General features: G+C 43.9%; 1 protein-coding gene across 3 annotated transcripts; it reads left to right on the plus strand.

The window, feature by feature from the left end:
• The first annotated feature begins 1,503 nt into the window (after positions 1-1,503).
• Positions 1,504-104,049, plus strand: LRRFIP1 (LRR binding FLII interacting protein 1). 3 transcript variants are annotated; one of them, XM_031505324.2, is made up of 22 exons: positions 1,504-1,687; positions 46,098-46,184; positions 52,886-52,903; positions 56,164-56,211; positions 57,467-57,511; positions 58,024-58,074; positions 61,400-61,432; positions 62,488-62,535; positions 65,773-65,829; positions 69,252-69,332; positions 70,487-70,531; positions 71,403-71,468; positions 74,369-74,446; positions 81,640-81,672; positions 82,434-82,559; positions 83,139-83,210; positions 85,241-85,411; positions 86,298-86,390; positions 86,845-86,937; positions 88,053-88,145; positions 88,606-88,747; positions 90,375-92,658. In XM_031505324.2, exons 1-22 carry the CDS (start codon positions 1,598-1,600, stop codon positions 92,615-92,617), a joined length of 3,813 nt encoding a protein of 1,270 aa, XP_031361184.2. In that variant the 5' UTR covers positions 1,504-1,597; the 3' UTR covers positions 92,618-92,658. The 3 variants fall into 3 exon arrangements, with proteins under 3 accessions (XP_031361184.2, XP_021391780.1, XP_021391779.2); XM_021536105.3 differs by lacking the exons at positions 1,504-1,687; positions 52,886-52,903; positions 56,164-56,211; ... (11 more) ...; positions 88,053-88,145; positions 90,375-92,658 and adding exons at positions 39,173-39,261; positions 98,094-98,140; positions 98,931-99,048; ... (1 more) ...; positions 100,182-100,286; positions 101,257-104,049; XM_021536104.3 differs by lacking the exons at positions 1,504-1,687; positions 46,098-46,184; positions 52,886-52,903; ... (11 more) ...; positions 82,434-82,559; positions 83,139-83,210 and adding an exon at positions 83,255-85,031 and having other exon boundaries at positions 90,375-92,656.
• The last annotated feature ends 11,230 nt before the right edge of the window (positions 104,050-115,279 follow it).

Consider the following 115,279-nt stretch of genomic DNA (forward strand, 5'->3'; position numbering starts at 1 on the left):
CCCACAGGGCTATGAAGCTGTGTAAGGTGTCAGGCACAAGGAGTCTTTGTTTCTGTCCTGCTCCCCCTCTATTTGGGGGGGAGGAACCCCCCAGCTTTACAACTGGCAAGGTTTTGATGCCCATTTCCATGATTTCTGGTAAATTTACTGCATGCGGATCTGGGCTCCTCAGGACAAGAGAGGCAGAGCTCCTGGAGGGGGTCCAGCAGAGGCTGGAGGTGATGAAGGGATTGGAGCATCTCTGAGGAGGAAAGGCTGAGGGAGCTGGGGTTCCTCAAGAGGAGTCACAGCTGAGGGGACCTCTGTAATGTGTGTAAATATCCAAAGGGTGGATATTTCTATATCTGGATATTCCAGAGCATGGGCCAGGCTCTGCTCCACGAGGCCCAGCAGTGGGACACGAGGAACAGGCAGATGCTGATGCCCAGGAGTTCCACCTGAGCAGGAGGCAGAAATTCTTCCCTGGGCAGTGACCAAGCAGTGGACAGTGTCCAGGGAGGCCTTGGAGTCTCCCTCACTGGGGATATTCCAGAGCCATCCAGACACAATCCTGTGCCCTGTGCTCTGGGATGACCCGGCTGGAACAGGGAGGTTGGACCAGATGACCCTTTGTGGTCACATCCAACTTGACCCATTCTGGGATTCTGTCATTTCCCACAGCTTGGCAGGCAGCCCAAGGGCCCCAGTGGGAAGGGGGTTGGTCCACAGTGGGGCTGGGGGAGTAGGAAGGGAACCCCACACATCCCGATTTTGGGTGGTGAGGAGAGTGAGCAGGGACCATCCCACAAACACATTCACATTGATTTTGCATAGCGAGGACAGCGAGCAGGGTCCCTTAACCCCCCCCCCCCCCAATTCAGGCGGTCAGAGCAGAGACCCCCAAACACACTCCAATTTTGGGTGGTGATGGGAGTGAGGAGGAATCCCACAGACACCCCAATTTTGGGTGGTGATGGGAGTGAGGAGGAATCCCACAGACACCCCAATTTTGGGTGGTGATAGCAGCGAGCACGGGCCCACACACCATATCGGGCGCTGAGGGCAGCGGGCGGGGAGCCCCGAACACAGCCGGGCTCGGTGCGAGGTCCGCGGGCGGGGGGCCCGAACACAGCCGGGCTCGGTGCGAGGGCAGGGGGCAAAGAGCCCCGAACACAGCCCGGGCTCGGTGTCAGGGCAGCGGGCGGGGGGCCCGAGCACAGCCGGGCTCGGTGTCAGGGCAGCGGGCGGGGAGCCCGAACACAGCCGGGCTCGGTGCGAGGTCCGCGGGCGGGGGGCCCGAACACAGCCGGGCTCGGTGCGAGGGCAGGGGGCAAAGAGCCCCGAACACAGCCCGGGCTCGGTGTCAGGGCAGCGGGCGGGGGGCCCGAGCACAGCCGGGCTCGGTGCGGGGTCCGCGGGCGGGCACCCCCAGCCCGGGTTCGGGCTGGCGTGAGGCGGCCCGTCCCCTCAGGGCGGGGGGCGGCGGCGCATGCGCGGGGCGGGGGGCGGTAACGGCCGCGCCGCGGAGGCGGCGGAGGGAGCGGGAGGGTCGCTCGGGGCCGGCGGGCAGCGGGTCCGGGTTCGGCTGCGCTCCGGGCCAGGCCGGGACCGCCTCGCCATGGGGACGCCGGGCGCCGGACGCAAGCGGCTACCGAACCGGGAGCGCCTGACGGCGGAGGACGATGCGCTCAACCAGATCGCCCGCGAGGTGAGCGGCGGGAGGCGGCATCCCCCTTCTGCCTTCTCCATCCTCCTCCCCTCGCCTTCCCTCCCGGGCTCCCCCGAGCGCCGCGCAGGCGCCCCCGGCACCGCGGCGGCTCAAGGGCGAGCTGGCAGCCCCGCTTCACCCCGCCTGTGCCCCCATGCCCGGGCGAGCTGGAAACCCCGCTTCACCCCGCCTGTGCCCCCATGCCCGGGCGAGCTGGAAACCCCGCTTCACCCCGCCTGTGCCCCCATGCCCGGGCGAGCTGGCAGCCCCGCTTCACCCCGCCCGTGCCCCCATCCCCGGGCGAGCTGGCAGCCCCGCTTCACCCCGCCCGTGCCCCCATCCCCGGGCGAGCTGGCAGCCCTGCTTCACCCCGCCCGTGCCCCCATCCCCGGGCGAGCTGGCAGCCCCGCTTCACCCCGCCTGTACCCCCATGCCCGGGCGAGCTGGCAGCCCCGCTTCACCCCGCCCGTGCCCCCTGCCCGGGCTCCGCTCCGGCCGCCCGTGAGGGACGGGCGTGCGCTACCGGGGCCGCCCCGCTCCAGCCCCTCGGCTGGATGTCCATCGCCACTGCTGCTGAGAGCCGCTGCGACTGGTGTTAACCACTGAAAATAGGCCGCTCGGGTGTGGTATGGATAGGTATAAATCATAGAATCACAGCGTGGTTTGGGTTGGAAGGGATCCCAAAGAGCATCTCGTTCCAAGCTCCCTGCAGTGAAACACCTTCCACTGGAGCAGGTTGCTCCGAGCCACATCCAGGCTGGCCTGGAACGCTTCCGGGGATGAGAGTGAAAAATTAAAACCAGAATACTGCAAGGTGGTGCTGGGTGTGGGCATAAGTGACCCCTCTAACTTGGAAACGGATTTTTATATTGCTGCCCACCAGATGCTGCATTGTGCTCAATGTGACTTTAACCTTCTAAACCAGCTGATTGCTGATGCTTCCTGCCTCCTTATTCTTATGCACACTTAAATTGGTTCAGTGGTAACGAAGATAATGTGAATTCGGTTTTTTATGTTTACTAAATCTGACAAAGTCTCTTCTCCATCCTTGCTGTGGCCATCCTCCAATGGGGAAAGGGGGATAAGCAGCCCTGAGGTTCTTCTCCAGTAGGAAACCTACGAGAAAGATGGCAAGGAATATCCTGGAGTTTACAGGAGCACGTAGGACAGGACAAGGGGGAATGGATTCAGACTGAAAAAGACCAGGGTTAGATGGGATATTAGGGAGAAATTCTTCTTCCCTGTGAGGGTGGGGAGGCCCTGGCACAGGTTGCCCCGAGAAGCTGTGGCTGCCCCATCCCTGGCAGTGTCCAAGGTCAGGTTGGATGGAGCTCTGAGGAACCTGGTCTGGTGGAAGGTGTCCCTGCCCATGGCACAGGGTTGATCTGAGGTCCCTTCCAACCCAAACCATTTTGTGATTCAGTGTCTGAACTGCTCCAGTGCTGCTGCTGAAAGTGGCTGTCCTCTTCCCCTAGCATGGGTTATGTGTGTCAGCCCACCTGGTGCTGGTGTGACCTCAAGATGGGTTACAAGATAAATTACTCTTCTGGAAGAGTTTTAGGTCTCTCTTGGTTTCCTTTCCTGATCTAGGGCTGCGGCAGGATCAGATGAATGCTAATGTATGGCTTATTTTTTGGTGGCACTGGCTGGTAGGTTGAGGCTGTGACACTGTGCTCCTCATTACCACCGGTGCCTTTCCAGTTGTTGTGCACCATTTTCTGGTGGTTTGTAGCATCTTTGGAGTACATCCAGCAGAGTTTTGTGTGAGTGATTCAGACAGTGTGTTCTCTGAAGGCAGATTTTTGTGGCAGGGTGATGAGAAGGTTCCCAAGGGTGGAGTTTGAGGTAGGAGGACAAGAATGTCTCATGTCCTGGACATAAGATAGCAAGTAAGAGTGATTGTGCTGCCTGCTAGAGTCATGATACTATCCTAAGAATTGTTTGGGATGAGGGTTTGAATTCCACAAATGTGTCCGGACTGTGCTGTCATTTGATCAAGGAAGACATTAGTCTAACAAGGAACCCAGCTGCTCTTTTCTGTTGCACGTTTTTCTCCCACTTTCTATTTTCTTTATCTTAGATCTGCTTTTCACTGCATTGTGTAATGGTTTGAGGACTCAAATGTTGTGGTGGTTTGTGGCTTTTTTTTTTCCCCTTCCTTCTCCTGGGGTTTGTTTAAAGGACAACTCCATTTGCTCAAAAAGCCCAACACAAGCATGTCTTTTATCTTTTCCCTTGAGTGCTAAAACTGTGAACTGCCAAGTTCAAGGTTCAGCATTTTCCCATATTATTTTATCTATTTGCATTACTCTGTCTTGGAGCACTTTAATTGTTTTGTTGTTTAACTGCCTGCTCTCCACACAAAGGATCCCACATGAATCCTTCTGTATGATCCAGAATATGTCAACTAAGCCTTTTGTCTCTCCTTAGCAGGAATGTTGAGAGCCTCCATGTTAAGAAGGTGGGAGGGTTACTGATATTTTGGCTCTTCCAGCCTTCCTCACAGGTGTTTAGGCAAAGCTGGGACACAGACACATTGCTTTTGCACATAGATTTTTCACTCCTCTCTTGGCTTTGTTATCCAGAAGCCAGAGGTGATGGCAAGTTATTTGCAGATCCTAGAGTCTCATTTTCCCTGTGTCCATATGGGAGCCCAAGAGAGCATCCAAACTAGACTGATTCACAGAGGTACCTTTTATTTTGTGGTTGTCAGGATATTTTGGCAAACCCACAGTTCTCACTTTACTACGTGCTCCTATAGGAAGACAGCAAGACTTGCAAGGACTTTGTGAAGCTCCTGCCATTTGAACATAAATTTGTTTGGATTTGCAGCTGGGATGTCTTGCTCTGTGTCTTGCACAGCCCAGGAGAGAGACTGGTGTGGTGAAGAGGGCAGCAAGAGCAATCTGAGGGGAAGTAACGGAGCAAGAGGAAGGAAATTGTGAGAGTGAAGCATCTTGTAGTAACGAGGATTTAGTAGCAGCATTAGCCATGTTAATCAGGAGTAGTTTTAATATTTCAGGCAGTTTCTGAAGTAGTTGATCACCTTGTCTAGAGCTATTCAGAGCAGAGGTAGAAGATGCAGATCTCTTCTATCAGGAAAGGGTAGTGCTGCACCGCCAGATCCGTCTGCAGCGTTTGACAGGCACGGTGATTAAGTGGATGGCAAATATGTAAATACAATTAACACGAAACATGGTGTTCTGAGTTTCTAACAGACTCACGGGCTGCCACTCACAGGATCTGCTGTTCACACACCTGGCTTGTGCTGCTGAGCTTGTTTTTTCCCAGGCGTCAGCGCAGCCGATCAATGATCGGCTTCTCCGCTTTCAGGCTGGCCTCGACGCCAGTAGATTATTCTGTGTTTAGGTCAATGGAAACTTTTGGGCTCTTTCATTCCCCTCGGTGAGCACATGCCAGCAGTGTTTGCAGAATCTAGCAGTTTGATACTGCTCAAGGTCTGTGCCAGCAGAGCCAGTGGGGGCTGTGGCTGCGTGCTGTGCTCTCATCTGTCAGGACAGAGCGCGTGTGGCTCGGGAAGGCACAGTCCTGCCCAGCTGAACCTTCCAGGAGCTGTCTTCCTGCTTGGATTAGATGGCTTTGATGTGATTACTTGAGACATTGTTTCTAAGGGAATATTTTTTTGCTAACTTCCGCTCATCTAGCTGCAGTAAAAATTGTTACGTGAGCAGTTTTGCAAATCCAGCAAGGAGCTGTATAAATTAGATATTTCTCTTGTAGGCAGATAATATTAGTTACTGTTTTTTATTTTCTTGAATGAGGAAGGACAAGGTCAGTTTCTTGTTTGTATTAGGAATGTAATTGACACTTTGTTTTGCCACAGTTTTGGAGACAGATGTGTACTTCATTGCTCAGAAAAATGATTCTGCCATGTGTCCTCTCTATGCTAGAAATGTTCTTCATCCACCATTTTACAGAGCAGAGCTCTTTAGATAATAATTAATTTGAAATCAGTAATTCAACACTATAATTAATTTTTATTGTTAAAGGAAGTAGTTGCGAGGTTTGCCTTCACTCTTTGTACACTTTATGTCACTTTCAAGAAGTCACTACATCTTTGTAGGTCCATAATTATTACTTTTATAAAAACTAGCGCAATCCATTTATGGACCATACTTTTGATTATTTCAGTGAAGCAATCACTTTTGGCATTGACCTGTATTCTTAGAGATTCAAAAACTGGGATGTTGCACAGCTATGAAGGAGCAGAAAATGTTGCTAATTAAAAAAAGCTCAAAATGCAAATTATACCAGCCAGCCATGTTTAATGGTTACAGTAAGAAGGCACTAAGTAACTTCAACAGGGTAAATTGGAGTTTAGGGACTGGTGAAGAGATGCTATCATGGTTGAATGTGGAATCTGTTAAATCGAGGGGTTAATTTGTGGGAGAAAACTCTGTTTTATACAGCAGTTTGGGTGACTTCCATAACTAGAGATGGAAACAATTTGGTACAAGTTGAAGCTAAAGCAAGCAAGAGTGGCTATTTGTATACGGGAACACAAGCCACACAAACTTTATTGAACTGTTATGCAAACCAGAACATTCAAAGCAGTGTGTTCCCTAAGGATATACTCCCTTAGGATATATTCCCTATGTGTAAGATCTGGGTGCCTTGTTAGTGTAGGGGTGGAATTTTGGAACAGTATTTAGCATTACAGATGTGTGAAGGCTTCTGTAAGCTGGGTGGATGTTCCAAGAGAAGCCCTTAGAAACAGCCTGGCTTATGTAGCATCAGTACTTGACTTATTTTTTTATTGCATTACTTCCTGCCTTTAGGAGTTTTAATGTATGATTCAAACAAATGATTTGAGAAAAGCATGTCTGGCTTTTCTGTTCTAGAACAGAAAATTTTGAAAGCAAGGGATGCTCTTGGAGGGGCTTGACTCATCCTGGCTGACCTAAATATAGGAAGGAAGGAGGACTTTGTAGGCGATGCTTGCCAGTAGGGTGTGGGGAATTCTTCCAGATTTCAGATGATTTTATGTGGCAAATATGCTCTTTATCAAACGTTCCTTTTCCCCTAATGCTCTGCATCCATATATCCAACAAATGGTGCTGGCATCACTTACAATCTCCCCAAAGTAAATGTGTGAAGGAGCAGTTTAAAGAAGTGAGATAAAAACCTGAAGACCCATCTCATGTTGGTTAAATGGGTGACTGGAGGCTGTCTGACAATATGCCTCTCAACTTGAAATAATTAGTTGCCTTTTTTGTGTCCGTGCCCGGCCTGAGTCCCCTTCAGCTGTTCTCTTGCTGTCTGAGGAAGCAGCTGTGTAGGAACTGTGACTCCTGTTTCAGTCAAGCAAGGGACTACTGCGAGGATTAACAGCATGGGAAGCCCAGCCTCTGTCCTTGTAAGCCCAGATGCTGAGCTTGGCTGCAGGATGTAGCACTAATCATTACCTCATCTAGAAGGATGTTTTTCCAGGCCTGTTGCTGGATAAAGTTGGAGCTCAAATGTGCTTGCAAGGCTTTCAACACTGGGATAATTTTTTTTTTTTTTTTCATCCTTTGCTTGCAAGTAGCATAATCCACGTAGTATTTTGGGCTTGTGAAGCAAGGTATTTGTCCCTCCTGTCAAGTCAGCAGTGAATCTGTCTAGCTAGACTGTAGCACTCGTAGGCAATCCTTAAAATAGCAGCTCTGAAATATCAGCTGCTGTCTCGATGGTGCTAAAATACTTTTTGGGGAGAAGCTGCCCATTGGAATGTGGAGTGTGGAGGGGAGGGGGTGAGGGAGCTGCAGTAAACCAAATTTTCCTTCAGAAAGGTGACTTTGAGGGTTTATATTAATCCCCAGAGAAGGGGAGGTGCATGGTTACTTTAACACCAGAAGCAGAGAAAGCTCCCTGATAACTGGTGCTCTTGCACCTCTGAATCCACCAATGGCACAGCTGGCCTTGCATGTAGTGGAAAATAGCTGATTTTTGGGCTTCATCACACAGTAAAGATGAGGGAAGTGCTTAAGGGCTTCTTTTCAGAAGACATTTGTAGCCTTTAACTGCCAAGGCTCTCTCCTTTCCTTCACCTTATTTTATTTATGGAACAAGAAGTAGGCTGAAGAACTTTCCTGGCTAATGCTGGGAAAATAAACTGGTGTGTGCACTGAAATGAGTACAGTGCATCAGGCAAAAATATATTTCAAAAGCATCCTTATGGGCTGCCCTGGTGTAGAAGTAGTAGGTTGCAAGAAATGTAAGGCAACTATCAGAGGCCTGGCTGCAGAAGATTTAGCTGTTGAAATTAAAGCTTGGTGTGGCACAATAAATACTAAATAAAGCAGTGCTTCAGTGGAAGGCATGGGATGGTTTTAGCTATGCAGGAAGAGCCCTGTAGTGCTTGCAGTGTGCAGATGACTTCAGGTAGCTGAATTGATTTTCTGTTGTGAAGGTGTGGTAGTTCTGCTCATGCTGTTAAAAACTCACTGTTTTGAGGGTCTGCAGAGAGGGTACAAAAGTCTGTGAAAACACAGAAATACCACTTTGATGCTGGCAGGAATGTGCCAGAACTGTGCCCACTGGGAGAGTTTGCCAAATGTCCTTACCTAGACCTCAGCACCAAAGGCATTTCCTATTAATATTTGGATGGTTTCTCGTTCTGCCTTTAAACAAACTTAGCTAAGTGGCATGAGGTGTGAAGGGCAAGGCTTGGAAGCATTTCCCAGTGAGCAAAGCTAGGAGCATTTTTATGGCCTAACCAGCTGAGAATTTTGAGTGTTGAGAGAGGAGAAGATGCAAACAAACTCTGACTAATGTTGCCATTTCCAAAATTGAGCGTTGCTTGTTTTGGGATGTGGATGTGTGCCTAAACCAAAAACTGGGCAGAAATGGGTGGGTCCCTGGCTAAATGAAGCAGTGTCCTCCCGATTTGATTTGTCCTTGAACATCCAGCCTGCATTTCTGTGCTCTGTTCCTCCATCTCCTCAATGTTTCATGTTTTCCTGTAAGTGAAGTTCTGATTCACTGCGTGCTACTTCAGGGTGTGGAATTCAAGGAGAGATGGTTGTCTTCAAATCATTTGGAAAGATGTTGGTTTTAATCTCAGACATAAAAATGTGCAAGTTTTAACAAAACTATCTATTTCTGGGCTGAGGAAGGAGGGATGTTTTGGAGTTTGTATATACTTGAACATAAAGGGCACAGCTCTGGTCTAAAACTTCAAGTGACTAGTTCTGACTTGAAAGTTTCACTGAATACATTGAAATAACTTTGGCTAATTTAAGGACTTAAGATCCTGTTTGATGCCAAGAAAAATGAGTTTCTGAGCTAATTGCTCATTAAAAATGTCTGACCTAGAACTGGGAAGTTGATTGCTTTGAGGAGTGCTTTCAGTAGGAAATAGCCTGGGTGTGATCAGAGGAGGAGTGGATTTACTCAGTGGCATCTGCTTTGCCCTTCTGTGTGCCTGTGAGCCAGCTTGGCTTGGGCTGTGGGTTTATCCATCTAAACACCCCTGCAGCTTCTCAGAGTTGAGCTGGAGACAAGGAAAGTGATCTAAAAGTGCCAAATCCCATCTCAGATGTGGTGAGGAATGAGGAAGCCTCTTCATTTCTTATTGCTTCTATTCCTGGCTGGTTTATCACCTCTCTTTCCTCCTTCCTGCACACTGCTTTTCTCTGCAAGAGCGGAGAGCTTCTGTCATACAGATTAACCCTCACATTAGGCTTGCAAAAACACCTTGTGCCTTCTACTTCTCCAACACTTCATGAGCTCCCATGCTTCTGGAGGCAATCTTTAGATTTTATTTTTGTGTTATGTATTGCTGTACTAGAAATCTGAGGTTTTGGTAAACCGTAATTGCCAGGTGCACCACCGTGGCCATGTTCCTATTTTTAATAGGTGGTAATTAGGGATGAGAGCCTTGTTATCCTTGGCATGGGAAGAAATGCAAAGGCAGTAGTTGGGTCTCAGGGCTGCAGTTTCCTTTCCTTTTAGCTGTTGGAAGGTTTATGTGAATGAGACTGGAATATTCAATTTGTATCCAAACTTCTGTCAAAGAAATAGCAAGATGGTATCTCCAAATGGCTTCCTCAAAAATAGAGCTGGGCTTTTCCTATATGATGTCATTACTTGCAGTTTTTTGGATGTAATTAGTGTCAGATTGATTTATCTCTCCCAGAACAGCTGAGTTACTGGAAGAGAGTTCCACAAAAGGAGTTTATTTGTGTGTTTGCTGGTGTAGCTGTTTGGGCAGTGACTTGTGGGTTAATATTGCCTGCAGTGCAGTGGTGATGCCTCTGTCCCACTGATGATTCTCTGCAAACCATTTCCCAGATGCTCTGCTCAGACAGGGAATGTAAAGGAGTAATGTTTCTTCCCTCCTGTTTCTGCTTGTGCGTATCTTGTGACCTTTCCCTTTGCCAGCATCTGATTTAAATTTAATATTACTTTTTTCCCCTTTGCCCTCCTCTTTTGAGTACTTCCTACGTCCCAAAATAACCTTTCTCTAATCCCACTGAATACCATGTTTAGTTGAGTCTGTCTCTTGTGTCTGCCTTTGCCAGCCCTTTCCAGTAGGCAGAAATGGAATACAGGAGGATCTGGCACACTAAAAGCTGGGTCAGGTTTTTAAACTCATTCCCTCAGGTCAGATGGATTTCAGGCATCCCCACTTGGGTCTTCTAATTATGGAGCATTTATCAGCTAACATGCTGGGATGACAGGAGAGCAAGGAAAGGCTCTTGGTGTGCCTCACATGCAGAAAAATCCCTGGGCTCTGGTCTCCTATCGGACTCTTGTAGCTTTACATTTTTTCCCTTTTAAAACACACATTACTTCGGAATCAGATAGTGGAGACATGTCTGTTTTTATCAGTGCCAAAGTGCTGCAGTCTTCACACAAACCCATGAAATTGTATTTGCTTCTGCTAACTACAGAGGAAACAGCCTACTGCTTTGGTTTTTTGGGTTTTTTTTGTTTTGTTTTGTTTTGTTTTTAATCTGTATTTATGTTTCGTTTCTCTCTGATCGCAAACTTGAAGTTCTTTCAACAGACTTGCCAGGAAAATAGTAGATACAACTTCATGTGTTCTCAGGAAAAAAATCAATTTTTTGGATGGTCTACAACTCCTATTTCTTCATTGTGCAACTGTACATTTCCCATAATCTGTTTTCCTTAAAATGTCCATTCTCCCATATGAAAAACTGTGTGTTGGTCTTGGTTTGCTTCCTTTGCTGCATGTTCTGCTGGGCTCTAAGAGGATTTACGCTGACAAATATGTTGAACCAACATCTGTTGAAAATGAAAGTGGGCTTTTGGGACATGCTTTGTGATACCCAAAGGTCACGCTGCTCCATTGTCTCTTCCATATGAAATTGAAATCTGCCCTGATGTGAAATGTGTGCATTGGAACAGTGATGTGACCTAACCTTTACATGAACTGTGGAGGAATCCAGGGGCTCTGGGAAATAGTGTGGATACAAGAGATAATGTTGGTATATGTAGAGAATGTCGCTGTTTTATTTATAGAGGGTTACACTGTGTTTTTAGGAATATTTGTGCATTCTTGTTTAATTACCCTAGGGGAAAAAAAGTTATTATTTGGTGAACTGGAGCAAGTGAAGAAAGGTTCTCTGTATGTGCTGGTGAAATGCTTTTGTATCACTGATGGGATAAGCATATCCTGTCAAACTGAGCAATAATTTTCAGTCAAGAAGTAACCCAAAACTTTCTGTCTAACCAATCTACAAATTTATCATCAGAAAATAAAGATCAGTGGGTTTGCAGTGCTGTTACAAAAATCTAGCCTCATTTGTTTAGGGGAGACTGAACCTGTTAGAACAGAAACAAGCTTTTTAGAGGTCTGAATTATCTAGGGATGCTTCTCTGGGGTCTGCTGTCTGTATTGCTGGCTGCACAAGGCTCCTCTTTCAGTCTTCCCACTATAAAATCAATGCAGTGCAACCAAAAGAGTCTTCTTGCTCTGTGAGTTACAGCAATCATGTATAAACCCCTAAGGAATAATGTTTCTGAGATTCCTTGCTGCACCTCAGGAACTGGTAGAAAACCTTAAGGGAATTGGGGTTTCATTGTAATTCCCTCTAATAGAATGTGATTCTCCAAGGGCTAAGCTTTTGCTGCTGGCCTATCCCATTCTCTCACCACTTGTTTCTTGGCCATTTTTCAAGCACAGCTGCTCCTGACCTTAAACTTACAGGTCTGCACAATTTGAGTGTTAAATAGATTGTGTGACTGAGGATACCATTTATCATTCAGTCTGCTGGGTGGTAAAGGCTGCTAGGAAAAAAGGGAGCAGGCAAAGGAAGGAGCTGCCTTGTGCTGCTGGTGCATTCCAAGTGGCATTCTGTGATTTCCAGAATTCCAGTAAAATAACTGTGAAGCTAACTCTTGCTGTAGCCCTGGACAAGGTGTGGATAGCCCAGTAGCACATTTCAAACTGAATTAATTTGTTAGTGGGAGGGTTAGGACACAGATTCTCCAGGTAATCCATTACTGCTCAGCCCCAGTTTGGAGGCAGTAATCCTGTCCCACCCCCACACAAAAGCTGTCCAATCGTTTCTCAAACAATGCTGTTTTTTTAGCCCTAATCCCAGTTGAAGGGTGGTTCAGAGCCATCGCTGAACTCTGGGCAAGTTCTCTTGACATGTCCTGGCTCTCTCTTGGGGAATTCCTCTTCCCAGGAGGGAGAGGGCTGTGGAATAATAGCAGCATGAGAGGGTAACTGCTGTCCACCAGCCAGGTAAGACCATCTCACACATTTTTGACCTTGTTGCAGTAGTGAGATGCGGAGGACAGTGTGGTTTTTAGTGGTTTTTTTGGTTTTTTTTTTAATTGATTTTTTGACAGGTCTCTTAAAATTGCTGGAAAAGTGTGAATTTTTTTTTTAAAAACTTGTTCCCTGTGAAATATCCTCTGTGAGCATTTTCTGCAAAGTGAGTGTAGGACTTGGTTCCTCTCCTGGAGAGCCGTAGTTTCGGCACCGTTGCTAAATGTTTGAAGTTTGATATTTGTGCTGGAAGGACAGAAAATCCAGTGCAGCATGGTGGAGTGGAAGCTGTTATTCATCCTCTGCAGCATCCAGCTGTACTAACAAGCAAAGCCCAGCTTTTTTAAGGTGGTTTCTCTGGATTTAGATGCTTCCCCTTATATCGGATTTGCTCAAGTAGGTTGTAGCATTCCCGTGGTGGATGTTACAAATGGAGACTTTCAGCCTGTATTTGAAGTGTCCTAGCTTTCCCTTGAGGATATGGGTAGTCTGAGGGAGAGCTGTAGGCTATTTCCTCTAGCAGAATATCTAAATTAACCAGAAGCACAGTCCCTCTGCAGGAAGGTGGTACAATTTGAACAATTCTATGCAACTCTTCCCCACCTGGATCTCTCCAAACACTTGTTACACAAAGAAGTGCTCCAGAGCTTAACAAAAATGTATAGCAGTGAGAGGCATGAAAAATTACAATTTTTACAATAATTCTCTTGTATTTGATGGGTTTGTTTTTTACAAGAATTTCTCCATATGGTGAATTTGAACCATGGCTTGTTTTATATATAAAATAAAAACAGTCACCCCTGGTGACATCTCTTGTAGAGTCCCTCATGCAATATATTTTATATACTGCACTTCTGATGTTCTCCAGTGCTTGTGATGGCTCTGGGACCTTCTTTTAGATTTCATACAAAATCAGTGCAGTTGGAGAGGGTGAAAAAACAGTGCCTTGCAGCCTGTAACTATTGCACAATATCCAACAAAACAGTGTATTGTAAACATAATAAAATGATCTGTTAACAAATTGCTTTATTAACTCTAATCAGTCTAAAGAGCTAAATTTAATTAAATCTGCTTGTGGATGAGAACATTCCACTCATGGAAGGGTGCACTAAAGGTCATCTCCTGTTTTGAATCTTAATGCTTGGATGTGAAAGTTTGTTTTGTCATTCATTTGCTTGAGATCAGGTAGTGATGTGCCTTTAAGGATTTATTATCATTAATTATTTGAAGAGGTTTTGTCTCCCTGCCTTTTTGTGAGAGAAATTAGAAATATACCTATAAGGCATGAGGAAAAACTTTGTCTATTAGATGTATGTAGTTGCAGGTATTAAACACTTTTTGAAATGAAAATGCTGTGTAAAAGGAGATGGAACCCTTTGTTCTCATAGTTGAATATTGCTGTTTTGAACTCCCACTTATTAAAGTACTTAACTCTAAATAGTAATTTGTTTTTTAAATACCTTGAATTTTAGGTCAATCCTTTCCAGGGCAAAAGGCTCTTAAATGAAGAAAAGGGAGAATATCTATTTTCAGATACATGACTGGGAAAGGAAAATGCCATTGAGTACAAATGAAACCTTTTTCACTACTAAAAAGTTGTCTTGGACTTATTTTTTAAAGGGTGCTCAAACAGTATTGAGTGTCCATATTTCTGAGTGGCTTCTACAGCATTATCCCTTGTTTGGACATTTTTATATGAAATTTTGGAAGTAGGCTCTGGACATCTGCCTTACCATGAGAGTGTTCCAACACACTGATTTTTCTCCTGCTGTCAATGAGCTTGGGATTGAGGATCAAAACTGTTGCAATGAGAGCTTAGCAGAGATAAAATAAAAATTATTTTGACTCCCTAACAGTTCATATAGTGCTGATAGCAACTGATAATGTAGGGTCTGTGTAACCTGGTTTGATTATGCAGTCTGGTCACAGACTTTAAAAGAAGTGCTGTGTGGCACCTGAGGTGAGGACTGCTGAGCAGCCAGTGCTGCCCAAATGCTGGAGGGATACGTGCTGAAGCAGAGAACAGGAGTTCTGGGGATTGGACAGGTTAAAAATCCTTCAGTAGTCATTAGGAAAATTAATTTCACTTGCCTTTTTTACATTAAACTTCAGGAAGTTCCGCAAGCTGACACTATGGGCATGGCAGGAAATCCTGCCTGGCAGCCAAAATCTCAGTGTCACCTTGGGAAGGCCTGCAGAGTTTTATAAATTTGATCAATTGTTATACCTGTGTTATGTTACTGCTGAAAACCACAGGTGTTTTTATTTCTGTGTGCAGAGTTTGATAAATTTGATCAAGGGTAACTGTGTTATGTTACTGCTGAAAACGTTAAGTGTTTTTATTCCTGTGTGGGTTAAAACTCCCTCTCTTCTGTAAGTAAATGCACAGTGGTTTCTTGGATGTATTTTTAATATTTAAAAATGAAAGGATGGGGAGGCAGAGGGGAAGGAAACAGAGGCTGCCTGGCTGAAAGGTGAGATGCTGGTAGGGAGCAGCTGATAAGTTCTGATGGCAGCAGTGGTCCAGCTTTGTCACTCCTGCAGGGTTTTGTCTGCTCCTGGCCTCAAATCTTTGTTTCTACTGCCTTGAGTGACGTTCTTTACAAAAGACTTTGCTAACTTGAAGAAACTCAATAATGAAGTGTAAGTGGTAGGTGTGATGTCTTTTTTCAGACTCTGCACTCCTGCTCCTTGAGAATTATGGGGTGCTTTGAAAATAACTCCAAAGTGGGATTTTTTTTTTTCCCCTTGTCCAGGAGAGCTTGGATTCGGCGTCAGGAAGGCTGTATAATTCAGACATACTGTGCACCAGACAGGCAGTTTATATATAGAAGCAACACACTTCTAGTACTCTCTTTAATGTGCTAAGCTTGACAGAATTCCATCTGAGATGCAGTAAGTGGTTGCTCTGGCTGGATTTGGTAGCTGATGAAGACTGGGGGAAAGAGGGAAAGTGTGTCCTGGCAAATAAGGGAAATGCAGATAATTAACATCATACATTGAATTGGTTCCTTCAAAATATTATGTGTGCTTTCAAAAAGGGGCAATAGTTATGTGATTTATTGATTTATTTGTTTATTGCTGCACTCTTGGCTTTGCCTTTGCCTCAGTTGTACAACAGGAAAGCAGGGATAGAGTGAGGTGAAATATTCATGCCAATGCTGCCAAACCAGGACAATTATATAAATGGATTTAATTTCCAATTCTGTAGTGTTTCAGGGGGTTCTTTGTGAAGTGTGACTTGGTTGTGCAGGGAACGTACAGAAATTAGATTTTTTTTTTTATTTAATAATGGGCCTAGTTGATAATCTTCTATGCTTAGTTATTTATTTGATAAAGCTTTTCTTGCACAATAGTTTTAAAACCAGTCCTATTTTTATAGTACATGAAAATACTTAGGCAGGGTGGGGGTCAGCAATAAATATTTTTATTCCCTAAAGTGGTGGCTCTTGGCCAACTTCTGTGTTCTTACTTATCAGCTGCTGGTCTTAATTCTGCTGAATACAATTTTTTTTTTTTTTTTTTAATCTCTGAGAAGCAGGAGTAACTATTTATGCATGATTCTTGCTCCTGAGTGTTGTTTCATTAATGAGATGCTGTGATTCCACAGTTCTTGAAAGGAGTTCATTCAGGGGCCTGGCTGTGCCACTGCCCTTTGTGACACCATGCAACTCAATCAATAGAGATGGTACCTTCAAAGTGTCCTTGTGTTTTCCTAAGTTTTATTGAAGATGGAGTTCCTTGAAATATTATATGGCTGGCAATGCTCAGTATGATACATTTTTTCCCCCAAAAAAAGAAATTAAATCAAACTTCCAGCATAAAGGTCTCTCTTAAATAAAAGATATCCGAAGTGGGGGCTGGATCTGAACACAGCAAGGAATTTTCAGTGTTGGTTTATCTCCTCATCCTGCTTGGTTGCTTATGCTGTGAGATTACACTGCATAAAAATGAAATCCCCAGACAAAAGAAAAAACCCAAACCCCACACACTTACAGCTTCCTAGAAGTTTGTCAGTCAGTGCTTATTTTAGAAATGGGCTAGTTCAGGGGCATGAGAGAAAATTGTGGTAATGCCACTGAATGCTTCAGTAGTCAGATGTCAAAGCACTCTGCATTGGTTTTGCTTCAATGCCATTTAATGTTGCTGCTTTTAGAAGATAATGTTCTGCTCTTTCACTTTCATGCGTCCCATGCTGGCATCAGCTGTCTCCATTATGGAATGTTCCAAGTCCATCAAATCCAGAGGTTGCAGTCTTCTTTTTGGTTACTCTTAAGTGAAGGGCAGAAAACAAGAGCCTGGTTTGTTTTGTTGTCTGGTGGCTTTTTCTACCATAGCTGAAAATTCCAGGGGAGAGGGTTATGGCTGGAATGGAAATGGAGAATGAACTTCCCTCACTGGGACATGGATTCAAACCAGAGCAGAGTGATCCTGGCAGAGAACTCTGGGAAAATCTGTCAAGTGGCATGTTGTGCACTCTTAACAGTCAAAAGAGTCAAAAAGGGAAAATTAATTGATTGTGGGGGGAGAAAAGGGAGGAGAAAAAGGAGAGAGGTGTTCTTATACCTTAAAATATCTTTGAAAGCAAATGCTGATGTTGATTTTACCAGCTACTTGGAAGTTGTGCCATAATTAAGGGAGGGGACATGATCCTGTGTGTTCATGCAGGGCACCAGTAAAGAATGAGAGCAGAACCCAGTTATGGTGCATCTTTATCCTCCTTCCTTAATTCCCAAGCACTCGCTTCCCTCACTTTTCCTGTTGTAGGAGAGGTGAAGCAGTGCTGGCTCTGGAATGGTGTCACCCTAAGGTTTTGTCTTCCCCTACCTGCTGCTGACTCACATTTGCACCCAAATGGCAAAGTCAACCCCTTTAAAGAGCAAAAATAATAACTCCTCTGGGAATGCACAGTGCAGGAAAACTGCTGTCCTTTCCTTTTTTTTCTTTTTCCCTTTGGAGTTTGGATTTTGCCTCAGCGCTGGAAATGTACTGAGCAGTTCTGCAGGCTGAAGTAGGTCAGAGTGTGAACTGTCTCACTCTCTCTGGTTCAGGTGTCAGCTTTTCTGCTTGCTGGCTAACTTTCAATTCCATTCTGAAACAGATTAGAGGTCGATGGCAGCTTTTTTTGGATACAGCATCTTGGGTATTAGTGAAACCATTGCAGGAAATGCTTTTTTTTGTTTCTTGAAGAAGACTTGTCTTTTCCTGCCTGGATTTGGCAAGGTAGGGAGCCAGAGTTGAAGGATTATTGAGATGAATTGACTGGAAGGTTAACCTGGATGTTGATAATCCTTCACTATTCTGGGTCAGGATGATTTTAATCTAATGTTGGTCTCTAGCATCTGAAATCTATTATAAAGTGATTACATTGGGTGGAATTGCACTTCAGAAACCACAGCCTGAGTTCAGCAGAAATTGCACCAGATCTCCTTTCTGTGAGTATAAGCTCCCTGGTGCAATGGTTGTTGCCTTAGGATACTTCCAGAAGACAAGTATGTATTTAAAAGCAGTACTGATTTACTAGTAAAATCTAGAGAAAATGAGCTTTTGTGCTTGGCAGTTCTTCTACTCCTCTAATACGTCTTTTTCCGGTGCAAATTTAAGAAGTTGTGTCTGTGTGTCCCCAAGGTTGGGCAAGGTTAAAGTATATAACTTTAAATATTTAATTCTGGAGAAGAGACTCAGTAGGACTTATGAATGAGGTGAAAGAATAGACAGGACAAGCCAAGAGATTCTTAATAGTTCTGGCTGCTTTTGTATGTAGTGCACCTTTCATCATTTCTTTTGGACTGGAGTCACTTCCTCACATCCAAGATTTTTTGCATCCTTGCTCTTCTCTTAATGTAGCTGCAGCAGTGTTAGACCACGATTGCTTAGCAGTAACCTCAAAGACCTTTTTGAGAAGAGCTGGAAAAGTAGCTTGGTAAAGTTCAGGAGCAGAGCTGTCCTTTCATCTGTTCCTCCCACCCTCAGAGGGACCAAGCTGGATGTGTGAAGTGTGTGCAAGCAAAGGGCGTCACAAATGGCAGCTCTGAATGGGCTGGGAGTGCTCATGTTCACCTATTTCTGGTAAAAATGTGTGGTAAAACACTGACAAAAACTCCTATAGAGAGCTTTGCATTCTGGCCGTGGCTGAGGTTTTCTCCCATGCAGGAGGGAAAAAGCTTAGCTCATTTCTTTTACAAGATTATGCTGCAATCACTTGCCATCTGAAGCCAGAGCTTTGTCAAAAAAGACATTGAAGATGACAGCTGAGAGCTGAAGAACTGGCACACCTAAAAGGGAGGGACTTGTCACACTTGTTGCTGTTCAGATTCTTTGCAGAGTTCTCTGAAGATGCTGCAGATCCAATATTAATGTTCCCATATGGTCTGTGAGAGTGGAGTTTGAGGGACAGGAAATCTGTATGTGACAACTACAATTGAACCAGCATCTGTTGGACACCTCCCTGTGCTCTCCCACCTTGGCAGCTCCAAGTCCCCCCTGTTTCTCCTTCTCAAAGGTGGCAGTGTCTGCTTTCCCCATTCCCTGATGCTCACAGTCATTCCGGTGTCACTCCTTACCTAAAAGCCAGATTTCCTAATTGCTGCAAAATACCAGTTGAGGTCTGAGCCTAAATATATCCCTGATTTTAAATTTATGAAGCATGGCACTCCAAACAGGCATGGAAGTAAAAAGATTCATATGAAAGCTTAAGAAGAGAGCATCAATTCTTTTCAACACTTCCTCAAAAGCCCATTTTATATCTCCAAGTGGATTTTGTAAGGGCTGTTGCAGACTTATAGTTGCATGCTAAATCTTGTCCACAGAGACATTAATGTTTACTGGGTTCAGCTGCTCATTGTACTGAATGAAGCAGTTCCATCATCCAGAGCAATTCAGGATGACAGATGATCAAATTGATTCTTTACAAAAAAAACCCCAAAAAAAACCAAAAACCAACCAACTCAAAAAATTACTCAGAGCTTTGATTTGTACTGATAATTATGGCTAAAGACCTCTCTGAGTCTAACAATTAACTTTAATAACCTTATAAATATTCTCCAAATATAATTAAGGGAAATTGCATGTTAGGGAAATAAAGATTAAGTGGCTGTGTTGGTGAGGACTAATAGGCCCTAGCAGAGCTGTGATTTACAAACAAGACCTCACAGAGAAAGTGCCAGCTGTCTGGCAGGGATTTTGTTGATACTTGTAGTTTGAGGAGATAGTTTTGTTTATAAACCTTGTGCATCAAAATCAATAATTATGTTGGGTAATTTAAGACTGGTCAACACTAAAATCGCCAATCTCTGCGTGTATTTTTGAAGTCTTGAAAGGTAGAGTTCAGCTTGAACCTGATCTACTCCCCTTACCCTTTTTCCCTTTGGATGGGAAGGGTGAGACAATCTTCCCCAGAGTCATTCCCAGGCAGGGAGGCACAAATAAGGAAGGGCTGTGTTACATGGGGGAGTTAGGAGAGTTACTTGGAGTTGGTCAACAGCTGCAGCGCTCTGCTCTCGTGTGAATGGTTTCCTTTTTGTCACAGTGCTTATTTTAATGAACTCCATCTGCACAGAGCTCAGTCCATCACTGAGAGCAGCTCATGATCCCTGTGGATGCACTATGGATACCATGAGTTGTCCAGTCTATCAGGTTGCACATGAAAGCTGGATATGAAAATGAACTCATAATCTGCAAAATTTATTTTGTAGTTAACTCCCTCAAGGGTTGTTGTCATTTGGTTTTAATTTTTTCCTATTTTTCCTCCCCTCCCGTCCAAAAGTCATGATGATAGTGGCTTACCATTTGGGATTTTCCTTCTCTGGAAAGTAATTTTTTTTTTTTTGGAACCTCTGGTTTTACTCAGATATTGGTGTAGAAACTTAATGTCCTGTCCTTCAACCTCTTGTGAAGACAAATATGACAAAGGAAATACAGAGTGGGATTATTTTAAGGCAAATTCCATCTGAAATCAAAGAACTTGTTTTAAAACAGAAATAAGGAAGCATAATCCAAACAAAAAGAAGAAAGAGAACTTAGATTTGTTAAGAAGATTTAATTTTTAGCCTCAGCTTGCTCAGGTAAAGTTGCTTCTGTCTGAATCTAAATATATTAAGGATGGCATCCAGAGCTTACTGGGATATATGGTGCAGCATATTTTCCTTTTCCTCTGCCATAGGTTGCACATAAATCCTCAAACAGCTCACCATACCAAAAATAAGGCTGTATAAATATCTGAGCACATGGAAAAATACCTCTCCTGTTGCTAGCACATTAGAAATTAAAAGAATTAGACTGTTTGAGGCACTAGGCAGAGACCTCTTAAATTAGTAACAATTCTCTGAACACAAACATCCAGGTTTTAGGCAGATTTCTGGAAATGAGCAAGGCAGTGCTGGCACTGAGATGACAGTTCCTAAGTAGTTTTCAGAGGAAGTGTTTGTCTGAGGGCTTGAACAATTTCCAGCAGTTGACATTTTGCAACCAAAAGTGTGCCAAATTAGGTAATTTCTGTTGCTTTTTTGCTCTTTGTGTTCTGCTTGCTTCTCCTTAGATCACACAGAGAATTCCTGATTTATTCTGTGACTGCCTGAAAGCATGAATTAGTCACCTGAGCACTTCTAATAATCTTAAAATGACACTGTGGCAGGGAGTTAATGCCTTAGGCTGTTGCTGGTGGGATCTGTAAGCTCTCATCTGCAGCTGTCAGGTCTCTATTGATAAGGAATTGCTGTTGCAATTGGATGCCTGTGATAACAATTAGGATGGAAGAGATGCAGAAGAGAAACTCAGCTGTTAATCTGGGCATGGTTTGCTGGTGGAGGCTCCTTGGTGCCTCCTTTGGACACTTTGCAATAACTTTCTATCCTCCTTATCTTGTGGTGCCCAAAAGTGCAAACAGTAGTCTCTACACTCAGTAATCTCAGTCTCCCAGGAAGATTTGGGAGCACTCTCAGTGCTTTTCCTGCTAATGAAAAGTTAATAGCACCTGCTCCCCACAAATCCTGTGGAACAAGAAAAGGGAGAGTATTTTACAACTTCCTCTGACTTGCATAGCTAAGAAGGTGCTAAAATTGAGGATACTGCAGCTTCTTGGTCCTGTTCCTGAGGCGTTGCTTCACTTAAAGGTTAAAGATGACTTTAATATCTTAATCACCAGAATACAGGATGTTCATTCCTAGACTTCAGCCCACAAACCCCTCGTGTTTAGCTGAGCTGTTTGTGTCTGGTGTGGCTGAGTCTCATTTCTGTTCAAAGGAAGCAAAGTTTACATGCATGCTCTTGGTCACCTGGTGAAGCAAGAATTCCTTGCTGTGTCTCTGGGCAGCTTTTTACAGCATGTGTGGCTTTCATCACTTCCAGCCCTGAAGCTGGGGATAAAAACATTCTTTCAAGTGTTCATGAAGAATTTAGCCTGTATAGATTCTGCTCTGTAGGACTGAACTTCCATTGCTCCCAGGGCTGTGGATGCTTAGATAGTGGGGGTGACATTATTTGGTTGTTTTCATGAACTTGTCCTTTTTCTGTTTGTAATAAACACTCTGCTCAGGTGTATGAACAAAGTAAGTGTCAGTTGGCAAAAATAAAAACTAATGCTAAACATGGGGTGAGAATAAAGGGATTGTGAGTGGATTAACCAGGATTTTGCTGGAGAACTGGGTTAGAAATTCACTGTATCATGTACCAAGGTTCCCATCCAGTTGAATTTGCTGAAATGTTAAATTTTAAAAATTGCAAAATTAAAATCATGATAGACCCTGCTGTACTAATGGTGTTGCTGATGGGTATTTCAGATTTTTATATAGACTGTTGTTGATGTTGGTTTAAGTTTAGATTTGGAAAAATCAAGACACTGCCCACTTTTAAATGCAGTGTTCTGTAAATACCTGTGTGTTAGCAAAATTTAGTAACTTTAGACCATTTCATCCCTAAGTCCTCTGGAGCAGCATGAACACTTTGAAACCTATAAGAACACTTTGAAACTTATTGGCTACCAGTGAATTTGAAACCAAAACCTAAGGCTCAGATCTGTGAAAATAGTTTCTTGATATCTAGCTCACAGTGACTTTAAAACCCCATCTCTGTAGTTGTGTGCACTTTTTTAACATCATGGTCATGCAGTTAAGGGTCAACTCAGAGACTGTGGAGTGGTCTCCCTCCACTGTGGCTTTGTCACATCAGGGCTGATGTGAACATTGCACAGATCCTGGTCTTGTGTTCTCTGAGTGCTTGAAGGAAATTACTCCTGTAGGTTTGCATCCTGAAAACCTGTTTATGAGTATCTGAGGAAAAAGGTTCATATTTAAAAGGTTGAGTCTCATAATTTCCAGTCTGAGCAATTGTTGGTAATGGTAGTGACAAGAGGGAAAAAAAAGTAATTTTAAAGTAATGAAAAAAAAGAATGTCTCAGTAAGGTTTTGTATTCCAGTTTCTCTTGGAAATGGTTTCCTGGAAAGCCTGGTGATGTGTAGATGGACCATTGCTTGGGAAGCTGGGACTGAGAATGCCTGGGGGAACTGCAGTGTGAGTCCAATGGAGTGGTCTTTGAGTGCTTTAGTGAACACTTTTTTAAAGATTAAAAAAAGCACAAGAACTGTGCTGAATTCATGATGAAACGCCCCTGTAGCACATAGGGTTTAAATGTCACTGTGAGGCATAAAAGTCTTGGTTTGAGGAGAAAAGACTATTTTTGTACAGCTTGTGTGCTAGAAAAAATGTGGTCACATAACTGTCAATTCTGATGCTTCTTTAAGATCAGGAATATAATATTCCACTTATATTTAGCAGAACTATGGCTCTGTGTGAACACTTAAGCATTTGTTCTTTTTGTAAAGGCTATGGGCAGCTCTGTGGGATTAAGAACAGTGCTGGTGCTTTTTGACACTGAGGAGCTGAAGAGGTGGGGTCTTAAGTAGTCTTCCTGTTAAGACAACACAGAAAAGCCCATAAAAAACCCACTAAATAAATATATTTATAAAGAGCATTGTTGCCAACAGACAGGCAGGAATCTAGTTTTGGAGGGTGATGTGTGCTGTGAGGAACATGCAGCTTTCCAGAGTCCTTTCCTGGCTTTCCTGTCATCAGAAAGGCATTTGCTTGTAGTAAATGCATTTAATGAAACTAATTTTAGAACTACAGGTCAGCACTTAAATTTGTTTTCTCCTTGTTAGTCTCACAGCTATATCAGGCCTCAAATTTTATAACAAACAGGACTTCCAGGTCTCATTTCTTCTCCCTGTGCCAGGGCTGTCTTTCACACAAATGAAAGAATACAGTTGTCACCAGTTTTGTACCCTTTATAGGTCAGATTCCATTTTTTAACACTTGAATCATATTTCCAGCTCTAGGGTGGTGCTCTCCCCCCTTTCTTACTCTATTTTCCCTTTGTTCCCGATCCTTTATTTCTTTTGTTAGCGACAGAAATAGCGGTTGTGCAAATCAGCAGCGTTGTCATGGGGAGACATCACAGCGTGAACATGATGAAAAATGGGCAATTTACTTTTATTTTTTTTTTTTCTTTCTGCGCTGAGACGCCACAGTGGGATGAGCAGGGAAATCACTGATTTCCTGTGATTTTCCAGCCTGTGGCTGGACAAGGAGCAGTGGGGTGGTTGGCTCAGCTGGGCTGAGCCGGGGGAGCTCTGGGAGTATCCCTTGGCATCCGAGCCAGGCTGATTCCTTGGAGCAGCAGATTTGTGGAGCAGCGTGGCTCCCGCAGGAAGCAGTGCCCGTGCCATCTGTCCCCTGTCGCTTGGATCCGTGTGGCTGAGGCCGGGGGACAAACGGGTTGCCGTGCCTGCTCCAGGCATTAATTCCCTAAGGAGATTGGATCAAGCCGTGCCTGCAGAATGGGAGTAGTGCAGGAGCTAAGGATTCAGCACCATAGAGATGTTCGAATTCCTCCTGAAAATACCAAAGTGAATATTCAGGTTGTGCCGCTGCCCCTAAGGGCACCCTCTTCTCAGATGTTTTTAAGGGGTTGGTGATAATCGGCCTGTTTAGGGTTCTTCCTGCTGCGGGGGAGTTGGTGGATAGAACTCAATCCTGGACATCATCAAGGGAAAACAAACCCTTCATCTTGGCTTGGTGGTGGTGAGAACTGGTTGTTATTGCAACTGCTGCAATGTCACAGCAAGATTTAAAAGCTCAAACAGGTCCAAGGAGAATGATCAATACTCCCAGCAGTGCAATTCTGTGGAATTACAGGACTAATTAAAAACTGCGCAAAGAGGGAAATAGGATAAACACTTAAATTTCTTCATAAAAGAGATGGCTGGAATGAAAGCTGTACAATGTTTTGCTGTAAGGAGGTGGGAGTATATGACTTTATGGTGACTGTGATAAAGCTTGCCTTTTCCGGAGTATATTTAATCCATGGGAATCTGCATGCAAGTCAGGAATGTATTCTAGGAGTAGCACACTAAACCTGTCACCTACTTTGCTAATTATGTGTCAGTTTGAGAACAAAAGCTAAACCATGTGAAACATCTAATACAGAGCAAAATCCATGTTTAACCCTGATCAACTAAGTGGTTTGTTTTATGTGGGTGATGGTGTTGGCCAGATAAATCAGGTACTGCTGACCTTGTAATGGTATCAGTGTTGTACTTGCATTGTCCATCATAGATAGAATCCTTATATAGTCAAATATTTAGACAGACAAGCTGTGGTCTCAGCTGAATGTTGCCAGAACATCAACATTTAAAAGGGTTTTTTTACAAGTAAGAGATGAAAAAACCTTATTTTTGAAGAGTAACTATTGCAACCTAGTAGCAATGGTGTTCTGTTACATTTAAGTGGATAATTTATCTCCAAAGGTGATGCCTGGTGAAAACAAATTAAGGGCAATTTTGTATCAATCTCTTAAAATGAACGATTCTGGTTGTGTTTTTAGTGGGAGAATCAGTCAGAGGAGATCAGAGCATCAAAAGTGGTCCAGCAGTGGTCACGGGAGAGGCAGACTTGCAAAGCATCAGCCTGCTTGTGCTGTGTCCTTGGCAGTGGGGCAGCTGGGCTCTCCTTTGAGCTCGGAGGTGGCAGCTCCCAGGCCAGCCTTGGGCCGGGCTCTGCAGAGCCCGGGTTTGTTTTGCTGCTTGAGATAAGCTCAGCAGGCTCCCGTGCCCCATGCGGGAGTGAAATCCCAGCAGTGCTCACCGGGACACCCCGGGCTGGGATTCGGTGCCTGGTGTTGGGAGGTGGGACAGGGCTGAGCTGGCAGCCAGGGCCCTGGAGAGGAGCTGCGTGGCCAGCAGGGAGGCTTGCACCCATCCCCAAGGCATTCCTTAGTGATGGAGTCCCTGGGTGTTCCCCAGTGAAACCTTGGCACATCTCTGCTCCTGCTGCAAATGTCGGAGAGCAGGGGCATCCTTCCCTGCCACCCCTCAGGGCAGAGTTTGGAGGAGAATTGTTCTTACATTGGGGTGGCAGAACTGGCCAGTGAGGAGTGGAGGCTGGGATGGGGCCCTGTCCTGGCTGCTGCTTACCCAGTTTTCAGTATCAGTGCTCAGCTTTCACTCTGCCATAAAGCAAATGCTGATATGTGCCTAATGTGAAGTGACCTGTTCCTCCTGAATTGCACATGGCCCAAATTCTTCAGAAAGAAGCCAGTTAAGTTTTTCTTGCATAGCTAAATAGCTGCTTCAGGTGTATCTTTGTATGTAAAGTTTCCTTGGGATGATCCTCTATGCTTACTTCTCTTAAATATTCTGTGGATCACTTTTTATCCTGTTGTTCAGCTGAAAGATAATGTAGTGGAAATTTTAAACAAATAATAACACTTAGCAATATTCTTACACATCCCAATTTCTAGATGCTGAGTGGGCCTTTGATATGGATTTCACTGGGACCTATTCTAGTGTGTAACTTTTCCCTGTGCTGGGATATGAGCTGTAGCATCTTGGCAGATGTAGTGTGATGTGACAAGGTACTCTTTTAAGCATGTGAGCATTTCCAAGCAGTTTTTGCAGCAGAACAGTTACAAAGGCATTTTTATAAAAACCTGGATTGTTTATCATGCTTATTCCTACTATACAGCTGGATTTGTGGCAGAGCTTCTCCCGTTTGAAGGGATTAAGCCTTGCTTTTCCCAGGCCTGCACCATGGATTTGCATAAGCTGCAGTTATACACTCCAATGGCTTTTCCAGGCTCTGTACTACAGGCTTTCAGTGAAGCAGACTTTGCTGACTGCAGCTCTTGCCGAGCCATTAACTTAGCTGGGGAGTGTCCTCTGAATGCTCAAGGTGGTTTCCTGATAACCTTGGCATTGCCAGGATTTCAAAAGCCCTGTCAGGTTAATAGCAGTAGAACTCCACAGCCTTCCCCTGCTGTATGAATGGAGCAGTGACTGCTTTTGTGGCATTGCTGCCCACTGAAGTGACAGTTTCATTAATTGAGTAATGGTGTGAAATCTGCAGCTCCACATGTTTTATTCAGAGGAAACATTAAACCTGCTGGTAGCTAATGCATGGTGTAAGCTGGGTGTATTCATCTGCTGGCCCAATCCTCAGCACTTTGAGCTTCTGTCTTCACTTTTCAGGGAAAGAGTTCTCTTTTTTAGTTCATTCTCTGCTAGAAACTGTATGAAGGAGTGGCTGGATTACAGAAAATTGCGAGTGAGGCTTGACCTCAAGGGTTTTTAAAAACTTTTTTTTTTGGCACCTTTATCTTTGTGTATAAATAGCTCACAAGTCTCTTCCTTGGCATTGGCTAGATGTAAAGTAGTGTTAAATGCTTTTGGGAGGTGAAAGTAGGCTTTCTTAGTTCCTGGTGGATGGAGCAAATCCAAGCTAGATGATATATTTATACACTTAGGTTCCCTAGCAGCTCTTAGTCCCTAAGTAATATGTGCTGATTTGGTGTAGTGTGTTTAAAATGCACTCCTAACAAAAGATTTATGCGGGACTTAAAAGACGGAGAAGTGTTTCTTTAACATCAGTTTGTAGCTGCATGCTGTCAGTAGCTCCATCTTAATTTATTCATGCAATTTTTGGGTAATATTTTGATCAGCTACAATTCTTACATCTCTTTAAGAGTCATTTAAGGTGGCCAGGTTGTGCTGCTTCTCTCCTTGGTGTTTGCTGTGAGCAGCTGAATAAGCTTGTCATTCATGCCCTTGAGCCTGAAGGGATTGATTTTTTTTGGAATTGCCTTGGCAAGGGTACATTTTTCTCAGCTCATTGCTCGTACCACAGGAGAATTTCTCAACTGGATGAAGTGCCCTGGCACCAGGTCCTCCTGGAGGAGTTCACCAGGGCCAAACCCACAGGTTTATCTGTTTGCAAAAGGGCACCAGGAATTCTCAGTGACTTCAAGACTTTTTTTTCCCCTTTCAGGCATCATCTCAGGTTTCAAGGAGCTCTGTTGCTTCCTTGCTTAATTGGTGCTGTTGAGCCATGGAGATTTGCTGCCTATTAAAGCATCACTGACATGGAAGGCTTTGAGGTCTTCTCTCCAAAATTTAGTTGTTTTAAACTCTTGTGCTGTGTGACTGGCAGGTGACATGGCTGTGAGCATCACTACAGCTTGGGAGAAGTTGCTGTGAGTCTTTTCAGAAATGCTACTCTGCATGAAATTGTTTTCAGGGCTAAGATGATAATGGGAGTTATTCTTTGTATCACTTGCATATGTATTGTGGGTTGGTTTTTTAATATAACTTAAAACCTTACTTTAGCTTTAGTAAACTGTGTTGTGATGACTAATGTTTGACATTAATATTCTAGAATCATTTACAATAAAGCTTCTGTTCTCTGGCAGACATGCCTCTAAAACCTGTTGTTTTGTATGTCTGTAGCTCCAAGTATTTCTACATCCATAACAGACAGCTTTAAAAAATCCGGGGAGCAGTCAGAGCTTTTATTAAAGTCTGTGTTGTGATGACTGATGTGTGCAAAGTCTATTGCCAAAGAAACCCAGAATGTGTAAAAATGCCTCATGTGGTTTGGGAGGTTTTTTGTGTCTGATATTGGCACTGTGTTGGATTTTACAGATGAATGTAAAATCCTCATTTTTTAAAATGATCAAAGGCATGACTTCCATTCAGAATCCTTCTTTCCTCCCTTTGTCAGTCAGTAGGTTGTGCATATAATGAAATACCTGTTGAGGTCACTGTGGGTAATCCTAGAGGGAGAAACCTGGGAAAGGAGAGCAGCAACAAAAAATACCAGAGGGATGAGAAGAGGACCAAACACACCCTCCAGGAGCTGCCAGAAGAACTAATGATGGGTTTCAGCTGTGGTTCCTGTGTCGTGACCAAGCTCAGCTGTGCTCTGCTGGCCCTCCTGATATTGCCCTGAGGTACAAAAAGAAGAAATTCAATCTATTCCTCTGTCAAAAAGTTTCCACCAGTCTCCTCTCTCTATTGTAATTTATAGTTAAATGGTCTCTCTTTACAATTCCCACTCTTAACTAAGAAAAGGCAATAAATGATTAATAAGTCCCAAAATACTGAGCCCGGGAGGTAGGAGACAGAACAGTGCAGGAGGTTATGTCCCTAAAAACAGCATTTAGTTGAATCCTCAGCTTCTGCTTTGGGCTCTGAGGTGCTCCTACTTAAAAACCATCTGTCAGCACAGCACATTGCTGCCTGTTCTTCCACTTAGCCACTAGGTTGTGGAAGCCTGCAAGAATAATATTGTGAACCTTTTCAAACCTCTTAATGTTTGGTTTTATTTTTTTTTTTTCTGCTGTTGAAGTGATGCTGAATGTGGAAACTGTTACCTTTGAACGGGCTGGTTGGTATTTAAATAAAAAACCCTGTAGGTTTTGTTTGAGTACTTCAAAAGTATTGGAGATGGAGCAGAGAGTGAGGATGCAGAACAGGAATTACTTACAAAATAGATCTAGCTAGGATTTGTGCGTTATTTTGAGAATCTGGGGGGTCTGGAGACTTAACACACGTTCCAAACTTCGCCACTCCCCTGCCAGCTTTGTTGGTTTGCTTCTTCACATGAGTGGTTGAAATATTTCTGGTGATGGTAATAATTTAAGGCTGAATTACCAGGTCCTCAATAGGAATACAGAGCAGTGTTCCTTCTGCTGTGGTCTTTTATCCTCTAATGGTAATTTTCATCTACATCCTTGATGACTGAATAACCATGTCATTAAACATTTACATTGAAAATTCAGGGGTCCAGCTTTGTGTGGTGGAAGTAGTGTCTCCTTAGGGATACAAAAAAGTGTGCTTTGCTTGATTTACTTGATTCGCTTGATTGCTGCTCCCTCTTGTGGGGTTCAGGCCAGTTCAAGCAAGCTGGGAGTTCATTCTTGGTCTGTTTAGATGGAGTAATTAATCAGTGGTTCTCCTCTGATACACTGGGTGGGGTAATGACATTAAGACTTGTTCCTCTGTGTACCTCTACAAATCAGAGCATTCTTTTATGTCAAGGAGACTAAATCTATAAAAGCATTTAATTCACTTCTTAAATTTAATTCAGTTTTTTTTTCAAGAACTCACCCAGTAGTGCTGTTAATATATGGCAGAGTTTACAGTTCTGTCAGAGCAGAGATGAGGTGGTTGCACAGCTGTAGCAGACTTGGCAAGTCTTGCTGTGCTGGCAGCAGTGAAACCTCTGACACGTCCTCTCCTGTAGTCAGAGCTTCTGACTCGCACTCCTCGGGCTGCTCCCCTTCTTAAGTGAGTTGCTTCTCAAAATTAAACCCCCCAAAATAGCCTTACCTCCCATGTGCTCTCCTGTATCCCAGCAAATGCTGTAACTGGGGGAAAGTTTTTTTTCCGCCCTTGTAATTTCTCAATTGTTCTGCTGGCTTAAAATCTCAACATCGAATGTGTTTTGCCTGAAGATGTGCAAATACTGCTTATGTTTGTTTTCCTCCAGAGAGACAGTGAGCTCCGGACATATAATCTCTGTTCTCTGGTCAAGAAACTGAAGTGCTGTGGATTTCTTCATTGCTTCTAATTGATGGCAAAAACCTGTGCAGCTTCACTGGCGAGTTTTTGACATGTAACTCTTCCAGGAATTTTCCTCTGAAGCTTAAAAGACAAATTGTCCTGACCTCTTGCAAAATGGGAAGGGGCCACATGAGTGTGACACTGAAACAAGAGCAGTTCACATGATGTAATTTCTAATATTACACCATTTCACAATAATGATAGGATTTGTCTCAGCACTGCAGTTTCCATCACTTCACTCATGTTGAACTGTTTCTCTCCAGGAACTGCAATATGGGTATTAAATCTCAGCTTTGGAGAGCATTCAGTGGATTACCTGAAACTTTTGATCTTCATTTTACTTGGCTTTAAAAGAATAAATCAATCTTAAATGTGCCTGCATGCAAAGTCTGTGCTTCTGTGGAGACCTAGTGCTGTTGTTGGACCCATAATTAATTCCCTGTAAATGTGTTTATTCTGTCTGTGATGCAGGCAAAGGTGGGATTTTGGCTGAGATTAAACAGGAAGCAGGTGCACTTGATTTGAGGAAAAAAAAAGCAGAACTCAGTGTTCTATTTATGCCATTTCTTAAAGCTTTATATCATTTTGTGTCACAGACTGGAACACTGGAACAGCATCAGTAACTTTTACTTCAAAACTTGTGATTTTCTTTTCTTTGGCTGGTAGTGTGAGCATTATGTAAAGCAGTTGCTGGGGTTTGTGTCTACATTTTAATGTCCTCTAAGTGCAGAGCTGTGCTCAGGATTTGCCACCTTTTATTCAGGTGAAATCTGCAGTTCAGTGGGGACCTGGAGCGTGATCCCCACAGATCACATTGCTTGTAGCAGTCCATCAATTTCACTTCTTATTTATACTTTAAATACTTTTACCAGTCAGCAACAAAACCTCTGTTTATGTCCATGCATCAAAAAGATGTTGGCATCCACCCAGACCCAGAGCCATCCCCAACCTGTGTTTATGCTGTAAAGGAACCAGATGAGAAATTGCACTTTATAGCAGGTTCCAAATGGGGTTATTGTGCTTTACTTTATGGCCAAGAGAAATGTGTTTTGCTCTTCAGTAACATGTACCAGTGGCTGAATTAATTTTGCATTGTGCTCCCTTATGAAGAGCCTTTCTGCTGCATGCTGGTGCCTGAGGACAAGTTCCCAGTGGGAAACACGGGTTGGAGCTTTGCTTCCAAAGAGAAGTCAAACACCAGAAGTCTGAAATAAACTCAACTCTTTTATTTGTGAGCTCTGAGCGACTTTAATTGCAGAGGCAGTTCTGCAATCAAACAGAAATTGGTATTTAAGTGGCACTTTGCAGTACAACCATTCTACTTGGGTGTTCTGAAGTTCAGTTTTATTTAAATTTTAAATGAGGACAACAGTTGCTGCAAAACACTGCTGGTGACAAGTGGTCACTGCAGAAGAGAAACTTCTCTCTTTTTATAAAGTAGTTGGGTAAAACAAGTAGAAGAAACCACTGGGTGCAGCTTCATGCAAATAACTATTCCAGGAGACAACACTGGGAAGATTTTTATGCTTTCCTTGTGAAATTCCAGCCCACATTTGCTAATGTGCCAGTGGGTTTTGGTTTTTTTTCTCCTTCTAGATGTAATTTCTGATTGATTAATTTATTTGTGTGAGTGATCCAGCAGTTTCCAAAGTCAATTGGACTCCCCCAAAACTATTTCCATGAGTTAACAGTCTTGATGTAAATATGTGGCTGCAGTATTATCCAGGATGTAGAAAACACATGCATTTGTTCTCAGAGGCAACAGCTGTAGAGGAGTTTCCAAATTCCTCCCTGGTGGGACCAACCAGTTACTGACCAGAGAGCTATTTAGGGAGAAAATGCCAATTGAAGAAGTGACGTAAATGTGGTCAGTTGATACTAACTGAGGAGCTGCCAGCCAGCATCCTATCCTGGAGTTGCTCTTTCTCCCTGTTTTGCTTTTTTGGAGTGGAAACAGCACAAGTGATTGATTGCTAAATAGCAATGGAAGTGGTGCACTCTATATATAGAGTGGAGAACAGAGCTACAATGCTTGTGAAAAAAAAAAAAAACAAAAACCCAAACTGAAACAAAACCCCACCAACAAAAACATTTATTGAGATAATAAATGTCTCTAAACCACTGTCAAGATGGAAATGATAACAAGATATCTCAGTTTTAAGAGGTGTTTTATGATCGATTCTGTGGGGACAGTATTTGCTTTGGTAATCTGTGCAAGCTCCTGGTGGAGCTCAGTTATTGTTTAGACAAAATATTGTTTATTTTTGTATTTTTAGCAGTAGCTCCTTGGGACTCCAGGGCAATAAATTTTACGAGGTAGGATGCAAGTCCCTAATTGTGTCTTGCATTGTAGAGCTGTACAGGCTGTTCAGTGCAGAATAAACATTCTCCTCCTTTGTAGGGGGGAAAAGGTCTGTGTCAACAAGACTGTGCAGCCTCTGCTCGCATGCCTGAGTTCTATCTCCAAGATGGGTTTCCTGGCAAACACATCAGCAAATGTTTCTCCAAAGTGCACAGTGCTCATGTACAAATTCCTTCATTAGTCGTGGGTCTTGTTCCCTCTTCCCCTTCCCAGTCTTTGGCTCAAAATGTTAAGCAAGAGGACCAAGAATGCTGAGCCCTTAACACAGATAACTCACAGCAGCACCCTCAGCATGTCAGAGCAGAGTGTCTGCCTGTTCCCATTCCTGGTGCTTGGGAATTAAGGAAAACAGAAAACCAGAGCTCTGGCATGCGGAGAAACCCTAAAAACAAAATTGGGAAATCACTCTTGGAATGCCCTTGCAAGAAAAACTTTCCATGAAAAAAATCCATCATTTAATCTCCCACCAAACTTCAGTCTTGTAGGAGCGCAGGGTGTGGGTGAGCCTGAGCCAGGTTTGAAATAGGTTCAGGCTGCAGTCAGGGTGGTCATGGGAACACCATAGGAGTTCTTCTGGCCAGGTTTCCACTTTAGGTATACTTTATCATCCTCTTTCTGTGGGAAAACTGGACACTCCTCAAAGGGAACCATCAATTTTTTTGCTAAAATGTTTGATAATGAGATTTGTTGGTGTTTGCAGATGATGTGATCCCCATTCGTTTAAGGTGCCATCCTAGTTCATTCTCTCTAGTGAATGTAGTCAGATATTCCAGTTGAAGCCCTGATGAAGTTTAGCTGTAATTCTGACTTCTTGGACTTGATTTTTTTGTTGTAAATTTGATTTGTCTTTTTTTTTTTTTTTGCATGCGGGTGACTTAACCATGGCACTCCCAGAGCTTGCAAATGCTGGTGGTGTTTTCCTACCTAATTTCCCTGATTGGGGGTAGCATGGAGTGCAGAACCTCTGCCCTTTTTGGAATTACTGCTGGGTTTCCAATTCACAAAATTAACAATCATGGTGGGAATGGTTCATTCCAACTCTTTAATCTCATTACATTGGAAGCAGAGCCTGGGAGATGGCAAAGCCTTGTGCTATGGATACAGCAGCAGAAAAGCACTCTTCTACAAGTAAAAGGCTCTTGCTGGATCATCTTTATAGTTTTCTACAGAGGTTTTTTTACACTCAGGTTCTGTGAGATGATCCGAACCAAAACTTTTTTTTCCCATTGGTTTGATTTTTTTTTTTTTCTTTTTTTTTTTTTTTTTCATTATTAAGCAAAGGAATGGAAAAGCTTAATACTAGGCCAGGAAGTTTTATTATGGGAACCACTCTTGAATCTGTCTCTTCTAAAACAGGAAGATCATATAACTCTTCATACACCCAAATTTCCAATTTCTGAAGCTTTCATCCACCAGTATTTCAAATTTCTGAAGCTGAAGTAGTCTGGCTTTAATATATTCAATGTTGCTTTTTGGGTTTTACTGCTTTTACTATTTTTAATACTGCTTTTTTTACTACTTTTACTACGATTACTTTTTTTCCTACTTTTGTTAAGGTTGGGATTGAAGCTTTTGAGGTGATATTTTGTGTTTAGGTTTAAATGTTTATTTTTTCTTATTTATAGGTTATATATATAGTATTATTTATATATTATATATAGTATTTATTTGTATATAGTTTTATAGGTAGAAAGTTTTGTAGTATTTTACTAACAAGGTACAAAATGGTTAATTATCTTTTGTTATAAGGTTTTTTTAAGGTTAAACTATCTAATTAAGAAATGAAACTTAAATTAGTTTTACTTTTAATTCAATAACTAATTACTTGAAGTCTGCAATGCAGACTTTTTGTCTAATTACAAAACTACTTAAACTCATGAAGAAGGAAGAAGGTAAAGAAGAAGGATTAGTTTTTGTTTTAATACTTCTGTTTTGTTTAATATATTTTATTATATTCTACTACTTTAAACTTTATATTATATTATACATATAGATATATGCGATATTATACATATAGACATGTGGTATTATACATAGAGACACATTATATAGATATGATATAAATTATAAGTAGAGACATATATCTATTATACATATAGACATATAGAGGCATATGCTATACACATTCTATAGTATATAGTTTTATTTAAACTATGTACTTGTAATTTTAGTGTTATTAATTAATTTTGGAAGGTTTTTTTTATGGCCTTAGGTTAAATATAGTATTTTTTTTGTGTGCTTGGGTTTTAAGTTTAAAATTCTCAGCATCTAGGGTTCTAACAATTCAATATGCAAATGTTGATGGCATCACTGTTTTGGAGCTGAATGACAAATGTGCCAGAGGCTCCCCGAGAGCCTCCCAGCTTCCCTGCTGGAGCATGACTCAGTCTGACTTGTGCCTGATCCAGCAGTTTCCTTCCTCCTCCTCCTCCTCCCTCCAGGCCTCTGTGCAGAAGATAATCTGTTGATCCTGGCAGGGGATTTTGGTGCTGAAAACCGGACATTGTTTTCCTAAGGAGCACTTGGCTGCGTGCGCTGGAGTCCAGTGCCTTGGTGATGGCTACAAGGAGGTTTTGTTCCCGTGGCCAGCTGGGCTCCAGGCGTGCCAGGATGGCCCAGCAGGCAGGGAGGATGAAGAGATGAGGCACAGATGTCACTTTTCCTGTCTCTCTCACTTTGGGTGGGTGTCACTCCAGAGGTTTTTATTGCCTTTCTTCAGCATTCAAAGAACACTGTGAACCTTATTTAAAAAAAACCCAAAAATTGGAGTAACCAAATATTTCTTCTGAGTATTTTTTTCCACAAAACAAGACTTTCTTTCTTTGTTCCCACTGTTTGGAAAGCCAGGACTGAATAAGACACTGACAGACATTACTGAAATTCCAGGAATCATAGAGTCATTTAGATTGGGAAAGATCAAGTCCAACCAATAATCCAACACTGGCAAATCCACCAAAAGTGATACCACTTGAAGAAAATGCAGGAAATGCACAACAGGATTTCATTTTTATGGCTATAAATTATATAATCTGAGTTATATATGGAGGTGATGGATAGTGTTGGGAAGTGGCTGCTATATTGCTGAAGAATTAATACTGAGGTGAGCTAAGCTGGAGTCAGAGTGCTCTAAGGTGCAGGTTTTTTCAGTTTTTAAACCTGTCTCTAAAGGTTTTGACTGCTTTATTTCTACTTGCATGCCTCTAAATCTACCTACAGCATGCCTTAAAGACAAAATAAAAATCAATTGAGTATGAGCTGTGCTGAGGGCCAGGCTTCCTTGGAATTTGAGTTATCAGTGACATTAACATACCTGCAGGCTGACTGGGTGATCTTTCCCTCTTGTTTCTGACACAGTTCCTCAGTGGTTGGTTGTTATGGATAAACTGCTGTTCTGGAAATCTGATTTTTAGGATTTGGGCCAGCATTTGTGGAGGATTGAATTGTTCTGAGTGCAGGCATGCATTTTGTGCATGCCTGTTTGCAAAGGAGAGGCGTGTTCCCCACGGGGAGATAAGGAGTCTGTGTCATTGGAATCAGAGTGCTGTCCTAAGTGCAGTAAACTTCCTTTTTACTTTCTGCTTGGACATACCCAGGTCACAGTTATCCCACCAGGTTTCTGGAAGTGTCAACTGACTCTTTTTTTCCCATTTCTAAATCTCCCATTACCTGTTTTTCTTAGGCTCAGTTTAGCATTTTAGTATGTGCAATGCATAAATGGGGACATCCTTCCTGCTTAGATATGTCCTGGAATTAATGTCACTCTTCCACAGCATCCTATTCCAGATGGGAAATGCATGGACACAAGAACTGTGTGCTGACTAAATGAATAAATATCAATTTCAGAAGATGCTGATGTTTTTCTGAATAGGAGAAAGCTATGATGAGATAGACACTGCAGTTTTGAGGGGATTTGTCAGGACCTGATTGGAATTCCGAGCCTCCTTTTACATAAAGTCAATTACAAAATGCTGAATGTGTTCAGAGCGCTGTCAGCTCTGTATTGCTGAGAAATGGAAGGTTGCTAGCATTAAAAAGACCTCTTGATCCTTCAGTTCCTCCCCAGCAGGTCTGTAGTACAGTTGTTTGTTTGAATTTATCCAGGGGTGTGTATGAAGTGCTTCCTCAAATAAACCGAGTAAAACCAAACATCTTGGCTTGGAAAATAAATAGGAAAAGGCGGAGGGGTGGGGGGTGTAATTTATGCTTGATGTAGGAAATACTTATATTTTCTGTGTATTTTCCAAGTGACAGTGCAAACCCTATAGGGATTTGCCAGTGAATGTAAGGGGAGGTTAATTCTTGTTAACCAAGAACCAGAACAAATTGTCTGTTTTGAGCTAAGATGAAGATATTTGTCATGCTGAATTGTTCTGATGCTTCAGATTTACACAGTTAACATCACTCCCCTTCTCTGTTAAAATGTCTACATATATGGCAATATGCACTTTTCCTGAAGAATAGACTCCAGTGCCTGGTCTTGGCTACCTTGGGGTGAGTTGCCATAGTCCAGAAGTGTCTTCTTCACAGTGAGCACCAAACATTGCTGGAAGCCCCAAATCATGCTCTTACCTACACCAAAACTGAATGCTGAGCAGCCTCTGGGAATTCGGGCACGACTTCTCTTGGACCTGGGGCTGTTCACAAAAGACACACCTGCTGGAGGATGAACTGAGTGTCTGCTAAATGAAGATTTAAATTATAGATGCTTCACAGGAACATGTAGTATTTATTAGTTTCTTCATGCACATGCTGGAGTGGATTTGAGACATTTTATTTATTTTGTTAAAGCAAAGTTGGGTCATTTACCTGGTGAGGAAGTTAAAAATAACTTGCAGGCTCAACTGGTGGCTTTGGAGTTTAGTGGAAGATGTGATTTTGGAGATCTTATTGCAGCCTTTCAGTACTTAAAGAAATTGTTATAGGAATGACAGAGACTTTTGACAAAGTGTATGGGAGTGACAGGGTACAGGGGAATCTTTTCTCACTGCCAGAGGGATACTAGGGAGGAATTCCTCCCTGTGAGGGCACTGAGGCCCTGGCACAGGGTGCCCCTGGATCCCTGGAAGTGTCCAAGGCCAGGCTGAACATGGCTTGGAGCAACCCGGTCTCATGGGAGGTGTTCCTGCTCATGGCTCGGGGTGGCATTGGATGGGCTTTAAGGTCCCTTCCTTACCAAACCCAAACCATTCTGTAGTTTCGTGACTCACATAAAACCAGTCTGTTCTACAATGGTAAAGCTTCAACTGACCCAAGCAGGGTTTCTCCCAGGGGCAGGGTGCAAGTTAGACATCCCTAGTTCCTCTTATTTAAAGGAAGCATGACTGGCCTTCCCAGGGACTGTGGGACATGGCTTGGGTCCAGGGACTGCCAGTGAATCCAGCCGAGGTATTGCCCCCAAATAAAACAGTGCCAGCGCTTCCAAATTAGCTAAAATACTGTGAGCAGCATGGCAGCGTGTGCTCTGCCAGCCTGAGCAGCCAGATTCCTCGTCCTGGGCAGGCAGCTCATGGAAAAACTGAGCTCAGCCGCCGGGTGGAGGCTTCGCTGGGCTCGCTGACCGGGAAGGAGGGCGCAGGCTGAGTTGCTAAGGAGTAACCTGTTTGGCTTGCCGTGGAAAATCCCGTGCCAGGAAGGGATGACTCCCCGAGCGCTCTGCTGCTGCTGTTGTGGAATGGCACTGGGTAAAATGAGCTCTTCAGGCTCCGCAGCTCTCCCTGGCCTTTGTGAGCGGATGGGTGTGCGAGCTGCAGGCGAAGTCAAGGGGAATCGAGGGATGCTTTGGGTGAAATCCGGTGGAATCGACAGATGGCATTAACTTCTGTGGAGCCAAGATAACTGCTCTGACCGTGTCTTCAATTGTTCTTAGGGTATCGTTCCTTAGTGCCGCTTAAAACCACTTGTGCCCTCTAATCCTGCGCCTTCGGCTCATCCAGCTCATCACCAGAGACCTTTTGAAATGCAGGGTGTCCTTTATTTTTGGCCAGCCACTATTCCCGATTGCTCTTCTGTAGTGCTGTCAGACTTCAATTACACATTTTGGGATTTTTTTATTTTCATTATTCCATAGCGTGTAATGCCATTTCTGAAGGAATAAAACCAACACCAGCCCATCCACCGCGGCTGGATGGCACGTTTTAAACTCGGCTCTACACAAGGCAATCCGCAGCACCGATATAATTGCAGCCATTAACAGCAGTGGGGAGGTTTGTGCCATGCAAAGGCCGCCTGGCGTGAATAGGAATATGCATTTGCAAGCACGTGTCCTGGTGGATGCGCAGCCCGGAGGGAGGGCGGGCGTGCGCCGAGTTGTTGGGATGTTCTGTTTCTCTTGCTCGGGGACCAGAAGGAGGCGAGGAGGCCCTTCCCGCGGTGGCTGCCGTGCGGGTTTCGGAGCGATGCCCGGCGGCAGGTGCGTGTGCCCGCCCGGCGCTGCCGCGGCCGCCGAGCGCGGCTCCCCGCCCGCTCCCCGCTCCGCCCCCGGGCCGTGCCGGGCGGGCCCCGCCGGGGACAGACGGCGGCAGCGGGAGCCATGGACGCGGCTGCCGACTGCCTCAGCCCGGCTGCCCAGCAGCAGGTAAGGCCGGGGAACTGCGGGGGGCTCGGGCAGCACGGCCGGGACGGCTCCACGGGGTGGCCGGGAGCGGCCGGCGCCCAGCCCGGGGGCTTGTCCCGGGCTCGCTTTGCACAGTCGCTGACCGTAACGTGAGCTGTGAGCTGCTCCGGGAGCCAGCGGGAGCTGTTAAATGATTGCCAAGTAAAGTGTCGCAGCAGCCCCGTGGGACCGGCAGATGGCTACGGGAGGGTCAGGCATCCCTCGACTCGAGCTGCCCCTCGGGCTCACCGCTGTCACTGCAGGGGCTGTCAGACCAGCCTAGGATGGGCTGTCGGGCTATTAGAAGGGAATCCCTATGTTTACGTGTAGGCTAAGGTTCATCAGCTTGCTGCCTCTGAAAATTAATTTGCATTTAAGAGAAAAGCAAGGAGTAAAGCAGGATGTGGACTGACCTCTTGAGCCCTGTGTGATTCACGGGTTCATTACCATGTGAGTAACTGGTGCAAAGTGTTGTTTGTATTTATAAATCATATGCAAAAAAAATGTCAGATAAATGTTCTGGTTTGACCTCTTAAACACAGAAGTCGTTGTAGTCCCTCTTGACTGGATGCTAAATAGCCACCACTCACCTGGTGAGCTCTGGGAACTCCTGGGTTAGGTCATGTTGCTCAAATGGAAAAACATTGCCATGGGTTAGCACTGGTTCTACCCGGTAGCTGTGTTGGTCAGCTGTGTTGCAGGAATATTGCAAATCAGGTGTTGCATGTCAAAACAGACTTTAAATTATGTAGGAGTGCAAGAAACCTTATCAGATTTTTGACTGATGAAGTGTGACTTGGCTAAATAGAATGAACAGTCCTATAATATTTGAGGAAGAGGATACAGTATACTAGAATGGGACAGCATCCATCGTGAAAAATTATGTTGGCCCCGAAGATGACTGGCTGCTTGTGCCTTTAGCATTGTTGGCAAGAAGTTTAAATCAGCCTGAGAAATGGTTATTTCAGCAATGCACAGCAGTGGTTACTTAAGGGAGCAGGTGTAATTTAGTCAGGCAGACTTGTGTTTTAAGGTTTCTCTGGCAGTGGGATCAGAGAGCTTTTCTGGGCATGGTTTGGTGCTGGCAAGCTAACACTTCAATCCTCCATGACAAATATGACACTGGCTTTGATTACTGGTCTTACAAGCAGGTAATTTGGAGTGCACTGGAATTGAGGGGTGCTTTGTATAGCTGGAAAACTCTTACACATGTAACTATGTGGCAAGTCAACATAGTAATTTTTCACCGCTCAGAAAAGCAGCATAACTTCCTGTCTTTGTTGGCCGTGTCTTGGGGCTGCCAGGCGAACAATGAAGCCCTGGCCATTTCAGGAGGGAAAGGCTCTGAGAATGCACACCTTCAGGATGTGTGTGTGTGTGTCGTTGGCCTCTACCTTAGCAACTCACCTAAATAATTCTCTCATCGCCGCAATAATGACAGCGCAGCTTCCCCGGCGCGGCGCGCGGGGCCAGGAAGCCGCGGCTTCCGTCACCATTGTGCTTCATCCCCCGGCCACGGGCACAGCCGGGCCTTATCCCCACCAGTGGTGTTTAGAAAGGGGCTGCGTAGGGCTCCCTCCACAGCAGCTGCACATCTCATGCTCCCACTTCTCCCCACTGCTGCGGGTGGCAGAAGATGCTTCTCAGCCTTTCCAGCTGACACCCAATACCTGGTTTGGTTTTTCTTCAGACATAGTTGTGCTCGTGTTACAACCCGCTTAATTTTTCCCTCTTCAGATCTAAATGTACTGAACTCCTTAAGCCAGGGTAAAGATTTGCTGCTGCACAGGGCTGGGTTTTTATTTTCAGGCTGAGTGACCCTTCAGCTGGAGTGTCAAGTGCTGAGCAAGTAGCCCAGCAAAAGCAATGAGCATTCTGCAGTTCAGCAGTGCATTTGTTTCAGGGCTTGGTGACTGTAAATCATTCTGAGCAACTGCAATAAAAAAAACAAGAATTCAGTGCGTATATCTGAAATATTTGAGTGACTCCCATAAATTAAGGTGATGATTTTTTCAGCTGGTGCCCAATTCTGTGTTCATCTCAGCAGTCTGGTTGCCATCTCCTCTAGTTTTGCCCATGGGGCCTTACGGAAGTCTCTTATGAGGTTTGGGGTTTTTTTGGTATGACATGCTCAGTAGGGCTGAAGCTGCCAGTTCTTCTTGTCAGATGAGCAATATTTCATAAAAGGAAGTTGCAAAAGCTTTGTAATGAGTGCAGTTAGGCTTCATATTTTTATTCTTCTGTTTTTGACAGTGATCTGTCACTTTTGATTGAGGCCTGTATTGCTTGCTGAGTCACTGGTGAATTTTAGATGATATTAAGAAGTCAAGGGAACTTCTTCCTTCAGTCTTAGTGATTTCTATTTTTTTTAAATCTTTCATCCCTTGAATAGTTATTTATGCCTTAGGCAGTCTAAAGAACAGCTTTTAGTTAGCTAAATTTCAGAACTGTGTGAATTTTTGGGTGTTTTGTAACGTTCAGCAGTGTCTCTTGCAGGCTGCAGTGTCTGTCTCTGCTACTGCCCTTAGAGGTGACTTGACTCTCGGCTCTGCCAAGTGCTTGGGCTGGACAAAGTCAGTGAAGCAAAACCTGTTGTGGTTTAGTCAGCACAGAGAGAGAAATGTAAAGTTAGCATTGCTGCTTGCAGGCTGTGCAAGAAATCAAGGTATTTATAGCACAGAGCAGAGTCCAAGAGGCTCAGAGAGTGTGGTTTGACAAACTCCGATTCGTTCTGTCACGCCCGTGCTTCTGAGGAAGAGGCGCACAATAAATCTGACGCTCCTCTGTCTTTGTCTGGAAGTCTGGCCTGTGTTTTTATTCTTACATGTCCTGAAGGTTCACAGCTTGAGCAGGTGGGGCTGTTCTGGGTGTCCTTGCCCTGTGCCATGCTGGGGGGCACCCACAGTACCTGAGCTGGGCTTTGGCACAGGAAAACCTGTGTGCAGCAGGTGCTGTCCCACAATCACTGCATGATTTGTTAGGCTTGCTTACAGACTTTGGTTTGACTTTGATAACATCTTACCCAGTGGCATGTGGACTCCTCCCTGTCCTGATGGATTTACTTCCTCTGAGCTCACAGGCGACAACAGCTTCATCACCAATGCCACCTACAGAGTATTAAAAAAAAAAAAATCATTCTGATTAAAGTACTTCCATCCACCAAAGCATGCTAGAAATGGGATTATGAAGGCCACAGGTTGACCATTTGATGGCTGGCCTGACTATAGCATGATGTATTTCTGTTGAGCTGGAGAGCACCCTCCAAAGACTCAGGGGGTAGCCTCACATACTGAAGCCTTTTTTTCCTCCTTGCATATTTCCTGTCCCCCCTTCTCTCATTTTGCTGTGGGCTCAACAACCCTTTAGGGAAGGATGGCCTGTTTCATACAAACCCTCCTTTGTCCAGCACAAATGAGCTGGTGTTTGGTCAGGAACCATGGTGAAAATAACTGTGTAATCATCTAAATGGCACCCAGACATCCTTGAGAATGTGCTTGAAAATATTCCTTACTGCTTGATGCAGCTCTTAAGGTACAGCAGCCTTCTGACAGAGAAGTTGGGGTTACTAAGGAGCTAAGAGCATTATTTGGTGGAGACTTATTCTTTGACTCCATGAGGATGGTCAGGCAGTGGAACAGGAGCCTGGAGAGACTGTGGAGCCACCAAACTCAGAGGTTTTCAAGAGCCATCTGGATCAAGCCCTAAGCAGTGTGATCTGAATGTGATGCTGACCCTGCTTGGAGCAGGAGAGTGGGCTGGAGACCTCTTGAGGTCCCTTCCAACCTGAGCAATTGTGTAATTGTTTGTTTCAATGTGATGAAAATGAGTTGCTTCAAAGTTTGAGTGTTCAGGATGGAATAACATTTGATGACTTCTTACAGTCTATGATAGCCAAGGTTTTTGCTTCAAGTTCAAGAACCCAGGATACTGTTTCTGTTGTTTTTATTCAAAGATACTTAAGGCTGACATGGTCATGGAAAGAAAAAGTTCATAAATAAACAATATGCTTGTTCCAAGATGTAAGCCATTGTTAGTCAAAGCTGCTGAGTGAAAATGTGTTTTTATTCTTACAAGGTTTGCAGGTTGACTTTAAATGGGCAGCTGGAGGGCTGCAAAGATGAAATAGAATAAAGTGCCATGGATTGGCACTGAAAGCAGAATTATATCCTAAGAAATGACGCACAAAATATGTTGTTTTGCACAAAGTAAAATTCATTTAACTTCCTGCAGTTGGTATCTGTAATTTAGAAACTGGTGAGCCTCATTCTCAGGAAGGCCTGAGAAAAAGTGGCCAAATTTTTAATTTTTTTTCCTATTTTTCAAGTTCCTTCACTTCATATTATATTGTTCTTGCTTCTGGGAGAATATGTAATTCTGCAACATAGCTAGCAAGTGTGTAAATCCTTTGGCCCTTATCATACAAGGAAAACAAGGGGAAATATGTATAATTTGGATTATATCTTAATTTTACATATAGACACCTAGTTCTGATGTGAAAGCTCAGCTGGTTATTGAAATTCATGAGGATGACAGCTACAACCATGTTAACATCCAAATAATATTGTCTCTGCCTTTTTCTGTCAGGAGGGAAGTTGGGCATGCACAGCCTGTACTGTTTAATGTGTTTTGCTTACGGAATCTTTAGGGCTCCTTGTTTTCCATAGGGAAAAACCAGTTTGTGCTGGTGTTATTCCTCACCTCTATCAGGTGGGGCTTGCCAGTGTTTATTTTTAAATAAACAGAAGGGATCACATCAAGTTGGTACCAGGCTTGTTTCCAGAGCTGTGATTTCGTGCCTTTAGCACACATTTCGGGCCATTTTTAGACAGTGGGTGTCATGAGCAATTCCAAACATTGCAGGTGGGTCATGGCACTGCCTGCTAGAGATTCCACCCAGCCTTTGCCCAGCAGCAGCAGGGCTGGGGCTTTCTTTTCCTGGACAGACTGCTTCAGGTTGGGAGGTGTTGTTGAAAACACGTTTGGGGATTCATGGCTGCACCCAGAGCCTGCGGTCACCTGGCTCTGTAACAGGTTATGGGAGGTGATGGTTTTGGGTGCAGGTGTGGAGGGTCTGCTCCTACTGTGAGTTTCTATATTTGGCAGAGATATTTGCCTCGAAATTCAGGCAAAGAACTCAAGGGAGAGCAGCTCTGTGCAAAACCAGCCCTTTGCTCTTTCTGAAATGGGCTTTTAAAAAATTCTCTGAGAAGGCTTGTTTCCTTTTTGCAAGTAATTTTTCAGACTTCACAGAGTAACAGAACATGTGGGGTTGGACAGAACCTCTGGAGTCCCAGTGCAATCCCCTGGGTCTCCTAGATCAGGTGACACTGAGACATGTCCAGTTGGGTTTGGGATGCCTCTGGAGAGGGAGACTCTACAGCCTCCCTGGGAAGCTGTTCCAGTGCTGTGCCACCCTCGATGAACAGAAGTTCTCTCTCAGGCTGAGGTGGAACTTCTTGTGTTTTAGTTTATGGCCATTGCTCCTCATCCTGCTACTGGGCACCACTAAGAAGAGTCTGGCACCACCCTCTCGGTGACCTTTGGGATATTTGCATGGATTGATGAGATCCCCTCTTGGTTTCCTCCAGTCTGAGGTTTTAAGATCTAGATCATCACAAGGCTCATGACCCATCCCATACATCAGCTTGTGCTTGATTTTCATCAGCCCTTTTCTGTTAACTGCAAGTTTCAACCATCCTACTCCCTTTTTTTTTTTTTGCCTTTTTTCCATGTTTTGTTTGTGTTTTTGAAGGCTGTGACCCTTTCCTCTGAGTTTGAGTGGTGACTGCACTTACAGAAGGGAAAAGAAATTACACCTTTCCTTTTTTTTTCGTGGTTTTCCTTCTGTTTAGAAGAGCTACTGAAAACACTGGGGTTTTGATTTCTCTGTGTGCTTGACCTTGAGATTATGGCAGATTTTCCTGTCAATTTGGACGCTGTACTTACAGTAAAAAGTTCCAGAAGCAGAGGAGTTGGGTGTAACAGCGGGGTGACTGGCTGTGAACAGTGCCTTTGGCTCCCTGCTGAGCTGTTCTGAATTCTGCAGGGCGAGCTCCTCGCCATTGTACTGTACCGAGCCTGAGCTAATTTTACTTTTTCCTGTGTAAGACCTACTGGCTTTGCCTGGGATTTAAAGCAGAATATTAAAGATGTTACTCTATATGATGTTCCATCACTTCCAACTGGGCTGAAGTCATGAAGCACTGTAGATCTTTCAAGAGGTCCATTCTTGGCAGAATTCCACTCCAGCGAGGTTTGCACTGGAGTATGGAGTTTTGCAGATTTTTAATGGACCTAGTGCATTTTCTCTCCATAATTTCAACCTTGGCTGTGCATACTGAACTCCAGTGTTTACCTGAATCCTGTGCCCAGGTATGTGTGCACAGTGTCAGTGGTTAGGAAAAATGGTACATAATATGTTTGGTGTTGGTCAAATTAATTCATCAATAAAAAACAATCCACGCTGCAGGGGGGGAAAAAAACAACCAACCAACCCAAAACAAAAAGAGCAAAACCTGCCTCTCTTAAATAAATCTCCCTGCTTCCTCTCCAGCCACACAAATAATAATTAAAGAGCTCTTTTAAACACAAGTGTGCTCAGGGAGGGTAGTGCCTGCACACAGGGATGTTTTACCTCATTGTTACGATAACAAGTTAGGGAAGGCAGGGCCATTAGCTGCAATAGGGAATTAACTCCTCCAGATGTGTTTACAGCCTTTACAGTCAAGCCTCTCCATTCCCTGCCCTGCTTCCAGAGCGTGTTCCCTGTTGGGTTGCCCAGCTTTCATCTCATCCCATCCCTGTGTTCCCATTCCCAGGCTGAAGCCAGACTCGCGGCGAAGCGAGCGGCGCGGGCGGAGGCGCGGGAGATCCGGATGAAAGAGCTGGAGAGGCAGCAGAAGGAGGTAAGGCCAAGGCTTTGGGGGGTGCGTGGGGTTGTATCCAGGGAGGAGGATGTTCAGAGGTCCTGGAACAGAGGAGTCATCTGTATTATGTTGAAATAGTCTGCATGGAACTAATGTTGATCATGGAAAAATGTGGGAAAAACACAGATCGTGGCAAGGATTTTATCTCGGTGAAGCCAGCATAATTATTCACAGAAAATCCTTGTGGTTAGTAATTCTTGTTTAATGTTAAACTTTGAAGTATGCAGCTTCTTTGTGTGCCTGTTGGAGGTGGTGGATTCTTATCACTTCCTTGGAAATCCAATGAATATGGAAGATTCCTGGCCCTTGTATAACTCCACTGGGAAGCTGTTCTGCTTCCTGCTGTGAAGCTGGTGCCATGCCCACCCAAGTTTGTGAAGAAGCATGGGCTGCTGTTGGCACGGGCAAGGGTAGAAGCTGCACTTGGCAAAGCATTATTTGGTGAACTGAAGCCCTCAAAAGTTGTGCTTGGTGATGTACATTCAGTGAAACAGCAGAGTGGCTGCAAGAGGGAGAACAGTAATCACAATTTAGTTTTTTCAGTAGATTTTTGAAGAGGAGAGGAAGAAATAGGAAGTCTTGGGGCATGGTCTGGGAATACATAGTAAGAATAAACGTGGGGCGGTATAATGGGGAATGGCTTCACACTGACAGAGGGCAGAGCTGGATTGGATATTAGGAAAAACATCTTCCCTGTGAGGGTGGTGAGGCTATAGAACCTGTGGCTGCCCCTGGATCCCTGGAAGTGCCCAAGGCCAGGATGGACGGGACTTGGAGCAACCTGGGAATAGTGGAAGGTGTCCCTGCCCATGGCAGGGGGTGGGATTGGATGATCTTAAGGACTCTTCCAACCCAGGCCATTCTGTAATTCAGTAGTTCTACATGTGCTTTAGGGTGCAGAGCAGGACTGATTGAGCTTTGGAGCAGTGAATCAGGAGGTGACAGCAGGATGTGGATCAGGATGTGACAGCGGAGCAGTGCCAGTGCAGGCTGCAGCAGCCAGCCCACAGAGAAGCTCCTGGGCAGGCTGCCCACGCTCAGCTTTTGGTGAGGCAGGTCTGGATATGTCTCAGTTGCCTTGCTGCAAACACAGAGCTTGAGGAAGGTGGGAGCCTTCTCCTGCTGCAGTTGTTGCTTTCTGAAGGATGTTTCTTGCAGCCTGGCCCACAGTGGGAAGTGCTGTCACTGCTGAGCTGGCAGCCGGGGCGGGGGACTTGGGAGCAGCCGTGCGAGGGTGTGTTAAACAGGCACCACGTGTTTTGTTTGGGCAGCAAAGTAAATAGGGGTGTCCTGGCAGCTGACACCATCTAATTTGCAGATGACTTAATGAAGCTGATGACCCCTTTGCAGATTAAAAGCTGATCTACAGAGGGTGTCTTGGTAAACTGAAATTTAGGTGTGAAAACTAAAGCTCCTGCAATTAAGAGCTTGTAATCTGAAAATGTGTGAAAACTTTGTATAGATAGAAATTGGGTAGGGCAGGATGTCCCTCTGAAATACCACAGAAAAGCTCAGCCAGATACCCATCACAATCTGCTTTGTAACTCACTGGCATAAATAACACATTTATTTAATATTTTGCGCACTTCAATATTCTGTAACTTTTCAAAATAGTTTAATCTTAGCCCCCAGATGCCAGGTAGAGATATTAAGGATAGCTGCAGGAAGTTTTTCATTGCTACAAGTGTCTTGCAGGTATAATAAAACATAAATACAGAAATCCCAAGCAGTGATCAGCACAAGATATTTGGCACCTACTCCTTCCTTGGAGGGGAACCTGCTGTGACACTGGGACCTGTACACCTGGTTCTCTGCCCTCTTCATTTCCCTTTGCAAACTTTGCAGAAACATAAAAAGCACTTTTCCACTGCTGCCATGTTAAATAACCAGAAGTTAAAGCCCTTGCTTTACTACTTCAGAAGGCTTTTTAGAGCCCTAACTCCCTTCTGGGAGTTAAAAAGCAATAAATGAATTTATTGCATGTGCGTGTAGTTTTTCATGCTTTAAGCCGTGTGCATGCCCTGGCAGGCTTCTTGTGGAGCATGGATTACTTGGAAATATATTTACACTGCTGGTCTGAGTTAAAAGTTTCCAGGTGCTACTATTACAGGCTATAACTATGGCAGTGAAAGAGAGTGTTTTAATGATTTGGGTTTGGAAACTGGCTCTTCTCCTGCCCACCACCTCATATTTATGACATTTCTCAATCTTGCACTTCATTTCTCTCATTTTAAAGTAATTGGGTGACTTTGCATGAAGAGTCTACGCATACGATTGAGAAATTGTACAGCAGGAATAGATGGGCTTTTGGCAGAGAGCTCTCAGTTGCAGGGTGAGATGTGGGAAAGTTCCTGTGGAAGACTGCTCTGCGGTGGGGCAGGATTGCAGGTGTGCTCCAGAGGCAGTATCATTTCCTCACCTGGCACCACCTCGTGCCAGGCAGCACACAGAAGGGTAACTGTGCCAGTGGTTTGGGTGTTTTGGTTTGGTTTCTCTGTTGGCTTTTTTTCTCCAGGGAAGGGAAGCTAAGGAGGAGAAGGTGAGCACAAGTTTCATAGGGAAGTACAAGCTGAGTACATGAAAAGTGTTTTCTGAAATTGAAGAAAAAAGCAAGCAAAAGAATTGTGACCCGATCACAGAATTCCAGAATGTGTTGAGTTGAAAGGGCTTTAAAACTTAATGTGTCCCACCCCCTGACATGGACAGGGACACCTTCCACTAGTGCAGGTTGCTCTGTCCAGCCAGGTCTTGTACACTTCCAGGGATGGGGCAGCCACAGCTTCTTTGGGCAACCTGTGCCAGGGCCTTGCCATCCTCACAAGGAACAGTTCCTTCCCAAGATCCAATGTCAACCTACTCCCTGGCTGTGGGAAGCCATTCCCCCTTGTCCTGTCACTCCAGTCCCTTGTAAATAGTCTTGCACCGTCTATTCTGTTGGATGGGGCTCCTGTTGGAGCATTCCCAGTTCTCCCAGCATTTCCCCAGAGCAGAGCTGCCCCATCCCTCTGCTCATCCTGGTGCCTCCTCTGGACTCTCCAGCAGCTCCAGGTCCTTCCTGTGCTGGGCCCCAGGGCTGGGGCAGCTCTGCAGGTGGGAGTCTCATCTGAGCAGGACAGAGGGGAAGAATTCCCCCTTTCCTTGCTGCCCACATTGTGGGATCAGCCCAGGACATGGGGAGACCCTCTGAAGATAAGGGTACTGATCACTCTTGAATCACAGAGATGTGGATCAATTTATATGTTGATTAGAGAATGTGTTTTTGGTGATGAGCCTTTAGGAAAGGCAGAGGTCTGATAAGTGTTACAGCTTGAATGCTTCTGACTTCTCATTCAGAGCTGCTTTCTTGTTGCTACCCACCTAAGATGTAAATAATTAATCTGGAGGTCTGGTTAAATTCTCTGGTTTGCTTCCACTCATCAGTGACTGCAGGGCAGCTCTCATTGCCAGGGCCTGTTCTGAGCTGGAATGACAATTAAAATACATGGTATTTCCTCCCTTCCCTGGTTTCCCACCACTGGTGGAAGTCAGAGCAGTGATGGGTCCTGGTTTACCATGCCATGCTGCCATGCTTTTGAAACATTTGGTTTCCAGCTGCAGGGTCTGAGACCAGTCCCTTTGGCTTGTACTGTTGAGATGTACCTTCTCCTGAGACAAATTCCTGTGTGCACTCAGGTATTTGTTGTTAATTCATGCAGAAGAGCAAGCCAGGAGTGGGCAGCCCAGTTTTTCTGAGTAACAATTTGTTCATTCTCATGGGGCTGCAAGGTAAAATTCGAGGAAGAATTTTTTTTTTTCCTGTGCATTTATTTTTTCTTTCAGAAGTTTGACCTGAAATGTATTAAACCCTTTTTTTCCCAAGCAATATTTAACAGTAACAGTTTTGAGACACATAAAAGCTGCAGCAGTAGGGCTAATTGTAGAGAATGCTTTCTGTAGGAGTGCCTTCTGTGTGTTCTGCTGGCAAGGCTTTAAATGTCTCTTCAAGGACTGACACTTGGAGACCACAGTGTAAGCTGATATTAGTGCCTGAAGTGAAAAGAGACTGATCTCCTCCCACTCCTTAATCGGTGGGATAAGATTTTTCCCTGCCAGTTCACACAGCAGATGAGCCTGTACTTCTGGTTCAAGGCAAGTGCACTGTGCTGATCTCCTGCCTCAATTTGCAGCACTTGCTTTACGGGCACAGCATGAAACTTGCCTTGGCTGTTTTGTAAATTCCTTCCTTACCTCACTTGCACATACTTTTCCCTCTTTGGATTCATATTTCTTTGGAATAAAATACACCACCAATGCTTTCTAGTAAAAAAAAAAAAAAATGAAAGACAGATTATTGTGACTCGGATGGGAAGGGTGAGACTGACTATGAAACTTGGTGCTTACATAAGCAGGAAAGAAATGAAGGAGGTTTATGGTGGTTAATCTGTGTCTTTTACACTCAGCGTGAAGATGCCCAGGAAAATTTGGAGAGGGATGATGTAGATGATGTTTTTAGCAGACTCTTCTTCTGCTACCATGTAACACTGGCTTTTTCTGTCCAGTTTTAAACCTACTTCTATGAAAAACTTTGTTTTTGCAGGCAACCTCCTTTGATGAGGAAGTCAGGAAAGCTTTCTGCTGTTTATACTGTGGATGAAGCATATTTGGGTTTTTTGGTCATACCCTAATACAGGAAACTGCTCTTTAAAGCATTTGACTACTTACATGTGTATTGACTCTCTTTGAGGGGGGGACACATCTGCAACCGAGGTGATTGTTTAAAAGTGTATGTTTTCTCTTGTACCACATTTTCTAAAGGGGACAATGTCATCACAGAATCCTAAAATGGCTTGGGTTGGAAAAAACCTTAAAAATCCCCTGATTCCAACCTCCCTGCCATGGACAGGGGCACCTTTGCCTCATGTACTGCTGAGGCATCAGTCACTTTGGAGCAGAGCTGTTGTAATGCCTGTTGGCTAATGGGCTCCTTCAAAACTCCCAAGTTTTATTAAAAGCTGGAATAGTTAGATATAGATAGATACAGATATAAATATAGAGAGATATAGATATCTAGATATAGATATAATAGTTAGCACTTGGCTTTATCCCTGAGGCCTCCCCACCTCCCCACAGTGTCTGGCCTGAACAAGGGCCCCGTTGTTATCTTGTCCATTGGCAATTTGGGTCCTGGGCACAAGGCTCTGTGCGTGCCTTGCTTTGGACTCAGCAGGGAATACCTGCTGTGCCAAGCCTGGAGCACTGGGCTTTGGAAAATAAGGATTCCATGGAGCTGCCTCGAGGAATGGGTGAAAAAAACAGCATGGAAAAGTTAAAGCTTTGAGGTTAATCAGCTGTGAGGTAATTGCCACATTTGAACCTGTGGTGTTTGGCTCCTGTGAGTGGATGAAAGGCACTCTGAGTGTGCCATGGAAAAGCCAGGGACTGGAATTGTGTGCAGCCTTGTGGGAGGGCCCAGTTCATTTTCCTCTTCATGGCTTTCTTAGGGAAAGGGAAGTGGGCTGGTTACTTGTGTGGTGGGAATGCTGTTTTTTAAATGGGTCCTAACTTTCCCTCCTGTGCTTGCTGGAATGGGAATTAAAGCTGCTGAGGCATTAATCTGGGTTGTGCAGTTGTCCTTCGTGAAGGGGAATCTGATCAGGAGGGCAGGGATTGAGAGACATAAGCTTTGCTTCCCAGCGCTGGGATCTGGATTCCCATGAGGTATCCCTGAAAGCAGTCAATGGCAGGGATCCTCCAAATACCCCAAAATCTGGGAGACTTGACTACCATGCCACCAGAGGATTGTGCAGCCAGCCAGGTGTTTTTGAACAAGAAGGGTTCTTTGAGGTTATTTTTCTGAATCCAGAAACGTTTCTGGCTTTAGGAAAGATGTGAGAAAAAACATGTTTTCTTTTTCCACGTGGGTTCACAAAGCTCATCAGTCAAGGGTAGTGCTCCAAGAACACAAAATTCAGATACAGCAGAGTGGCTGTAAAGGTTTTGTGTATTATCAAAGTGCTCCAAGACTACGGAACAACAGTGTCATCAGGGCATTTATTAAAGTGTGAGGCTCCACAGAAACATTCAAAATTGACAGAGCATCCTGTAGGGATCCTTTAAGGCCAGCAATATATGTGCAAGGAATTTTCCAGGAATTTTCACACACTGGCACTGTGCTGTGCACAGGTGAGAGGTTTGTGGGGTTGGTGCTTTTGGAACTGTGCTTCATCCCTCAAGGACACAGTGAATCCTTCAAAGAGGACCAGTTGGTCTGTAGTTAATGCTGTTTGCTTTTATTGTGGTGGCAGATGCATGACTCGTCCCAGATGAATATTTGGGCATTGGTTCCTGTTGCAGAGGGAAGGCTGGAAAAATGAGAGGTCGTGGCTCACAGCAGGGCTGGGCTCTGGCCTGGTGCAAAGCCTGGGGATAAAATGTCCCATATGCACCCCAGAGCCTGGTGGGAATAGGAACAGGAATGCTGTGTTCTAGCCAGTCACATGGAGGAGGCCTACGATGCAAACACTGGTTTTGTCCTACCTAAATCCACAGGGCTTCACTGTGCTCTTCTCTGAATTGATGTTTGCTGTATTTTCTCTGTAAATGCTGTTTTTTCCCTCCAGAATAAGCTGTGGAGCATTGCTGTGTATCCATCATTCACGCTAGCTTTGTTCCTTGTCTCTTTCCTCTCCCTTTCCCCCCAGATCTATCAGGTGCAGAAGGTAGGGCTTGCTCGCTTTCGTTCTTGTTTGCATGCCTTCCCACCCTGTGAGTCTTGCTACAATTTCACAACCACACAGCAATTTAATTTAGGTGGCAAGAAAACCCCAAGATCTCCAGTCCAACCTCAGAAATCCTCTAAAGAGTGGGAGATGCCCAGCAGGCTGTGTACTTCCATGTCGTTCTCCCCACCCCTAATCTTGTGGGCTGGACAGTCAAGGGGAGTGGGGGAAGATGACCCATGTAAGGTGTCTGGTCAGGCACTTAATGTGATTTTTTCTACAGCCTGTTTGGCAAAGAATAAGAGAAGTGACTTGGCAAAGCAGGGTCACAGGAGGGTACAGTGGTTCCCTGTGTCAGTGAGGGCCTGTGTGTCACCTCTGTTCGAATGCTGAAGGCCAAGAAAATCACCGGAATGCTTCAGGCTATGCAAGCATTTAACAGATGCCAGCAGGAAGAATGACTTTCAGATGACACAAAGTCACTGAAGGAAATCAGGGATGCTGTATTTGAATTCATAATCCTTAGGTAAATAAACTGTATGGCCTTCCTTCCAACAGCACCCAGACATTAAAAGTGATTTTATATTGTTTAATCCTCTCTCATCTCAGTTTAAAACAGTGATCTTTTCCCTCTTCCCAATTTTCTTTCCATGATGATGGCAAAGAGGATGATAACAGTAGCTTGAGGTTACTTGCTATGTAGAAACAGAGATTTTGGGGTTTGTGTCATGATCTCTGGCTGAAATAACCAGACATCTGAAAATAACTGAATATAACAGCCTGGCTGTTCTGTACTTTCAGCATGTAAACTGAGTTGCACCTAGAAACAGAAATAACTCCCAAGAATTTTTACAGGGAGGGAGAAAGCACATTTTTCTTCAAGCCTGCCATTTTCTACCTTATTGAATATTTATCTTTTTTTTTCCTGAGATGCTTTTTTTGCTTGCTGAGTGATGAATGTCTCCCTAAACCACAGTGTGCTTGGTTGTGTTCTGGCACTCCAGCTGCTCTAACTGCATGTTTCAAAGCTTGACCCAGCCCTGCATGTGCTTCTTGGGAGTGCTGTTCTCCTCTTTGAGTGTGTATGCATATGAAGAGAGCTGCTCAAATCATGTACTCTGGTATTTAATTCTGACCCTATCAGTTTGGCAACAAGTCTCTCTCACTCCTGGTTTTATTTCTGGAGTTGACTACACACTGAGTGGCTCAATGTCTGCCCATGGATCGACAGGCTTGTTATTAATCTTCTTTATGGGAACTAATTTAACCTTCTGGTGCAAAAGCAGCCCCATGGGAGCCCAGGAAGTTGTTTACTGTTGGTGTTCTGACATGGATGAGGAGATAAGTGGGTTATCCTCCCAACATCCCATGGCAAGTTTGCGAGTCCAGCAGTTTCACTGGCACTCAGTGAGCAAATGGCATCTGAAATTCTCTCTCAATGGTATTAACATCATTAATTATTTAATTGTAATATCACTTTTCAAGGTAGAAGGGAACCTGAGTCCAGCAAGGGCCTCTAACTGAAACCTAAATGAATGGAAAAGCAGCATTTCCAGGCCCCTGGGGGCAGAAGAGAAGAGTTGGTGTAGAGGGAGAACTGAGAGAAGTGGCTGTGAAGGGTCAAAATGCTTGAGAGCTCAAAAGCTGCCAGTTCAGTCCAGTATGACATGTGCTCTTTAAAAGTTTATAAATTAAAATAGTCTCTGGGCAGTCTCATTCATTAAGATTTTTCTTCAGGGGATGTTAAGCACATAGCTGAGCAATTTGAAATGGAGAAGGAAAGGCCTGTAAGTGGAACTTAAACTAGGACAGAGCAAGTATTGTAAGGAGTGTTTAATGTTTCCTTATCTGCCTTTTGCAAGGCTGAATTCAAAAGCCAGTGTCAGACAGTGAGAGGGCATGAAAAGGAAGCAGCAAACCCTAAAAAAATTACAAGGGTGTTTATGGATCCTTCCTATGTGTGAAAAAGGATTCTCCATTTTAATAGTGTGTTTCAGTTTTTTAAGTTGATTTCTAGTGTTAGAAAATGTTCTCAGTCTGTTAATGGCTAAAAAGCCTCTAATAAGGCTTTACGTGACCTGCTTTACTACAAAGCATATAATCTGTAGGTTCTCATGTAGACAGCTCTGGGAGTTCATAGAATTTCCAGGGGTTATTCTCAGGCTGAGATGTGCATAACAGTTACTTTTAGAACAAGCTGGTGCATGGGTTATGAATCTGAAGTGGGAATTAAGGAATACAGCACTGAAAAATGTGCAGCTGTTTAGTTTGGTTTTTCAGTAAATAGTGAATGAGATTTTAAGGATGAAAATAAAATTACATTAATACCATCGAATGAGTGCTAAAACCAGAGCAAAATACAGAATAGGTTTCTGGGTTTTTTTGAAAATAATTTCCTAAGGTTTTGGTTGTTGCTACTCCCGCCTCCTCAAGCCTGTAAGAAAGCTGTAAAATGCATATTATTCGTCCTTAATTAAGCAGGATTTCCATTTGCCTATTGCTGCACTTTAGGCCAGTGATTTTAATTCACACAGGAATCATTTTAATGGGCACCATTAAAAACGCAAAATTCCTGAGACCAGATTTGACAGGCTTGTTTGGGAAGGAAGAAAAGTCCCATTAAACATGTGGATCTTTGAACAACTTGCTGCCTGGAGGAAATTCAAGTTCATTGGGAAGTTCCCAGTGTTGCCTTCGCCTGCACTGGTGGATCTTGTCCTCTTGTGCCTTTGTTGGTGCTGCCTCTGCTGTCAGGTAGGTCAAATGTAGGCAAAAAGCCTGGTGCTCTGAAAGGAGCTCTGTGGAGCTCTAATGCAGCAAATCAGAATGCCCAGAGATGAGTTGTATCCAACTTGTCTGCCCAGTTTGACAGACCTTTACGGGAAACATGATTTGACAGCAATTTTCATCCTGGAAGTGTCCTGTGCTCGCCTCCCTTGTAATGAGTCTTGACTTAACTGGGTCAGGAATTCAAGACTCATTACTCTCCTTGCTCCTGTCCCCCAGCACAGAGGGTTTTGCAGTGCTGAGGGAGAAGAAGCTGCTGGGCACCCTGGTCATGCTCAAGCTGCCCTTTCCCCTTTCCAGGCAGCTTTTCCCAGGCACTCACTGTGGAGGGCTCCAGTGCCACAGGGCACAGCTCTCACTGGCATGTTCGTGTGGAGCTGTGTGGCTTGGCCAAGGCCTGGCAGTGCATGTCTAAATGTTCTGTGTTTGCTTTTCTCATCTAAATTCTGTTTTTTTCCCTTTTCTGTCTGTAGAAATATTATGGGCTGGATACTAAGTGGGGAGACATCGAGCAATGGATGGTAGGACTTGATCAACGTAGCTCAATAACTTTTGCGTGTTGCAGTTCTGTGTAGTTCATAGAGTTTGAGATCCCTCCAAGTAGGTATTTTCATGCATTGGGAGTGTGAGTTTTGCTCCAAGCAATCTCACAGTCTTGCTTTTCCAACTGAAATGTAAGTTTTGATCAGCTTTAAACTGGCAAGGACTGGGTTAACGCCATCTCTTTTTGCAGACCTGTATCCATGCTGTCACTGGAAGATTAGATTAGGATAAAAACCTGTTAAAGCCCCTTGGGATACAGGGACTGTTTGTGCTCATTTTACTTTTTGTGGGTTTTACCACCACTTTCTTAAATCTGCCTTCAGGTAAATTGTGGGCAAGTTTCACTCATGCTGTTTCATTTCCCTTAGCACTTACTGGCCCAGGGGAACCCCTTAGAGGAATGATTACTGCTAAAGTGGCAATCCTAGCTTTTTTTCCAATAGTACCCTGTCCTGGATTTTAGGATTTGCTAAAACCAGTGAATACCAGCTGCAGACTTGGCCACTGGCAACATGTGAGTGTTTTAACACCTGTGATATGAGATGAAGAAGTTTCTAATGGGCTGGAAGTCACTGGCTTCAAATATTTTTCAACCCTAAGTTTATGAAACCAGTTAGCAGCGATGCCAGCTGAAAGCTGTGGCTTTGCCCTGCAAAGCTGAGTAGTGCACTCTGGAAAAGGCAAAACTGAGCAGCTGGTTTCCAGTGTGGAAGGTAACTTCCCAAACTCCCCAGATTCCTTGGTCTTTGATAATTAATCAGTAAATACTGGTCTGCATGGACCATCCAGCTACCCCAGACTCACACGGAGTCTCCTCAAATCCTTGCTGGTGAGCATAACTCCACCTTACTGGCAGTTCCCTTGCTTGGAAATCAGCTCATCAGTGACAATCTGTTGACTACAATGTTGAAACCTTTTTTTTCTTCCTTGCTGTTTTCTACTGTTGTTTCTAAAATCATTGGCAAATCAGATTTTAAAACCAGCTTGTTGAAATGTAAAACATCTTGACGCCGTTTCCAGTGTCACAGAGGCTGCATAGCAGAGAGGAAATTCGGGGTCTCAGAGGAGGGAGGAAGGGTTTTTCTGCTTTGACAGGGTGTCACCTCATGTTGTTTGGTTTAACTTTACTGGCTTCTAAGTGTGTCTAGAGTTCACTGTGTGTTTCTGGAAGGCTCTGTTGCTGTGTTTGTCCTCTCAACGCCTCCCTCTGTTTTCTCTCTGCTGCCTTGGTAGGAAGACAGTGAGCGTTATTCCCGTAGAGCCCGAAGAAATGCCTCGGTCAGTACCTACTTTTGCTTTTTCTGTTCAGCCAGACACTACAGATTAAGAAAACAGCCGTGTGTAAGGCACTTCCTTCTCAAAAGAAAAGGAACCAAAACGAGCTCCTGCCACCCCTGGCAAGTGGAAACCACAAAGCCACTTCCTGACTTCTCTGCCCTCTCCCCAGTCACTCCAGGGAGCTTTGCAAATGTGCAAGAATAAAGGGGGTGGAAAGTGGGGAACTAACCTGTTTGGAGTGTTTAATGTTAGTTAAAGGGCCAAGAGCATAGAGCAGGGAACACCTGAGCAAGCTCCTCCTTCACCCTACAGTAAAATGTTTGACTGTTTTTTGGGCAGGGTATGATTTCATTTGCTTTCTGCTTATAGTTTCAGTGCAATTTTTTTTAAAACCACTGAGTTTGTGCATCTTTCCCTTCCTCCTGTCCCATCAAAGCCATCAGCATTTGCCTCAGTGCCTGTTACCTGTGTTCTTTTCACTGTTGTTTTGTCTCTACGCTTTCTCTCGCTAGGCTTCGGATGAAGATGAGCGCATGTCAGTGGGTAGCCGTGGAAGCCTGAGGGTTGGTAAACTGTGCAACCTCTGTGTGCATGTCTGTGTATGGGTGTCACTGTCCCCCTGTGCCCCCACACTCTGAGGGGACTGTCCTGGACGTGCTTCATGTTGGGTTTTTTCAAGTGGATCACTGATTGTCTCCAGTGTGTGCCTTGTGCAGGACCCTTTGTGGTCCCTGCTCGTCACTCTTGCAGGAAGGACTTTGCCAAGATGTTGGTGTCTGCATGCACTTTGTGAGCTCCCCTGTTTCACTCCTGGAACTGGAAATTTGGGAATGGGAATGGGTATTTGGGAATGGGAAGTGCTGGTGGGGTCAGTGTTTATTAACTCAGGAAACCAGATGTGATTGATCAGTGGACATAAGTGTTGGGTGCTTCGGAATTGCAGGTGAATACTCATAAAATAACAGAATGGCCTGAGCTGGAAGGGACCCACAGGGATCATTGATCCAGCTTCTGTCCCTGCACAGACACCCCAACAATCCCAGCCTGGCATCCCTGAGAGCCTTTTCTAAACTCTCCTGGAGCTCTGGCAGCTTCGGGGCTGTGCCCATTCCCTGGGCAGTGCCCAGCAGCCTCTGGGGGAAGAACCTTTCCCTGATATCTAACCCAAAAATCTCTCTGACACAGCTCCAGCTGTTCCCTTAGGTCCAATCACTGGTTACTGGCTTTTAAAATGCTTTAGAAATACTTTAGAATCATCTGCAGGCCTGAGTTTTGTGGAGGGTGGGATTAGTAAAGCACTGAGTACTCATCTGTAGGAAAAGTTCAAACAGTTTTTTCCTCAAAACATCCAGACAGTATTTTCCCAGATAACACACATTTATATAAACCTTAACTCTGTTTTTACATACTGTCTAAAAGACTCATTAAAAAAAAATAAATTCTGCTGCAGAGCCTTCTCAGGGATCCCACTGTAAAATTGCACAAAGTGTGCTTAAATATATAAAGTGCTGCCTTGTTCCCTTTTTAGTGGAATCCTTATTGCTACTAATGGAATGCTGTTAAAACCTTTTTTCCTCCAGATGACAAACTTGAGTGCTTTTCAGAGCTAGGAGATGCCTCAAAGCTCCAAAGAGTCAATGAAGAAAATCCTCTCTGCACAGCAGAATATGAAAAGTAGTGTTTATTTTACTTAGGGTTAAATGTTGACATATGGAAGTGTTTTTTGGAGGGGGAAAAGATCTCTAGTTAGTTGAAATATCAATTCTATCTGTTTAGAAGGTGATGACAACACAAATGGGTTGTTTATCCCTGGCTGAAATGTGGCACGATGCAAACACACTGGCTCTGTTTATAGCACATCTTCATCTGAAACTTCTCTTCATGGAAATTCACCACTGATTCTTTCCGAGGTGTTTTTGTAACACAATCCTGTGATTTGTATACCTTTAAAGAGCAGAAGCCCTGCATTCTGCCTCCTCACCATCCCTTGGAGAAGCTTTTTCCCTTTTTCCCTGAGCAGTCTCAGGCTGTGATAACCAGCGCTGGCTTGGTGAACAGCAGCCTCCAGCTGCTCTGTGGGATGGTCCCAAATTCTTCATAGTTCTGCAAGGAATGTCCTTCTCTGCCAGAAGGATCTGGCTGAAACTTTCCACACTGGTGTTTCTCAGTGATGCTGCACAGGCCCTGTCCCCAGAAAGCTGCATTTGGTGGTGGATGTGCTGACATTTTGGCAGGCACAGGAGAAGTTTTGACAGAGCTTCCTTGCCTCGTTTTTGTGTCACTGGGATTGTAGAAGCATGTAAATATTTGCCAGTCTGAACTGAAATTTAGCCTTCTACATCTTTCAGTTGTTCCATTCCAATTAATTAATAGAATCACAGAATGGGTTGAGTTGGAAAAGACCTTAAAACTCATCTTGTTCCACCCCCTGCCATGAGCAAGGACACCTTCCACTAGCCCAGGTTGCTCCAAGCCCCATCCAATCTGGCCTGGAGCACTTCCAGGGAGCAGCCACAGCTTCTCTGGGCACCCTGTGCCAGGGCCTCCCCACCTTCGCAGGGAAGAATTTCTTCCTAATACCCAAGTTAAACCTATTTTTTGTCACTCCAGGCCCTTGTAAACAGCCTCTCTAAACACTTTCCCAGTGTGGATTTATGGGAGATGCTTTTAGTAATTTGACCACATCTGTGGCTAATCTGTGAAGATTTGGCTCTTGCTGTATCCATCTTTAAAATAACAAAGCCAAAAGCTCCATTAATTTTGATCAACCTTAAAAAATCACGTGAGTTCTAGTGTCCAGTTTGGCTTTGGAGCTATTTTAGCCTGAAGACAGCATCAGAAACAGTTGTCTTGTGTCCATGAAGAGTTTATAAAATGACTTGGAGAATTTTGAATGGTGCTGTCTTTTTGGATACTTGAAGGCTCTCCTTCCAATCATTGCAGGATGCCAGATTTGGAAAATTCATCTTCTATCTTTGTCACTCAGGCTCCTTGCACTGTGAGGGGCTGGTGGTGCCAGGGGTTCCTCTTTGCAGCTGTGCTTCTCTTCTGTGCAGGAAGTTTTCACTGAAATGAGCCAATATCAGACATTCACTTCTCCCTAGGGCTCCACCACCCCACTGATCTGTGTGGGTTTCACTCTGGATTTTTCTCCTGGCATATTTTTGAAGTGGATGCCTGGGCTTCAGGCACCAGAGATGTGCTGAGGTGGCTTTTGGGGAGCTTCTGGATGCTTCTGGTGAAGCAGAGGCTGCAGTACACACTGCAGAACCTCCAGAAATATTCATCAGACCAGGCCAGCAAATGGACTGAAACACCACAGCTGTGACTGTGCTGCAAACAGGGACCAGGGGTCCAGGGAGTCCTGGCTTGGCTGTATCTGTGGCTCCTCAGCTGCCATGGAGAGGCTTCTTCAGCAGCTTCCCTGATGATCCTGAACCCATCAACAGCTCCTGCCACTCCTGTTTCAGGAGTTCTGCAAGCTCAGTTCTAAATCATGCAGGTTTTCCTAGGGAAGCTCAGTAACATCAGCCTGAGTTTGTAGAGGCTCTTGAGCATCTCTTCAGTCCCTTTTCTATTTCATTTGTCCTGGTTCTTCCACTTCCCAGCTGGCTGTCTCTAATCCAACACCATCAGCATGAAGTATTGTTGTGTTATCAATCACTCATGATTAATTTGTGTATCCTTGTTTTGTATCCTACCAACTTCCAAACTTGTACCTTTGTGCAAGAAATGCTGCATTATCAAAGTTCTTTAGTTGGGATTTACATCTCCCTGCCTATTTTTATGTTTGTTTGTTGTTTGTTTTGGTTTGGGGAGTTCCTTTGATTGACATAATTTGAGTTTTCCTTTGTGTTCTGATTTTCCTCTCCTCTCATGCCTTTACAGTCTCATTTGGAATATGCCAGCACCTACCCAGTGGTGAGAATAGTCTGCAAGTTGCAGAGTTGTGTGTGTGTGTGTGTGTGTTCAAAAACTAATCATGAAGAAGAAGAAGCTAACACAGGTTGTGATAACTGCTCTGTGATCAGGGTGATCTGGAAGCATCCTGAGGCAGTTTGTGGTCTGTGATGTCAGGGTGCCACTTCCCTCTCCTCCTGCTCTGACACAGTTCAGATGAGAAGTGACAAATGATTAGAGAGATCTGAGCTAGGTTTAGCTCAGTAGTTACCACAGGCAGAGCAGAATGGCTTGGATTTCCCCTAAAACACTGTCTCCGATAAAGCCTGTCCATTGTTGGACCTGATGCATCTGGATTTATTTCAGCACAGATCTGGAAAGGAATAAAACTCTTGTAAACTCACTGTAAATAGATCTAGCAAAGGTGACAGGACAAACACACTGCCTACCAAAGCTGCAGTTTGTGTTATCTTCACTTTAGAGGACAAAATCAGCTTAATAATAATGCTTGGGCAGCAAGTATTTGCTCTGCGAACACTGAGCTAAAGCTGCTCCTGAAAGAACAGAAAGGAGCAACGAGGATTAGAGCTCAGTAAAACATTTCCTGCTGCCTTGTGTTGAACTGGAGGTGTCCTGGTGTCTACAGGAAACAAACTGGGCAGTGCAGTTCTATAGATTCTCCTGCTTTTCCCCTCTCCTTCATTGCCGGCGCTATTTCCAATCGGGGGCGCAGCGCATCCATTTGTGTGTGACCTACATCCCAGAACAGTTCAGCACGTCTGGGTGTTTGCATGGCTGTATTGATACAGTCAGGACGGACAGCTAGCAGCCCTGTGAATTGACTGAAGCCAGCCAGCGTGGCTGATTGGAAGCAGGGCTGCTAAATTTACCAGCGCTCTCAGCATTTGAGCAATATTCCCTGATAACCGGGCGTTTGACTCCGAGGGGGGATGCGCTGCTGAGTGCTCGCTGAGCCGTGCTCTGCTGCTGTTCCTGCATGGGGATGTGCATGCCTGGCTCTGCAGGGGTGTGCACACACTCACTGATCTCACCCCCCGTTCTTCATCCCACTGCAGGCTGGATTAGAGAGTGAGAGGACCAAAAAGAAGAACTACTCCAAAGCAGTATGTATTTTTGTCTGTCCCAGAGAGGCTCTGCCTCCAAACCCGCTGTGGCAGGACAAGGAGTGTGTGCACGTGGGAGAGCTGCCAGCCCAATGTCAAGGATACGCTGTACTATCAGACATTGCCAGGCAGTAATGAGCATCAGTTCATCTCCAAAATGTAGGATAATCCAAACTCTTATTTCCCACATAAACTCAAAACCTTACTGGAGCTACCTAACTTGAGCTGTAATAGGCAATATTGAGAGAATGTCATGGAATCCCAAATGGTTTGGGTTACAAGGGCCCTTAAAGCCCATCTCATTTCACCCCCTGTCATGGGTGAATCTTATGGGGAGCAATTCCAGGCAGGAAGAGGACACTGATGTTTCAAGATTCAGCTTTTATATTTTTCAGATTCTGTGCTGCTTTAGTGTGTGAGTCTAGGCTTCATATTAGGGGATGGTGATCACTCTTCACAGAGTAGAGAGATAAAATAATTCCTTCTCTAGCTGAAGACCAAGGACAAATGATCTAAATCTCAGGCCCAAGAGCACAAACAATGGCAGAATGAAGAGAGAAAAACAAGCAGGATGGGACTTTATAACCTAAAGCTGTAATTGGACAATTAACTCAAATGTACAAATGGAGCAGAACTTATAAAAGTTAGAGATGCCGTGACCAGTTGTCCATTTTGTGACCATTGTGGTTCATCTTGGGTGTAGCCCTGGCTGGGCTCTTGTGCTGCCCAAGGTGGATCCATGGAGGCATTTTAATAAATCTCTGCTTTATTCTTTAGCTCATCACAGGTGAAGGCTGGGGTGGGGCTCTTTGCTACACTAGAAACAAGCAGAGAATTTTTATGAGGGCTGGAAGTTGGTTGTGGGATTGAGAAAGCCTGGGGGAGCAGCACGAGACACAGCCTGAGGTAAAAAAACATTGCAAAAAATGGACACAGTGGCAGTGAAATGGTTTCCTTTGTATGTCAAAAGCAAGAAGAAAATAGAGAGTGAAACAGGGTCACAGAAGGGAGAACAAGTAAAACTGAGTCATTTTAGCCTCTCTAGTATGCAGTTTTATTTGTCCCAGTTTTCATGAGGGTTAGATGCTTTGCATGTAAACGTAGCCTAAAACAAAAGTCAGTGAGGTCTGCTAAAACTGACCCTGCTCTCCAAAAGCTGCCTGGAGCATTTGCCTTCACAAAGATGCACTGGAGAGGTTTCTGGAGAGGATGGGTCAGAGGGGCAGGGGAAGCAACCTCAGCTCTGGGGTTTCAGGCTCAAATATGGGAGACATGGGGCAGATGAGGCAGATTCCTTTAGAAGGGCTTGAACTGTGAAGTGATAACCAGTTAACCTGGGCTCATGGAAATTCATCATGCTAATTCAGCTGGAGGTCCTAAGCAGGGTAATTATTTAAGGGCATAAAGGATGTTACTGTAAATTGACTGTAAGGATCTTGGCTGTCTCTACGTGACATTAAGTGAAACTTTGGGGCAGATCTTGTTCTTGTAAAAGGAATGTACAGTTGGAAAATAACTTTGTTAGAGAACAGGACAGCTGGGAAGGATCTCAGCTGGTCTGTTCCCAGCTAAGACAGCATCATCTGGGTTTTTTAAGGAGGGAAAGGCAGTTCCCCAGGAGTCTGTATTGCCTGGCTGGCTAAGTGCAGGGAGTGAAGGCAGATTCATACAAGGTTGGAGTGAAAATAAATATGATGATAAACAGGAGACAACTTGTCAAAATGGAATAACAGTAAAAACAAATGGGGAATACCACATCTGGGAAAATGAAGGTACCATTACAAAGTAACAGGATGGTTCAGCTAGTGATCTGAGGTTACATATAGTCAATATTATACGGCTGAAAAAGACAAGTCCTCAGTGTAGCAATAAAAGGGGTGGTGGAGGTAATTGGTCTGCACAGAGCATTGCCGTCAGCTGCTGGAGATCCATTTTAACCATTCTTCAGGGAAGCATTGGAGAAATTCAAGGAGCTGGGAAAAAAAAGAACCAACCTGATAAAAACTGGAAAGAAGCCAAGATGTGTGAGAAGGCTACAGCAGTATTTCAAATCAGTTCTTGAATAAAAGAAACTTGGATGTTTGCCTTCCATTTGGGGTGATAGTATTGCATTTCAATAGAGCATCTAAGCTTTTCCCAGCTTGGCTCTGAACTGGTTTCTAAGTTAATTTGTTTAATTTTTCATGGAAGCTGCTGTATAGTAGATTATAAATATTTCTCTTGGAAATAGGTTCAAATTGGTTCTAGTGGATTTTCATTTTGGGAACACATTGAAACATGGACTTCAAAACTTAATAGAAATTCTAATTAAATTTCCCAAACCCCCACCCCAATCCACAGGGGGCTTCCTTGTTTCCAGTGTTAAACCAGGGCTCATTGTGAAATGATACCAGAACAGTGAATTGCTGGGGAAATCTGAGCTTTTAATGCTGTCAATTGAAGAGACTTTTGGGTCTGTCCTCTCTTCTTCACCACCACATTCCCAGACTCAGGACTGAGTCTCTGATTGTTTTCTTTTATTCCCAGCACTGCTGCCATAGGGATTTGAAGCACCTCACCTTGTTTATGGAATAGTCCTTCTGGGCCTGTTTGTTTTCCTTCCTTTGAGAGAAAGCATCTTCCTGACACCAGGGAGGACAGCTGAGCCCACCCAAATCTCCTACTAGCCCTCAGACTGCTGCAGAATCCTGGGGTGTGGCTGATGGCCACTGTCTGGGTTTAATTTGGTGCTCAAAATTAAAAATAAGAGAATTTATACAGCACTGAATGTTTACTAAGCTGGATTTCTCAAACCAAATTAATTCTTCTACAATTTACTGCTTTTTAGGTGTTCAGCTGCCTGAGGTGTAAATCGCTACAGTGATATATACCCTTTATTGTAGTCTCTGATCTCTTTTTTGTCCCCATTTTGTCTCCTGTTCTCTTCACAGAATGTTTGAATATAGACCAGTAATAATAGAGGAGGCAAATAAAGGGATCAAAAAGGGCAAGCAGGAGTATCCTTGACATTTTTGGCTGTTCTGGTGGTAGTGACACAAATGTTGGTGTCCTCGTGTTTGAAATCATGCTCTAATCCTGCACTGCTCCTGTTCCTGGTGTATCTTTGAAAAGTTCTGTCTCTGCCTTTGCCTTTCATAAGTGATGACACTTGCTTAAAAATTCGCTTCGGCGTCTACATCAATTTTTCTTCTCTCCTTCTTTTGTCTTTCTTTTTTTTCCCCTTTCCTTCCATAACAGACCAATGGTTATGAGGAAGACGTGTATGGATCATCCCAGAGTAGAAAATCTAGCAGGGTTAGTAGATGATTTCTATTGCTATAAAATTCTATTACTTCATTTAATGGGATTAAATCTAATTAGCAAATTCTTTTTGGCAGTGAAGCAGGTTTTACCTGTCTTGCATGTTGTGGGTTTGGATTTTGTCAGGCACTGTGGAGGTGCAGGAAGAAGCTGTCTGGGAAATGAAAAATCAAAAATTAGGCCATGAGTGGGGAGTCTCAGAAATTGGTACAGAAAAATCTTGGGAGTCAGAACTGCTTTAACTTGTAAACAAAATGGGGTAAAAATTACATTGTGACAGCACTGGCAGGGAGGATTTCCACATGCTGGAAGCAGAATGAGTGCTTTTCACTCTCTGCAAGGTGTTCATGCTGTGCTCTGGTACTGAATCTCCTAATTTAGTCCATGCCTTGAGATTTGTATAGTTAAAATGGACTTTGGCTTTTGAATTTTCCCCAAATGCACATTGTTTATTTGAAGTTTGAAGTTTGCTTAACGAAATGCCTTTGTTTTGTTTTGTTTTTCTTTTCCTTTATAAACCATATCCTAGGGTTTCTGGAAACGCCTACAGAGCTGAAGAGCCAGTGCAAGTGTTCCCACTTAACTACTTAACATTGATGGACTTTTATTTCTAGTCTGAAAAAGCTTAATTATTAACTCAATTGTGAAGATGCAGGTCACAATGTTCCCTCCTGTTCCAGCACAACAAGTGTTGTGTGTCAATTCCAGCAACTCCTGGCCCTGCTTTGTTAAATATTGGGGATTGTGCAAATGATTTAAAGGGCTTGTCCAAGCACAGCCTGGGGCAGAGGGGGAACTGTTTGGTTTTTTTTTTTTTTCCCTTTATTTTAACAAAGCCAGACAAAAGCTCAGAGCCTGTTGATCTTTGTGCTATCAAGGCTTTTAAAGAAATTTACTGGTATGCAGCCTAAAGCTCAGTGTTTAGGCCAAAAATAAACTCTTTAAAGCCTCCATTTATCCAAGTGTTTGAGCAATAACACACTGAACATGAGAGAGAGTTCAGGGGGTTACTTTGTAGGCATGAAGTTAAGCAGCTGCCTGGATTAACAATGAAACCTGATATTTCACGTCCATCTAAAATTGTTGCTGCCATATAATTTAGCTGGCATTATGTGGATAAGAGACAATGAAATACTGTTGCTTGAACTGCTGGAAAAACAGCCTGTCCTGTTGCTGGCACTCCTGCTGGCCCATTTGAGGAGTTCAAGGAGCTTTATTCTGTAGCACTGGTGACAAATGATCTTCTTACTCTTTACTGACATACTCCAGTGCTCCAAGGACCACAGGGAGAGCAAAATATCTGCAAGAAAGTCATCCAGGGAGAAGAGGTTGTTTGGTTTCCAATTATATAATTCAAAATCATCCTGGAATTAGTGCTTGCAGCGTGGGGGTTTAGACTGAGTAGGGCTTAATTACAGCAACATTGTTAGTTCCTTGTAGTTCTGTTGCTGTTTGGATTAATCATTAATTAGGAGGGGGAGGAAAGTTTGGGGGTAACTCGGAATAGCTGAAACTTCAAACCAAATTGATGCCAGCGTGGCTGGCATTGCCTTTTTAGGAATATTCTCTCCAAAAAGCCCAAGCTGAATCCTAAAGATTGTCGAAGTGACAAGGTGTCAAGGTCAGCTTGGCAAGACCCAACAGAGTGAAAGTCCTTTTTTCCCTAGCCCGCTGCTGAAGAAAAGGTCTGGAATGCGTGAAGCCGAGTTTTCAAGGTTGTTTATTTTTTCTTATCTATGATAGTTTCTCTCTGACCTGCCGAGGTCCAGCTAGTACAGAAGTCACAGCAGTCTCCTCCGAGCCCCGGGCATCTCCCACATTATATACTCAAAATTATGTGTACCATGTTTACAGTTCCCGTACCAACACCTAAAATCTGTGTTGGACAGTGTGTCCCTATCCTAGACCAATAGAGAAGTGTCACCATTACACCAAGACAGAGAGGACAAGAAGAAGGAAGAAAAGGCCAGGGTATGCCCAGATTCCTCCACCTTGTACCCCTGAATTACATTCTAAAAACCCCCAAAATGCTACTTTTCCACCCTGTGTCAATTCCCCTATTACACTACTCAAACCCTTTTGGCTTGTAATTCTTCATACAAGGTTGGCAGCCTCTCCCATGGGCTAAAATCGAAGCCACAGGTGTTTCTGACTTCTTGCCAAGGTCCCTGAGCCTCTTGCCAGGGTCTGGAGGCATCCGGGGCAGCCAAAGGGATGCTCTAGACTCCAACAACAAGGGAAAATGAAAAAGAGGAAAATTCTTCAGGACAGCAGGGAAATGATGAATGAACCTGCTGGCGATGGCTGTTTCCAAAATAGGTGTCCAGTTTTAAGTCACAGAATGGACTGATCCATGTGCACCCTGCACTTGCAGTATCATGGGTTGATCCCTTAAATATGATTAATGCCATGTGCTTAAATAATCCACATGCAGATTGCAAACTCTAAGCAGGAATGAAAGTTATTTCTTAAAGTTCAGTTCAGGTTTCCTTTCAGTCAAAGTCTTATTGTACAGGCATTGTTTGGGGGGTTTTGGTATGTGGCTGGTTGTTTCTTGGGTTAGGTTTGTTCCAAGGTTGGACAGTGATTTGCCCTCAGCCTGTACCTGTGGGTATTGTGTCATATCTAAACTGCTCACAGTGACAGAAGAAAGCAAACAAATTTCTTTAACTTGCAACAGATCTCCCTCCTTTGTGAGGAATTCAACACCTCCATGGACTGCAGTGGTGAAGCAAGGATGAGTTAGGGTTTGTGAGGAGCTGAGTGCTGAAAGCAGAGCACCTTGACTGTCCAGACCCATCATGAGAAATGTTTGGAGAGGAAAGCTGTCAGGGAATAGGTGTGAAAGGAGAGGAGAGCTCTGGAGAGTAGCAAAGGAGGTGAAGGCGTGAGGTCTTTCAGAACAACCATTCCTCATTAAGATCCCCTAAGTGGACCAAAAGTGCAGGGATGACTGGATGCAAGGCAGAAAGCAGGGAAAGGTGTTTAATTTAAAGAGGGTGTTTAAAGTCTCACTTCTTAGAGAAGAGTTTTCTCCCTGCTCAGTCTTGCGATATCTGACAGTGGGCTGCTCACTTCTGCTGGGCACGGGCAGCAGCTTTGGTCCCTGGCTTTGCTTTCCATCTCCAGGATCTCAGCTTCTCCTGGGAGTGTAGTTTACTGAACTTGAGCTCCTCAGGATCTCAGGAGGAAGCTGACCAGCTCTCTGACCAGTGCTTCAAAGGTCCCACAATTTTCACACATCCTCACAACTTTAATGCAGTTCTCTCTTCTTTCTGCATCTGTGACCACTTTGCTTTGCAGTTTGTAATCACCTAATTTACTTTTTGCTTCCCATTTAAAGGAATAAGGAATGAAGCTGAGTGCTGAGTTCTCAAGGAGTTTTGTTTTTGTTTTTTCTTTGTTTGTTAATGCAGGCTTCATACTACTCTGACCTGGGTCTCCCCAGCAGCAGCTATGCTTCTACATCTCAACTTTCTTCCCAAAATGGAAATTGGGTCGGTTGCCCTCTGGCTTCACCTGGCCTGGATTGTGTTTGGATGATACAACCTCTTGTACTTAAGAATTAATTTGGGCCGATGTCAAGAGTCTATGTAGCTCTTTTTAGTGAAACTTTAGAAAAAACCCCAAACAAACCAGACCTTTTAAGATTGGAATGAGTAATGGAAAACTGCTTTCAAAACAGCACAGTCAGTTTTCCCTTGCTGCTCCTCCCTTTCCTTGTCTGCCATTGGCCTCAGTTGGTCTGGGAAGATAAGGGAAATCTTAATTACCTGAATTTCTCTGTTTGAGGCAGCTCCTCTGCATAGTGTGTCAGTCTGGTGAGCTTGAGACAATCCAGTCTGCACGACACAAAATTACAGGGAAGCAATTCCCAGAGTGCTGGGAGAACGTCAGTGAAGCTGTGAAACCCCTGGGAGGTTGCATTGTCCCCCGTGTGTGGCAGAGCTCAGTGCCAGCAGAGCTCCAGCAGTGCTCCAGGTGCTGCCTGGGGACACAGCACAGGGGTGTGGATGGGGCACTGGCAGCAGGACCTGGCCTCAAGGCCTGGGCTGGGGAATCCCTGCTGGAGTCTCTCTTGCACTCAGCTCTGTGCTCTGGGTTTGTTTAACTGCTGCATTTTGGGGGGGATGGTTACTAACACTAGTTTCAGGCTGCTCTGATTGAAGTGCTTGTTTATCCTGAATTAGTTGGGTTTTCTCTGCATTTGTGAATAATGAAACACACAGGAGATGATCTTGCAGCTGTGTGAAACACTAACAGTGTGTACTTTGAAGCACTTCTGTGTAGCTCTTTTCTGGCTTTGGTTGAAGCGAAGAGAAACCCCATTTCTGGCTCCTGTACACAAATGTGTGGGAGACAATAACAGCTTAACAACCTAAAATTAAGTTTTACTGTTTTGCTTTTGCATACTGTTGTGTCCTCCCTTCCTGTAGGAAATGCATGTGCCTGCTTGGTATTCTTAGTCTTTGGGAGCTGAGATCTAATGCTTTCATGGTGCTCATGACTAATATTCTCTGTACTGGGTTTCCTTCTGCTGTTGTGTAGTGATCCTAATCTCTCACCAAGAGGGTTCATTCTGCTGTAGGCATCTTTTTTTCTGTTTAATTTACTGTGCCAAAACAAAAAGTGTTGTGCTTGTCTCCCCCAGCCCTCCCTGCTGTACAGCGATGCCCTGCCAGCCAGGAGTTACAGGGTTTGTTGTGCTGATGCTCTGAGCACCAACACCAGAGCCACTCACCCCCAGCCATGCACATGCTGTCCCCTGCCCCTGTCTGTAATTCCTGTTGGGTGCATTTGTCTCACACCCTGGTGTCCCATCCATCTGAGTGCCACGTGTGTGATGCTGTTTGTGCAGACCTGGATTTGCTGATCCTTCCTTTAGTTCCTGGTGGGACTGTGCTCATGGGGTTGTGATGCTGCCAGGGGTGTCGTGTCCATGTGGAAAGAGTTGTCTTCCTCGGTGTCTTTCCAGGAGCAGGACAGAGAGGCAACATCAATTCTTGCAGGTTGCTTAATAACTAACAAAAATCTGTTCACAAATATTTTTTTAGACAATTTCCTACCTTCTTGTTTAAAATGAGCTTCTCAGAATTTTTTCTCAAAGCTTAAAGGTAGAGTTTCCTACTCCCCTTGTGTTTCTTGAGCCATATATCTCCGTGCTAAACCGGAGTCAGTCTTAAAATACGCATTTTCCTCCTATTTTGTTCATTTACTAAAGTGGCTGTAAGTGAAGCTCATCACTGCCAGCACCAGCAATGAAAGTGAAACAGCTGGGATCAGTGTAAGAATTGATGTAGCCATTTCAGGGACAGGCAGTCAAAGCATTAAATTAAAGTTGAGCTGAAGCCCCGGGAGCAGGCTTGGTGTCAGATCTCGGGGTGTATCCGATCCTGCACGTCAGGTCGCGCTGGCTCTTCCCTCGCATGCTGCTTGTGCTTGCACCCGGGAGATGTCCCTGTCCTCGCCCATCCTGCTGGCTGCCACGTGTGCTGGGTGAGTTTGTGAGTTTGTGGTTGTGCAGGCTGAGCTGCCATTGCTGTGCTGACTCTGTGTTTTAATTGTAGGCGTCTGTGTACGAGGAGAGCGTTTACAGCGGGAGCCGGCGCTATAGTGCCCCCAGTTCCCGCGCTGTAAGAGGTTTTCTGCTTTTCCCTGCTCTGTCTCTGTCCTTTGCCACATTGGGGAGCCTTTCACGTGGGCTGTGTGACACCCAGGGCCTGCTGCTTTAGGCACAGGAGTGGGAGCACCATTCCCACGAGCTGCCATGAAGCAGTGATCAATGGGAACTCATCCCTCTGCGGGACAGGGAATCCAGTTCTGCCTCGCGCTCGGTCTGCAGATAAAACACCTTGGAAAGGCCATACTTGAAGTCCTTTCCCTCCCTGAGATTTAATTCTTATTGTCAAAACTGAGAAAAATACAAGTTTAAAAAATTATCAGCCAAAAATTTAAAAATCAGTTTCACACAAGCAGTGTGAAGTAAATGATTTTTGGGAATATATGGGTTGCTTGGTTTTGTTTCTTGGATTTATATTCAAATATATTTTACATTCATGTATGTGACAGTGATTCCAAAGTGTGTGTTTCTGAGAGTGGATGGCTCAATATAAGGAATGACCATATAAATTGTTTCCTTTCAAAAAAGAGAAACTCCAGGAGTTGGTTTAAAAGACAGAGAATGCCTTCATACCTCCTCTGTGAGTGTTTGGGCTAGGCAGTCCATCTGCTGCTGTTGTGTCCACCTGAGGGAAAAAAAAAAAAAAAAAAAAAAAAAGGAAAAACCAATCTCTTTAGATGTTTAAGTCCTCTGCGGGCCCACTGCTTACTCTGCCTCTCATCCCTTCACTGATGGTTGCAAAACCCAACCAACCAAAAAAACCCCAGCAAACAAATAACCACCGTCTAAGGCCATAAGAGTGAAAAGCCTCGAGACAGAGCACTGATGCTAACTTTAAACAACACATTTTTATTAGCTTGGAGGAGGAAACACTTTCAAGAATGCTTACTAAGCACTTGTTAGTCCTTCAAGGGCTGTGCCATCCTCTTGCCACCCCACTGATTCACAGCTGGGAGAAATAATTTACAGTAAACCCTTCAGCCTAAAACCTGTTTGCAAGTCTTTCACGGGCTGTCAGTGGCATGAGGACTGAAACGTTGGTGCTTTCCCCTCCCTCCATCCCCATCCCACCCTGAACCACAGGTATTTGTGTGTAACCCAGCCTTTCCAGTTCCTGGAGTAATGAGAGACTTGGAACTGGAGGGGTTTGCCCCAGAGGCAGCGACCTTGTCACACCACCTGTGGTTGTTTTAATGCCTCTAAACCTTGCAACACTTTTAACCTGGAGAGGGAGTGTCACCTGGGGTGGCTGTTCCCAAAAAAATGTTTTTGGAGGAGCAGGTGAATGCAGGGGGTGAGGCTGAAAGTGGCCTTGCTTGGTCACAACCACTTACTTCCATAGCCAGCCCTGCAATGCACAGGGAGCAGCTGTGGAATAAATAGGGCCTGGAAACATTAATATGGGACTCATTAGTAGTTAAAACTTCTTCCCTGTCACACGTTTCAAATTTTTTCTAAACACTTCTTTCGTTAAACATAGAACACTGCAGTGACCAAACAAAATCTGTATTTTTATTTCAGTGCTTTTTACCTTTAATTTAGGAATTTTTGTGTGATTGGCAATAGCTGTAGTGTGCAGCAGATCTTTATACTCTGCATATTCTCATCTCTGAAATGAAGATCAGGTGCACAAAACCAGTGTAAGACACAGAGTCCCACAATGGTTAGGGTTGGAATGGACATGAAAGGCCACCTGGGCAGGGTCACCTTCCACTCTCCCAGGGTGCTCCAAGCCCTGCCCAGCACTGGACATTCCAGGGCTGGGGCAGCCCCAGCTGCTCTGGGCACCCTGTGCCAGGGCCTCCCTCGGGGTGCATCCGAGGGCACTGCCCTGCCCGTGGGCTCGCTCAGGGCTGTGCACCTTGCTTGGGATGTTTTGTGGGCAGTGGCTGACCCTGTGCTTCAGCTGGTGCTTGTGCTCTAGCTGGGGTTATTTCCAGCTTACCCTCTCACCATTCATTAGTGCTGCAAGCTTAATTTGCAGGTGATGCTTTGCTGCTATGACTAATGATGATGGAGCAGCCCTGCAGTGGCTTGGTGAAGGCCTGGCTGTTTCTGTAAAACTAAAGGGTCCAGGAATTCCTGTAGTGGCCAGGTGACTTAATAAAAAAACCTGGAAAAACCCACAGCATCTCCAAAGTATAGTAATTCTTCAGATTTCTGTGTGGTTTTATCTGAGAAACAGTCCTAATCACCTCTGAAATAAAATAATTATTTTCAGGGCAAGTTCTAGTTCTGTTTCCCTGATGCTTTAAACTTTCATTTCCCTGCTCCATTTTCACTGCATTAAAACCTCTGGAAATAAAACAGCATGGACATGTTCTTTGTCCTTTTCAGCAACCTGCCAGCCCTGTCCTGCATCTCTGCTTAGATGTTTCCTTTAAAAATAAAAAATCTAAAAGATTTTCTTTGGCAGGAGATGAGGACTGCAGGTGCTGCAAAACCAGGAGAGAGACTCAGTCTCTGAGCTGAGCTCAGTTTTTACTTTAATCCCCACATAGATGGATGTTTCTTCCTTTGGCCTGCAGAGTACAAATTCATTTTATGTGTGCACAACGTTGGGAAAGTGATTTACCAGAGAGCCTCAGAGCTCTTGGAAAGTAGTAGGATGGAGCCTTTTGTAGAGAAACTAAATTGTTTACTTGTCACTAGTACCTGAAGAGATATAAATAAATAATTAGTATCCTAAGAATAGAGTCAAAACTCTACTTAAACTGCTGGTGGAATTACTGCTTGCCTTAATTTTCAAATTAACAATTCTCTGACTTTCACTGCTGTCCCTTTGTCCAGCTGCATGTAACCATCTCTTTAACTAATTTCAGATGTGATGCTCTACATCCTCTGCTGCTTCCCTTGCCAGTTCTAATGGCTTTCTCTTTTCTCTGCCTGCTGTTCCTGGTTTTCCTGCTGCAGCCCTCCGAGTACAGCTGCTACCTTGGTTCAGGATCTCGGGCATCCTCCAGAGCCAGCTCTGCTCGGGCCAGTCCAGTGGTGAGCTCCTCTATTTCTCTTTGCCCCTCAACTGTTTCATTTCTCTCTTCTGCAAGGTCTTTTTGGTGCAGAGAGGTCACTGTCCCTCCTGAGGCACTTTCTTAGGGTGTTAATTGGACCTTCTGGGCAGTGCTTAAGACAAAGAAACCAGAGGAGAAATTGCAAAACTGAAGTGATTTCTATGCAGCTGCATGTTTTTACAACAGCAAGTGCCCTTTGGACTCTCAAAACAATGCTGTGTTTGCTTTAAATGGAGAATAAAGCACAGCAAGGTTCTTGTGGAAAAGACTGGGATGTTGATGGGAGTGCTGTGTCTCCTTTGGGGGAGCAGGAAACCCTAATCTTAACTGCAGCATTCAGGCAGTTCAGTTTCTCTCCAGTGAGCAGTATTTTGGTGCAAAGCTGCAGGGCTCTCCAGTGGCTGGATTTGAACATCTTTGTGGGACTGCAGAGTGCCAGGCACTGCAGTCTTTAGCATGCTGAAGTGCTAAAAGGTTAAGGAGCGCCCAGCACAAGCTGTGGCTGAGCAATGCTCAAGTGCTAATGATGCCTCAGGTTTTAGCTTTTCTATTTTTCAGATTCTGTGCTGCTTTAGCGTGCACTTCTGAGCTTCATATTAGGGGATGGTGAGCTCTCAGCACAGAGTAGGGAGACAAAACAATTCCTTCTCTAGCTGGGCACCAAGGACAAATGATCCAGGTCTCAGGCCCATAAACAAAGGCAGAATGAAGAGAGAAAAGCAGGATGGGACTTCATAACCTAAGGCTGTAATTGGACAATGAGCTCCAATGTACAAATGGAGCAGAATTTATAAAAGTTAGAGACAACGTGACCAGTTGTCCATTTTGTGACCATTTTGGTTCATCTTGGGTGTAGCCCTGGCTGGGCTCTTGTGCTGCCCAAGGTGGATCCACTGAGGCCTTTTAATAAATCCCTACTTCATTCTTTAATTCTGCCTAGCCTCTGTTCTAGGTCAGCCTTCACAAGGCATCACTAAAGCCTTGTCCATCCCCTGCTTTTAGGGGGTTTATTTTTTCAATAGCACGTTGTGCTTTCTCTCTGTGACTGTTCCTCTCTGTTGCTGTTTCCAGCTCTGGGTGTTTTTCTGATTTATTTCCAAGCCTTGAGGGAAGATGCTGAGTGCACTAGGATGTCTGGTAGAAGAAACATACAGCTTACAGTAAACTAAAATATAACAACATTAATTTGCCCCAGAGAGTGAGTTTTGGAGTGGCCATTTGAAAACTGATACAACAGAGCTGTGTGCTTTGAAGTTCTGGTGTTCCAAGGGTACATTCACTTTTTTAAATTATTGAAAAACAGAGGGATTTTCATTAGATAATGTGTGGCAGCCAGTGAGCTGTAAATAAATCAGTGTTTTAATTAGCCCCTGAACCTGAGTCCCTGTGCTATGAGTTCTTGTGGAATATAACTTATATTAGTAATACATCTTAAATGGCTTTGCAAACTGAATTTCAATTACCCCCAAAGCAAAATTAATCAGAATAAACAGGGATTCCATTACAGTTCTGTAAGGGCTATAAGAACTGGGTACCCACAGAGTGCAGTTGGTTTCCATTAGGTGTTTTCTGTGTGCCAACTGAGTCATCCCTGCAAGTTGCTTACGGGAATCACGGGATGCTGGGAGGTTCAGGGGAGGTTTTGGATTTTATTCTCTGCTTACACTTTGGCCTCGTGCTGTGCAGGTGGCTGGAGATGCTTTGCTGAGTCAGCACCAAGCTCAATCTGCTCTGCAGAGAGACAGCAGTCACTCCTTAAATTACCTTTTTTTGTTTTAATTAGTGGTTTATTGTCTGCTGTGGAGAGCTTCCCTTATCTCTGTCACCTTGAAGAAGAGCAGAGAGTTAATGTCATAGTGAGTCCAGGTGATCCTAAAAGTTCTTATTGCTACACAGGGTCAGTCCAGCAGCACCTTGTGATTATAATTTTTTTTTTCCCTGTGTTAAACAGACATTGCTTTTCCTATAGCTCAGAGTGAGGGATCAGTTCTACTGACAAGCTTCAAAGTGTTCTTCTAGTTTCCAGTCAGGTTCTTGGGAGTTGAGAATGATGCCATGGAACTTTCTAAATTAAAGCATACAACAGCTTGTCGCTGCAGCTCTGAATTTTTTTTGTCAGACTTTTGTTTCCCCTTCCTATCACTGCTCACTGAACAGTGAGCAAAAAGCAGCAGTAGTTTTCCTGCAGTGGTTTTCCTGCTGTGCACAGCTTTGCTAGCTCTGTTCTCATTTGTGTTACCTTGTTGGTAATACAGTCAAAGGCAGGAAGATACTTAAACACATTGTGTGAATACTTGTCTTTGTAGTTATTTTAAGAATTCACTATATCTGAATGAAGTTTGCTGATTGCTTATTTTTCTTTAACATTTTTCATGTTATCCCACTGGTAATTATCTGCTGTCCATATCTTAAGACTACTGAGAGCCAACATCAGATACTTCTGTACAGATGGGCCTGAGCTCTCAGCATGTTTTGGTAGAGCTGGACTTTTAATATGAATTGCAGAAATTTTGTTATATTTATTTTCTAAATTAAGAAGCTACTAGTGAAAAGCATTTATTCCTAAATCTGAAACAGACTCAGGATGCAGTAGTGTTTGTCTGAAGGCTCTCTAAGGCAAGGCAGGCAAAACAAGAGGAGAGGGCAGATTTTGCTATGCTGAGATGATGATGGTTCATCCTGACTCTCTCCCTTCTTTGGAGCCTCAGGCAGCAACAGAAGCAGTCAGAGTTCAGCCTGAGCACACACAGAGTTGTAGAATATCCTGAGCTGGAAGGGACTCACAAGGAATATGAATCCCCTGGTCCTGCACAGACACCCAACAATCCCCCCTGAGCATCCCTGGCAGTGCTGTCCAAACCCTCCTTGGGCTCTGTCAGCCTGGGGCTGTGCCCATTCCCTGGGGAGCCTGGGCAGTGCCAGCACCCTCTGGGGAAGAACCTTTCCCAAAATCCAGCCTGAGCCTGCCCTGACACAGCCCCAGCCATTCCCTGGGTGCTGTCCCTGTCCCAGGGAGCAGAGATTGGAGCTGCCCCAGGGGAGGAAGATGCCAGGCATGCTGAGCTCTGCCCTCAGTCTCCTCTGCTCCAGCTGAACAAACCAGCTGCCCTCAGCTGCTCCTCGTGTGGCCCCTCCAGACTGCTCCCCATATTCTGTCCCTCCTTTGGACACTCTCTGCCAGCTTTAGACCTTTCTTATCTAAAACTGCCCCCAGCACTGGAGGTGAGGCTGCCCCAGCCCAGAGCAGAGCAGGACAATCCCCTCCCTGGCCTGGCTGGCACTGCTGGGGTGATCCCCCAGGACAGGGATGTCCCTCCTGCTCCAGGGACTGCTGACTCAGATCCAACTGGCCATCGACCAGGACTTGCAGATCCCTGCTGCTCTGCAGGCTCTCATTCCCCTGTGTGCCTGTGCATCCAGGTCATAGTTCAGTGCCCAGCTGTGAGCACCTTTGGTCACTGGCAGACACTTCCTGTGTTCTCACCAGAAATAAATGAAGACACTGACAGGCTTCATTTTGGTAGAGGCACTTACGGAGTTTTGCCTTCTCTCTACCTGCAGGTTTAGGGTAGGTTGTATCCTAGCCCTGCCTCTGACACTCTGGATGTGCTTTGGGCCCCTCTGGAGTGAGGATTTGCTGCAGTGCTAACTTGCATTTCTGGGCCTGATAAGTTTGTTTAGGCAGTGACGTTTGGCATAGCACTCATTCCTGAGAGAGGATTCTTCTCACAAACCCTCTTCAGACCCCACAAATATCAGCAGTGGTTTTCCCCTGCTGACTTTGAAAGGCTTTTTGCTAATTGCTGGAGTTAAGGTGGCTCTCCTTGGAGAAGCAGCAGGAACTCTGTTACTGCCTGCTCCAGCCCAGCTGATCAGACTGGTAAGATGGGGGTTGTTGGAGGGATTGTACTGACTGCAGTACCTCTTTTCTTCTTCTTAATTCCAGATTTTGTAGATACCACCCTGTGTTAAGCTCTAGCCTAATAATTTTTCTCTGCTGTGGCCCATATTTCCATTTCAAGCTGTGCTGTGCTACTTTAAGGGCAGGAAATGATCTTAATTTGATTTGTCACCAAAAATCCCCCTTACTGTCATGAGGAAGTTGAGCTGAGTTCAAGAGCTGAGCTGGAGCTGAGCAGTGACAGCCACGTACTGAACACTGAAATTGTTCTGATACCTGAGCATGGGACATGGCACAGACAGAAAAATTCAGGCTTCCCTTCCCTGGCCTTGTTCAGGGCCTGGAAGCTGGAAACTGCCTCAGTCCAGGTCTTTCACTGATTTTATGATCCCTGTACTTGCAGTAAGTGTTTGATTGGATGCTCTGTGGTAGTGCTGCAGAACTCATTTTGGACACTCCACTGGTGGCAAAGAGCTTCACCCCGAAAGGGTTAACCCTTTTAATCCATGGAAAACAGGCACTTTAGCCATATAAAGGCTTGTGGGATGATCTTGCTCACATTATGTTTCCAGCTGTGCTGAGCTCTGATATTGCTGACATTTTTGTAATGTGGCTCTGGATTTATTCCGAAATTGCTGTCAGAAGAGGCTGAACTCTGATCCCACTGCACTTATTTTGCAGGGAGCAGCCAAAACAAAGATGTACATGCTGGAGTTCCTCGGAAAATTACTTCCTTTTCCTGCTTTTTTATGCACTGAAGTACAAATTGCCCCAGTTATTGGTGAAGAGGAGGATAATCTGTGATTAGAGACAGACCCATACCCTTGTGCAAATGAAAAATGGTAGTGTTGTGGAAATTAAAGGTACCATTAGGTGAATCCCTCTTTAAATCTTCTTTTCTAGCAAGTATTCTATCAGTCCTTGATGTTTGTGGGTGGAAAAGTCCCAGAGCCAGGCTATTTTTATGAAGGGCTGTGCTGAGCACATGTGAAGGTGGAGTTCTTTTCAGCCTATTTAACAACTGCAGTGTTCTTGATTGAATGTTAATAAGTGTTTTGGGCAAGAATTCTGTACAACTTCAAATAAACATAAACATTTCTCTCCTGACCTTTCTCTGTTTCATTTATTGCTGAATCAACTGCCAGAGGGCTTGTGGGGGGGGGCTGGGGGAAGGCTGGAAACCTGGAGGTCCCTCTGGTGGCTGATTCCTTTAGGAAAAAATTATCTTTTTAAAGGGTACTGTGAATACATTAACCTAAACATGGGCACGATGAAAGCTGTATAAAATATTAATCTAAAGTAGGTTTCTCTCTTTCTACTAAACAGATTTTGGTGTATCACTGCCGTGTAACCATAAAATTAAATGCTGCTTGTTTCAGCCTGGCTTTTTGCTTAGAAAAGTGTCGTGTGTCAGGAGGCATCTGTGTATTGTAAGGATGTTATTTGGGTGAGAAGAACTGGCTTTTCTCGAAACTGATTGCATTTTTAAGTGTTAATATTTAAATAAATTGTTAGGGATAGTTACTAGTTTTGAGGAGAAACTGCTCTGAGTATGGCATTCATGGCACTGAGCTGATGAAAGCTGAAGATGAAATCTGGTTTGTTTCCTTAACCAGCTCAGTTTTAGAGGTTACTTAATAGCTTTCATTATTAGAGATTATGCCGCATTAGACTCATTATTTAAGATAGTTTTGCGATAAAGGTGTAGCAGGCTTCACAGGTGTGGTTATGAGTGCTGTGAGTAGAAACACTGTAGTCGTGTCACCACATTGTCTTCAACATTCCCCTTTGTAAATGCAAGCTTCTATTTGACTCATGTGATGCATCATTAAAACAATATCAATATTTATTCCCTTCTTTATTTTGCTAAAAACTGAGATTGCACTTTGTTCCAGAAAATAGAAGCCATTGTACAAGTGGCTGAAACAAAATAAGTATTTTGAGCTGTGCCCTGTAAGACAGATCTTTGCAAAGGCTGTACACAGATTTCCAGAGGTACATGTTTGTGGACACACAAATCTTTTGTCACATGCCATTATTGACACTGCCACAGCTGTCTTGATGAACAACAACACAGTGCTTGGCCGGGCTAGAAGGCTGCCAGATCCAGTACTTGGAGCTGTCTGGCATGAAAATAAAAAGCTGTTTGCACAATTCAGTCCATCTTGTTCATTGGGTCTGAGCTAAATTGTCTGCCTTCATTAATGACCCTCTCTTATTGCCTCCAAATTCAGAGATTTGAGGGGGTTTCCCCTAAATATTTTACCTATTCACTGCCTTTGCAAGTTTAGATCTAGTGGTTTAAGTCTGGCTTATTTTACTTTGAAGCCTCGAACTTAAGTTTTCTTAATGCTAATTCATAGGGATTTTAGCTGTGAGATGTCAGTGTAAAAAGCTGATTTGTAACAGCTACCTCACAGTTCTGAGATTTTTTTTTAATAGGGTTGCATAGGTAATATGAAGTGAAAGTATCCCTGTATTGTTCTATATAATAAAATAAAAAAAGCTCCAAACAACTGTGCCAAATGTGTACTGATTAGGAAGAGATGTAGGTTTTGAGTGTGTTTTGAGTGTGTTTTCAATGGAAGAACACACTTCAGGGCATAACCTCAGCTATGCTCTGCCTTTCCCTGAATCAGGTCTGCCCTGATTGTTTTTCCAGTAGTTTCAAAAACACCATTCCCTTTGGCAGAATTAGGCTCCTCTTGGTCTGGGGAAGACTTAATTTTCTAGGAGTCTTTTGGGAACTTGACTGTGCTGAATGTCCCAAGAAGAATTCAGGTTTTGTTGAGTTATTCTGAGTTTTTAATTTCATTCAGTCCTTTTTACACCTAGTTCCATTTTAGATGGAGATGTTCTGTAACTTTTAAACCCTTCAGCTGTCTGCATCCATGGTAAATTTCTCCTAAATTCTGCTTTCTGACTGTTTGGGTACTTTTAGACTAGTTTTAGTAGAGAATCTCTCTTGTAAATTAGTAAATTGCAGTGAAGTACTGAAACCCTAAAAGAGCCATTTATTTAGACTTTGGACTGGTCCCTGATATTTGATTTGAGGGTCAGTTTTGTAGTCTAGGATCTTTGCTTGGAGTTGCAGTCCCTGTTTGTCTTGAGAGGGGAATATTAACCACAGGTTTGAAACTTTGAATTTCAAGTCTGACTTGATACCTTGCTTTTTGGGATGGGGGGATGTGGTGGCATTTGTGGTATATTACTGCTTTCTCTTACCCTTTATTGATTCTATTAATGATTCCTTCTTAATCTCTCTTTTACAGATTGAGGAAAGGCCAGAAAAAGATTTTGAGAAGGTAAGAAGGATCTATCAATTATTCTGACAATAGTGCTTTGCCCATTCTTTTCAATGGGCTCCTATGAGTATACAGAAATCTCCTATAAAATCCATTGTGAGGCAAAAATTTGAATTTCTGGAGCCTTCTGCTACAGCATTTTTGAAGATGAACTTTTCAGCCCCTGATTACTTGATGTTAAATAGCTGACCTTCAACAGCAGTTGGCTGAAACTGCTTTAGGCTAAGCCACACAAACACTGTGTGTGTTTATTAGATCTTAGTTATAAGACCCAAGATATTTATGTAAGAATAAATAAATAATAAAGGAGGAATCTACTACATTAACCCTGAGTACAGTCTAACAGTTCATGTGGCCACTGCTGCAGAGTAAATAAATATCCATAATGGAGAGGAGCTTCCAAAGCTTCCACAGAATGTATTATTACAAGTTTTGAAAATGTCTGGCAGGCTGATACTAGCCCCTAAAGACTTTCTCCAATTAAAAATGAATAGTTAGAAGCTAAATTACTCAAACTTCTATTGCAGTATTATTTAAATACTTCTGATCTGCCTTTTCTCATTAATTTCCCTTGTTAAATCTTGATTTTGATTTTTTACTTCTTAGAAAGTTTGATTTTAATCAAAGTGCATAATTTAGAAGTGCAAGGATTAGTGTAATGTGTGCATTAAAAAAAAAAAAAAAAGAAAAGGGGAAAGCTATAAACCCACAATTTCTGTGGACAAGAAAGTTCTAAGCAGTTTATCCATGTGTGATTTCAGGGAGCACGAACTGTCTCAAGTTTATCAGCAGCTACCTTGGCCTCTCTGGGTGGGACTTCTTCCCGGAGAGGCAGTGGGGACACGTCCATCTCAGCTGACACAGAGGCATCCATCAGGGAAATCAAGGTGAGGAAGGCTTAATCCCAGAATAAATTATGGAATATCCTTCAGGCTCCTTCCCCAGGTAGGAGCTGGGGCAGTGACTTGGGTGCTGTGAAGGAGAAGCTTTCCTGGAGATGTCTCCCAGATAGGACTGGTTATAAAATGCACCTCCCAGCCTGAAACAGGGGGTGGGAGGAGGGTGAAGATAGCACACTGCACTCCTGGAGAGCAGAGGAGAGAGCCTGGGACAGAGGGTGATCATCACTGCAAGGGACAGAGGGTGATCATCCCTGCAAGGGACAGAGGGTGATCATCCCTGCAAGGGGCAGAGCAGGGCTGGGATTGATGGAGCCTTCAAACCTGGCTCTGCGCCTTGTCCTTAATGCTGAAGATTCCGTTTTTGCCAGCCAAGAAAAGCAGAATTAGCACAAGCTCCTGACCACGAAATCTGGTTGTCTGGCAAGGCCTCAGCTTAGGGTCAGAGCCCTTCAGGTGTGTGGGAGAGGTGCTGGGAGCAGCACTGGGAGTGCTGCTTGTCCCTCCCAGCTGCACTCTGTTCCTTAGTGCCCGTGGTGTCACTGATCTTTCTCACCATCTCCTCAGGACATCTATGAGTTAAAGGACCAGATTCAGGATGTAGAAGGCAAATACATGCAGGGTCTGAAAGAACTGAAGGTACTGGTGTGTGAGCATTAACCCTGGCACCAGTGTGAGCCCCAGAGCTGCCCTTGCATGCTGTTCTCCTGAGAACGGTGTGCAGTGTCTCATTAACTGGCAAACCATTCTGACTGGGGGATTGTGCTGAGAAATGCTTCCAAGTGTTCACTAGAAGGCTGCTGGTTCCTGCTGCATGTTGTCTTTGCTGGTTTGAGGAGGTCATTGTTTTGCTAGCAAATTAAAATTATTTGGGTTTTTTTTATATAGTTTCGTATTCCAGGAAACCTTCCAGTATTAGGAGATGAACTAGAACTCATGTCCTACAGTGTTAGAGTTTACAACAAAAATGAGTTTAGAACCTTGTATGCTTTTATTTTTATATGGCCATGTGAGATGTCCTTTTGCTTTCATCTTTAGATGACAGAAGACACCCTTAAACAATTCTTGCAACAAAACTCCATTTATCAAAGTCTGTCACCTGAAGAAGGAATGCTGAAGCTCTTACTGCTTCCATTAAGCTATAAATTTTGTTTATAAATACAACAACCAACTTGTACATCCATGTACCACCCACCTCCTAAGTGAGCAGTGACATGAGCTGTGGCTTTTTGAAAAAGGCAAATAGATAAATTCAACATTTGCCAACATTAATTGCTGATTGTGTCATCAGCTGAGCACTAACAGATGAAGGTGTTGCCACTTTAAATGAGTTTTCAATGGAAACAGAGTAGTTAGGCCCTTTTTTGGTAAAATTTTGGTTTTCTTCCTGGTCACTGAGTAGCAGATAGACCAAAATGATCACATTGCATAAAAATATTTCAATCCATGTCCCTTAGTCTGCCTTTTGGAGTGATTTGGACCTAAGCTGCACTGTTTGATGCTAAGACACCAAAACGTGGCATGCTGAAGGAGTGGAGCAGAACTTCCTTAACTTCTTCCTTGATATACTTCCTTTCCAGCTCCCTTCTGAGCTTTCCAAATCCTGTTGGCTTTCCTGTGCTTGGTATTTCTCATCTGGAGCTGGAAAGTGCCCTAAAACACAGTTAAGCATTTGGAACTGGACAAATTTGTGTCCTAAAAGACAAATTATCTCATTTGTTAATAGAAATGTCAATTAAATTCATTTAGACTTTGCCACTGTCATCCTTAGTTCTGTTATCAGCTGAAAAAGGAAGTATATGAAACTCACCCATACTTCAGTTCAAATAATTAAAATTACACAAGTTCCAAGAGTAATTGATCTGTTAACTAAAATGTTGATGTGTGTGTCCTCCTTGTTTGCATATTTACACGCCTTTGTTTATATAACTCTTTGTTTATATGATTATTTTATTTGTTTATTAAAATCAAGTTTGTCTGCATAAATGAAAAGTTATGCTAATTTTGCTTTACCATCATTTCTTGTTATAAATATCTCAGTATCTTATATTCAGGTCAAGCTCACAGAAGGGGTTTTCAAGATACTGGGAATTGTATCTTAGAGAGTAAATTTGTAAAGAAGGGATGTGATATGGGAAATCATACATCAGATCACAAAAGCTGCAGCTTTCTCTTTCACAGTGAATCCTAATTCCTGAGTCAATATTGAAGGGCTCCCACACTGCAAGGATCACTGAAATTAGTGTGAAGTGGCTGTCAATCTGCCTGAATTTCAGGCCTCACATCAGCCAAAGTGATCTTAAATCAAGGCCAGTTTGCCTTTAAAAAAAAATATCCCAACTTGCCATCTTCAGCAGCAGCTCTGAGCTGCCAGTGTGCAGGGGGAGGAGGGAGAAGGAGGAAAACCAGGAAGGCAGGAGCTGAAGCAGCAGAGGAAGGAAGCGTTTGATCCGTGCTGAGGTAAGGCTGCTTGCCTGGGAGCACAAGCCTGGTGGGGGCACAGGAGGTTTTCCTCACCTTGGACAGCTGGGAAGCCTCCAGCACAGGATTCATGCTGCTTTCCATAGGCAAACTTGTGCTTTGGTGCTTTCTTTTCTCACCAAAGTTCTCGGTCGGCAAAGTGTCCTCCTTTATTTCTGACTCTGACCAGGGTTGGTTGCTCTCTGCAGGACTCTCTAGCTGAAGTTGAGGAGAAATACAAGAAGGCTATGGTGTCAAATGCTCAGCTGGACAATGAGAAAACAAATTTCATGTACCAAGTGGACACCCTGAAGGATGCGCTCCTAGAGTTAGAGGAACAGCTGGCAGAATCCAGGAGGCAATATGAAGAGAAAAGTAAAGTATGTAAAGAGCTCTGGCATGGGAAATAACAGAGAGAGATTTGGAGGAGGGTAGAGATCTTTGGGAGGAGGCAGCTAAATTATTATTATTCAATATTTTAAATTACTGGTTTAATTAGTATTAAATGAAATACCGATTTGTTGTGTACTTGTGGTCATACAAATAGGAAATTTCTCTAAGCCATTTCTGAGGAGAAATGTTCTAGCTGGTAAAGGCTATATTGATATTATCACATCTCCTTTTATATTCCATCTCTAAAGTAAATTCATAGATCCATAGGGACTTCTGGAGAAGTTTTACACACAGAGGTGTCTCCAGGCAGCCTGTGGGAGAGTTGTGCAGTTCAGACAGCTCCATGGTTAAATGTTGAATTAAGATTTATATTAATTCAGCAGCTGACAATGATTTGGTGTTAAATAATAAAACTAGTGCTTATGTTTTCAGAAGTGCCTTCTTGTAGCTTGGGGCATTTGACTACACCCCACTTCAAAACACAGTTCCTGAAAGATACTGTAGGGTTTTTTTTCTTTTTATTTAAAAGTCCAGCTAACTTTCAGTAGGTGGCCATGTGGGAAGAGTGGGTTAAATTCCCATGCAATCGTCTGTGCAGTCTGAAGGATTGGAGTGTAAAAGCTCTTCAGCCTGCTGCTCAGCTTATGAAATGGGCTAAATGATGTCTGTCACTCCTATATTTGGTGCCATAATAGCATCTTGGAAAAAGGACAAACTCGTTAAAAATTGCACTCTTATGGGATTGTGATTAGAGGGATATTCAAGAATTACATTGCAGTAAGCATTTTCTTTGTGTTTGGGCTTATTTTCCTCTTTTTGGTAGGATGCTATTTTTGATTAATATTAATCTTGTGAATATTTCATTATTCACAGGAATTTGAGAGGGAGAAGCATGCTCATAGCATATTGCAGTTTCAGTTCATGGAAATGAAAGAGGCTTTGAAGCAGAGAGAAGAAATGCTTGCAGTAAGTAACTTTTTTTTCTTTTAATGGCTTCTTTGATTGGTACATTCCCAAGTAGCAGTAGAGTGGAGAATTTGAGGCATGGAGAATTTTATTCCCTATTCAAGTTTCTCACCAGGAGAAACGTTAGTGTTTCAGGCCAAACAGGTTCAGAGCTGACTAATGCAAATAGTACTTTCCTAAGTATTACCTTATTCTTCCTAAGTATTGCATTTTGGACAGCTGTTTGTGGAGAGGAAAATAACAGAACTGTGTAACTTGTTTTAAGTCATGTTGTGGATCATAAGATTGTCTTCAGGAACACAGGTTCAGTTGGGATATCAGAAACTGTGCACTGTAGTTACTCATTTACTTTAGCACCTGACTTTTTTCATTCTTTGGCATCACTGCAATCTTGGCCTTCCTTGTTAACCTGTTACCTTGCTTTCTGTCTTCTTGTTCTGCTCCTGCCCCTCAGGAAATCCAACAGCTGCAACAGAAACAGCAGAGCTATGTCAGGGAAATTTCTGATCTTCAGGAGACAATAGAGTGGAAAGACAAAAAAATAGGGGTAGGACTTATCAACTCCTGCAGTGTGTTCAAAGAGACACTCATCCTGCTTTTGTAAAACCCCTCTGTAGTGCCTTTGCTTGGTGTGGCTGTCCTGTGATGTTGCCAGTGAAGTAGCAAATAGCAAGTGTTGTCTTTGGGCAGTACCTTAAAATCCAAGGAAAACCTAGCAGCTGGTCTGCTTTCAAACCAAGGGCAATTGATTTGCTGTGCTGCACCATTTGCATTTGCCATGTGGGGAAAGGAAGTGCTATTTATAATGCAATTCCATCAGCACTGAGTTTTCTCTTATTTAGATTTAATCTGCAGACTGAGCAGAAACTGGAGTGGGATAAAAAGGTAATGGAGCTATTTATAGGACATTGGGATGAAAGTCTCCCTTGCTTCTCATCCCTTCCCACCGTCTCTTATCAAAGCCACATGGAAACCCACTCTGGTTTTCTTTTCCAGCTGAATACTGAAAGGCTTCCTGAACAGAGTAGAAGAAAGAAATCTGGCAGCTTGCCCATGTTTGTGATGTCAAATAATTTATAGCAGCTTGAAGATTAAAATTGTCTATTTTTTTTTTTAATTGGTCTATTTGTATAGAAATACCGAGAGGGGGGAGTTGAGTAGCAAAATATGCATTTGCACATGGTGCATCCCAGACTAAGGATGACTTAATAGCAGCTTTCAAATTAATTAAAATGTGAAATAATTGTCTCCTGAAATCCAGTGGACCTACTTCCATGCCCTTCCATTAACACATGGGAATGACATGATGTCTTCAGTGTGCATGCTAAAGCTGTATGGGTTTGGATCAGCTTGTCTAGCAGATAAGAATAAAAAGTGGACCCTCATTTGAAGGGTCTCCAATGAAGAATTGGGCTCTGAATGTCTTTGGCAGGAATTCTTGGTTACTGAGGAAGCTGTGCCATTCTTGGATTTGAGGTTTCTCTCTCTGTATGCAAACTCAGTCCTGCAATCTGTAAACTCGACCTTTTTCATCTGTGTCCCTTCCATACCCTCAATATCTTAAATCTGCTCATTCTTGTCTACATTTGCTTTTCATGACCTTTACTTGTCTCCCTTCCTTTCTTCACATCTCCTGGCCCTCTGTCTGTGTTGGGAACTCAGGCACTAGAGAGGCAGAAAGATTTCTTTGATTCCATAAGGAGTGAGCGGGATGACCTTAGAGACGAAGTGGTTGTGCTGAAGGAGCAACTGAAGGTATGCAAAAGGAATAAAATAAATTTATTTTAATCTGCTGACCCTTTTCCCCTGTACATTTGGGCAGAATAAATTAGGTCTAGCTTAGTAGCAATAACTCAATTTTCATGTTGCCTATAAATTGCCATTTCAGAGATTTTCTATATGAAGTCCTTTCCTCTGCTATTCATTGTGAGTTTTTAGTGGAGACTGGAGTATAAAGAAGTCGTTTTTGTAGGAGACACTTCTCTGAGGAACATCTTATGCAGCAGATTTATATTAAAAAAAAAGTAGCTGAGATCACATGCTGTCAGAATGGCTGAACTGAGAACTGCAATATCTGTTCTCCTTCCTGACTCCCAGCCATGTTTAATGGAATGATTGAAGCAATTGTTTATTCAGAGTATCTTGGACAGGAGCACTTGACAATCCTTCCCTTTCCGAGCAGCAGGCTCTAAAGCATTGCTTTTGCTTTCCACAGAAACATGGAATAATCCCAGACTCTGATGTAGCTACCAACGGAGACACATCAGACATTCTGGATAACGAAGGACACTTGGATTCTTCCCGAAGTGCCCCAGGCACCACTCAGGCATTGAAGCCAGGAGGGGAGGGGATGCTAGGTAAGTGCTGTGTGTCCTCTCAGCCCCTCCTGCTTGTCTGTCCTTCATTCATCCACCTTTGCTTGGATGGGGCAGTTGTTAGTGGAACAATTAACACCACCAGCATGCTCCTTGTCCAGTCACTCCTGTGCATTTCCCTGCTTCATGTTGATTATCACTCCCAGTGTGTCCTGCAGTCTCCTCCATCAGCAGACTTCACTTCCCCTGCAAGGTGACAAAGGATGGGAATACAAATAGGACATTAAAGATAAGTAGCAGTCATTCACATTGCCATTTAAACCCTGAATTGGAAAATTGTCCCATGATAATCCTAGTGCTGCTCAGTATTTTTCAGCACATACCTTAAATAATCAGGAAAAAAAGGAATTTTAGTTTGCTATAAAGAGCTTGTATGTTGGTTCATTGATATCCCTGAGAAATGTGTCTGCTTGAACAACAGTGCTGGGCTCTGCCAAAGCACACCAAGGGATAAATTCTATGCTCCTGTGTTTTTGAACACTTAAAATTAACACATCTGTATTTTTACTTGTTACACTGACACTTGAATTCAAAGGATGTAATTGGACAGCGTTAGGAAGGACAAATCTGGTTGGCAAAACCTCTTTATGCTTTTATGTGGTGAGCTTATTAGAGAACTCATTAGAGAACTATTGTACTAGTGTAAGGAAATAAAGTAATATTTTTGGTTTGTTGGAATTTTTTTTGTTGTTCTAAATGAACATACTAATAAGTAACTGCAGGCAGCCGATTGTTGTGAGTGCAGGTTCTCTGTCTTTGAGCTTTTGGCTGCTTTTTCCTCACTCAGTTTCTGTGTGGAAACAATGTGGAACACCAAAAACCAAGGTAAGGGTGTATTTTTAAATGTAATGTTTTCTACATCTCCTAATCTTGGGTTTTTCTTTCAGAATAGGTACAGCATAGACCCAAAAACTAACAACAAACACAATTGTTTTAATATCTGTTGCTTTAAAATATGAATTGAAGGGAAATGTTACAACAAAAACAACCTTCACTAAAACACAGAAGTCCCCACCCCTTTGGGTGGCTGAAATATGGGGCACAGATTACCCAAGTCTGTGTTGGGAGGTCTGAAGAGCCTAACCATTTGCTTGCCCATCAGATTTTACATTCAGTGTCTATCATGTGCACTGATGGGGCCTGTCTTGAGATTTTAAAAGCAAAATATTACTGAATAATCCTTCATGAGTCCATTGGAATGGCATCAGACTCCTTCACAGATAGAGGGGTATCAGGGTTAAAGTTGTAGAGAAAATTGCTGAGGAAAAAGAGTCTTTAGTGGTACATCTGCAGGTATTGCTGTTAAATTGCACTGCTTCAACCAGCTGATCTCCTCTATGAGGGCTGTCATTCCCACAGCCAAGAGCAAAAATCTCCTCCTTTACAAAAACACGAGCCAGCACCAGAGACTTCTTGCTTTGAGAGGGTGGTGGTGAGTTTCACTGATCAAACCCCCTGGATCCTTACTAATTCAATCGCTGCTTTGCCTCACAAAATTGGCAAAAGCTGATCTTTTATTAACCTGTTCTTCTCATTCTGCCTTTTGGGTTTTAAGTGGGGAGGTAAGTGCTGTGGTGTGGCCCCCTCAACTTTCTCAATGGTCTTTTAGGCAAAGCCAATGAAGTGGAGATGAAAAATGAGATTTTGGAGGATGTGGGGAAAAGAGAAATCTTGCAGAATACTGAGCATGAGGAACACAAAGAGGAGTCTGAGGAGGAGGAATTACAGACATTGCATGCTGCTGAAAATGCAAAGGCAGAACAAATGGTTGAAGAACGGGACACCCTGCCAACAGTGATGTTACCAGAGAATAGGTTTGCAGAGCAAGCCCAAAGCCTCACAGAACCTATGTCAGGAAGCACTTCTTCAAACAGTGACAGTGACACAGATGGCTTGAGGAAGGTCACAGAGTCCAGGGACACAGCAGTCCAGCAGGCTGAGAGTACAGAGGCTGAACACCATGACTTGAGTGCCAGGACAAATGAGAACCTGGAGCTGGGCTTTCTGCAAGGCCACCCTATTTTTGAGACTCCTCATGAAACGTTTTGTGACTCAGCTACAGAGCAGGAACTGGGAGAAGCTGCACCCAATCAGGAAGAACAGGAGGATGTTGAAACCAGCCATGCCCTGAGTGATAATGAAATGGATGAAGGATCTGACAGTACAAGTGAGAGCAGTGAGTTGGTTTCTAACCAGGCAGGGCTACCTGAGGGAGCAGTGGCTGGCTTGCTTAGGGAAGAGGGAAATGTGGAGAGTTCTACTCCAGAGGAACCCCAGCACTCAGAAGAAAGTGCTGAAAACAAGGTTGCAAATGTCTTGGAGGAAAAGTTTGTTGACTGCACTGATGGAAGACATGAGAAAACAGCATGTGACAGAGCTGAAGAAGATGAGGTTGGGAACACAGTTCAGGGTCAGCTGAGAGAAACTGAATCTGTGGGTTTGGAGGGGATAGAGCCATGTGAAAGGGATGTCCCAGCAGAGCCACTTGAAGAGGAAGGTGGAGAACGTCAGGCATTCATGCAACCAGCTTCTTCAGAGGACAGTGCTTCAGCATCCCCAGAGGAACCAAGTACACAAGATAAAACTGAAGATGAAACTGCTACAGCTGAGAAGGATGGACAGAAGGAAGAATTGCTGAAAGAGCTGGAGAAGTGTTCAGGTTCTGCTGAAGCAGGCGAGCAAGGTGTGGCATCTGTGGAGGCAGGAGGCTGCATTCCTGAGGGAAAGGGAAGTGAGCTGCAGCAGGCACAGCCTGGAACAGAGGTTGTGAGAGAGGTGATCACTCAGGAAACCCATTTAGACCCAAGTCTTTTAGAGGATGAAATTAAGGAGACAGAATTGGAAACAGGGGATGAGGCTGGGGAAGGACAGGAAAGTAGGACAGAATGGGAAGAAGATTTGAATCCAAAGGCAGAAGTTCAAACAAGTCCCTGTACTGAAGAAAAAGCAGATGGTACAGAGGGAGAGAAAAATGTTCCTTTAGAGGGTGAAGTGCAGAAGGTGGTTAAACAAGTAGAAGGTGAATCTAAAGAGGAGTCAGGTGTAGGTGTTACTGTAACTACTGAAAACAAAGCCAGTAAAGAAACACTGGAAGAAAATGAGCAAGAGTTAGAGTTTGCAGACCAACCTGGTGGGGAATTTGCTTCTGAGAAAGGTGCAAATAATGCCCTGGCACAGAAACCTGTGCAGGATGAAAACATTAGTGAGCAAGTTAAATTGGAGGTAGATGCCAATAATTCCCTGGCGCAGAAACCTGTGCAGGATGAAAACGTTTGTGAACAAGTTAAATTGGAGGTAGGTGCAAATAATTCCCCAGCACAGAAGCCTGTGCAGGATGAAAACATTTGTGAACAAGTGAAATTGGAGGACGAAGCAGAGGAAAGCCAGGAAGATGATGGTGATGCATTTGATTTTGATGAAGAGTCAAATCAGATACTAGAATCTGGTGAAAAATGGGATGGAGAGAAAGCTGATGCACAGAGAGAAGAGAGTGATGGATCAAATGGTGCTGTTGGAAAAACTGCCCACATGGACAAAGCTGGAGAGGGAACAGACAAAATGGAAACCAAAGATGCCTTGACCAAAGGTGAAATCCTGCAGCATAAAAAAGATGAGCCTGAAGAAACAGGGCGCTTACAAGGGGAAGTGTTGGGGAAAACTGATGAGGAGGCTGATGTGGAGGAAGATCAAATCAAAGTATCAGATTCTAGTAAAGTGGGAAAATTACAGGCTCGAGATGTTTTGGAACAGGATTTGGAAAGTGCTTTCATTAAGAGGGCTGAAAGCAGGGAGGATTTGCAGGTTGGTAAAAAGAGTAGAGGTAGATCCAGAGATGACTGTACAATCTCCTGAGTTCAGAACCTCAAACCTACACGAGTTCCATGCCCTGTGACCAATCTCAAACATGCACTTTGTACAAGACAATCAGACCTTGGAATACTCTTAGAATTTTGTCTTTGTAGGTAACTCAGCATAAAGCATGGATGTGGTAATGATGCAAGTATTAAGTTATTCACTGTTGTACCCAGCCACAGAAATTGTGAGTGGGTTTGGTTTTGCTGTGTCTCAGGTTGAAAGCTTATCACCTAATGAGGAAGCTTCACAACTTGACTATTCAAACTGTTATGCAATTAAAGTCCCTCTAGTGTGGATAGCTGCTCCTGGGGAATTTCTGTAGATTTTTTTTTTTTTTTATTCTAGCCTAGTTGATCAATATCTTGAATGTACATTGGGCCTTTGTGAACTTATGCACATTATGCTTACTTGTACTTAGTTCTACAGCAAGTACATTAACTCTTCATGAAGGAACTCAGCAGATCAGCCACATTGGTGGTGAAACTTCTTTCAGAATGTTTAAAGCCTATGAACCAAGCTCTTCTTTTTTTTTTTAATATGAAGAAAAAAGATCTTTTCATTCCACTTTGTGTGTATTTCTTATATGGTCATATTCCAAAATATAGTTAGATCACCGTGAATCTGCTTAGTCTGAGCACTTTGGAAGAGCAATACACAGTTTGGAGAAAGTGCAACATACAGGTCTTAGTTTGCTGAAAGGAATAAATATATACATGTTTACTTCACCTAGGCACTTTGCACCACAATAGGCCTTTTACACCATGTCTCACATGGGATTTTTATTTTTTTCCAGAGAAAGTGTCAATACACACTGTAATGTGTGCTTAGGTTTGCTATCAAGTACTGTCTAGATATGAATATATAAAATATCTATTTTTCCAAAAAGATTTTTGTTTAAAATTGCATTTGCTTACTGCTTTATATATGGTTTTGTTTTTTTTTTTTTTTTTTTTTGCAAACTCTGATTCTGAAAGAATGTTTTTATCTCTGAAGCAAATCTTATCTCTTTCCTTCTGGAAAGAAGATAACTTTGCATGTCTTAACTCTTGCTGGATATCAGACCAAAGACAACTCTTGTTTTGTGTATTAGCCCCCCTGTGCCTTTTGGAAAAGCTGGATTGCTTTGAATTGCTGGTATGTTAGGCTTTTGGACTCCCTTGCTGTATTTCCTCTTGCATCTCTGCCTGTACTTGGGAGGAAGAGCATATTTTGCATATATAAATATTCATTTAAAGTGTTAAGCAATGAATGTCCCAAGGGAATGCAGATTGAGGGGGGTGTGGGCTATGGAAGGCTGTATTTGTTGTTGCAAAGTTGTCAGAGCACAGACAGACTGTAAAATTTGAAGATGTATATCAAAATGTACTGCTGTATTTAATTTAAATAAACATATTTTATACTTTAAAGTACCTGTCCAGAGCACTGTTTCTAAACCTGCACAAGGAATTATTTACACCTGTATCATTTCAACACCATTTTTCTGCAGCTTTTGTTCAATTTATTGCCTTGTGCTACGTAGCTACAAGAGCCATCTCCCTAGGACTGGGCAGCCTCGGGGTCTGAGCACCTTGAATATGTGATGGCACCTTAACCGTAGAGCTCTAACAGGTCTGTAACCCTGTAACTCCTTTCATGTGGCTTCTCTCCAACTTACAGCAGATCACCATGGTTTCTGTAAGTATTGGCAGTTGTTCCTAAGAGTTTACACTAGATGCTAATCCGAAAAGTCATAGATCTTATAAGCATTTCTTATCAGCATGTAGCAGTGTTTATTTAAAGATTTGGCTCTGCCATACTCTCAATAGTAATATATGGTTTAATGTTGGAAGTGGGTTTTAATTGTTAAATAGATTAAACAGATCATTAAATGTTCTTACCAGACTTCGCCTGTATTGTGGATGGATCTATCAGAGTTAAATTAGGCAACATGCCATTATATCCTGTATTTCTTATTAGTTCATTTCTGATTTTAACTAGTTTTTCCACTTCAGAAAAGACAGCATCTTTAAGAGAATTCCTTTTTAAAGCCAAGTTAAAGGAGCAGAAACACCTCCAATCTTATTTGTCCAAGTACCAGCTTTGATCCCACTCCCAGTGTAACTGGGAGCAAGAACATGGAGAGGCAGTGCAGAGTACCTGCTGTGCCAGAAATCCATCCTGGAAAGTTGAAAATGAGTCTGTGACCCAAGTATGAAGTTTTTGTTTTTCCAGAATAACCCCAAATGCTTGCTGGGTTTTATGATCATCATGTAGTGGCACATAAATGCTGTAGTGCAGGTTTGTGCATATCAGAGCTAGCCTGAAATGCTTTCAAAAGCAGTATCTCAAGAAACTTACTTGATAAAAAAGGAAAATAAATAGTGAAAAGGTCTTGGTCAATATCTTCTTTACTATAAAGAAGAAAAGTCCTCCTGTCCCCCTCAAAATCAGTACTGCAAGCCAGTGCTTCCAAATCCTATGCTGTCCCTGGCAGTGCCCCTCTTCTGAGAAAGACAGGAAAGCACTTTCTCAACTTCCACAATGAACTGACAGATCTGGAGAGGGAGTATTGCCCAACCTGCTCAGACAGCTGGATTCTTGCAGGCAGTTCTGAATAGCTGCTTGGGGCTGGGATGTCATGGGATGTCTCTCCATTCTCCAAGAGGAGTTTACCCCTTTCATTTACATCAGGATTAGTTACTTCCTGGGCCACACGTCATGTCAATCATGCAGTTAAAACCAGCTGCTTCCCATCCCATGCTCCCCATCTCCAAGTGGAAAGAGACATGGAGGATCTGTGGCTGACTGGGGAATGTTTGGTGCCACTGGAGCAGCACCTGAGTAAGCAATGCCTCGAGTCACTTGCAATGCCAAGGCAATGAGATCAGTCACTGGACTTAGATACTGTGGCAGAAGACACTGCTCAGCACCGTGCTCACCCTCTGTGTCCTGCTCCCTCGCAGGCCCCATCTCCTCAGTCCTCTGTTAAACTATGGTGTGTGAAGGCCCTGAACTGGTGCAGTGAGTACCCTGGGAATCACCTTTCCAAAGTTAACTGAGGTGAATGTCACACTAAATATTCACTCTAGTGTCTTTGTATGTGGAATAAGGATAATGACTGTTATAGATGAGAATTTTAATTAGCTGCTTCCTGTCCTGATTCAATGAACTGTACTTTCCTGCTCACCTGTTCACAAGGTCCTCAGATTTGTTGGAAAAATATCTCCTAAATGCAAAATTAAAGTGACCCTGGTGAGCAAGTTTCTGTGTTATTATGGGGGTTTAAGATAAGTGAAACCCAAGAGACCCTCATTTCTACAGGCAGAAATTTTCTTCTATGTGAATGGCAATTTTAGCAAACTCATTTTTTCCCTCATCTGGTAAACCCCACTGTCTGCATGTCCCAATGGGGTGCACAGATATCTGTAATGAGGGCAGAGAGAACTGAAGGTGAGACCAAACTTGAAGGTTCATCCCAAAATGCATCCTCTTTGCAGGAAAAGGGCTTTGGGGAAGCCAGTGTGCTTCCTCACTGGAAGCTGGCAGAGGTGTCCTTTCTTCAGGCAGGCAGCTTTCACCCCACAGCAGTGGTTGTGTTAATGAAAGTCACAACTACATTGTTTTCAGGATCAAAATGTGCTACTTGGCCCTTTTGGACTCAGTAAGTTTGGGCTAATTTTGAAGTGGCCTAAAGGTTTCCTGCTGCATCAGTCCTCACTCTCTTTCCAGTCCTTGGAACTCCATTTCTCAAGCTTTGCTGACCTGTAAATCCCAACACAATCTCTTGAATCCAAGTATCTCCATCCTGTTTGCTGTTCTTGCTGTCTTCATTGACCTTTATTTTTCTTCCATATCTTTCACCTTTTGCAGAATTTTTGTCTTAAATTTTCTTTCATTCCCATATAGATCTGTGAAATTGTTTTATTATTTTAAAGGGGTTTATACTCAGAAATTTTGTTTGTGGGGAGTATTTACAAAAAAAGTGGGTTTGGCTTTTTTTGTTTCTTCATATCAGTGCTCAGATAGAGCAATGTTGGGTGTGTTACAAATGGATGGAAAAAAAAAGAATAGGACTTCAGGAGGTTCAAAATTAATCCAAAGATCTGCTGAACTGGGATGTCACGCTAAGGGTATTGCATCAAAAGCCAAGGTAAAGGTTTTATTCCATGCTCTGGAGTGGGACTGTATGGGGGTGTCTATTCTAGCAGGGAAGTGACACACCACATTAATGGACTCTACATGTCTGCTGTACAGAGGGACTTCCATTGGGAGAACAGTTATCACCATGATTTGATTCAATACGGACTCTTGATTCCCTTTAAGTGCATTTGCTAACAAGAAAAAAGGGAGAGCCACAAGGCTTTGGCCTGTTCAGGAATTGTCAACAAAGAAGAAGTGGTACTTATAAAGCTCTTCAAAAATATTTAAGTCTATCAACAGAATTTACCTGATAAAAGCCCACCAGGCTCTTATGTGTAATTTACCTTGCTTTCCTAAAGTTTACAAAAAAATCTTTTTCTTGAGTCACCTTTGGATTTTAGCCATTTAATCAGCAGGCCACAGCTCACCTGTGGAGTTGAGCTCTGAGCAGCCTGAGCTCAGCACTGCTGGCAAGGGAGGCCAGCTGGACAAACCAGCCGTGAGACCCAGCTGAGGCCAACAGATCCTCTCCTAATGCATGTATTTCAACGTGATGTTGCAGTGTACTCCTGCCTGAGGTGTACCTGAACAAACTGAGCTTGTTAATTAATCATTTAGGTCCTTTGGGTGGTGAGAAAATTAGGTGGTTTGGGTGCTTTCACATTTTGCAGCCCTTAATGGGGAAGGAAAAAAATGAAGTGATTTGTTTGCTTACTTTGTAGTTCTTTTTTCCAGCTGTCTCATTCTGTAGAGTGCACTTTATAAATGAAGGCTGCACATACCCGTGTGCTGATCTGTAGCACTTCCAAGTCCAAATGCAGCACAACAGTTGGTGCAGTTTGTCCATTGTCTCTTGATGTTTGACCTGGAGAATTGACTCTGAAGAGAAAATACAGTTTTACCAGACTGCTGCGTTCGAAACACAAATAATTCAATGGGCAAATGTTTTTTTCTGGTCATAATATTGAAGCTGAAATTTAAGTTAAAGTGCTGAGAATGTGATTATAGGTGTTTACAGTATTGTCATTGTGCTAAACTGTCGAGATCTGTGAGATTTTGTGTTGCAGTTGTGCTTGACCCTAGAGTTCTTGCATGCTAACCTAACGTAGAAGATTAGCCTCTTTGCATGCAGCTGGCTGCTGCTACTGCTGGGACAAGCATGTTCTGTGAGAATGCCATAAGTGCCCTGGCTGCAGCCCCCTCCCAGCCCTGCCTGGGCCTCATGTCCTGTGGTACGTGCCCTAACTCCCCCATCAGTAGTCACTAACCTGAACGGGTCAGTCTCGTGTCTCAGATGCACTCCCCGACGCGCCGCTGGCTTGGTCAGCACTGAACTCTCCCTTTTCTCTTCCAGACAGGCTGAAAAAGCTCATTGATGAACGGGAGTCCTTGCTAGACCAGGTAATCTCAGGGCAAGTGAAGAACATAAAGGATTAAGAAAACAAAAATAGCCCAAACATATGATGTGGAGTGGCAGTGGTGTGGTCTGGTTGCTCTTGCTGCCTTGCTGGCACTCTGTTCTTCCTCCATAACATTCCTCCCATGTGTTAACTCAGGATACATGGAAGATATGACCCTCTTATTTCTGAATAATAATCCTGCAGATTGGCCCAAGGGGAAAATGGGCATGGCTCAGCAATTGTAGAAGCAAATTTTCTCTCCAAGAGTAAGCCCACCCCTTTGCTGGGTCTGTGGGTAGACGGGCATTTTGGAAAGGTTTGTTGGAGGAATTGCAGATGGGTAAAGAGCAATTAAAGGAATTATTGCTGGTACCATGGTATTCCATAGTGGCTATAAAGCTTATTCAAAAAACCTCAGCTGATCAATTGCCCTGCAGGACACTCTGTGCTTTCATTTATGCTCAGTGAGCTTGGCCTTGAGACTCACACACAACCAAGCACAGCTTTGGGAATTTTAAAGAATGTTTTACATTAATGTGCCTGCAGAAGATTTATGGCTTTTCTAATAAACCAGTCATCTTTCACTCATTGTTTTGATCCTGAACTTGTACATAAGCACTCGTGTAAAATACCATGAGTCATTTGCCAAAAGAATTTCTAGGATGTTACAATGTAACAGAAAATTTTTTGGAATTTATGTTTAAAAAATACATAATTTGTTTTATAATACTGGAGTGAATTCTAGCCATGATTTCCCTTAGTGATTTTAATAACTATTTTCTGTCCTTCAGATTAAAAAATTAAAGGGACAACTGGAAGAAAAGCAAAGGAATGGCAAGATGGAAAATACGCAGTCTGAAGATGAAGTTCTGGAAAATGGAACAGATATGCACATGATTGACCTCCAAAGTGAGCTGTATTTTGATTTTAAGATAATTTTGTGCCCTGCATGTGAGTGAGAAAATATATCAGTACAGTAATAAGCATATGGCTCTGAGTAAGAATGAGCCTTCAGTTCCAGGGAAGCTTTGGTCTGGGAGCAGCCATGCACTTCTACAAAGGTATGGGAATTAGGAGCCTTTGTTTGAGATTGCAGTTGGAAATCTCTGTTACTGCTCCTCAGCAGAGCTGGGGGGAGTTCAGATTAATTCTGCCTTCAGAGTGGTTGGCAGGGAATCAGGCAGGACTGGGAATGGTGCCTCTCTGCTGGACACTTATTGAGAGAACTACTCTCCTGCTGTCCCACGTAGATCCCTGATGCATGGAAGTTTTACCACAGACTTGTTAAAAACTGTTCACATTTGTTCTGACATCTCTGATAAATCTGCAATTCTTTTAGGAGATGCCAACAGACAGATCAGCGATCTCAAATTTAAACTAGCAAAGTCTGAGCAAGAGATAACAGCATTGGAGCAGAATGTAAGTTTTTGACTTGTTCTGTTTGTTCAGGCATGATGAGAATACAAAGAGAAAGTGTGTTTTAAATTATAAATGAAATTATGTTTACTGTGATTTTCCCTTAAAATAAGAAATGGGAGTGTTGGAGCATGAGGGACTTTTATGTATAGGGAAGAAGGAATGTATTATTCCTCTGTACTGAAGGAAGAATGGTCAAAGACAAAAGTACCTGATGAACTCTGATGAACACTTCCTTATGCCTAGCTGTCAACAGGTTTCAAATAGCTCCCAGCAATTGAGGTGATAGAATGGAGTTTATACACAGCTGTTCCATTTTGATTGTTTGCTCTTGTCTAAGGTACATAAGCAATGTTCTTGCTAAGAGAAATTTAGTCAATGGACTGTATTTTTTGTTGCTGGAAGCATATTAAATATGGATATAAAAACAAAGGTACAAAAGGTCAGCAGTAAGTTACTGTTGCCAGGCTTCCTTGGTGTTGTTTCCTTCCCTGAAAATATGCCTTTATTTTATCAAAGAGGAGTTAGCATCTCTCTGGTTATTCCTTGAGTACTAGTGGAAGAGTAGAACTTCAGAATTACTTCTTGGTACAGCTTCTAATTGCCAGCCTTTGCCTTCACCTCAGGTAATACGACTGGAAGGCCAGGTAGCCCGATACAAAACTGCTGCTGAAAATGCTGAGCGAGTAGAAGATGAACTGAAGGCAGAGAAACGCAAACTGCAGAGAGAGGTAACTCCACCTGCAAGCTGTCACAGGTCAGCCTGCTCCATGTGGGGGAAACCTGCTTCCCTGGGGTCTTTTAGGGGAGGAACCACCTTTCTTGGCATAGCAAGGGATAAGCATCTAATTGCTTTATTTCTTTAGTTACTCCTTCTAAATGTGCAACCAAGTTTTGAGCACTCAGTAACAGTCACAGCTGTGAGCTCCCACTGCCTTTTCACAGTTCATTCCTAACCTGACTTGCTAAAGGGATGAGTTGTTCTTTGTGAGCTTGTTTTCCTTGCTCTCAGTCTGTTCAGGCCTGTTTGGGGTAGTGTGGCTGTCCACAGACTCTGACCATGCCTCTGTCTCCTTAGAGCCTGAATACTTTTCTCAGATTCTCTCTCACAGCCTCCAGAGGTGCTTCTTTGAGTTTTTTTCCAGTATGGCTCCTTGCTTGTTCTAAATGCTCCTTCTGCTTTGCTGCCTAGTGCAGTCCAGCTCTCTCTCCCTGCCCTGATCCCCTGGTGGGTTTTACAGGAAACTGAGGCTGCAAGCTGGGAATAGAGTTCTAGGAACCATAAACATGAAAGCTATACAGTGAGACAGGCGCACATCACCCAGAGCCTCGTGCCTCTGGATTGAGGGAAATTCTGTGATTCTCTGAGAATCTCCCGTTCCACGGGAGTAACCTTCTGTCCATGCTGACTGCCTCAAGACACATGGTTGTATTAAGCCAAATCCAGACTTGGGAGACCACTTTTCTTCTTACCTTGGCCACCTTTGCTCAATATTCTGTAAATACTCTGGGTTCTTGGCAGTGTGCTTAAACACCTGTGTGTGGCCTGCAAAGCAGTTTAACTCTACTAAAGGAATTTTCAACTGCTTTATGTTCCAAGTTAATGTGGTCAGTTAGCATTGGCAACTACAAACCTTGCTTTGCCTTTGCAAAGGGATAACATGGTGAAAGTCACGGTGCTCTTCTGTTTCCCTCCTTCAGCTTCGTTCAGCACTGGACAAAACCGAGGAGCTGGAGGTCAGCAATGGCCACCTGGTGAAGCGGCTGGAGAAGATGAAGGCCAACCGGAGCGCTCTGCTGTCCCAGCAATAGCCACTCCCTCCCAGGGAACCACCGCTGCTCAGAACCGGAACGACGCCGCAGCCGCTTCTACGTCCCGCTGCCCGGGATGCTTCGTGTCATTGCCTTCTGAGACCAGGCCACCCCAACACCTGCTCCGTGCCTCCCAGCCGGGGTCTCCCCGTGCAGATCCAAGCCTGCTGCACTACATCCAGAGGAGGAGCTGATCCAAGTGGCTGTGCCCGCGGGAGCCCTTCCACGCCGAGCTCTGGGGACATTCGAAGTACAACACATAAGAAGCACACGGAATTCTCCATCCAGAGGGCACAGCAGCCATTTATTGCCATTTAAAATGGCACTCAAAGAAAACACTTTGACTGGAATTTTGTGTCTTGCTGAAAATTTTAAAACAAACACTGTAAGTTTGGGACTTTTATCATGACAGTATCTGTAATTTAGTGACTACGGTAGAGTTATTCATAGTAGGTTTTTCATTTACAAATCACTGTGGAACCATAAGCCATTACAAAGCAAAACTCCTTCAGTGGAAACCATGGAAGAAGATGGTCTTGGAAGCAAAAGTGACCTTAAATGACTTTGCCAATAAAACAAATGTGTTTGGAGGGATTTTTGCACCAGTAGAATTGCGAGACTCTTTTATTTCAGGGTAAATAGGCAATAGCTTCATTGAATTTTCAATTTGTATTTGTATTATTTAATCCCTGTTCTTGGAGTTGAAGTAAATGACTTTTAAAGGATGTAAGGTTGCATTAATAAACCAGCATAAGGCTGTGTTTTCAGAAATGGTGGGGTTTGCACTTAGGTCACTCTCTTTGGTGCATTTATCAAAGCAAGTGTCATTTGCTTAAACAAAATATATAATGGGTTTTTTACATCAGAAACTATCTACTAGTCCATGATCTACTAGGAAACAATGCCGCTACAAAATACAAGTCTGATTTTTAAGAGAATAACTGCTAAGTAAAGAAGCACTTTAGAAAATATTACTGCCTATGGGTTTTCTACAGCTACGGAAGTAGTGAGTTATCTCCTTCTAAGGTCCACTTCCCATGCAGAACAGCAGAACCAGTTGAGATGTTGCAGGCGATTCTTGCGTGTGTACAAATGGCACACGACTGGCACTACAGCTCTGGTTCATCGGAACTCATTCTGAATGTACTACTCAAAGGAGAGCAGCAGCTGCCCCAGGAGCCAAGCTGCCCATCCCACCTCAGCCCTAACAGGAAAGCCAGTCCCTCTGGGATCTGTCATGTGGTGGAGCAGCGTCTCCTGTCCCACGGGAGCAGCCGTGGCTGCCTCAAGAGGTTCTGCCAAGCCAAATCCGCACCCAGGAGATCACACTTCTTCCTAACTTGGTCTTCAGACCCTGCGATCCAGGTCTTTCCCCAGCCTCCTCCTTGCAGACAGGAGGTTAAAGTAGGAACCGCTGCTATTTCCAGCACAAGGGGATCTCTGGTATCTTCCTCGAGCACCTTCACAAATTAAGTAAACCAAAACCGCTGTCTGAATGTGTTTCTCTGGTTTGGCTAGGAAACAACACCCTCGTCTTCATCTCTTCCAAGTGCACAAGGAAATTTAGGAATGAAGTACTGAAATTATTATTCCAGGAAAAGGATGAAGAAGGCTTTTTTTGTGCCCCCTGGGGAATTAAATATGTCCTTGTTGATGAAATGTGGTGAAACATGGGGTTGGAAGGAATCTTTTAAAATTAAATTTCCACTCCAGTTAGGGCTTTGGGTTTTTGTTTTTTTTTTTTTAATTGTTTTTGAGAGGAACATTCAGGTGCAGAGCCAGGTTTCTTGTGGAATACCTCAAAATGGCTGTGGATGCCAATTAACAATTTTTTGTGCATGACTTGTGTAATTTCTGGTGTACAAACCCTCGGGGGCCTAAAAAACAAGCGAAAGGATTTTCAGAAGGCAAACAAATGTGCTAAATAAGGTGTGATTGCCGCCAGCCATCATTTCATTTGTGGCAGCAGTGAAAGCCACCTCTCCTGGCAAGGCTCAGGGGAAACAGCCCAGCAACCAAGCATTGGTCCAAAAGGCAAAAAATAACACTTTGTTCATTGAAAAGGGATGTGTTTATCGTTCCGAAGTAGATTTCATCTCGCACCCCATAAGCATCAACCTCATGACGGAAATCAGATGTGTATTTCGCCCTGGATATGCTCTTAGTAGAAACCTTTGTGTGTGATAAAGTAGGTGAATGTTGAAGCCACATTTCCCCCTCCTCTCCCCTAACTTTCAGTATGACTTAGCGTTAGAATAAGGGAAGAAAAAGAACCGGTTGGTTTACTGCAAACTGTTCTATGTTTTTCTGTGAAGAATGTACAACAACAGGGCTTTGAATGATGATAATAGCACATGTCCCAGTCCTATTATTTGAGCTCCAAACGAGAGCACCTCAGCACCCTGAGAGCGGGGCCGAGGTGGCGGCAGCTGGGCGAGGAACAGCTCCTGGGGGAACCAGGATGGGTTTTCCTACAACCTCTGTTTCAATTTGTTATCCTCTATTTTATTTTGAAATGTTAAATGATTTTTATTGCTTGCAAATGGAATGTTACCCGAAATGGTTTTGGTTTTGTTTTGTTGTTTTTTTTTTTTCCCCAATCGCTCCGTTAGGAGATGTGAGCGTGGAAAAGGAAATTCATTATGAGCAGAACTTGCCAATAAAATGTCACTTGTTTGGGTAGTTTTTATGGAGTGGTCTCTCTGTGCTAATGTTACCAGTACAAGTTCTCTTGGAAAATACAGGAATTTCAGGGTGATATGGGTGTAACAACTCATTTTCCTTTCCAACATGTTGCTGCAGGATCAGACAAAATGTGAGCAACACTGGCTGGAAAATGTACAAATTCGGGGACTTGTGTAACTGAGGGCACTGGTGTGAGACATGCCCCCAAATATCAACATTTTTAGTGGCAGGGTGCACATACACCTTCCAAATGTTGACATTTTAATGGCCAGGTGCACTTGGGCAGGGGGAGGACAGGGACAATCCCCCATCAGGAGAAATGTGAATGGGGTTGCTAATTGGATTCATTCTCCACTTTTATTTATGGTGAGCATAGAGGTAACCCACACAGTAGCTTTCCCTGGAAGAATCCTTCATGAAGACTCCTTCACAACAGGAAGCAGCTTGGTTCATCAAAAATGTTACTTTAGTATTAAATGTCCTCTTGCCCTGATGTGTTGCCATGGAAGTGACTAAGCAGGAGGGTAGTGTTTGTCGTCACTTCAGATGCTCTAAACCACTCTATGTCTCTGAAGGTTAATTTTAGGCAACTGAGTGATGCTTTACACACTTCATTACGACCTTTACACGTGTTTAAAGGAAGAAGAGCCCCTTGCACAAGTATCATGGACCTGTGTGGCAGGTAGGTTTGTTTCCACTCCTGTAACGCACTCCTTCCAGCTGGAAACTTTCAGGTAGGTTTTAATGTGTGCCAGAGGAGGTTAGAGCTGGATATTAGGAAAAGTTCTTCCCCCAAAGGGTGGGTTGGGCACTGAACAGGCTCCCCAGTTTATGGTCATGGCCACGAAACAGAGTTCAAGGTGCTGCCAGAGTTTGGTCGATGCTCTCAGGCACAGGGTGGTATTAGTGAGGTGTCCTGTGCAGGGCCGGGGATTGGACTCCATCATCCTCGTGGGTCCTTGCAGCACAGGATAATTCTGTGATTCTCTAGTAGCTGTACAAGAGCTGCTGTGCTCCCTCCCCGCCGGCTGTGCTTTCGTCTGTCAGTGCTGGGTGGCAGGAATGCTGTGAGGTGAGACGAGGGACCGTGAGGGGAGAGAAGTGTTCATGAAGGGAGGGAAGGGACCGTGAGGGGAGAGCCATGAGCGGGGGGACACGGCAGTACTGCTTCTGAGGGGATATGGCGGTACGGCTCTGAGGGGAAAACGGCAGCACCGATTCTTGAGGGACACGGCGGTAGTGCTTCTGAGGGAATATGGCGATACTGGCTCTGAGGGGACGCGGGGAGGGGATACAGCGATACCGATTCTGGGGGGAAAATGGCGGTACCTCCTCTGAGGGGATGAGGCGGCCCCGCTTTCCAAGGGAAGGCGCGGGAGTTGCACGCGGCGAGAGCGGGCTCCGCGCCGCAGCCAATCAGGCGTCGGAGCGCTGCGCGTCGCAGCCAATGAGCGCGGGGCGCGGCGGCGGACGTTGGTTGCGCGCGTGGCGGGGCCGTGAGGGGGCTGCGGGCGGCGGCCGGAGCGGGAGCGCCGGGGCTCGGCGAGCCGGAGCGCCGGGGCTGGGTGAGTCGGAACGGGAGCGCCGGGGCTGGGCGAGCCGGAGCGGGAGCGCCGGGGCTGGGTGAGTCGGAACGGGAGCGCCGGGGCTGGGCGAGCCGGAGCGGGAGCGCCGGGGCTGGGTGAGTCGGAACGGGAGCGCCGGGGCCGGGCGAGCCGGAGCGGGAGCGCCGGGGCTCGGCGAGCCGGAGCGCCGGGGCTGGGTGAGCCGGAGCGGGAGCGCCGGGGCTGGGTGAGCCGGAGCCGGAGCGCCGGGGCTGGGTGAGCCGGAGCGCCGGGGCCGGGCGAGCCGGAGCGGGAGCGCCGGGGCCGGGCGAGCCGGAGCGGGAGCGCCGGGGCTGGGCGAGCCGGAACGGGAGCGCCGGGGCTGGGCGAGCCGGAGCGGGAGCGCCGGGGCTGGGTGAGCCGGAGCGGGAGCGCCGGGGCTGGGCGAGCCGGAACGGGAGCGCCGGGGCTCGGCGAGCCGGAGCGGGAGCGCCGGGGCTCGGCGAGCCGGAGCGGGAGCGCCGGGGCTCGGTGCGGGCGGCGGGACCGCGCCTCAGGCTGCTCTGGAGCTGCTCTGGAGCTGCGGTGAGACGCCCTTTTCCCATCTGAGGGATCCCGCGGGGCGAGCGGGAGCACCGGGCTGCCCTCAGGGCTCCCCACCCTCAGCCAGCGCTGCGGCGGGGACGGGCCCGGCTGTGGCTCGGAGTTTGGGTGTATCACCAGCAGCGACAGGGGGGTTGCTGTACCTTGGCTGGGGCGTGGAGGTGTTTTGGTTCTTGTTCTCAAGGGAAAAGTGATTTCTCTGTGAGTTCGTTGTGATTTCTGTACCGGCGTCTGGGATATGCTTTGGCAGTGTTTGGCTGTTTAATTCCACGGAGTTGCTCAAGGCTTAAGCTAGGGGGTGAAAGTAAAGTTAATGTAATAAAAAAGGACAATGTTTTTGAGGCAAAAATAACTGTAGAAGTGTATCATTTAACCGTGGAAGTGCTCAAGACCAGGTTGGATGGGGCTTGGAGCAACCTGGGATAGTGGAAAGCTTGAATATTTGAAAATTTGAACTTTAATCCTTATTTCTTCCCCCCCTTCCCCCACGAAGGACTGTCAGAGAGAGTGACTTAAATTTAGATGTGTCATTGACGTAGTTTGGAAAACAGGCATAATTGAGAAAGATGGGTAATGTTTTTATGTACTCCTTTCTTTGTTAGAAGCTTCTGAGGGAAGGCAGAGAAGAATTGACAATATTCCTAAGAAACAAGCTTCACAAAGAGCATATTCCACCCCTACATGCTTTGTCTGCTTTTTCTTGGTGTTTGTTACCAAACGGGCTGCAAGTTCAGAGCAGGTGTATTGCTTTAGTCTGGTGAATTGTCCAGCTTCCTTCTATTGCTAAATGACCTTCCTGTGTTCCTTTACAACTTTCTGATTGTAAAGATTCTCAGGGGTTTATCCCTGTTTTTTTCTTTCTTCCCCAGAATTAAGAAGAATATGCTTTCATTTCCCCCTTGTCCAACACCCAAGGGATTTTTAATTTTTGGGAGGCACAGACCTCAAAGTTCACTTCTTCCATAATATAAGTAAACTTTAGTTGAACACTTTGTGTGCTGTGTTATGTAACAGGAATTCCACCAATTCAGAAATCAGTTCTTAGGATTTCTTTAGGAACGTGCTGTAGAATTCCTACCTGCTTTAGTAGCATGCAGTAGGTGAAAATAGGATGGTTAATTTAATGTATTTTTTTATCCTTCTGTATACTGTGGAGCATCTTGAACTTCTCTTAATTTTTACGAAGGTAGGAAGAGCCAAACCAGTGACTTTGAGAGGTTGCAGTGGCAGTGAGTTGTGTGATTCCTTCTGAAGAGGAGGAGAGCCTGTTGGAGCCATGGAAGTGGAAAAGAGCAGCAGAAGGAGCTGCTGCACTCAGACCTCCTTCATGGCCGCAGGTTTAGGGGAAGACTCGCAGCTGGAGTATCTCAGTGCTTACGAGGAGTATGAGGAGGATAAGAACAACTCAAATGAGTTTTCGAAGCAGGAGGAGGTTGGAGAGGTGAAGGCCATGCCACTGGTTGGTGACAAGGTGCCTCCCGGAATGGCAGCAGGGGAAGAAGATTCTGGAAAGAGCGATAGACCCGCCCAGAGTGTGGCAGTGGAGCCAGCCACTGCTCTCCTGCCGCCCAGGGAAGAGGCCCAGCTCTGCAAACACACAGAGCCCTCCTACTTCAGCAGCTGTGAGCAACCTGCGGTGTGCACTCGTGGTACCAGCAGCGCTGCAGAGGAGGCTGAAACCCAGCTCCCAGTCCCTGAAATCCTCCGGAGCAAGAATCCTGTTGCTGGCATGGAAGCTGCAGATAAATCCTCTGGTGAGAGCCCTAGGGCTGTGAAGCTGGAGCGTGGGGAAGCCCTGAGGAGTGTTCCTGCTGGCTCTGGTTCCAGAGCTGCCTTCCCAGCGAGCAGAAGCAACAGTGCCCAGGCCTGTCCCTGCTCCAGGGCAGTGAGCACAGAGGTGACCATGATGAGCAAAACTCGACCTGTGGGGTGGCTGGCTGAAACCTCTGCGGATGCTGCTTCCAGCACGGAATGGTCCCTCACAGCTCACAGCTCACACGTGCAGGTAACTGACACAAAACAAGAAGGGCCACCAGACCAGTTTGATAGAACTTTTGTTATTTAAGTTGTCTGCATGGGTGTTAACCTGTTAACTTTTGGCTTTTTTCTTTTTTTTTTTTTTTTTTTTGAAAAGCAGGAATCCAAAGATGATCTGTCCGTCTGTGAGTGGAAGTCAGGCACTGACAGGTGGGTCAGGAATTTGTTCTTGGTTTTGGAATTTGAGTTTCTGGATAAGAGCTTTTTTCATGATTGAAAGGTTGTCTGTGGCTTGGCAAAACTGATGGTATTAAAAGTTTGCTGGGCAGCAATTTCTGATGCAGAAGCCTGGACAGGTGAGAAGAGCGAGTTGAGGACTTCTTGAAGTTGAACAAAGACCAAAGCAGCCTTGTTCTGCAGTTGCAGACCACCAGAGATCCTTTCCAACCGAAACTGTTCCATGGCTGTGGAAACAAAATGAGTGTGTTGCAGATCCACAGTGTTGCTAAGTTTCTTTTTGTTCTTAAGATTTCACTTTTTGCATAGAAATTATGATGGTGCTTGTGCAGTTCCTACCTCTGATAAAGCTGACTGTAATGCTACAATCATTATTGTGGGTTAAATAGGATTTTTCTTTAAATCATATCAAAAATAGCTTCTGGTTCTGAAGTTCCTTGCTTCAAAATAAAAGACCATGAACATAAACAAAATATTGAAGCCCTGGAATAAATATTCTGTTATTATTATTTTAAAGGCCAGAACGTGCCAACAAGGAAACTGGGAAGAATTCAGCATCAAGCTGCTGCCAGGATGCCCTGCAGAGAGCAACTGAAGCAGAGCTGCAGCTTCTGGCCATCCACTATGAGATGTGCTACCAGCACTCCTTGAAGGTTTATGAGCTGGCTTTGGAGGAAAGCACCTATTTTGGAAGGCATGTGCTTTAATGTCCTTTAAAATAAAATGGGTAGCTGGTTATCAGGCAAAGATTGCTAAATGGTACTGGTAGATTCTATCTATAGCTTCTAGGAGTGTTTATAATTAGTGGTGTTGTCCGAAGGACCCCCAAATCTTACTTCTGTAAAATCTCCAGAAGCTGTAAAATCAATTAAATGTCTAAGTTGATGTTGCTTTTTTACCTATATTTTAATAGATGTGAAGATAAGGCTGAGTTATATTCATCTTTCCTGTTGGTTATGGATGTGCTGGACAATAATTACAGAAGTATGAGAAAGAAAATAAGCATGGGCATACCTTTAAATGAACTTCCACCACTGTCAGTTGAGCTGAAGTTTTCCCCACTCTCTTCTTTTTACATCCCCTCCAAGGTAATTTCTTAACTGTTTTATGTTTTTAATAGAAATTGTTTTATAATTAAGATAATAATAGATAAATCTCTTTTTTTTGACAGTTTTTCAGAAAGAGTCTCTACTCTGAGTAAGTAGTTTTCATTTGTTGTTGTACTTACTAAGTTAAATGAGTTTATAAGATGTTAAACGTATAATTTCTTTATTTCAGGAATGCATCTTGTTGTTTCAAGCTGTTTAGCTGAAAGATCAGCATTGCCCTCTGGGGACAATAGTTTTATTTTAAGGTCATTTTTCCTCTGTAGTGTTCTAGTATGTAAAGCAGGGAATATCTTTACCATCTTTATAGTAAAAGTTATCAATTTACAGGTCATTTTCCTGTTTCCCTGCTTACACTGCTAAAAGTATTTTCTCTCTTGTTATAATGGCACTAAGCAACAAAAACCCCCCCAAAAAAATCCCTCACCACAAAAACGCAGAAAGACTTTGCTGCCAGCAGAGATAATATTAAGCATATAGATAATATTAAGAGATAATATGAAGCTGTTTTGCCAAGATTATCATTCAGATATGAAGAATGATAGAAAAATGGTTTATTTCAGGCAGGTACATGATAGAATACATTCAGGAACCCCATCCAGTGACTTGCTGTAAGTGGAAATGAAAACAAACTTGGCAGTAAGTTTTTACTGAATTGGGTAAACTTCTAGAGACTGTGTGAAGTTTCCTATTAAGCATGAGTGAAGTTAATTAAGAAAAAGCAAAGACAATTGTTCTGTTTTGTAAATAATTAGTACAAGTTGCACTGGTATTTCAAATTGTAAGGAATACATCTGAACATCACACAGAAAACTATTAAGATATAATGAAAAAAGCCAAGATGTATTAAGTATGTTAATTTTATTGTGAGCTTCTGGAAATATTTTGATTATTGTAGAACTTAAAATTGTTGTCCCATATTTTGTATGAAATTCTCGGATGTGTTTTAGTGATCTTTCAGGTGAAGGGAAAGCCGACTTTGAAGAACCAAAACAGCGAGAAAAGGGGATTTCTGTCAATATGGTAGGGAATTCTTCACTCCTGGGTTTTGGAGATGGTAATGTTGAGAAGTATTTTCTCCTTTCAGGTGCCTGCAAATGTGTTCAGAGTCTTCTGGGCTCTCAGCCTGGGATCCTCTGCCACTAATTGCAAATGCAGCTCCTATGTTCACAATTTTAGTTGCCCTTTCAAAATAAAGTAACTTGGGGGTTCTTGAGGATGATCAGCAGATTCAACTTTTTTTTAATTCACCTGCTTCATGGGCTGATATTCTGAGAAATAACTTACAATTAGTTGGGAGTGCTGTGATACAACTGAAATGTGTTTGTAGGACAACTCACAGACTGATGGTGATCAGCCAGGTGACTCTGCTTCCTCTGAGACACAGGAAGAACAGCCTAAAGATCAGGCTCTGGAACGTGGTGAGTGGTCTGCTCCTAGTAAAAATTATCTTTTATTTGTGAGTTAAGTTCTCAGGGGAGGAAAGAAACCCTGTTTAAAACATGTGTATGGTAACACAGCTGCCCTTCCTGTGATGGAATGTTTATATTCAGCTATCAAAATTTATTGATAAGTATTAGTAGCTCTGTATTATTACTTGCATCTTTAAAAAAGTTTCTAATTAATCTAATGTCACATTTTTGAAATGTAGCACCAAGAGATGTAAGTAGTTAAAACCACAGAAATGTGATACTCTTAGCATACCATGGTTTGAATTTTAACACTTGAATTTTTATCCCAACTGCCAAGGCTGTGTAAAAAATGAGGAAGGAAGTGAGTATTGGTTTGATGCTAAGGAAGATTTGTCAGTGGCAGATATTTCAGTAGTGTGCAAAGAAATGAAAAAGCAACAAGGAAAACAAGACTTGATTGACTCAAGAGGTAAAGTCGTGTGCTTTAAACTGATAAACCAAATAATGGTGTTTATTGTTGGAGTGCTCTGTTCCTTCTCCAAGCATAAGTAAACTTGGAAAAAATGCCAGCTGGGTTTTCAGATTTATTTTCTCATTCTCTAGCAGTGAATCCCTGTTACTCAGCTGTTTTCATCCAGACATGTTTTTCCTTGAAAACTTCACGTGCAGTGCTTGAACTGAAGTTAGTAAATGACCAGCCAATCACATAGATGGAAATCTTTCCTTTTTTCTCCTCCTCCTTCTTTTTGTGTGTCCTTCCCATGCTGGACTCCTCAAAGAGTGAGATGCAAATGGTTTGTGTTTGGAGACTTGAGTCACAGTGCTGGGTGTGCTGAGAAGTCCCAGGGTGTTGAAGGCAGAGAGCCTGGGGGTTCTCCATACCAGCCTTCAGCAATGGTACTGTTACTTCAGAGCTGTGTTTCCTCTGCCTCTTAAAATCTCGGGAAACACCCAGGGAGAAGATGTTCCACAAGCTGAACTGCTGTGCTTCTCAGGACACTCATTTTCTCTTAGGAGATTCTCTTCTCTCCCTTAGTTTGTTCTAAAGTTTTCTCTCTAGGCTGTCCAAAGTCTATGGAGAAGATGTCAGCTCAAGAACAGTCACTCTTTACTTTCTTACATTTATTACTAGAAGTGAAGACAGTGGGGAGTGGGAATGAACAATCTTCTGTTCCTGTTGGTGGTCCAAAAACCTCAGTGCCTGAGGTAGGTCTGTTCTTAATTTGTAGGAGGAATTTCTTGCCTCTTTAAGGCTTCTTTCATACTCTGCATTTACTACCAAGAGCCTTGATTTGAAATCACCTACTCAACAGCTGGCACATTGTTTGCTTGGAGATAATCAGAAGGGAAGTAATTATTGCTCACACTACTTTGTGTGGCAGACTAAGCTTTAAATCTTCCTGTCACGTAACATTTAATAGATAGAAAATTATGTAAGGATAGGAAAATATGTAACATATTGGTAATAAGTTTCTGTCATGTGGCAGAAGAGTGAAAGCACCATTCTTTTGCCCCTGCATCAGACTGTGACACCCCAGCTGGTTTTTCTGAATCCTAGGACAGTTTGGAATTTCCACGTTTGCACTACATTTTTCATCTTGCAACACCAGTTTTTTTAATGTAAGCGTCCTGTGGCTTTATACAGGAAAGATTTTGGGGTAATGGATGGGAAGGAAACTCTTGGATTTTCCAGCATAAATCTAAGAAATCTATACATACAGTGTTTTGTATTGGCTCAGCTTAGTCCTTGGAGAGTAAAGGGCAATTCAGTAATTGCTGGTGTTGCTCACATAAACCCCACAGATTTGCTGTCTTTGGGGATTTCCCTTTAAACATGCTGGTCCTTTGGGAAATGGTAATTGGATCTACTTTAAAGTAGCAGGAATAAGATGAGCTTTAAGGTGCCTTGCAACCCAAACCATTCTGTGGATCTAGGATTTTATATTTATTTGTAGGAAAGAGGTGTTTTATTACCCGTACAACCCTTAAGCCATGCATTTTTTTCCCTTATTTTGATGCACTTCTAGGATCCTGGGGAAAATTCCCTGCAGAAAACATCCATTTGTTCCTCTGTGGACCCATCTGGTATCTTTGTTTCTCCTTACGCACTGAACTTGAGCAGCTTTACCAAGTTAATAAAGAGACTCCAAAAAAGGCATCCAGGGTTTAGCAGGTGAGATATTTGGATTTCTTTTTCGCCCTAATTTGTAATGTAGTCAATACGCATGCTAACCAATCACTAAATGTGTGGCACAAAACATGATGTTCACGGTTATTTCCTTCATTCCCACAGAGAGGAAATTGCAGGCGCAGTGCAGGAGGTGAGGAGAATCAACAAGGGTGTCCTGAGTGGCATGGCCATCAGTTCTATTGAGGAGAAGGCCTCTGACATTCTGAGTTCTCAGCAGCAGAAGCACTGAAAGAGGTGAATATTCCAGGCTAAAGGAAGTAAACCCACCCTACAGCCTGACTAGATTATTGCAGCCTCTGGCCCTGCAGGAGGTACCGGGGTGAATCCACTGGAGCAGCGGTTTATAAAGACTGGGAGCTGTAAAACAGGTTGCATTCTATAAATCTTGGTGTACTGGTGGTTTATTACTGAATATGGGGATTTTTGAAGGCATTTTGAACAAGGTAGAGACAGGACCTCTGAGTTTTTAGGTTATGTGGTTATTTTTCTTCTATATAGATAGAAAGGATGAGTTTGACTCACTAGTGCATAGTTCAGAAGGTCACAAGACCTTTAGTTATAAGACCTTTTAAAGCTTTATTGGCCAATAAAACACTGCCAACAAGGATATTTAAGTTTTTTGACCCAATTTTTAAATATTTCCTCTTATGAACTCATGCTACAGTGTAAGCTTTCTTAGTCAGTCATGTTATGACACACAAACCTACAGTACTGCATTCTGAACTCCTTGTTTATCTTTGTAACTGTTTACATTTTTTCTCTATCTTAAACTTCAAAAGTGTAAACTTTTCTGTTCTTAATGTGTCTCTTCTTTAAACTATAAATCCACATTCTCGCTTCTAGCACCTAAGTTTGGAAGACTTTTCCAAGTCAGATCAAAGCCTGTGTTTAATTCTGAGCTTTGGCTTACAGGCCCAAAGTCCTGAGAATCCCCTGTATTTTGGATTCCAACAGCTGGACTGCCTCACTGCTGAGCTGTGTGGAGGGCACTGTCTGCGTTCAGTGCACAGCTGACACCTAAGGGCCAGGCCTTGTGTAGCCTCTCACCCGAAATCCCAGCCCTGGCTCCCTCTGGATCCAAACACTGATGGTTTCTGTCTGCTGCCTGGGCCAGCTCTGGGCTGGAAACCTGACAGAATCAGACTGTGTCTTGTTATTTTCTCTCACCGATGCTTTTGGTCGTGTGGCGCTGCAGCAAGCTGAAGGTGCTGAAATTACAGCCCAGAGTTCCAGGGATGTGTGTCCATCCTTGCTTTAGTCTCCTGCTCAGCTTGGTGCTCTGCTTGCTTTAGGGACCTCCTAGCAGCGCCACTGCCACATTTCCTGCAAAAGTCTTCGGATTAATCTCCTGGCTGACTTTCACAGGACTGTAGATAGGGACAGAAACTCATCCCCAAAACATTAAAATCTTATGCTTGGAAGCATTTTCAGTCAGTTTTAACAGCCTCAAAATGTGTTGTGCTTTCCTTATGGAGTGATTATTTGGTTTTCCAGTGGTGCGTGGGCTCTGCAGTCCAAATTGTTCATATTACAGTATTTTTTCCCTGTTGTTTTGTGTGGGAGATGATGACTTATAATAATTTTTATTTTTAACATGAGGGAGGTGTGAAATGGCCAAGGCATTACTAAATAATGGGGAAATAAGAATCCCCATTTTCCACAGTAAGAAACAAGTATATAATACATTTAAGAAAAGGTGATTCTGCTCAGAGATCACCTAACCCAGTCTCTTGTTTGTACTTTGTTGCAATTGCTGCTGGAAATAACAGCCTTGTTTACTGTCAATAAAGGTTAAAATTTGTTCTTCAAAAGAGTTGGGTCAATGCTGTGCTGTTTGCAGACCTCTTCTGCTGCCTGTCCCCGTGGCAGAGCCATGGCTCTGTGCTGTGCCCTTGGTCCCAGTGCTGCAGGTGAGGCCGCGGCTTTGGTGTCTCGGGCTCTGACAAGATGGAAGCAGTCCCAGGCTTTGCTCTTCACCTCATTACCAGCAGCTGTTGTTCCCCAAGCCGGGCTCTGTGATTAGGCGGGTGCTAATAGTTCAGGAGGAACTGGCTGTCTTGTTCCTCTTGGGAAAGCAAAGTGTGCACGATGTGAAAGACTCGAGTTAGCAAACTCTGCTGTTCCTTTTTTATTGACCTTCGAGAGGGAGAGCTGACC

Source organism: Lonchura striata, chromosome 8, assembly GCF_046129695.1.
Source record: "Lonchura striata isolate bLonStr1 chromosome 8, bLonStr1.mat, whole genome shotgun sequence".
NCBI lineage: Eukaryota > Metazoa > Chordata > Aves > Passeriformes > Estrildidae > Lonchura > Lonchura striata.

What these genes read in the sequence shown, in the direction of transcription:
- LRRFIP1 (XM_031505324.2), top strand. Translation starts at nt 1,598, where the DNA reads ATGGGGACGCCGGGCGCCGGACGCAAGCGGCTACCGAACCGGGAGCGC. An exon ending in AGAAGAACTACTCCAAAGCA is followed by an intron (nt 62,536 to 65,772) that starts GTATGTATTTTT and finishes CTTCCATAACAG; the next exon opens with ACCAATGGTTATGAGGAAGA. An exon ending in GTGCCCCCAGTTCCCGCGCT is followed by an intron (nt 71,469 to 74,368) that starts GTAAGAGGTTTT and finishes TTCCTGCTGCAG; the next exon opens with CCCTCCGAGTACAGCTGCTA.